Genomic DNA, 144,179 nt, shown 5'->3' on the forward strand with positions numbered 1-144,179 from the left:
CTGTATTTAATGACATGATAGCCTACCATTAACAACATTGATCTCAGTTAATATTTTCAAATAATATTTTATAATGTATTTAAAAATTATGAAATCCTTTTGGGGCATTTTAAACCAGCAAGATCATGTGCTTAAAACAAGAGAATGTCCAATCACTTCAAGGACAACATGATACAGTCGGGAAACTTCCAACATTTCTCTCAAAAAAACAAAAGATGTTGGCTTTTCTAGAAAAACTTTATTGTCAGTATATTAAATCATAAAAAATTTTATATTGAGGAAGATTGAGAAAGATATTTTCCACAAGAAAAATCATCAAAGGTGTACTATAGCAATTTTCAAAAAAAGATAGAGATAGTCTATTCACTATTTCTTCCTCTGAACATATGTACAATTTTCTCACTGAGAATTCTGAAGAGGAGGACTTCAGAGGTTTGAACTAGTTAGCATGCAATCTCATAACTAATATCCTTTAGCATAGAATACAGAATATAACATTTAGTACTCCAAAGCACATAGACCATTCCAGAGACTTTTTGAGACTATTGTTAAAACTCATTTAGTGAAAGCTTTATAAATTGTCAACTGTTTACTATTATTTATTTATTCCTCCTTGCAAATAGTCCATATTTAGTAGTTTAAAATGTAATAAAAACAAAAACAATTTAAAAAAAAAAAACTTTGCCTTCTCTCATGTTTCAATATATTTCCTGAGCTCAGATGAGTCATTTCCACTTGAGGTCTTTTATGGGGTGCAGTCAGAGAAGGTGGCCTAGTGACATAGTTGGCATCTTGTTCTGCCTAATGGCTGGGAATTGAACTGGGTTTATAAACCAGAGTTCCTGTATGTGTCCTCATAACATGAGAATGAGATATTGTATTATATAGTAAGCTATCATATACCAATAAATCAGATAGCCTAGACCAAATGCACAAATTTCTACAAGCACAAAATCTACCAAGATTGTATCACCACACAATGATAGAAAATCTGAATGGAACTATGTCTGATAAGAAAATTGAATCTGTAATAAAATAATCTCCTGACCAAAAAAAAAAAAAAGTCCTGGACCTGATGGCTTCACTGAATACTACAAACATTTTAAGAAGAAACGATGTCATCCTTCTAAACATTTTACAAAAAATTAAAGATGGGGGAACATTCCCTTACTCATCTATGAGGCCCATAATATTCTGGTACCAATATCGAAGATACTACAAGAAGACCAATATCTCCTATGAACATTGATGAAAAAAATCTCTAAAAGAATACTAGCAAATAAAATTCTGAAGCATTTTAAAAGAATTATACATTACTACCATATACAATTTATTCCTGAAATATAAGTATGGTATAACATGAAAAACAATCATTGTAATATACCACTCTAAAAAAATAAAGTAATATAATCTTTGATTCTGAAAAAATATTTGACAGTACACTCTCTCATAGTAAAAACTCTCAACTAACTAAAAAGAAATTACATTATAAAAGCTGTATGTTAAACACACATAGCAAATACAATATTCAATGGTGTATGCAACTGTGAATCTTCAGTCCTAAAAAGAGATTCAGTTCTTTTTGTCTCAAGGAATGTCACACATTAATGACACTATGACAAGTAAACTTGGATTTTTGCACATTGATTAGGGTTTCTTTTGTGTTGGAACTAGACATCTGCCAGGCACAGATGGTGTAATGTGACCACTATCTAATGGGAACAGCAAGGCAACACATACACTTCTGTTTTGTTGACATTATTGGTTTGGAACAAGCAGATTTGCATGAACTTTGCTTTTCCAGTCTCGTTTTGCTCTTGAGTTATCTTTTATTTTTCATCTTTCATTAATTCTTGGTTATAAGATATACAAATTCAGTTTATATGATATGTGACTTACATAACAATGATTTTCTTTTCTTTTATCTTTTTTGAAAGCACAATGCTTTGTGGTTGCTGTTTTTAGATGTTTTTATAGTTTGTTCATGAGCTGCTTTGTGCTCTTGATCATCTCATAGTGTTTACCTCATTTTGTCATTAAGCACCACTTTTTTCCTACAGAAGGGCTCATAAATTTAGCTGATAATGTGTCAAGCCAATTTGGTTAAAAAAATCTCTTCATATTTTCCTGTGAGTTAATAATTTCTATGGACTTAAATTAATGCTGTGTACTTAAATTAATGTTAACTATGTGTGTGTGAAAATTCTTTGCAAAATTCAGGGAAGTATAAACAGGTAAGGCATAATCATTATTAATACTCTTTTGTACAAGCACATGTGAAGCTGAGAACACTCTTTCTTAGAAGTTGATTTGTTTCCTGTTTATTTTAGTTTTAGTTTACTAGTCCTTCGTAGTTTCGGTTTTCCCCTCAAACATTTGAAAGAATTTCAGTCATGTTATTTCCTCATTCATAGCCATCCAATGGATGGCTATTTTTAGAATGAGGCCCAATTTAATTAACAGCCTACAAGGCCCTGAGGATTTTGCTCCATCAGGATCTGTCTCCTGCAGCTTCAAGCTCTTTGCTTTCTCATTCTTTTCACTATTCCAACTGTGGCCTCACCAGTCTTTTTTTAGCTTCAGAAAATAAATTAGATATTTTGCCATATGAAGATTTAAGAAATTTTATTGTTTTATCAGAAATTGTGCTTCCTTCCCCCAGGGCCTCAGCATAATTACCTCCTAATAAACCTTTACACACTTTTATATTAAAAGGTAATGTAATTACCTAGCTTAATATTTCTCAACAGTAGTTTTCAAAATATGGTCCATGAACCAGAAGCACTAGAATCACTTGGGAACTTATTAGAAATTAAAAATTCTCAGACCCCCTCGCTGAGTTACCAAATCGGACACTGGGGGATAAGACCGAGGGAAATTATTTAATTACCCAAGAAAAAGATTCTGATGCTTGCTAAAGTTTGAAAGGTACATTTCCACAATATCTTTCCATTTATTAAGCAGAAAAATTAAAATCATTGACCATATGATATGCCATAATCACTTTGAAGACTTTTTAAAGATATAGACCCTGGTGCTTTCCATTCTTAGATGAATTCAATAAAGTTTATGGAGAATTCGCTCTCATTCAATGGCCTAGTTATTCTTTTTCAGTACTTGGTATTTTGACTAGGCTTAAAAGATGATGTTCATGCTATAATTCAGACGGTGCCTCACACTACCACTTTTTCCGCATTGAACTCCACATTAAGGACCTTTAATCTCCCTTTGTCTAGAATGGATTTAACTCAGATATGGTTGTCTCCCTTACCAAGTTCTTAATTCAAAAGTGATCTTAAAAAAATCCCTTCCCTGGATTTAACAAGATGGCGCAGTAGAGGAAAGAAGTAGTCCCACTTGCTTTGCTCTTTGGTATTTGAATGACAAGTAGAAGTTTCATAGTGAGGTGGGTGTCTCAAGAAAACCATTAAATATTATAATTTGTCTATCAAAGATTAGGAGAAGTCCACAGATAGTGGTTGTAATAAATGGATGATACAAGGAAATACAGCCAGCAGGGTAACTGGTGCTGTCAGCACAAACCAAGGGGCAACACCAAGGGACAAAGAAACATAGCACAAAAATTTGGAACACAGAATGTGCTCCATGTTTCTTAACTTTTAAGTGAAGAACAGAGGGCGGAATTCAGCTCAAAAACTTTATGCTAAATCTCTTTCCATGGGAACCCAAGAGTCCTTAACAAATATTTCCTCCTGTCTCTTAACCAGTGCTTACTGTGTGATCCAAAACAAAAGTGTTACAGAGAATAGTGAATCCAGGAATATTTAAGGAAGACATACAGAGGAGAGTACAATCTGACATTTCTTTCAATGTCACAGTGTGGTGAGATTGGAAAAATCGTCCAGGCAGGGAGGTATAATTACAGGACAATGAAAACTGGGGACGGGACAATGAAAACTGGTTTCCTTTTGAGCTTGGTGGTGCAAATGACTGAGAAAAATGGAGGACGTTGATAAGGTGGGAATGATTACATTCTGAATGAAGAATTGGGAATTTACATTTGGGTGGCTGGTGGGCTACAGGAGACCTACCCTATACCAGACACACGGGTTGATCTGTCACTGTGCTCCACAAGTAGAACTCTGGGAGATTACAAAAACCCTAGCTGAGATTGACATCACCTTAGCTCTATGTTTGCAAAGATTTAAGTACTCTGTAGCACATACCCCAAACCAAGATCAAATTTCCAATAAGAACTCATCTGCAACAACTAAAAATTGCCAAACAGATCTCTATACCACTTCCATCTAAGAAGAGCAGTGATCTGAACCCTCTGTACAAAAATCTCAATAGAAGATATTTCCAGTTCCATTCTTCTGCACTGGTGAACAGAAAAGTTGAGAGCCACTTGAGCTGTCCACACTTCCAATCTCCTCCATCAGGCAAGAGTGGTGAAAATCACAATAGGAAGTTGTGTTTAATATTACCTGCCTCTGGTTCCTCTTAAGAAGCCCAAAGCCTAAGATGGGATAGAAGGATAAGAATAAGCTATAAATGATTAACTTCATCTATCTCAGTGGAAAGGTTTAAGCATTTTTAATTTTAAGACTTTTTCTTTATTACTAACATTTTAAAAATTTTTATCATTTTCTACATAAAACATCATGATACATTTTTACATAATCACAAAGACATTGAGTATAATTTGCTTTAATTTCATTTCCAGTAACTCCTCCCTTTCTTACTGCTCCCCTTCCTCTACTCTAATGATCTTTCTACAATTTATTGATTTTTTTTTAAGTATCTTGTGAATATAAAAGTTCTGTCAATTCATGTCATTGCTCTTTCGCTTCCATGTCCCTGCTTCCTCCCCACAAATCTCCCTTCATTTACCTAATATTTCCTCTATTTTTATGAGGCTTCCAGTCCCTTGTTTTGCTACCTGACCCCCCCTCCCTCTGCCGCCACTAATTTTGGATTACCTTCCAATATGAAACAAAACATTCGACGTTGAATTTTTGGTAGTGCCTTATTTCACGTAGCATTAGGTTTCCAGATTTACGGGCAAATAGCATAATTTCATTTTTCTTGATGGCTGAGTAATACTCCATTTTCTGTGTGTGTTCGTGTGTGTGTGTATCACATTTTCTTTGTCCACTTATTTGTTGAAGGATACATAGATTGGCTTCATAGCTTAGCTATTGTAAATTGTGCTGCTATAAGCATTGGTGTGGCTGCTTCTCTATAATATGTTGATTTTAAGTCTTTGTATATATACTGAGGAGTGAGATAGCTAGGATGTATGGTGCTTTAATTTCTACATTTTTGAGGAATCTCCACACTGCTTTGCAGAGTTTTTGCACTAATTTGCAGTCTCACCTACGATGTATGAGTAAACTTTTTCACCCACATCTTCATCAACATTTTTTAGTTTTTCTATTCTTGAAAATTGTAGTCCTGGCTGGCGTGAGATTAAATCTTAATGTAGTTTTGATTTGTATTTTCCTGATTGACAGATTATTTGAATTTTTTTTTCAAAAATCAGTTATAGGGGCCTCACACGTGCTAAGCACTTGGTCCAATCCTCAGCACCGCATAAAGGGAAATGAATAAAATAAAGGTATTGCGTCCATATAGAACTAAATAGTATTTTTAAAAATGGTTGACAACTTTTAATTCACCCTCTAATAAGTATCTATTGAAATATTTTTCCCCTTTATTTATTTGGTCATTAGGGTTTTTGTTGTTAAGTTTTTTGAATTACTTGTTTATATTAAATATTAATGCCCAATCTGAGAAGCAGTTGGCAAAAATCTTCTTCTATTTTATAGGCTCTCTCTTTATACTCTTGTTTCCTTTGTTGTGCGGAAGGTTTATAATTTGATGACATCACACTTATTGATTATTTTATTTTATTTTTGTGCTTTAGGAGTTATGTTTAAGAATTCAGTTCCTGAGACAACATGTTGGAGTGTTGGGCCTACATTTTCTTCTAGCAATTGCAGAGTTTATGATCCAGTTCCCAGGTTGTTGATTCACTTGAGTTGAGTTTTGTGTCGGGTGAGAGAAAGGGATTAAATTTCTAGGCTATCTTTTCTCCAATGGATGTTTTTGGCACTTTTGTCTAGTATCAGATAACTATATTTATGTGGGTTTGTCTGTGTATCTTCTATTCTATTCCATTGGTCTTTATGTCTTTTTTTGGTGGTAGTACCATGCTGTTATTATTACTATAATTCTGTAGTGTAATGAACATCACTCATTTTGCTCAGTCTGCTTAGGTCTCTTATTCTTCCAGATTAATTTCAGCATTACTTTTTTTTTTTTTTTTTTTTTAGTTTTCTGAAGAATGTAATTGGAATTTTGATGGGAACTGTATTAAATCTATATAGTGTTTTTGGTGTCGTATGGCCTTTTTGACTATAGTAATTCTGCCTATCCAGAAACATGGGAGGTTTTTCTATCTTCTAAGGTCTTCTTTATTTTTCCCCGCTTTGGTGTTCTATAGTTTTCATTAGAACCTTCACCTCTTTTGTTATAATGATTTTTTTTTAGATTATTGTGAATGGGATCATTTTCCTAAAGATAGTTTTCCTAACAGATTCATTACTTCAGTATAAGATTTCTCAGCCTAGACCCTAAAAGACAAGAAGGCTTGAATGATATATATCAAGCCTAAAAAGATAATGTGTTACAACCAAAATGGCCATATGGAGTAAAAGTATACTTTAGGATTGAAGATGGCATAAAAACTATCCATGATAACTGAAAAACAATTCATAACCTCTGATAGAAGCTACTAAAATGGCAGAATAGAAGAGGTTGCTTCCTGGTTGCTCTGTGGTGTGAAACTAAGAAAACAAACAGGAAACTTCTCACCAAGGTGAGAAAGGGAGACTTTACTGGGAATTAATTCTGGATACTCAAATCAGATTGGGGACTGAGGAAGTTGAATTAAAAAACAAACAAACAAAAAAAAAAAAAAACAGAGATAGAGAGAAATCCCCAGTACTACTACTGCCACCTCTGGCTGTATTTGCTGGTCCAATCTCCTCCCCCCATCCCTCATACAAAAAAATAGTGGAGGGATAAGTCAATTAAAGGAACTTACATTTTTAGGAGGCCTGAGGCACATCTGGGTAGGAAGATGTCAGAGTTCAAAGACACTGCCTGACTAATGTAAAAGGTGTGTTGCCCAATATCCTTATGCAGGAATATCCTTTATGCTAGCTGCCAGGGAGAACAGAGGAAGGAGCCATTTTGCAGCTGTGGCACAGGGTCTGACAGCTGATTACTGACAACTGAGCTTGGCCTGGAATTCAGGCCTGGCAAATCCATACTGTACAACATAGAATGTGTCTAAGTGACCAGGAAAGAATCAATGTGGAAAGAAGTTTACCCAGAGGAATATAGGTTGGGGAAACACACCCAACTCCTCTCTTCTCCCTCCAGACTCGTTGTTCGAAGGATTGAGTAGGAGAGAAGCGCCAGCCAGTAATTTGAAAGGGTGAAAGAGGGATTGATTGAGTTTGGAGATAGAACCAGAAAACACAGGGCTCACCAGTGACTGAGGGATGCAAGGATTGGCTCCTCCACCCCATGAGTGACACTCAGAGGAATTTCCTGGTGTGCAATCTCCCAGAGTGCAACTGCTGGGCCCAGGAGGTGCACTGATCTGAAATCTTCAGCGAAGCCCCTGGAGCCTCCCTAAGCCTCAACAACCCCCTGGGACCCACCATCCTGCCTATGGGGTTTCCCAGCAAATTACAACCCCCGCCCCCCATAACAGCTGAGAAGTGAAACCAAGAATTTTTTAAATTCCAATGAAAAAAAAAATTCTTTAAGTTTTCATTGAGACCTTTCTAATTATTTTTCTTTGTTCTTTTTTCTGTTTAATAATTGTGACCTGAATAGTCCATGCACACTGATACATATTTATATCTTATTTCTTTTTTCTCGTTTATTGCATTTTGAAGGCACTTATTTTCCATGGATCAGTATTTTGAAGACTAGAATGTTTGGTTAATATAAATTGGCTTTGTTCTTGCATTCTTTTATTTTTATATATTTTGATTTTGATTTTATACATTTTTTTTTCTCTCACTCATCTGTTCTCTTCCCCTGTTAACAGCCAATCTCTACTGATCACTCCTCACTTTCCCTTTAATTTTTTATTTCTTTTTTGTCTCCTCCTTCCTCATAATCATCACATCCTCCTTTACTTCTGTTCAATCCAATTTCACCACTTGAAACTATAGGCCCATTTGTAAACTTACTGTTTTTACTTTGGGCAATAGCAGATCATATGATTTCTTTTTATTGTGACAATTAATGTTGGAGAAGTCATAGCAGGAATTATTTGGTTTAATGCAGTAAATTGTTTGCATTGTTTCTTGTTATTATTTGTCTCCCCCTAAACTGAGACATACTGGAAAACTTCAGGGACATTATGCGTCCACAACGTATAAACACTACTGCCTCAGATCCATACTTTTAGATGGGTTGACACACAAGCAACATGAAAAAGTGAGGGAACAAATCACCACACACAGAGAAAACAAGTTACTTCAATAACAGCATCCATTGACATCACAGTGGAATAAATGTCAGAGAAGGAATTAAGAATATTCATAGTTTAACTAAACCCTGAGGTAAAGGATGACCTAAAGAATGATATCAGAGATAAAATACAGGAAGAAAAAAAGATAACTTCAATAAACAGAGATTCTGAGAAAAAAAATCAAACCAAAATGAAGGAATAAAGGAATCAATAAACCAAATTAATTTTCATTGGAAATCACCACAAGCAGAATAGACCACTTAGAAGACAGAGTTTCAGACAATGAAGACAAAAATATATAATTTTGAAAATAAAGTTGACCATAGAGAAAAGAACAGATTATGAACAGAATTCTAAGAAATATGGAATAGCATGAAAAGGCCAAATATAATATTTATTGGGAAAGATGAAAGCTTGGAGATATAGAAGAAAGGAATGCACAATACTTTTTTAGATATGATTCTATTTTTAGTTATACGTGAAAATAGAATATATTTTTGCAGAATATACATTCATGATGTATAAATTATTCTATTAGGCTCCCACTCTTTTAGTCATACATGATGTGGAGTTAACCTGGTCACGTATAAATATACAAGGCTAGGAAATTTATGACAAATTAATTCTACTGTCTCTTCTATTCCCTTCCCTTTATGATATTTTATCTAGTCCAATCTATTCCTATTATTCTCCTGTCCAATATCCCTTGTTTTGAGTTAGCATTCACAAATCAGAGAGAACATTCAGTCTTTTTTTTTTTTTTAAGAATTGGCTTATTTCACTTAGCAGTATATTCTCTAGTTTCACTCATTTACTGGCAAATGCCATAATTTCATTGTTTGTTATGGCTGAGTAATATTCCATTGTGATATATACACACACCACATTTTTTAAATTTATTTATCCATTGAAGAACACCCAGTTGTTTCCATAGCTTGGCTATTGTGAGTTGAGCTGTCATAAACATGAATATGACTATATCATTTAATATGCTGCTTTTAAGTCTTTGGGGTATAAAATGAGGAGTGGGATAACTGGGTCAAATGGTGGTTCCATTCCAAGTTTTCTAAGAAATATCCACACTCTTTTACATAGTGTTTGCACCGATTCACAGTCCCACCTAAAATGCTTTAGAGTACCTTTATCCTCACATGCTCACCAACATTTATTGTTACTTTTATTCTTTATAACTTCCATTCTGATTGGAGTGAGATGGAATCTCAGTGTCGTTTTAATATTAATTTTTCTAATTCCTAGAAATGCTGAACATTTTTTCATATATTTTTAGACCATTCATATTTCTTCTTCTGTGAAGTACTGGTTAAGGTCCTTTTCCCATTTATTGATTGGGTTATGTATTTTTCTAGGGTTAAGTTTTTTGAGTTCTTTGTTTATCCTGGAATTATTCTAGATACAGGTGATGAAGATTTTCTCACAATCTGTAGGATCTCTGTAAATGTTCTTGATTGTTTCCTTTGCTGGGAATGTGCAATCTTTACAATGCAATAATATCTGCAAATTTCCCAAACCTTAAGAAGTAAATTCTAAATCAAAGACATGAGGCATAGAAACCTAAATATTCAAAATTACAATACCCACCCCAGGCATATTATTATGAAAATGCATAACATACAGAATAGAGATGAACATTTAAATATTTCCAGAAGAAATTAACAAGTCACATATACAGGGAAACCAATTGATATCTCAGCTAATTTCTCAATTCAGACTTTCAAAGCTAAGAGATTGTGGAATAATATATACCAAATCTGAAATAAAATGGAGGCTAACCAAGAATATTATAACTAGTAAAATTAAGCTTCAGAATTGATAATGAAATAAAAACAATCCATGACAAACAAAAGTTAAGAGAATTCACTACTAGAAAGCCTGCAATACAAAAATACTTAATAAAATATTTTTTGAATAAAATAAAAATAAAGTAAAAACCAGCTAAGGAAGAAACTTTAGTTTAAAAAAGTCAATCAAAGGAAACAAAGAAAACTGAAAACCAGAAATAACTCAAAATGGCAGGGAAGAAAAATCATATCTCAATAATTACATTGGATGTAAATGGCATAAACTCATCCATCAAAAGACATAGACTGGTGGATTGGATTAAAAACAAGACCCAACAATATGCTGTCTTCAAGAGACTCATCTCACAGGAAAATACATCACACACATGAATCTAATAAACAAGCCAGGGTTTTTATCCTTATATGAGTCAAATTAAACTTCAAAGGAAAGTTAATAAAAAGGGACAAAGAAGATTATTTCATACTACTTAAGTGAATTATAAATCAACAAGACATAACAATCATAATATTTATACCACAAACAATGGAATATTTTCAAACATCAAACAAATCCTCATCAATATCCAGAATCAAATAGACCACAACACAATAATATTGGGTGACTTTAAAATGCTACTCTCATCATTAGATACATTCTCTAAAAAAAACTAAATAACAAAGCTATAAAACTAAAAATGCAATTAATAATTCAGGCTTAAAAGACATATATAAAATATTTCATCCATCAATGAATGAATACACTTTTTTTTTCTCAGCAGCACATGGATTCTTCTCTAAAATAGACCATAATGCAACTCTTAACAAATACACAAAAATAGAGATAATACCTTGTATTCTATCAGATAATAATGGAATGAAATTAAAAATAAATAATAAAATAAAAATAGTAGCTACTCTAACAGCTGAAGACAAAATAAAGTACTATCAAATCACCAATGGATAGCTAAAGAAATCTGGGATGAAATTTAAAAAAAAAAATCTTAGAGTTAAAAAAAAATAGCAACACGAAATATCAAAATATCTGGGGCACCATGAAGACAGTTCTAAGCGGAAGGTTTATAGTATTGAGATCATTCATTAAAAAATAGAAAGTCACCAAATAAATAATGTAACACCACATCCCAAAGCCCTAGAAAAAGAAGAAGAAATCAACACCCAAAGCAGAAGAGACAGGGAATAATTTAAATCAGAGACCAAATCATGAATTCGAAACAACAACCACCATTTTTTTTAAAATCAATGAAACAAAAAGTTGTTTCTTTGAAAAAATAAATAAAATGAATAAACCCTTAGCATAGCTGATGAAGAAAAAGAGAGAAAAAACTCAAATTACAAAAATTCATGATGAAAAAGGGAATATCACCAGATATACAGCTGAAATATAATAATCAGAAACTATTTTGAATATCTATATATTTAAATTAATTAGAAAGTCTAGAAGGCATCAACAAATTTCTAGAGACATGACCTACACAAATTAAATCAAGAAGGCCTAAAATTTTAAGCATATAAATTTAAAACAATGAAATTGAAGATGCCATAAAAAGCCCTCCAACAAAGAAAATCCTAGAACTAGACATATCATCAGCTGATTTCTATCATATATTCAAAGAATAAAACACCAATCTTCCTCAAATTATTCCATGAAATAGAAAAGAAAGAAACACTTTCAAGCTCATTCTATGAAGCTATTATTGTCATGATGCCTAAATCAGATATATCCAGGAAAAAAACTTCAGACCACTATCCCCCATGTATCTTGATTAAAAAAAATCCTTAATAGAACACTGGAAAATCACAAACAAAAAAGAGATTAAAAAGATTGTGCACCATGATCAAGTGGGGTTCATCCCAGGGATGCAAGGTTGTTTCAACATACAAAAATCAATAAATGTGATACAGCACATCAAAAGACTTAAAGCAAGGGTCACACAATTACCTTAATAGCAGAGAAGGCACTAGTCAAAATTTAGTATACATTCATTCTTAAAACACTAGAAAAACTAGGAATAGTAGGAACATACATTAAGTTTGTAAAAGGTATACATGCTAAACTCAAGGCCAACATAATGCTAAATGAAGAAAAATTAAGAGTATTTCTCCTAAAAAGTAAAAAAGGTCATGGTTTCCCTATTTGACCACTTTCATTCAACATAATCCTTGAATCCCTAGCCAGATCATATAGTCAAAAGAAAGAAATTAAAGTGATACGAATAGAAAAATAAGAGCTCAAAATGCCCGTATTTGCTTCTTTATTTATAAGATCAAAAAAATCTCAACCATAAAGTTTTTATAACTTAAAAAAATTCAGTAAAGTAACAGTATATAAAATTAACACCCATAAGTCAATTGTGTTTTTATACATCAATGATAAATCAATTGAAAGAAAAATTAGGAAAATTATCTCCTCATTTATAATAGTCTCAAAAAAACTTGGAAATCAATCTAACAAAAGATATGAAAGAACTCTACAATAAAAGCTTCAGATCTCTGTTCTTGCACAGACAGAATTAATATTGTCAAAATTGCCATAATATGAAAAATGCTACACAAATATAATCCAATTCCTAAATATACAAATTAAATTCTTCACAGAAATAGAAAAAGATGTCAGGAAATTCATTTGGGAAAATAAGAGACCCAGAATAGCCAAAGCAATCATTACTGAGAAAAGTGAAGCAGGAGACATCATAATACCAGACCTTAAATTAAATATCATGGTATTGGCACTGAAACAGACATAAAACCAATAGAACAGAATGGAAGACACAGAGGAAAAACCCACATAAATATAATTATCTCATACAAAACAAAAGCACCATAAACATACATTGGAAAAAAGATAGCCTCTTCAACAAACGTGATGGAAAAACAGGAATTACTTATGCAGCAGAATGAAATGAAGCCTCTATCTCTCACCTTGCAGAAAACTCAAAGTGGATCAAGGACTTAGGGATTATACTAGAGTCAATGAGCCTAACAGAAGAAAAGCTAAGCCCAAATTTCTATTGTGTCATCTTAGAAACCAAATTTCTTAACAAGAGTCCTGTAGTGTGAGAAGTAAAATCAAGAATCAATAAATGAGATGGTATGAATGTAAAAAGCTTCTTACCAGTAAAGGAAACAAACAAGAACATGAAGAAAATACTTACAGAATGGGAGAGACATCTTTGCCAACTGCACCTCAGATAGAGCATTAATCTCCAGGATGTATAAGAACTCAAGCAACTTAACACCAAAAAACAAATAACCTAATCTATAAATGGGCAAAGGAACTCAATAGGCACTTCACAGAAGAAATATGAATGGTCAAAAATATATTCAAAGTTATTCAGCCTCTCCAGCAATTAGAGAACTACAAATTAAACTACACTGAGATTCCATCTCACTCCAGTCAGAATGGCAATTATTAAGAATACAAGCAAAAATATATGTTAGTGAAGTTATGGGGAAAGAGTTCACTTATACATGGCTGGCAGAACTGCAAACTGGTGCAACTACTCTGGAATGCAATATGGAGATTCCTTAGAAAATTTGGAGTAGAACAACCATTTGATCCAGTTATCCCACATCTCTGTACATAACAAAAATAGCTTAAAATTAGCATAATACAGTGATATCATATCAGTCATATCAATGTTTGTAGCAGCTTAATTCACAATAGCTAAATGTGGAACATAATAGTTGCCCTTCAACAGATGAATAAAGACAATATGGTATATACACACAATGGAATATTATTCAGCTATAAATAAGAATGAAAAATGGCATTTTCCAGTAAATGGATGGAACTGGAGAATATCATGCTAAGTGATATAAGCCAATCCCCCAAAAAAAATGAAGACTGAATGTTCTCTTTGATGTAGGAATGCTAAAACACAATAGGGGGTAGGGAGGAAAAAATAGAAGTTCATTGGATTAGGCTAAGTGGAATGAAAGGAAGGAAGGGTATGAGAATAGGAAAGACAGTAGAAAGAATCAAATATAACCTACCTTTGTTCATATGTGAATACACAACCAGTGAAACTCCACATCATGTACAATCACAAGAATAGGATCTTGGCTAGAATAAGTCATACTCTATGTGTGTATAATATGTCAAAATACAGCCTACTGTCATGTATATCTAAAAAGAACAAATAAATAAAAGATAAAAAATAATTCATAGCCCCTAAGTGAGCACTATAAAATATTAAATGAGATATATCAAAAAGAAAAAATAAAAGTTAAATATTAAAGCCAGGGTTTGGATGAATCTCACTTGAAAAATTGCTAATTGAGGGACATTTGAGTCTGTTTAAAATATCAGAAATAAATCAAACTGGCAAAAAATAAAAATCATCACTCTTTAATAACACTGGGAATAAATGTCTTAAAAATGATATAGATTGACACAATGAACAAAAAAACAAGACTAAACCAAATATCATTTATAGGTGAAATACCTCAGAGACAAAGATATCCAGGTAAATGTATGAAAAGATACATCAAGCACACAGAGATAAAATCAGGCAGGAGTGGTTAGTTTCGTATATGAAGAAGTAGTCTTCAAGGCAAAATTAGTCGGAAGAGACAAAGAAGTCCACTTCAAACTGATCCAGCAAGCATCAAACCACTAGATATAATGATTGTAAATATTTATGGCCCTAACATTGCTGCCCTATGTACGTACATTAAACAAACACTACTCAATATAAAGGATCAAATAGGCAATAATACAATAATAATGGGTAATTTCAACAGACCTTTCTCATTAATAGATAAGTCATTCAGACATAAACTCAGTAAAGATCTCAAAAACAAACAAACAACAAAAATCTATTTTTAATCAAATAAACCAAACAAGAATCTATAAAATATTCCATCCATAAATAACTGGCCCCACTTCTTCCTCCATTGTACATGAAATATTGTCTAACAGATCATATTTTAGAACACAAAAAAAGTTTTAATAAGTACTAAAATAGAGACAATTCTTTATACTGTTTCAGTTTATTTGGAAAAAATGGAAATCAATAACAAGATAAAAATAAAAAAATTAGCATTTCAATATTAAGTAATACACTTTTGAATAAAAATCAGGCCCCAGAAGAAATCAGTGGAGAAATAAAGAATTCCTAGTAACAAATAAGATATAAATAATACCAAAACTTTGAAATAGTATGAAGGCAGTTCTAAAAGAAAAGTTTTTAGCATTCAGTGCCTACATTAAAAAATAGAAAAATCCAAAAGAAACAATCTAATGTTACTTCTAAAGTTCCTACAAAAGGGAAAACAAACTAATTCAAAAATAAAAGAGAGAAACTAATTATTATATGGAAAAAGGAATGAACTTGAGAACAAGACCAACATCACAAGACAAAGGACCAATTCAGCAAAGGGCTGATTCTTTGAAAAGAGATGACCCAACTCAACACAATTAGAGAAGATAAGCAAAATATCGCCACAGATACTTCTGCAATTGAAAGGTTCATTAGGAACTATTTTTGCAAATTTATACTCCAATAGGCAGGAAAACCAGAAGATTTTGACAAATTTTAAGACACATCTGACCTACTCAAATTGAACCATGAACCTGTGGAAAACCTAAACAATCCAATATCAAGTAATGAAATTGAAGCAGCAATTAAAAGTCTTTTAACAAAGAAAAGTTCAAGAGGCAATAAATAGATTCCCAGTAAAATTCTACCAAAGTTTTAAAGAAGCACAAATGTTAATTTTCTATAAATCATTCCATGAAAGAGAAAGGGAAAAAAAAAAAACATTCTGATAGTCATTCTATGAAGCCAGTATCTCCCTGATACCAAAACCAGACAAAGACACATCAAGGAAAAGAAAACTATAAACCAATATACCTGACATAAAAATCCTTAATAAAATATTAGCTAACCACGTTCAGAAACATATCAAGATGATAATGCACCACATTAGAGTGGTTTTCATTACAGGGATCCAAGGTTGGTTGAACATATTCAGTCCATAAAAGTAGATAACCACATAAATAAAATTAGGGAGAAGAGTCACATTATCATCTCAATAGAGGCAGAAACAGCTTTTGACAAAATCCAATACTCACACCCATTAAAATGCTGGAAAAACAGGTATTGTGGCACATGCCTGTAATCCCAGTAGCCCAGGAGGCTGAGGCAGGAGGATAGCAGGTTCAAAGCCAGCCTCAGCAAAAGCAAGGCACTAAGCAACTCAGTGAGACCCTGTCTCTAAATAAAATAGAACATAGGCCTGGAGATGTGGCTCAATGGTCAAGTGCCCCTGAGTTAAATCCCTGGTACCTGCCCTTGAAAAAAAAACATTGATGAAAAAACAATAATAGAAGAAACATTCCCTTTTTGACAAAACCAAAACCACAGTAAATGTGAAACCAGAGTTATGAGATGAAATTTGATTCACTACTTCTGCTGAAAGGTGGGGTCTGCACAAGCTACAGGGCTCTCAGCTGAGAAGTTCTGCAGCTCTTAAAGGTGAGCCACGCCCTCTAGTGTTGCAGCAGACCCTCACAGCTCACCTTCAATTAACTTTCTTTCCTTCCCTCCCTCCTTCTTTCCTTCCTTCCTTCCTTCCTTCCTTCCTTCCTTCCTTCCTTCCTTCCTTCCTTCCTTCCTTCCTTCCTTCATTCCTTCCTTCATTCCTTCCCTCCTTCTTTCCTTCCTTCCTTTTTAAATTGGCTCTTTTCGGTTATATATGACAGTAGAATCCATTTTGACATAATTATGGAATATTTTTTAATTCAGTCCTCAGCATCTCTCCTTCCCCTCTTTCCCCCCAACCTCTGCTTCCTTTGCTCTGCTCTACTGATCTTTCTGCCATATGCCCATAATTATTTTCTAATTAATTTCTTATGATGTACACAATGATGAGAATCACTGTGGTATATTCATATATGTACATAGAAAAGTTATGTCAGATTCATTCCACTCTCTTTCCTTTTCCCATCTACCTTTCTTTCCTTCATTCCCTTTTTTCAACTCCACTGAATTTCTATTATTTGCTTTTGATCCCATCTGTTATTGTGCATAAGCTTACCCATATCAGAGAAAATATTTGACCTTTGGTTTTGGGAGATTGGCTTATTATACATAGCCTAATATTCTCTAGATCCATTCATTTATCACCAAATGTAATAATGCCATTCTTTATGGCTGAGTAATACTCCATTGTTTATATATACCACATTTTCTTTTTCCATTTACCTGTTGAAAGGCACCTAGTTTGGCTCCAGAGCTCAACTATTGTAGGTTGTGGCTGCTATAAATATTGATGTGACTGTGACACTGTAATATGCTGAAGTTAAATTATGTATGTACTTACTAAGGGGTGGGATTACTAGGTCAAATGTGGTTCTAGTCCTAGGTTTTGAGGAATCTCCACACTAATTCCAGAGTAGTTGAACCAATTTGCAGTCTCACCAACAATGTCTAAATGTACCTTTCACTCACATTCTCACCAACATTTATTGTATTTGTATTCTTGATAATTGCCATTCTGAAGGAATGAGATGGACTCTCATTGTAATTTTAATTTGAATTTACAAAATTATTGAATTTTTTCTTTAAATATTTGTTGATTTTATACACACACACACACACACACACACACACTTCATTTACTTCCTTTGCCCATTTTTTGATTGGGTTACTTGTTTTTTGTTGTTTAGGTTTTTTTTTAATAAATTAAAGCCCCATCCCAACTGCAGATGGCAAATATTTTTTCCCATTCTGTAGGCTTTCTCATCACACTCTGGATTGTTTCCTAGGCTGTGAATAAGCTTTTAGTTTGATGTCATTACATTTATTGCTTTTTGATTTTATTTCTTGTGCTTTAAGAATCTTGTTGAGGAAGTCACATCTTGAGCCAACATTCTGGAGTGTTGGGCATATATTTTCTTCTAGTAGTTGCAGACTTTCTGGTCTAATTCCTAGGTGGTTGAGTGCAGGGTGAGAGATAAGGGTTAAATTTCATTTTACTGCATATGGATTTCTAGTTTTCCTAGCACCATCTTTTTGAAGAGGCTATCTTTTCTTCAATATATATTTTTGGTACCCTTTTTAGTATGAAATAACTGTATTTATATGCATTTGTCTCTGTGCCTTCTATCTTGTTCCATTGGTCTTCATGCTTGTTTGGGTGTCAATACCATGCTGTTTTTGTTACTATAGCTCTGTGGTATAATTTGGGGTCTGATATTGTGATATCACTCACTTTGCTTGTCTCGATATAAAATGTTTTGGCTAAATGAATATCATGATTTTTTCCTATGAAGTACATTATTGGAATTTCAATGGGAATTGTGTTAAATCTGAATAGCATTTTCTATAATAAGGCCATTTTCACAATATTCATTCTTCCTATTCAAGAACATGGGAGGTCTTTTCATCTTTTAAGTTCATCTTTATTTTTCACTTTTCTATGATTTTCAATGCAGAGATGCATTACTTCTTTTGTTAGATTGATTCCAAAGTATTTTATGTTATTTTTTACTTTTGAGGCTAATGTGATACTTATCTGATTTCTTTTTCATTCAATTCTTCATTGGAATGTGGAAACACGATTGATTTATGGGGTTAACTTTGTATCCTGCTACTTTGCTGGGTTTATTTATAAGCTCTAGAAGTTTGCTGGTGTAGTTTTTTGGGTCTTCTAATTATAGGATAATGTCATTGGCAAACAGAGTGTATGAGCTCTTCTTTTCCTATTTGTTTCCCTTTAATTTTCTTCTCTTTGGCCTAATTACTCTGGCTAGAATTTCAAGGACTAGGTTGAATAGTTATTGGCAGACACAACATCTTTGTTTATATGTGGTGCTGAGGAACAAACCCAGGCCGCACGCATGCCAGGCTAGCACGCTACCGCTTGAGCCACATCCCCAGCCTAAAATATATGTATATTTTTAATTGCATTTATTGATTTATATATGTTGAAACCAACTTACATTTCTGTGATGGAATCGACTCGATCATGAGGTGCTATCTTTTTAATGTGTTATTTCACCTCCTGAATTTTATCTTTAATGTCACTGCTTACATCACACTTTATGTTGCAAATCATTTTAACTATTACATTATAAATTTCTTCACTGATATTTTTTCTACTGTGTTGTTAATGGATTCTATTATCAGAGCATCTTGGCTTGTTTGGGGTGATTTTTTTCCCTTGTTTTTTTCATGTTGTTCATGTGTCTACCCATATACCAGTGTTGAGGCAGTATTTGAGACCCTGTAAATTTATAATGACCCTGAAGATTTTCAATACCTTGCCTTTAAAGAGGAGACAGATCATAACAGCTCTCAAATGCTAATAATATACAGTCTTATACCAAATAGCTCCTACTACAACATCTATACTTTTGTCACAATAAATTGAAATCATGTGTTCAATTATTGTCTATAATAAAAACAGTAAGTTTAAAAAAGGGCTTACAATTTCAAATGATACACAAAGAGAGAACAGAAATGACGTAGGATGTGATGTTTGTGAGGAAGCAGGAGATAAGATAGAAGTAAAAAATTATAGGAAGAGTGAAAGAGGGATGAATAGAGGTTGGCTGTTAACAGAACAAAAGAAAGAAAAAAAATCCTGGGGAAACACATAAGTGAGAGAAAAGTTATATGTATAAAGCAAAAATTTTAAAAAAATAAAAATAAAAAAGTAAAAATAAAAGATTACACAACAAAACTGTAATATACTTTTCAGACATCCCAGTCCTCAATAAACTGTTGCATTTTGAAAATGAAAACTACTTGGTTTCAAAAAGGGTTGAAACATGAGAGGAAAAAAAAAAGGCAAAGCAAAAATAAATAAATAAATAAATAACAAAAAAATTTGGATGAAAATTTGAACAGTTGTTTCCATGGAGTTTAAAACTTTCTCTTCTGAGCAGTTATGTGGGGTTGTCTGGAGTATGATGCTAGCTCCACTCTCAGCATGAGTGGGGTTGCTAGGATGAGAAGGTTAGTCCTGCAGGTGGAATTCCTGGAGGTGGAGTGTAGACTTAAGTATGCTCTGTTCTCTTCACTGGATGATACTTTGTCTGGAGATTTTAAGTCGGCGCACCTCCAAGGCCCAGAAATTGCTAGACTATGCTGGAAGACTAATCTCCAGTAATCTCCTTTGGGTTCCACTCATGTGGTGTAGCAGCATATCCTCAGCCCACTGCTTTGCCTGCAGACCACATAATTCCTTCTCTCTGATTCAGTCTCTTAATTCAATCTCTGCTACCTCTGCCCTTTCAAATTCCCAGTCAGGTGCTTTTCTCCAGGCTGTTCCTGCAAGCAGCCAGATTGGAAGGAGAGGAGGAAGCCAGGTGGGTTTTCATGATCAGTATTCCTCTGTATAAACCTGTCTCCATGCTTGATTTTCTTCTTGTCACTTAGGAACACTCTCTGTCATGCAATATGGGTTTTTCCAGCTTGTTTTTTGACCTAGACTCAGATATGCCAATGGTCAGCTCCCCTAGCTCTGAGTTCCCATGCCATGGCTGCAAAATGGTTTTCCTCCATTGTTCTTTGTGGACACTGCAGGGAGAGATGATGGATTCTTTCCCATACATGTAGACTGTGCAACATAGCTTACTATTTTTTTGGCGGGCGGAGAGGGGGGTCAGGCAACGACTTGCATCTGTAAACTTTCTGTACCCCAATGTGCCTCAGTTTTCCTGAGAATGTGGGTTACTTTAATTTCATTCTTACTTTACTGCATTTATAGAGGGACCATTCTGGCTTGTGCTTCCAGCCATTGCTGTGGCTATGGGGCCAGGGATCTTTCCTCCTTATTTTTTATTATATAAGATCTCCTTAATCCATGATCTTTTTTTAGTGTCCAATATTAAGTTCCTGTAAGGTCCTCCATAATTCTTGACCATTCACCCACCTGGCTGAAAAGCCACCTGTCTGCTTTTTATGACTCACATCTTGTAGCCACCAAATAAAAGACCCCTCTATTTCTCCATCTTGCCAAAAATCTCCAGAGCCTTCTGTTTTGATCAGGGCCTTTGCTATTAATAGGAGATAAAAGAAAGTATGGATAGACAGAAGACAGAAATATATTTATTATAAGAAGCCCTTCAATCTGCTGTCTTGAAACTGAAGATCCAGGAAAGTCAGTGGTATAATTCCAATCTGAGTTTGAAGGCCTAACAACCAGAGGATGCAATGGTATACATTCCAGTCACAAAGTAGGACAAGATGAATTTTAAACAGACAGCCAAAAAGAGAATGTGTTAATTACCCCCCACTTTTTTTGGTTCTATTAAGCCCTCAGTAAATTTGATGGTGCTCATCCAAGTGAAGAATAACAATCTACTGAGTCCACTGATTTAAATAATAAGTTCATATGAAAACACCCTCAATAATGTCCCCAACAATAGTATTTAATCTGGGCACACATGGCATAGTCAAGTTGACCCCATAAATTTTAAAATCATACTTGCTAGAGTTGGAAGTCTGCGCTTTTGTCTTTTAGTTTTTATTCAAATTTGCCCTTTCATATGCCTTGTTTTACTTGTTTGAGTTTTGAATGTTATATATAAAACTTATGGATTCAGATTGAAACTCTGGTTGATAATATCATCCTGTAGAGAGAGAATACTTTGATTCTGGCAGGCAGCTATACAAAGGGTAGATTTCTTGAATTCAATCAAAGATAAAGATAATTCCACAAGTATCTTATCCCTTTTGAAATTTGTCAATTTGATGTTCATGTTTATTCCTACTCTGTTGATCTTTGAAGTCTACAGAAAAGCCTGGGTTAAGAATTCAAATCTCTTTGGACAGTGAATTATAATTTTTCCCACATCTCTGTGGAACTGCCACAAGATCTGCTCAGCTTTGAAGCCTCTCTAAGCCATTCTGGTTTAGATGACCTTCACTAGGAATAGCATATTCAGACTAGAGATGATGTGGCAAATGATAGAACTCACAGGAGCCAGTGATATAGGTGGAATGTGAAGTACAGGAAGGCAGTTGTAAAAAGCAAGAAATAAGAATGCTGTGGATACAAAAAAAAAACATTTGATGAAGTAAAGATGAAGTGAAATTTATTTATTTAGATTGTTAGGTTTTGCTTTTCAGCAACTAGATCTGGCAATGAACATCACTTCTAGGAAAAGCAACACTGTTTTCATTTGAAAATGTTTGCTTCCTTCTCTTCCATGTAAACACACAAAAATTCATAATATATTAATTGTTCTCAATTGCCAGTAAGCAGAAGAATTTTTTTTAAAACTTCTGATTTATACAGCCCTAGGCTAGAAGGTTGCGGTGAATCATTTGAGTCTGTCATTCACAGAAGCATATGTCCCCTGAACTATATATTCCATGGCTTTAAAATCTTTACTTGCTCAACTTTTCTTCTCAGACTCCAACCATGTATCACATTAGCTATATGAAATAAATATCTAATAAAATTTATTAAAAATAAAGAGGTAATGAAATAAGCAATAGATTCCAAGAGACCAAAGAAACAGAAATTACAAGGCTCTTAAATGTAAGAATATATGGTTAATCTCACTTAAAATGAAAGAAATCTCAACTCAAATTTTAAGGTGATGGAATTCTTTACCATCAAGTTTGGCAAAGAACAAAATGTTTTACTCTTATGTTATAAAGAAGCAGGTATGTTTATTGATTTCTGGTGAAAAGTCACATAAGAGAGTAAGAAACTTTTCAATTTCAAAGTATATATTCCCTTTTACTCATTAACTTACTTCTAGAAATTACTTCTTCTACATATGCCAACACATACAGAAGAAATTACATATTTTGTGGATATTTGCCATATAACAAGAAGTAGAAAAGAGCCAACAAAATGAACCTAAACATTGCTGTCAAAAATGTTTGGAACCATTACAAATTAATATAGAAACAAGACAAAACATGTACAAAAATGATTACTTTAGTATACAATCAGTATTTAAAATTACGTATAATTATAAATACACTCTGTTAACATTTCTATATGTATGAATTATTTCTAAAAGGCAGAACAAACTTAATCGGAATCATCAGCAGGAATTGAAACTTAATGCCTGAAAAATCTAAAAAGGGGGAGTAATTTTCCATAATTTGCAATAATTTTGCAAATTATTTTTTCTCAAGTTTTTAATAATATGCATTTGTTAACTATTTAAGCTATAAATAAATCAATATACTAAAACTCTAGACCTAAATTTAAAACTTGTAACAATGAAGATTCCAATAGAAACTATAAAGAGTATTAAAAGTTTTGAATAGGTACAGATTATTTAAACACCCTAAAACTGCTCTTCATAAAAATCATATATTAATATCACTAAAATTAAGAGTTTTATTAATTAAATTACAATATTAAGAGAATAGGAAACAAGCCACAATTTCCTTACATTTTGGAGTTTTAATATAAACTATGTCACAGATATAAAATATTGCATATATATACATATATAAACAATAAAACAAAGAATCAAAACTCAATTTAAAAAAATGGGCAAAAGAAACTTCACAAAAGTAGGCTTTTGTCTACTTTTTGGACAGTGAATTAAAAGCATATGAAAAGTTGTTTAGTATTATCAGTTATGAGGAACAGGAAAACTATATGCCAAAGTGAAATACCCTGACCAAAATGTGTAAAAGAACTAACAGTATCAAGTTTTAAAAAGCAAGTGGAGAAAGAGGAATTCTCATTTCTAGTGTGAATGTAAAATGATAAATCCTTTTACAAGACCTAAGTAAACCTGAGCATAAAACAGTTTTACACATAATATGTTTTAAAATTCACAAATACAAAAAAATGAATACATGCAAAGAATGCATATATGCACAAAAGGCATGCTCTAGATTATTAGTAACAGCTGTAGTCAGCTATTAGTTAAATAATCTAAGCTACCCAAATGCCTACCAATATTAGAAAGGATAAATTTAAACAATAGAAAACCTTGTAGAAATACAATGAATCATTGCTATGGGAAAATATCACAGAAATAGTTGAGAAACAGAGGCCTCAATGGAAAGTCCTTGCTACATGACACAATTATAAATTTCAGAAAAGTAAAGGTAAGTTAGGTGAGTGACAGCCCCTTGTTACTGTTATTTGTGTGTTTGATAGTGAATAGCAGCAAGTTAAAAGTAATCTTTTGGAGTATTGGGAATATTCCATATTTTAATTTAAGTGATAAAATTTTGTTGAAGCACTCTTCCCTTCCTTATATATAAAAAATATTTTAAATTAAAGTTTTATTGAGGAATACTTAATACACAAAGAAATGCAAAAATTTACTGTGTACAATTTAATGAGTGCAGATGGGGCAATGCAGTGAGACTATCACCTTTTCACAACCAAAGTAAGAAACATACTCAAACCCTCCCAAAGTTTGCTTGTATCTCTGTGGTTTTGGTTTGTTAGTTTTTAGTGTGAGAACACTTAATACTAGATCACTTACTTTTCAAATTTTGAAGTGCATGATACCATATTTTTAGCTCTAGGCACTAATTTTATATACCCTTTTCTACATCTATGTTAAACATTAATAAAAATATAATGCATATATGAGTATTTAGTTATCATGCTAAAATTTATGCAGTGTTTTCTTACTTTTAAGAAAAACATTCAAAGTTCTTACATGGCTATCAGATCTATATGATCAGGTTTCTTCTGGTTATCTGCCTATAGTTCCTCTTTTCAACTTCCCCTCATCTCTCTCTCTCAGGCCTCTTGTTTTAACTATAATTATCATAAACTTTCTTCAGTTCATAGAATTCATCAGGCCTGAGCACATCCTCTCATTTACTTCTACCACACCTTCATATGTTCACTCTTCAGTTTTCTGGTTACAGATTACGTCCTTACAAAGGTTTCCCTGATTTAAAGATTATATAGGCAACCTCCCTAATCAGTCTCCTTATAAGTCTATGTAATGCTTATTATTTGTAGCTCAATATTTTGGTTTTCCACTTTCCTCTCTCTTCCAGATGGCTTAGTGAAAAAAAAAAGCAACATATTTATAATTTCCACCATTAAATCTCTATTATTTAGCACATAACAGGGCATAAAGCAAACAGTAAAGATCTTAAATAGTAGAAATAATGAAATTTAATAGATTTCAGTATAACACTTGAGGTGTTATAAGTATAACATAAGTATTATAGTTTAACAGTGAGCAGTTCTTTCATAGTTTTATTTCTGTGTTAATCAGGCTTCTATTATTGTGGGAAAAATACCTGAGATAATCAACTTATAAGAAGAAAATATTTATATTGGCTTACATGTTTGGAGACTTCAGTCCATGTTTGCTTGACCTTTTTTTTTGGCAGGAGTTGTGGCAGAAGAGGTCTGTTCACCTCATGGCAACAGGAAAGCAAAAAGAGTAGAGACATTGCAATGCCAATATTCTCTTATATATTCCCAATAACCTAACTTACTTCCACTAAGCTTCACCTCTTAAATATTCCACCAATTCCCAACAGTGCAACAGGCTGCCAACCAAGGACTTGACATATGTGCTTTTGGGAGACATATAATTTGAATATTCAAATTATAACAATCACTATACAATTAACACAGAGTTAGTAATATATGAGGGTTCTGAAATAGTCATTAGGCCATCTGTTTATTTCAGTATTTTTCATGCAAAATTTCTGAGCAATGTCTCTCTACCAAATATTCTACTATTTATGTATGGCAAATTTTACCTTCTCTCATGGTTTCTTTCTCTCCCTTTGTCTCACTACTTTAGTAAAAAAAATCACATATGCACAAAATGAATTTGCCCATAGCATTCTTTGGAATAATACAGCATTCTTTGAATAATGTGATGAGCAAGTTTCTTAATATCATTAGACAGTAAATTTTACTTTATTATACTGTGAAATAAAATTAAGATCAATGAACAGTAAGCTTTCAATTTAAAATTTCAAAATTTTGTTTTAATAGATTTTATTAGAAGTCTCTGTTTTTCTTCAGAGTCTGGGGATCCAAATAATATAAGTCTCTTCTTTCATTAGGAAAGTATGAGATAAAGAATGTGAACCTCAATTAAAATTGTATATGATTCTATTAAAGTGAAACATTTAGGCTGGAGTAAAACCCAGTGGTAGAGCACTTGCCAAGCACATGTGAGACCCTGAGTTTGATACCCAGAATTTTTTTTGAAAAAAGTAAATTTATAAAAGAAAGAGAGAGAGAAACTGTAAAGCAAATTGCTTGGGGCTAAAAATATTCAAGCGCTGTGTTAAAGTCTCTTTCCATTCGTGATAAGGCAAGCTAAGAATACATTTGTTAAATAGGGAGCTAAATAAAGAATTTGTCTCTATTCAGAATTACACACACACACACACACACACACACACACAGGCAAAGGTTTGACATTGTGTATGTATGACTTTATGTGTGTTGTGTATATATTTGCATATATATATGTACACATAAATATTCATAATGCCTGATCATAATTGAAGGTTTTCTATGTTATTTTTACATGTTATTCAGTGTAAAGGCATAAGAGCTTTCTTTTTATAAATTTACTCTCTTTGATAGCTACACCTACAATTCAATTTAAAATCCACTGGCTTAATATAATTTCTTGGGTACAAGAAATATATTTTTGTAACAAGAGAGAATCCATAAAAATTCATGCGTATTTTAAAAGTAAAAATGACATCATTATATATTATCTCTGCATTTCTTTGTTATTTAAAAACTAATTTAATAATTTAAAAGAGCTTCAGGGTTTGGTAGATATCTACTGTTTTATGCTTCATGTATCATTGCAAAGTAGATATTAAGTCACAAAGTAAGGCACAAAAGTGGTTTCTCATACTCGCCAGTGTCTATACAGATCATAAAACATGGTTTGTATCTTCACATTAACTGCCATTATATTATTTTAAATTTTCATATAGTGATATCATAAGTTGTTTATTTTTAGCTTCTATTCAAGTAATGCACAGAGTTCCCTGAGAACTTGAGAATGCTTATTCTCAAGGACCCAAAGTCTAGTGAGTAAGATATGCTAATAAACAAGTTACAGCATCCAATTAAACAGATGAAATGATCAAGATATGCCTTAGATGTTATGGATATATATGAATGGACTACAGACAATATAGAGGGCAAAAAATTCTTCAGCAAAATATTTTTTAATCTCACACAGGTATTATTTTCATTTCTGGGGACAGTAAGTAGAAAAACAAAAACAAAAATAAATGTCTTTACAAAGTTTGTTTGATGATGGGGAGAATAACGATTAACAGACAGATACATAAGTTGTATTTCAGACTGTGTAATTGCTTCATACCTGAAAGACTTCCACTGTGAATTTGACAAATCATTTGAAATGTGGAAAGACTAGTTTATGGCAACTTAACAACAATTAAAAGTGCTGTCATCATATCTCAGCCTTTTGGTTAAGATCAAATATAGAAATCCTTTCAGTTGTCACTCTCCTTATTTCAATGTGGGAAATTAAAAGTAAATGAGCCAAGGCCCACTACCTATGACTGGCATACCTACACCAAAGCCCAGGTCCAGGCCTAGGATCACCCCACAGAAACCACAGGAGGTCAGGCCCAGCACCACCCTGCCAACCCAACTGGGAGCCCAGGCTGAGCCCACCTCCATCTTGGGACACTGAAGCCATCACCATATTTCTCCACACACAGTAGCCTCCACCTTGGAACAACAGACAGGGCCTGAGGCAGCTTAATCTCTGAACAGGTAGCTCAAAGCCATTGTAAGGCCCACCCTTTCAGCCCCATCTCTTAAAGTGGTTGTATTCATCTTGAGACACCCACACAGCTATCTTGAGTTACCTCCACTATCGCCACCAACACTTTTGTTGCAATAGCATGCATCATGGGACACCAACCTGGGACTGGAAGCCCAACACCAAGATGAGATACAGAAAATATGCAGGGACACTATAAGATTATAGGGTATAAACTGTAATACCTCAAGTCTGCACTGCAAGAAAGGAAAACAAATAGACAACATAAAAACAAACAAATTAACAAACAAACAAAAACCAAGGGAAGAAAGGGCTCCAAACCAAACAAGATACTATAATACAATCCACAGACAGTGCAGTTGATGAAATGTCAGAGAAGGAGGAGTTCAGAAAGTACATAATTAAAATTATCTGTGGATTAAAGAATGACCTAAGTGAGCCAATACAGGCAAAAATTGACCACTCCAACAAAGAGATAAGAGAGCAAATACAGACAACCATTGATCACACAGACAAAGAGATGAGGAACCAAATACAGGTAGCAAAATATTACTTCAAGAAAGAGATAAAGATTCTGAAAAAAAATCAGGAATCCTCAAAATGAAGAAAACAATAAGGCAAATAAAAACTCAATAGAAAGCATTACCAACAGACTAGATCACTTAGAAGACAGAACATCAGATAATAAAGACAAAATACACCATCTTGAAAATAATGTTGACCACATAGTGAAGATGGGAAGAAACACTGAACAGAACAACCAAGAATTATAGGATAGTATCAAATGACCAAACCTAAGGTTATTAAAATAGAGGAAGGCACAGATATTCAAATCAAAGGAATTTACAATCTCTTCAATGAAATAATATCAGAAAATTTCCCAAACATGAAGAATGAATTAGAAAATCAAATATAAGAGGCTTACAGGACACCAAATGTATAAAATTACAACAGATCTACACCAAGGCACATTATAATGAAAATGCCAAGCATACAGAATAAGGATAGAATCATAAAGGCTGTAAGGGAGAGGAATCAGATATCATATTAAGGGAGACCAACTCCGATCTCAGCAGATTTTTCACCCAGGCCCTCAAAGCCAGGAGATCATATACCAAGCTCTGAAAGAAAATGAATGCCAACCAAGAATCTTATATCCAGAAAAATTAATCTTCGGATTTGATGATGAAATAAAAACCTTTCATGATAAACAAAAGTTAAAATAATTTAGAGTAAGAAAGCCTGCTCTACAAAGCTTCCTCAGCAAAATATTCATGGAGGAGGAAATACAAAACAACAATGAAAATCAAAGGGAAGAACTACACTAAATGAAAGACCTATCACAGGAGAAACCAAGTCAAGTTAAAATCCAAAAATAAACCAAAATATCTGCTAAGACAAAACATATTTCAATAATAACCCTAAATTGAAATAGCCTAAATTCATCAATTAAAAGACATAGACTGACAGAATGGATTAAATAAAAAGACCCAACAATATGCTGCCTTCAAGAGACCCCTCTCACAGAAAAAGACATCAGAAAACTGAAGGTGAAAGGGTGGAGAAAAAAGTACCACTCACATGGACCACATAAACAAGAAGGGGTTTCCATCCTCATGTTAGATAAAGTGGAATTCAAACCAAAGATAGTGAAAAGGGATAAAGAAGGACATTTCATACTGTTTAAGGAATTTTTACATCAACAAGACATAACAATCATAAATATCTCTACCCCATACAGTGGGGCCTCTATGTATATGAAACAAACTCTTTTCAACTACAAGAAACAAATAGACCACAGCACAATAATACCAGGTGACTTTAGTACACCTCTCCCACCACTGGATAGGTCTTCCAATCACAAACTAAACAAAGAAACTATAGAACTTAATAGTAAAATAAAAAACTTAGACTCAACAGACATATATAGAATATTCCATCCATCAACAAGTGAATACAATTTCTTCTCAGCAGCACATGGATCCTTCTCTAAAATAGACCATATATTATGCCACAAAGCAAGTCTTAGCAAATACAAAAAATTAGAGATATTACCCTGCATTCTCTCTGACCATAATGCAATGAAATTAAGTGTCAATGATAAAATAAAATTAGAAGCTATTCCAACACCTGGATAATAAACAATACACTATTGAATGATGCATGGATACTGGAAGACATCAGGGAGGAGATAAAAAAAAAACTTAGAGATAAATGAGAATTCCTATACAACTTATAAAAATCTATGGGACACTATGAAGGCAGGGCTAAGAGGAGAGTACATTGCATGGAGTTCATTCATTAAAAAAAAAAAGTCAACAAATAAACGACCTGATATTACAGTTCAAAGTCTACAAAAAGAAGAATAAACCAACACCAAAAGCAGTAAAGGACAGAAAATAATTAAAATCAGGTTGGAAATCAATGAAATTGAAACAAAAGAAACAATTCAAAAAATTGCCAAAACAACAAGCTTGTTCTTTGAAAAAATGAATAAAATTGAAAAACTCTTAGCCACCCTAATAAAAAGGAGATAGAAAATTCAAATTACTAAAATTTGTGAAAAAAGGAAACATCACAAACACTAATGAAATTAGAAACTATATTGAAAATTTATACTCCAGTAAAATAGGAAACCTCAAAGACACAAATTTCTAGAGGCATATGACGGTTGAGGACATACACAATTTAACAAGGAAATAGAAGATGCCATCAAAAACCTACTAAGAAAATATCAGGATCCACATTTGAATTCTACAAGACCTACAAAAAAGAATTAATGTCAAAATTCCTCAAATTATTCCATGAAAAAGAAAAGGAGGGAACCCTTCCAACTCATTTTATGAGGGCAATATCATCCTGGTATCAAAACCAGACAGAGACACATTATTAAAAAAAAATTAAGACTAATATCCTTGTTGAACACAGATGCAAAATTTCTCAATAAAATTCTGGCAAATCACAAAAACATATTTAAAACATTATGCATTGTGATCAAGTAAAGTTTATTCTTGGGATCAAGGTTGGTTTCATGTACAGAAATCAATAAATGTAATTCATTACATCAATAGATTTAAAGATAAGAATAACATGACTATATAAATTTATATAGAAAAAGCATTTTCCAAAAGACAGCACCCTTTCATGTTCAAAACACTAGAAAAAAACACTAGAAAACTAGGAATACTAGGAACATATCTCAACATTGTAAAAACTATCTATGCTAAACCCAAGGCCAACATCATTCTAAATGGTGAGTGATTGGAAATATTTCCTCTAAAAACTGGAACAAGACAGGGATGCCCTTTTTTACCACTTCTATTCAACATAGTCCTTGAAACTCTAGCCAGAGCAATTAGACAGACAGAAGAAGTTAAGGGGATATGAATAGAAAAAGAAAAACTCAAAATATCATTATATGCTGATGACATAATTCTATACTTAGAGGATCCAAAAAAGTCCACCAGAAAATTTCTAGAATTAATACATGATTTCAGCAACTAGCAGGATATAAAATCAATATCCATAAATTAAATGCATTTCTATACCTCAGTTATGAATCCTCTGAAAGAGAAATTAGGAAAACTACCTCATTCACAATAGCCTGAAAAAAACAAACAAACAAACAAACAAAAACCTGGGAATCAATTTAACAAAAGAGGTGAAATAATTCTACAAAAGTGCTATACAGATTCAATGTAATTCCAATTAAAATTCCAACATCATTCCTTATAGATATAGAAAAAGTAATCATGACATTCATTTGAAAAAATAAGAAATGCAGAATAGCCAAAGCAATCCTTAGTAAGAAGAGTGAACAGATCTTAAACTATACTACAGAGATATAGTAACAAAAACAGCATGGTAATGGCACCAAAATAGACATGTAGACCAATGGTACAGAATAGAAGACACAGAGACAAACCCACATAAATATAATTATCTCATACTAGACAAAGATGCCAAAAAGTTACATTGGAGAAAAGATAGCCTCTTCAACAAGTGGTTCTGGGAGAACTGGAAAGCCATATGCAGCAAAATGAAACAAAATTCTAATCTCTCATCATGCAGAAAACTCAACTCATAGTGGATCAAGGACCTAGGAATTATACCATATACCTTGTGCCCAAATCTTCATCACGTTGGATGAGGCCTAGACTTTCTTAACCTGACTCCTAAACTGCAAGAAATAAAATCAAGAATTAATAAATGAGATGGATTCCAACTAAAAAGCTTTTTCTCAGCAAAATAAACAATAAATGTCTTGAAGAGAAAGCCTAAATTTTGGGAGCAAATATTGTTTTCCACATGCACATCAAATAGAGCACTAGGATAGATTAGAGCACTAATCTCCAGGATATATAAATAATTCAAAAAACTTAACACCAAAAACAACAACACCAACAACAACAACAACAACAAAAAACAGACATACTGGTCAATAAATAGACTAAGGAGCAGAACAGACACTTTGCAGAAGAATATATACAATTGATAAACAAATTCATAAAAATATATTCAACATCTCTAGTAATTAAAGAAATGCAAATGATAACTACTCTAAGATTTCATCTCATGCTAGTCAGATGGCAGTTATCAAGAATACAAACTGTGGAAGCAACCTAGGTATCCTTCAATAAATTAATGGATAAAGAAACTGTGGTATATATACACAGTGGAATACTACTCAGCATTAAGAGAATAAAATTATGGCATTTGCAGGTAAATGGATGATGTTGGACAATATCATGCTAAGTGAAGTAAGTCAATCCAAAAAAACTCAAGTCTGAATGTTCTCTAATAAGCGGATGCTGATCCATAATTGGGGGACCACATGAAAAAAAATGGAGAAACTTTCATTGGGCAAAGGAGAGGGAGAGAGGGGGAGGAGACATGGGGGCAGTAAAGATGGTGGAATGAGATGGAAATCATTAGCCTAGGTACCTGTATGACTGCACATCTGGTGGGACACTACATTGTGTACAAGAAGAGAAATGAAAAGTTGTGCTGCAATGGTGCACAATGAATCAAAATGCATTCTGCTGTTATATATACCTAATTAAAATAAATTAAATAATTAATTTAAAAAAGAGTTGCAATTGATAAAAAAAAGTAAAGGAAAATTTATTGTTCTGTAGAAGCTTCTGTACACAGTATAGAAATCATGCTATTAATCAAGAATGATTAATAAGAAATCTATATAATATTGCAATAAGTGAGCAGTTAGAACAGTAAACAGAGGAAAAAAATTGACTCCAGTAGTCCAGGTGAATCAAAACAATGTTCAACATAACAGTGCTAAATGGAAGAAAAAAGTAGTGATTGTTAATTCTCTCACCTCATAAAGAGGGCCCATTATTTTAACCTGATATCTAGTATCTTGAAAAACTTTAAGGTGGGGTGGCATAATGGGTAAGAAGTCCAAATGCTGTCTTTTTAGAGAAAGACAGAAAAATTTAGATTTGATTTGTCATGTGAGAACTGCAATTAAGGAAAGAAATTTAGAAGAAAGGGTCATTTAGATGAAAACCTTGAAGGTATTGTTTTGTCATAAGTATTATAGTTCCTACACATGTATCCTCATGATACTGTAGATGAATATCTGCCTTAGTCCTGAAGACTTTTGTTAATGGATCTACTACTGTGTTGAGAACTCAAGAAAATGCCCTTATAGTTAAAATTGACAACAAGTATATGTGAAATATTTCCTGAGTGTTTCCCAAGTTTGGATCTCTAGAATGTCCTCTGAGGGCCCATGTTAAAAGCTTAGTCACTAGCTCAGCAGTATTGGAAGATGATGGAACCTTTAAGAGTTGGGTGCCTAGTGAGAGATCTTTAGATCATTGCTGGAGCTGGGTAATATCACTTTGTTTTTTTCTTTTTCATTTTCTGACCTTTGGGTCAGTGGCTTTGTTCCACCACATGTGCCCACCATAAGATGCCACCAGAGATCCACAACAATGGCTCCAAGAAATCATGAACTGAAATCTTAAAAAAAAATGAGCTAAAATAAATCTGTTCTCTTTATAAGTTTATTATTTAAAGTTTTTGTTACACTAATAGAAAAATGACTATCATAGTGTTTCTGGTACTGATTTTTGGAAATATGCTAGAACAGACCACTTAATTGTGCAGGGAGGTTGGGGTCATATCCTGACTTTATTACTTACTGTATGACCTTGAGTACATTAATCCCTTTTAATGATTCAATTTCCTAATCTATAAAATAACAATCTATAAGTATAACCAATTATGATTGCTGCAATGTTTAAAGTAATGTATCCTATCAATACAAATTCTCAGTAAAGTTTAAAATTTCTGTTAGTTAGCTCAACAAAAATATTTATAAAACCTTCAACTCAAGGACTTCTCTTTAATTCTGTCTTATTTGCAACTTGAAAGATTATAAAGTAAATGAGTCAGATTATCAGGAATACCAAAAATCGTTAAAGATGGTCAAAGTAAAGAAAAAAAAACAGGGCAATGATGAAATAATTTTAATAATATAACAATATTTTAAAATATTTCTATAAATATTTTTTTAAATAATAAATGTTTAATTTGGGAATATAAGGCAGGTACTAGCTGGTTTTCAGCTGCAGATAATTTTCTTTTTTTTTTTTTTTTTTTTTTTAGATTCAACTTCTAGTTAGAGATAAGATTTAATTGTCTCTAGTATATATTTTCTGACAGTTGGTGACTCCAAACTTATTATCAGTTCAGGGTAATTAACATATACCCATCACCTTAAATTTTTATCATTTCTTTACAGTGAATACATTCAAATTCCTTTCTTATAACTACTTTGGGATACATAATATATTCTTTTAATTATATTCACCCTGATGTGTCATAGATAAGACTTTACTCCTCCTCCTATCAAATAATGTTATTTGTGTTGATTTAAACTATTCCCCAGTTTCTTTCCCTCACTATTCCCAGTCTCTAGTAACCATTATTCTGCTTTCAACTTCTAAGTCTTCATTTTAAGATTCCACTTTTAAGTGAGATTGTGAGTTTTTTTTTTTCCTGTGCTTGTCATTTCATTTCACATTATATTCACCAGGTACACCCATGTTACCTTAAATGAAAGGATTATATGCTTTTTTTTTTGTGGAATAGTATTCTACTATGTATATATACCACATTTTCTTTATATACTAGTGGATATTTAGTTTATTCCATACCCTAGCTATTTTGAACACTCTCATTATGTATATGAAGGACACAAGCATCTTTTTGACATGTTGATTTCATTTTCACTTTCTTTTTTCATATATTCCTGTGTGTGTATATATCCTACTGTGTGTGTGTGTATATATATATATATATATATATATATATATATATATATATCCAGCAGTAGGATTGCTGGATCATATGATAGACCTATTTTTATTCCTTTTGTAAAATCTTCATATTGTTTCTATAGTGACTGTAATAATTTATATTTCGACAGTGTGAAAAGGCTCTGTTTTCAACAGTTTCATGTGAGTATGTATTTTTTTGTCATTTTGTTAATATCCATTATTATTCGGATGAGGTGTCATCTTACAGTGGTTTTGATTTGTGTTTCCTTAATGGTTAATGATACTGAGCATTTTTTTTCAAATATTTCTGGTTATTTGCATATTTTCTACTGAGAAATATCTATCAAGTCAAAAAGTATAAAAAAATACCAATTGAGCCATTATATAATGGTAAAGGAGTCAATACAGCAATACAATATAACAATTGTAAATACATATGCACCCAATATCAGAGCAAATAAAAAATGAACATTAATAGAACTTAAATAGGGGGCCAATATTGTAGCTCAATGAGAACATGTATGAGACACTGTTCTTAAGTCCCACACATAGACAAATAAATCTTAAAGAAGAGATAAACTGCAATACAATAATTGTAGGAGATTTCAGTACCCCTCTTCATCTATGGAAAAATTATCAATACAAAAAATTCAACAAAGACACATGGGATTCAAATCAGATGCTAAACAAAATGGACCTATGTTAATTTTGAGGATTGTTACAAACATATACTTTAAAATAATGAAGAAATTTCCACAGAAAAGCTTCTATTTTACACCTGATAGGCATATCACAGGATGAATATAGACCAGGTAAGTAACAACATATCCTAAATAACCTCATGTTTATTGGATTTTTTAAGAAAACAATATCTATATTAATACTAAAATGCTACAGGGAGTATATGAGTGGTTTCTTAATCTGTTTTCTGCTGCTATAACAAAATATCACACATAAAAGAAAAATAATTTTATTCCTCATATTTCCAGAGCCTGGAAAGCCCAATATCAAGGTAGTAGAAGCAGTTGGGGGCTTTTCTGCTGCACCAGGACTTGGCAGAAGGTATCTTATAGTGAAAGCAAGGGAGCGAGGCCACTAGCATCCCTCTTCCACTTCTTATATGAAGACCCACCCTTATGTACTCATCAAACTCTGATTACCTTTCAGAGGCTCCAATTCCAAATACAATCAACATATAAGCTTTTAGTACACCAAATTTGGGGGACATGTCAATGGCTACTTCACCCCCTAGATAATAACAGTGTTCAAGGAAGTATAGAGTGAAAAAAGAGCAAAAGAATAAACACACAATTAATCTCCTTTAAAGAACATTTTCCGCAAACCAATCCTACCGATTCTTACCTTTATTTGTTGGCCATAACAGTCTCTAGCTCACTTGGTAAGCTTTCTGAATAAAAAAGGAGGAGGAACTGATGTTCTTGTGGATAGATAGCAGTGTTCACCTGGCTAAATAAAAATTCATATCCATATTTGAAACTATAACTTTTTAATTTTATTTTAAAATTTTATTTTTATTTTTTATTGATTTCTAAAATAAATTATAGCAGAATGCATTACAATTTTAATCACATGTATATAGCACATTTTTTCATATCTCTGGTTGTATATAAAGTATGTTGACACTAATTTGAGTCTTCATACACCATCCTTGCTAATCCCCTGCTCCTTCCCTTTTCCTCCCACTCCTCTGCCCTATCCAGAATTCATCTATTCCTTCCATGCTCCCCATCACTACCCCACTATGAGTCAGCCTCCTTATATCAGAGAAAACATTCAGCATTTTTTGGGGGGGATTGGCTAACTTCACATAGCATTATCTTCTTTAACACCATCCATTTACCTGGAAATACCATGATTTTATTCTCTTTTTTTTTTTTTTTTTTTTTGCTGAGTAAAATTCCATGTGTATATATACCACATTTTTTTATCCATTCAACCACTGAAGGGCATCTATGTTGGCTTCAAGTTTATCTGTTATGAATTGTGCTGCTATAAACATTGATGTGATGTGTCTCTGTAGTATGCTGTTTTTAAGTCTTTTGGGTATAGACTGAGGAGAGGGATAGCGGGATCAAATGGTGGTTCCATTCCCAGATTTCCAAGGAATCTTCATATTGCTTTCCATATTGGCTACACCAATTTGCAGTCCCACCAGTAGTGTATGAGTGTATCTTTTTCCCCACATCCTCACCAACACTTATTGTTGTTTGTCTTCATAATAGCTGCCATTCTGACTGTAGTGAGATGATACCTTAGAGTAGTTTTGATTTGCATTTCTCTAATTGCTAGAAATGATGAGCATTTTTTTTCACATATTTGTTTATCCTCTTTTGAGAAGTGTCTGTTAAGGTCCTTGGCTCATTTGTTGATTGGGTTATTTGTTTTTTTAGTGCTTAGCTTTTTGAGTTCTTATAACTATATCTCTAGCACTATATCCTAGAGATAGTGCTCTATCTTATGTGTGAGGGGTAAAAATTTGCTCCCAGGATGTAGGCTCTCTATTCACCTCACAGATTGTTTCTTTATCTGAGAAGAAACTTTTTAGTTTGATTCCATCCCATTTATTGATTCTTGGTTTTAATTCTTGTGATATAGGAGTCTTATTAGAGAAGTTGGGGCCTAATCCCACATGATAAATATTAGGGCCTACTTTTTCTTCTACTAGTTGCAGAGTCTCTGTTTAATAATTCTTTAAAATTATTGCCATTTACACAAATTACTATTTTAAGATGAAAGACCATTAAAACAATGGGCTTTTACAATTTGAACATATAGAATATCCATTGTTTAGGAAAAATAAGTAAATGTTCTCTAGTAATTTAATAGTCTAAGAAAGTCTTATACATAGTGAGCCAAACCATAGATATCATGTGTCCTGCTAATGAATTAAGTAAATATCTACAGGGATAATTTCTTATAAACTTTTCTATAGATGTCACCAAGATATTTCTTGTTAACATAAGTGTCAATTTCAGACACTTTCATCTGGTCTCTAAAATACAAATGTAAGCAAATGTATTAAACAATTTAAAATATGTATAAGCATGTAAAATATTATCTACCTACCAAATATATCACAAGCTATTGTGACAACTTACCACAAGGGATATTTGTGATACTAAATACATCACACTACATTTGAAAATGCATTAATCTATTATTTCATTGAACAAATATATACTTAGAAGCTGTTTTGTATTTCATATATCAATGTGCAGTGTTGTTATTGATAATCTAATATACTTAGCATTTGGAAATATGATCTATCTAATTAACCATTTTGTGCTACATGAAAGTAAAAAAGAATAACTTTTTAAAAAATACTTTCATCTCATTTGATTGAAAAATTGAGATGTCAGCACTAGGCTTAGTAAAATAATATTGATAGTGTTAGATCGCTCAGGCAGGGCATATGCCCCATAATATGACACATATCAAGGAAGGCAAAATATAGAGATTGGATAAAATACCTTTATTCCATAGGTAGAATATAGGAAGGACAGTGCTCCACATATATCTCTTTCAGTATAAATGCAGTATAAAGAAAGAAAATATCAAGAGTACCATCCCTTCCAAAATCAACCTAGAATAGGTTTTTGTGGTGAAAAGCAAGTATTCTCACTAATAAATCAAAAGCTACATCAACTAAATGATATTACAAAAGATTGGGTTTGCACAACTGTCACCTGCTGAAATGGACATGTGGCTAGTTCAAGTGGTCATATAAAGTCATGATATAAAGTTTGCAAGCATTATTCAAAATTCTGAATTAGCTGAAACTTCATTTGAATGAAATAAATTTTGCAACATCTATTAGCCAAGGATATACAAGTAATTATTTCACATAATCCTCAAGAGACAAATATACTTTTTGAACAATAGTATATTTTCCATAAATATAGAATAGCCTACAGAAAAAATCAGCTCAGAAAATTTCAATTTCTACAGAAGGATGTTATTATTAATAAGTTCCCTATATTAAGGGTCTTAACATTACTTAAAAATCTCCAAAGAGTTGGAAAACAGAAAATGGTAGGATCACAAACACAGACTATAAATACATAAATTTTATACTAAAGTATGTTTTTTTTTACAAATAATATAACTCAATGATTGAAGTTACATTCCCCATACCGGAATGTGGGAAAAATTAAAATCAACTGAAAAATTGGGGGCATTTTTTAAATTTTGCTTATGTGATTGGTTGGTTTGCTAAATTTTGTACAAATTATTAAAAGTATAATAACTTTTGAATTGAGTTTTATTGGAAATCTGGATTGGTTATTGCAAACAGAAGTTAAGGCCAAAAAAGAGCTATTTCCTTCATTCTGCTCCCACACACTGGCCTCAGCATTCTAACAGGCTATATAAAATAATGAAAGAGACACACTGCTTGTTTTTGCTAACGGTAAATAATGTATACCTTTGATTAAATAACAATTCAACTTTGACATGAAATAAGAAGAAGAACATATATAAAATCTTAAACTATGAGATTTCAGAAAACTTTCTTTTTTCCAAAGATATTATGGGCTATGATCTGCCTGACTCTCAAGGAACATGACCTTATTCTCTAAATGTTGTTAGTTCTGAGAGACAGAGGGGAAAAAAAAAATGAAAGAAAAAAAGTGAGATTGAGTGGAACATTAAAGTTTTTTCAAGTCTAGTATAATTGAAAAGTGTGCATACTGGCAATAAGTAGTAAAGGCACACATTTTTTAAGTTTGAAAAAAAAGAAGGAAAGGTGATTGAGACTAGAGAAGATGTGGAAAATTTTACAAATAAAATAAATTCCTTGTCCTTCAAAAGATCTGTTTCAACACCCTATAGCAATAGCTAGCAGACAAATACACATTCACCAAAACTTGCCATCTGCTATTCAGAATAAACCTGGTCTTACATACAATCAAAATACTTCTTGTTTGTTTACTTTGGGCAAACCCATTGATTAAACCCATATAAAATATACAGGATCAGAATGAATAGAAGCCAATGGAATAGTAGTGTAACAATAATATTTGACATCTATGAATCTATGAATAAAAGTAGAAATACAATATGAAATAGCAACCTACTATCCAAGTAGAAATCACAGAGAAATGAAGGAAAAAGGAACTCTGTTTTGAACATTTCAGAGACTACTGAGTAAATGCATGGTACTTATACTGAATGTCATTTATAATGTGGTAGCAAGAAGAAACAGGCTTTGAAAAAAATTACACTTGTAGCAAGTTATAGAAGCTTAAAAGGCAGACAATCATTACATAACTTGATAAAATATAAGGTTTTATGAAGCTTATTCTCATAATTGCCAAATGACTTCATGGAAAAAGGGATAGCATTTAGAAGACAACTTCAGTATTTGGAAAAGAGGTAATGTGGCGACAAGGGAACTTTCTGGACATGCCATGGAATTGGATTTTATCCAGAATGAAATAAAAAGTGAAATTTGCATCTTGAAAATTTCACTTTTCACAGTGAATAATACATGCAAGGAGATCAAGCTTGAGATGGAAGAATTAATTAATATGAAGATGTTAATAAAAAGAAGAAATAATAAGGTTGGAGAGATTATAGATTATAGATTAAACAATTTTTTTCAGAGTTTGATTTGTCAGTATTCAATGACTGTCAGTATTCAATGATTTGTCAGTATTCAATAACATGATGTTATCAACAAAGAAGATGGATTCAGAGAAGAATCATAGTTTCTGATTTGAGCAATTGCAAACAGCATATCATTCTGAGATATAAAAGGAAATCAGCAGGGCAATCTTTCTTGTATTGGGGATGGTGATGAGTGATGAGTTTAGTCCACAACAAATTGCTTATTTGGTATCTATCACTATCAAGTTGGAATTCACAGGATCACCTAGAATATTATATTTGGGTCTGAAGTTAATGGAATATTTAACATTTTCAAGGTTTAGGGGATATTGTTGAGAGTAAATATTAAAGATCATGAGAAAGGTTTAAAACCAAGAAAGTATTATTTCTCAGAAAATAAAGAAATGAAAATTATAAAGTCCAAAGGTAGACATGATATTCCACATATGGTCTATTTTAAATGTTCTGGCTTCCCTAAAATGTGATATTCAGTTACACAAAAGCTACATGAAATATTTGAAATTACTCAATAATCAAATGGATACAACTTTGTAAAGTGGATAATTCATATAAAAATAATATAGAAAGGGCTGGGGATGTGGCTCAAGTGGTGGCTCGCTCATCTGGCATGCGCAAGGCGCTGGGTTTGATCCTCAGCACCATATAAAATAAAATAAAGATGTTGTGTCCACTGAAAACTAAAAAATAAATATTAAAAAATTCTCTCTCTCTCTCTTTAAAAAATAATATAGAAAAAGCTGAAGATATGATAAGATTTGACTTGAAAAAATATGTAGTGAAATTATTCAGAATTCTAACTAAGCTGCACTGGGTTTTTGCTTTTAATATTACTATTAAACATTTGTGTGCACACAACTTATATTATTTTTATAAGATTTGCCAATCTTACAATCTGCATATGTTTATTTATGTATGACCACACTCTTCTAAAGAGAATGCTAGCAAGCTAAAAGAAAATATGAATTTATATCTATCTCTATATTTATATTTTATAAGATAGGAAAAGAAAACAGAATGGAAAGATAGGTGGGTACAGAATTAGTTATAAAACTAAAGCTATTCATAATAATTACCTCCTCTCCTTCATGGACCACAAATTTGGCTTGAAGTTTGTTATATATTCCTGTGGAAAAGATAGTCTGCATATAAATGATCACAATATTAAATGCATTCTCAGAGGAACAATAGTGATTATTCATAAAGTCCATGAAAACATTATCTTTGAAGAACTGCAACAGTGCTTTGCGCCTTGATCTCCTGTCCTGGTGTCTTCTCCATTATGGACTGATAAGGAATTTCACAGGAGCAATTCTACAGGGAGTTGTAGTGGAGCAATGAAATGCAGTCTAGGCACTAATGCTCTAGATTTGATTTAGTTCAGTGAGTGAAGACATCATAATATATCCCATATGAAGGACTCCATGTACAGATCTGACAATGAAACAAATGTGTACTCAACCAGTCTTTGCAGTGTAACACTTGGTTGAACACACACCGTCTGTGAACATAATCGTCCAGGAATTTGGAGATGAATGGCTTTAGAATTTCTTATGCTTCTGCACCTTGGGATGCATATCTATGTTGTCTATCAGCAAGGAATTCATGCATTGGGGGTTGAAAAAAGAAAAGGGGATGTCTAGAGCAAAGGATAGCAGCTTGCTTCAAGTTTAAATGTTCTCACAAGTCCTAACTAAGTTCTCTATATTTACCTGTAAACACATTTTCTTTGCTTATACCAAAGTAAAGAAACATTGCAAACACTTCAAATAATTTAATATATCAGATCAATGGAATATTTATGTCTATTGTAGGCCTAAGACAATATTACCAATTCATGTACTTAGAAAATTAGTGTAATAAGCTGTGTTATATAAATTTAATAGCACAAACTATACTCTGATGTACAAACAAATGTTCTGCAAAAATTTCAACATTTTATTGTAACCTCTGATTTTATTAATGCCATAAAGAGACAAAGAATCTCTCCCCATTTTATCTTTTATTTTTAAATTAAATTTTCCATTTATTATCCTTTGTTTGGATAATGTTGTTGAGTACCTTAAACATATATAAGAATAAATTGTTCTGCTTCAAGAAATACACATATTTAATTTTAGTATCTTAAAAATTAGAAGCCTTAAAACATTAAAGATTCATAAAATTCATTCTGCAAAATTCAGTCTTGTTAGTGGCATACGGTATAATATTTTAGTCTATATGGATTTGAAACTCAAAGACCAACAGATGTCATGCAGATAATTTAATAGTACAGTTCAACAGTTTGGATCTGTGGTGAAAAAATAAAGACCATCAGATATTGATTTCATAGAAAAACATGAAGCTTATTATATGTCCTGAATATATTTATTGCTTATTTAAAACTTAAATTTATTTTTAACTGATACATAAGAACATAAAACTTGTACATTTGGTTTTCAGAAGTTAATCTGAAAAATTCAAGGTTTTATATCTGCACAACTCACATGTAAATTGCACGAAATTATTTAAAGCATGTAATTGAAATATATACATATACATGTACATATATATATATAAACATTGTTTTAGAGAAGCAAAATACATTAAAGTATTATATCTATGTATTAAGAAAAGTAGATTAATTCTCTCATGTTCTGAAATCTAAGTATTTACAAAATAGTTAGTTTTTACATGTAAATTGTATAGATTCATGCCTTAAAATGTAAACTTTGATTGTTGACGCATAAAAATGAATGTTGAAAAACTTTATATTAAAATTATGAAAAATTATATAACTGGCAAAAAATGATAAGATAGTTTGAAATTTTTTCTCTTCTGGTAATATTTATTTTAATTTATAAGTAATATTAATTAATTGTAGAAAATATTAATAAATTAAAACATTGAGACCCATGAAAAAGTATTGAGTGTTGATATTTTGGTGAATTCTTTTCTTGTCAATTCATATTATACATGTAACCAATTGAAAAATTAGAATAATACTGAGTTATAGTTCTATGATCTGACTTATTGTTATTTTAATATAATGATTTTCTATATCATTAAATAATATTTGGTTATTTTTAATTTCAAAGTAATATTGGATTACATAATCAAAATACAATTTATTAAAAAATTCTATTACTGGATATGTTTGATAGTCCCAAGTTTTTACTATTATGCAAAATACTACAAAGACATGTTATTCATCAATATTTCTTGGTATCCTTAGGATAATTTGCTAGAGAACTCTGAAAAGCACAAACATTTATTTACAGAAGGCTTTTCACTTTTTTTTTTTGCTTTTCACTTTTCTATAAAAATTTCCATTTCTGCACAAAATTGTCAACCATAAGCATTAATATTACATAAAATTTTGTCAATTTGATTGATGAAAATCATACAAACGCTATTTGTGATTGTTTCCTGGAGAGTACTTTTTGCTGTTTCCTATTTGTATTTCTTTTCTTATAATCATCTTTTTCATGATACTTGTTCATTTTTTGAATGAGCAGAAAGAGATTGAATATATATTTTTACAGACTCATTTATTAAACACAACATCCCTTTCTTATCACATTTGTTGAATGTACTCTCCTTTTTATTGTCTAAATGTTTATTAAATAGAAGAAATACAAAATGTGCTATAAATAGTTACACATGTGTCATTTTTCAAAATGAGGTTTTATTTCCTGTGTCAATGTTAAAATGAACAGCCTTTAAATTCTTCTAATGGAGATGAAATAATAAGCTTCGTAAAAATATAGCAAAGAAAACAATTCAAGCCACAGAACATGATGCAGAATTTGATATGGAAGTGGGGTGAAACCACCAAATATAGATACACTATGAAGATTACCTTAAATAATCTAGATCTCATTTATTTTAAATATAATTGAATGTACAGTATGGAGTTCTGTAAATACTTTGTATCAGAAATACATCTTGTTTCTAGTTTTAGTTGATATCTCTGCTGTATAATTCAGTATTAAATTGGATCATGATAAAAATAGCTCTGTAACTCCATCAGTATTTTAGAAAGCAGAATTTAAAACCATCTTTACTTTCTAGCAGAAAAAAAGAGAAAGAAAGTGATTTTAAACACTTAACCCACATTTAACTGATTCCAAAGTCATAAGCATACAATTGTGCTTGTCGAAGAATGCAGTTCAATTGCAGAGCTGTCCTCAATGAGTAGCACTGCAGTTGAGGACTTGGTAGTTGAGAGAGTGGCAGCAAAAGGATCTGATGCAATGTGATGTTAAAGTATGACCATAGCATCAAGCAGAGCTTTTAAATGGGTGCCTCGTGCATATTTTATTCAAACATATTTTTAAATCATCTAAAATAAAATAATGTATCATTGAAATAGATGTCCTTGGATAATCTATGTGACTTCTACATAATATATTATAAAATCCAACTTAAATTTAAATTGCTTTACACAACTTAACCCTTCTCTGTAATGAATTGCATTATCTAATAAGCAGTAAAGTAGGGTAAGTAAATAAGATAATATATCACACAGGGTATGAGTGTCTTTAGAAGAAAAAGGTTATGTGATGAGCAATTACCATGCTATTTGCATTTGTGTAATAAAAACAAATTGTTTAAATGAATAATAGAAATTGCTTTTTTAAAATCTGAACTAAGGTTAATCTTATTTTAAAATACAAAACAATTTTATTAGTTTTCATTTACTCAGTAGATCTTAGTTAAAACATACTGGCTTCATTAACAGAACCATAACAAATCTTGAACCAAACTGAGGGCTTTCCCCAGCATATATCTCTATCACTGAGAAGTATTGCCAGGAAAGCATGAACATAGGTGATTAAAATTTTAGAAAAAATGTTCATATTTTTCATATAAACAAACTTAGGGTAAACTCATTCAAGGGTGTAGGGAAAGAAATAAGCATTTTGCAATACAATTGATCCTAGCTGGTTGGAGTTAAAATTAGGAAAAAAAAAAAAAAAAAAAACGGGGAGAAAAAATGAAAGTAACACATGGCATATATTAGAAATTTAGTAAGTTTTAAATAAAATTTAAGACTGAAAATAGGTTACGAAATGAAGATAAACACATCATCTACTTCTGAAAAGTGTTTATTGAATGTCAAATTTAAAATAGCTACTCAAATATAAGATATTTTAATCAATTAATTGACATCTAATTTGATATTTATATCTTCCTTAGCACAGATTAAACACCTGTATATATTCCTGAAGGTTAATACATTCATAGGAGTGCAGTTATAATTTTAGTGTTTATAATTCTCCAAGTGGAATGACACAAAGACTAATTCATAGCACACACTTAAATGCAGCTTTCAGTGTATTATTGTGACAATTTTAGTTTCCCATTATATGAAAAATTTCCATTTCCTCTGGGCATATTTGCATAGTAAACAGGTAATACAATCAAATATGCTGCAGAAATTGTAAAATAAGAATTAAAACTTTATTCACAATAAGTATAAAAATAAAAAATTCAAAGAATCTTCATTTTAATAATGATAAAATTGAAATATTTTTGGGGTAATATTTTTTTGTAACAATATTATTAAAGCTATGATGTGGCAAAGAAGCAAAGATAAATGACCTGAATACAATTTTAAATGTGATACAGAAAAAATAAATGAGCAGAAGTTCATGAACATCAATGAAGAATTACTATATTCTAGAAAAATGATAGGTATTTTCACAACATTTAGTTCTCCAAAATACACTAGCAGATACTTTTAGCCTCAATTTTTCTATAAATAAATATGTTTGATGAATTTAAGAAATTATTTTTGATTTTTATAGGTGAGGGAAATGAAACAGAATTATTGACACATTTTCTAAGCTATGCAGCTATAAGATGACACAAAAGTATTCAATCACACTAATAACATCATGTCATGTCAAATTTTATTACAATAGAATTAAATTATTCTTGAACTAAGAGAAATTTTTATCATTGTTACTCCTGACAAGGATTGTATTAAAACCCCAAAAGTGATGAAATAAGGCCTATCAGAAACTCAGAGAAAACCTAATTGACCTGATAACTAAGTAACAAAATTTAAGAGTGGATATAGGTTCCCAGAGAAAGGAAGAAACCCTCTAATCATGCTCAAATAAAAAACAGTTAACTAACCTGAACACTAGGCCATTTATCCTTGTGTCTGTGCTCATTAGTTACCCCATTCTTTTTTACACTAAACACAAAATCAAAACACTTTCACTGACTTGCAGCATCATGTTTAATCTATCTTTATTACAGAATATAAATACTTATTTTCTAAAATAAAATTTTCCTATCTTACTGGAGTGAGATGGTATCTTAGGGTGGTTTTGATTTGCATTTCTCTGACTGCTAGAGATAGTGAGCATTTTTTCATGTATTTGTTGATTGATTGTATGTCCTCCTCTGAGAAGTGTCTGTTCAGGTCCTTGGCCCATTTGTTGATTGGGTTATTTGTTATCTTATTGTTTAATTTTTTGAGTTCTTTGTATACTCTGGATATTAGGGCTCTATCTGAAGTGTGAGGAGTAAAAATTTGTTCCCAGGATGTAGGCTCCCTATTTACCTCTCTTATTGTTTCTCTTGCTGAGAAAAAACTTTTTAGTGTAAGTAAGTCCCATTTGTTGATTCTTGTTGTTAACTCTTGTGCTATGGGTGTCCTATTAAGAAATTTGGAGCCCGACCCCACAATATGTAGATCGGAGCCAACTTTTTCTTCTATCAGACACAGAGTCTCTGATTTGATATCAAGCTCCTTGATCCATTTTGAGTTAACTTTTGTGCATGGTGAGAGAAGGGGATTCAGTTTCATTTTGTTGCATATGGATTTCCAGTTTTCCCAGCACCATTTGTTGAAGATGCTATCCTTCCTCCATTGCATGCTTTTAGCCCCTTTATCAAATATAAGATAGTTGTAACTTTTATGAAGTCAAACAACAAGTGCTGGCGAGGATGTGGGGAAAGGGTACACTTGTACATTGCTGGTGGGGCTGCAAATTGGTGCAGCCAATTTGGAAAGCAGTATGGAGATTCCTTGGAAAGCTGGGAATGGAACCACCATTTGACCCAGCTATTCCCCTCCTTGGACTATTCCCTAAAGACCTTAAAAGAGCGTATTATAGGGATACTGCTACAACGATGTTCATAGCAGCACAATTCACAATAGCTAGACTGTGGAACCAACGCAGATGCCCTTCAATAGATGAATGGATACAAAAAATGTGGCATTTATACACAATGGAGTATTACTCTGCAATAAAAAATGACAAAATCATGGAATTTGCAGGAAAATGGATGGCACTAGAGCAGATTATGCTAAGTGAAGCTAGCCAATCCCTAAAAAACAAATGCCAAATGTCATCTTTGATATAAGGAGAGCAACTGAGAACAGAATAGGGAGGAAAAGCATGAGAAGAAGTTCACCATTAAACAGGGACGTGAGGGGGGAGGGAAAGAGAGAGAGAAGGGAAATTGCATGGTTAAGGAAGGAGACCCTCATTGTTATACAAAAATTACATATAAGAGGAAGTGAGGGGAAAGGGGAAAAATCAAGAGAGAGAAATGAATTACAGTAGATGGGGTAGGGAGAGAAGATGGGAGTGGAGGGGAGGGGAGGGGAGAGGAGAGGGGATAGTAGAAGATAGGAAAGGCAGCAGAATACAACAGACACTAGTAGGGCAGTATGTAAAAATGTGGATGTGTAACCGATATGAATCTGCAATATGTATATGGGGTAAAAATGGGAGTTCATAATCCGTTTGAATCAAATGTATGAAATATGATATGTCAAGAGCTTTGGAATGTTTTGAACAACCAATAAAAAATATTAATAAAATAAAATAAAATAAAATTTTCCTAACTTTCAGAAACTATATATGACCAATTATATTTACCCAGTAAATGAAAATTGGCCAGAATCAGGTTCTTTGTGACCATGACTCATGAGATATAAGCATTTACATGAGAATACACACATAAAGGGAGAAAGAAGAAGAAGAACAACAACAACAACAAGAGGAAGAAAACAGAAAAAGAAACATAAAGAAGAGGAGAAAAGAAGAGTGAGGTGAAGGAGGAGGAGGAGGAAGAAGAGGAGCAGAGAGAACTTTGCTTAGCTAAGAGCATGGTACTAGCATATGGTTAGACTCTGGTGGTCTCTGGCTATATCTCTTGACAGTTGCAATCATGGTGGGAGCACATGCAACAGGGACAGATCACATTGAAGGTGGGAAGCCGGAGAATTTAGGGGTTAGATATGCTCTCATAGGAACTAATCTGGATCCAGTGAGATTTTTTTTTAATCTGTTCCCAGGATGGTGCTCTTGATGGCCCCCCCACATTCTACAAGATTTCACCTCTTAAAGATTCCACCACCTCAATGCTGTCAAAATTTGCATTAACCTTTGGGGGCACGCTTACACCATATGGAAACCACAGCAGCGTTGTTGAATGAAATTCCAAAGCTATCATACATCTATTAAAAGAGATTTTCAGTCAAAGGATTTCACAGTTCTTACATCTTTCCTAAGGAACTAGAATAAACAGAAATAAGCTTAAGCAAAATTATCCTTGAATGACAAAAAACACTGGAAATATTTAAAAACTAATATATTTATTAAATATTTTCAAATTTTACCTCTATGGAGATTGGGCCACTTTAAATTCCAATTTGTATTGTCTGTCGGTATGTTTCCTTGAAATTTGCAAGAATGTGTTTCCAAATATATTGTTGTTTATTCTTACAATCTGATCGGTTAGCGAAGTATATCCCTTTAATTTTTATTTGCATTGCTTCTATGACAAGTTAGTTTTTACTCTTTTTACATTTTCAAGCCTTTTATATACATATTCTTATGAACTATCTGGTCATGGATTGGTAATACTTAACAGTGTTACATGCCAATTTGCCTAATGATCCTTGTCTAGAAATACATTATTTAGTTCTAAAATATCAAAATACCTATATGCAGTTTATGAGTATCCTTTCATACTTTGGAAAATTTTTCTCATGGAGAATGTATTTTTAACAGCAAAATATTGGACACATGTGAATAAGGCAAGGGATTCCTTTCTCAGTAAAACTATCCAATTTCTATTGGATATTCTAGCTACTTTAACAACAAAATGAAAAGATAGTTGTTCAGCAGTGATGCACAGCTGTAATTCCAGAAACTGAGGAGGCTGCAGTAGAAGGATTGCAAGTTTAAGCCAATCTCAGTAACTTAGTGAGGCCATAAGCAAATTGGTGAGACCTGGTCTCAAAGTAAAATTTAAAATAAATGAGGAGCTGGGAATGTGGCTCAGTGATTAAGAATCCCATACCAAAAAAAAAAAAAAAAAAAAAAGGTACTAAATTGGAAAGTGAGAAATAAAGCCCTTTTATTTACAGAAGAAATGATTTTCTATATAAACTGCTTCCCAATACCTACTTAAAATGCACAATAAATACACATGAAACTAATAAGCAAGATATATCATGGGATATAATATGGATTATATAGAAAATTTGGTTGTTTTCCCATATACCAGTGATGTAAATTTGAAATTTAAAATTATAAGAAAATATATTTTCTATAATACCAAAACAATGCTATAAACACAACAAGCATGTATAGAATTTGTATGCAAAATAGTTAGGAAACAAATCAATGAAGATCTAAGAAGTAAGGATATATTCTATGTTTATGGGTGAGAAGACATACTTCTAAGGTTTTCATTTTTTCCAGTTTGACCCATACATTCAAAAAAAAAAAAAACCCACCAAGATCTCAGAAAGTGATTTTGTAAATATCAATAAAGTGTTTCTAATGTCAAAAGACCTGGCATAACCAATAAAATGATAAATAAAAACAAAGTTGAAAGACTGACTTTCCTAATTTCAAGAATTACTATAAAGCTGCAAAAATCAAAACAACATGATATTGGTGGAAAAAAAATAGGCACAGAGATATACTAAATAGCATAGAAAGCCCCTAATTATGCTCAAGCAAATAGTCAACTCATAATGGACCAGAAGAAAGTTAATAGAAAAATCTTTCCAACAAATTAAACTGAAAAAAATGGGTGTCCTTATGCAAATAAGTGAAACTAGATATGGAAATTGCAGCATACACATACACACACACACACACACACACACACACGAATGAATACTACATCTGTCAAATACAAGAAAATGAAGTTTCAAAAACAAAACAGGAGAAAAATCTATGGGACCTTGAGCTTCATGTTGAATTTTTAGATGCAAAACCAAAAAAGTATGATACATGAAAGAAAAAGTAATATATTTATTAAAATTAAAGCTGCTTCTTTTCAAAAAAGAATGGAAAGAAAAAAAATCCACAGACTGGGAGAAAACAATTCTGAAATCTGGAAAGTTTAAGAGTTGGGCGACAGCATCTGATGCAGTTCTTCTTGTGGGATGTGGAAAGTCCAGATGTGACATGAGCTTCTGGTTTCTCCTCCTCTTCTTATAAAGCCCAAATTTATAAGACACATCTTTAAACCTCATTTAATTTACATTATCTCGCAAAGGTCCTGTCTCCATTTACTGTAGTTGGAATGTTTCATCTTTTTAAAAAATCTCAAAATGAATTCAAATAGGAACAAGATTTTTGATAGAAACATTCAAAGCAAATCACAAATTTTAATTTTAGATTTTCAAAACTCACTAATAAGAAAACAAATAACTCAGAAAATGATCAAAAGATCTGAACAGATACTTCATTAAAGAATATATAGATTGAAAGTATCATATGAAAAGAGGTTCAGCATAATTCATTATTAATAAATTGCCAATTAAACATCAATGAGGCTTTATTACATTCCTAATAGAAATTCTAAAATTCCCAAAATAGGACAATACCAAATTCTGGTGAGAATGTGGAATAACAGGAACATTCATTTATTGCTGGCAGGAGTGAAAAATAATACAGCCACTTTGAAAGACAGTTTGGAAATTCCTTTATAGTGCTAAAGATAATCTTACCACACGAACTGAAAATTATTGCACTCCTATGTTTAACGTTTTATACTTGTTGGTATTTACCTAAATGAATTTAAGAACCTGCATCTATATACGAATCTGCTTGACAGGATTTACAAAGACTTTTTGTCTTTTTCTATCTTATATTTTGTGAAAATTTTTTGTGCTTTTTTTGGTGGTGGTGAAGTGGTTACTGAGGATTGAGTTTAGGGTACTTTACCAACTAGCTATACCCCCAGTCCTTTTAATTTCTTATTGTAAGACAGAGGCTCACTATATTCTTGAGGGTCTCCCAAAGTTGATTGGGCTTACTTCAAACTAGCAATCATCCCGCCTGCCTTGGCTTCCTGAGTCCCTAGGATTACAGGAATGTGCAAATACTCCCAGATAGACTTTCTTCTAATGCCCCAAAATCTGAAACCAACAAGGTGTCGTTCAATAGGTGAGTAGAAAAACAACTTCTGGTATAGCCATATAATGGAATAATTTTCATCAATTTTAAAAGGAACCTCAAAACATAAAAATATGAATTGATGGATGTAAACTGAAATTAGCCTGAAAAGGTTACATATGATTCTAATTATGTGACCTTTCTTGAAAAAGTAAAATTAGGTGACTGTAACAAGATTACCAGTTGCCAAGGTTTTAAGGGATTGGTGTTGAGAAGGTGGAAAACAGAAATTTTAGGGAAGTGAAACTATTTTATATGATAATGATAGAGGATGCATGACATATGCATTGATCAAATCCCCAAAACTTTACAGATTAAAAAATAAACCATGATGAATGTAATTTTATGAGTATCATTTAGGAGGCCAGACTTTCCAGGATAGAGTGCAGATTATGACAAAACAATACAATTTTATTATAAATATACAGTCACACACAATGAAGGGGAAGGGCAAGGAGGTGTTAATCCAACTAACTTTGTAAGTAAGTAGAATCTATAGGTGTAAAACAAAAAAAAGTACATAAATATTATATACAAGCACCCCAAATAAGCAAAATTGTTAAAATTAATAATGTGGTAGCAATGAGTGAGGCACTGGGTTCAATCCTCAGCACCACATAAAAATAAAATTAAGGTATTAATCCTCAGCACCACATAAAAATGAAATTAAGGTATTGTGTTCACCTACAACTAAAAAATATATATTTTAAAAAATAATGTTTTCCTATAAAACCATGGGCAAAGAGTCTGATAACACTATACATCAATAAATGAACCATTAAGCAAATAGTGAATTATTATTTTTTTTACTCCTGGAATAGGAAGTTACATATAAACATTAGAAAAACTCTAGCATAGAGATATCAAAATGAACTCATGTTTAGCTCAATATAAAAAGAACTGTCTTCCCATAGAAAATTGTGTAGATATGTATGTATTGATGGGTAGAAATACACACATTCCTTTAATCTTTCAGCTGAGAGGGCCTGAAAGCAATCACACCACAGTAGCAATGAACAATTCTGGCTCATAGATATTTGTTTAATATACCATAAGCTAATTAAAATATTCACCCTTCTTGAAAAAAGTGGCCATTTATACAACAGGGACAAAAAATATACAAGATTATCCTGAAACATCTTTTATGGTCAAAAGTTAAGGAATCATTAGGGAAAGAAATTATATTGACAAGGCATATGTTAAAGCAACACAGGACCAGCAAAAACTACTGGATCGTCACACTGGAATACTTTTCAGGGCATGTTTTATATGATCTTGAAAGTAAAACTAATTAATAGAAAGCATTCTAGTTTTAGTACAAATAATTTGGGGCAGTATGTTAAAATTACATCATATATAGGAAGAAAATTGAGAATACACAGATGAGGAAATTCAGAGGACCAATAGAAGAAATCATGCTTTTACAAACAATATCTTCAATATTTTAGTTTTCTGAATTCTTCACTGTTATTTCTACATTTATAATAGTATATCTTAATTACATGAAACACCTTTTGAAAATGAGACTAAGACAGAAAACATTAAGAAAATAGTAGACATCTATATATATTTGTTTAGAAAACAAAGATTGGTGCTTAGAGTTCATTTTATATTGCATTTACTCTTTCTGTTTCTTTCTTTTTTTTTGTTATGGGGATCAGTAATTGGTCTAAATTACTGGCTAGCCTCAACACATGTCATTTTTCTTTTTTTTTTAAGTAAAATCTAAAATTTATTTTAAAGTAATTTTACAAATTCTTGGTAATTTGTAATTTTTTCATGATTAAATATTTTTTTTACAAATCCGTCAATTTAATCAAGATTTTTCTGTTAAAATTGATAAACTAACAAGGTTTGCTCCTTTCTCCAGCATCACAAGTGACAGAATAAGCAAAGCTAGAAAATCATTTTTTTACATGAACTGTTTTCTCCATTCATTCCCAATCTTGTCTGTTCAGAGTACTTTAATATACCATAGACTGTGTAATTTACGCTTATTCCTTGAAATTATGAAAGCTTGAAAGTACAACATTAATATCTAGTAAGGGCCAAAATTTTGAACAGTAGACACCCCTTTCTCCTTCTGTCCTCAACAAGCTGAAGAGTCGAGAGAGCTCTTCTGGATTCTCTTTATAAAAGGCTCTAATCTCAGTAATAAGGGCTCCAACCTAAAGATTTAATAAACTCCTAAAACCCCACATCCTAATAGCAACAATGAAGATGAAGATTTCAACATAAATTTGAAAAGTCATAAATATCCATTTTTAAGTAGACATGCATGGGTATCTATTGACTGGCTGACACTCTTATAAAGAATGGATTTGCAACATCAGTAATACTGTTGAGAACTGCATCTCAAGGCATTTTTACCCTCACGTGAGTAAAACCTGGGAAACAGACAATAAACAAACAGAAAAATTCAAGGTAGTGATCAGTGTTAAGATGAATTAAATATTGCAGGTCATTTTACATGATCAAAAAAGACTCTCTTAGAAGTTTATATGTAACATAAAATGAGAATGACATAAAGGAGGATGTTTAATAAAACTTGGAGAAAGATATTTTGAGATAGAATATATAGCAAGGAACAAGGCAAGTGACTTAACAGGTGACTTGACACGAATGGCAATACTATGGCTAAGTATAGGAGTGAAAGGGTAAATGGGCATGACCAATATCAATAAAGGAGACCAGGATAAATAATATGCTTGGACTATATGGTGGTCTATATGGATTGTTATCCACTTGTTTTACAAGGCATAATAAGTGATATACTTGTTGTTGCTATGCACCAGTTATTCTCAATTGCAAAAAGGGAGACCTATTAAGGTGATTGACTATGGTATGGGATGGCATGTGAGGGATTCTCCTGCACTAAGAACATTAAAAGCATTTTACAGTGATATGTGGCTATAAAAAATGATTTCATTACCTAAATTGCTTTGGTTGGCTTTTTAGTTACAGTTATAATGTGTTGTGAAATGCCAACCATATTGATGCCTAATACACAAGTTTAAGGTTTATAAAAAGGCAGTTGGTTTTAAAAATGGTGAGAAATACAACATCATGGACTGTTATAGATCATAGAAAAGCCACTTCCCTGTATAAAAGATGCCTAAATGTGATTGTTAGTATTGAAGTTAGCCTGGAAGATGCAGCAGAGCTATGTCCCATGGTAAACTGCTAACCTATATATATTGAAGAAAGGAGGAAAAAGAGCTTTGGGCATACACAATACGGTTGGAGGAAAATCTAGACCTTAGAAAAAGCATCTTGTATGTGTCTACAAAAAAGAATAAAGCACTTGCTTCATTTAAAATATTTGGCTGCTGATACATGGAAGGCAGGAGGCAGGTTTTGAGAAAAACCTAAGGATATGAGGGAAATGTGGCAAAAGAAGATAGTGCTGTACAAGTTTATCAATCTCTTAACTTAATATTGAGCCAAGTGCTTATTTTCAGGTGGACTGAAACTGCAATTAAACACCACTAAGTTATACTAAACAGACCAAAATATTTAACTAGTTAACAAAATTTCAAATCCTTCTTTTACTTCCCATACTATATAGGATAACAGGCATTATAATCATTCTTCTTCAGTCATATGAACCAGGGAGATAAAAAAGGTATATTTTCCCAGAGAATCGTACTGTATACATAGTCCCAGAGTGCAGTATACTATACTGCACCTTCTTCCATAAAGTTTTAGTTTCAACACAACACCATAATATAGGGTTGTTTCTTTGTAAAAAATATATATATATATATATATATATATATATATTTGTAATATAAAGGTTACTCCAAGACACTACATGAAGCTCTGACAAAGAGCTATATGACTTTTAGCAGTTCATTTAACTTCTAAATTTTTGTCTTTTCAAAATATTAGTTTAGTATTACCTACCTCATCAGGTAAGAAGTAAGTGATAATTGTCTACCAGTTACTTTTCTCATATTCCTTATTTGATTCAGAGCAGTGAGACTACAGTAGAACTGCCCCTAATTTTTCAAGTCCATAGCTGTGCTCTGGTCATTCTCAGGTCCCAGACACACTGGAGAGAATGTAGCCATCTCCATGGAAGCTTATCAAAACACTGGACCACTAATGGACCAAGGCCTGGACCAAGAGCTACACTTCCCAATGTCTAGTTACTGGTCTCTAGCAATGGGGAGAATTTTAGCACTCTTTTCTGTCCTTGAATTACTATCATGGACTACAGATGTGGGAACATTTTATTAAATTAATAATTTAAATAGAACAATTAATCCTCAGTTTAGCTCTCTTTTAGGACCTACCCACAACTGACCATGCAAATTTTCATTAGAAAAGGACAGCAGGTATCTCTGAGTTAATTTGACCTATGAGGTAATTTGAATTCAGGAGAAGAAAACTACTAAACCTGCTTTTAATACAAAACCAGGTTTTCCCATCTACTTGTACTCCGATTTCTTACTAAATCCATTTTTCAATTGCCTTACAAATTACAGAGTACATATTGTTATGCATAAATTTAGAAAAAATTAGAATATTTAGGAAAAAATAGCACCTGTAACCTATGAAGTGACATTTAAATGGAATTCATGAGTATACTCATGGATTCATGAAAAAGACCAGGGTTTTCAATCACACATGTATAGGGTCTAGGTAGGTTACATAGATGTCTAGATCCAGTTGAGAATAAAAGTATAGTGTGGTGGTACCAATAGTGTTGTGGAGACACATTCACTATTGTTGACAGGTTGTCAAACAAAGTACTCAAAACGTTGAAGAGGCCAAGGTCTGCTAGTGGAATCTGTTTTGCTAAGAGCACTTTCTTTAGAAATAGGGATTAATTAATTCATTTTACTATCTCTAGATCTTATCACTAGAACATGTCTGTAATAATACTCAATTAATATTTCTTGATTAGTTGAATAGGGAATGATTGTCTCAAATCTATCATTTATTATTTTCAACTAAAATTTCCCTAATCAAATGTTCATCTGCTTTTAACATTAATGTGGCTTTAAAGTTTCACTGTGCCAGAGTAAAATGGATGCACACATATAAATTGAATACAAATCAAGAAATATGAGCAATTAGTATCATTGTTTATCTCAGGCATATAAAATGTTGAAGTGTTGTTTTATAAAACAGATATAGTTTTGTGTAATAAGGAAATTGAAATGTTTTTTTCTAACAATGCAAGCTATAAGTATATGAAAATGTAACTATCTTTTGCTTACATATTTTATATTGAAAGAGCAAAACCTCAATCATAGTAGGTCAAATATTTTCTTTCACATTTTGTCAACAATTGCTGATGGCTATGCCATTTCAAAGAATATCTGATTTTATCCTGGTAAATCTGAGCTATCGAGAAGTTCATCATTTTCAATTTCATAGTGTTTGCTAGTCCTGAGTAATAATACTTTTTGTGATAAAGTACTCAGATGCTGTGGATTTCTGAGTTCTTTATCTACCCAGGAATGCATCAACTTAAATTCAAATGCTAACAGAATTGTCATGTCTAAAATTTTTTACATTATGAAAACCTGCTGATAAAAATGGATAGAAATAACCGATATGTAAGTATACCTTAAGGGTAAACACTTTAGATGCAGTTTGAAATATAACTAAATCTAGTCATTATAAGCAAAATAGCATTCATCTTATTTAAGAGAGCTTAAACATTACCGAAGTTCAAGAATTCAAAGGTAATCTTTCAAGTTCTAACCAAATTTTATTACTCTTTGATTTTGAATTTCATCAAATAAATTTTCATATGTTCTTATATTGCTAGGAGGGAAAGCTGACACCATTGTGTTCAGCAATGCTGATATATGAGATTATTCATTCAAATAAATTCAGAAAGTATAACATCAAAATGACACATTTCCTCTTTTCCATGCCCCCAAATTAATATATACATAAGAAAATATACTACAGCCCACATACATAAAATAATGCATATAATTTCACTTGATGCCATTTCTTCCTTTTTATTGACAATTTGAAGCAGTAAGAAGATAATTTTTCAAAGGCATTCCACACTATCACCACTTATCAGCATCAAAATTACATATTCTTCCATTCTGGTTATTACTAAGGATCGACTAACTCTACATAATCTTATGTGGCACTCAGTGCCATCCTACCTCACCTGAGGGCTTAGTCTTAAATTTTTCTCCTTTTTCTCTCTACTACATCAAACTTTCCCTTTTAACTGGATCATTGTCATTACTAATCAAACACTCTTTAATTTCTTCCACTGAAAAGAACAAACAAAAAAACCTTCTTGATCACATGTAAGTCACCACATGATTCTTTAAAAGTAAAAGTTATAAAAAGAATTCCTAAAAAATGATTTATACATTTACTGTCTTTAATTCCCCTTTTTCCATGTTCTTAAATACATTCTTTGTGTTTCACTTCCAGCACATCAACCAAAATGTTTTTATTACAAAAGCTAATATTCCCCATCTGGCTGATTCCAGTGGTCAGTGTCTAGACCTCTTTACTCAGGCTTTTGGCCAACTTTTGCTAAAGTTGCTCACTCCTTCTTCCTTCGTGCGCACTCGGTTTCTAGGACACCACATTTCTTATATTATTGTAGGACAATACTCTGAATTGCCATGGACAGACCCAGTTCTCTTCCTTTTCTCTCTTGCAATTCTCAAGAATCACTAGGATATGCTTAGAATGTAACATTCTGTGACATGAAGGAGCTGGACAGAATAGCTCATACTATGTCCTAGTTTTCTTTAGGAATAAAGTCACCCTTCAGTGTTCTGGTCCACTAATTCTTTTTGCTACAGACATCAAATTCATTGTGAGCCGCTTTCTGAGATCCCTCCTCTAGGGCATCAGGGGGATGCATGCATTCAGGAGTCCATCCCCTTGGGAAACTTTCCTTTGCAAACCAGTTCACAATGAACCCTCAGAGTCTCTTGTCCTTTGCTGCCATGTGTAAGTGATAAGCCTCCGTGATGTAACTGGTGGGATATTATCTCACACTGGACTCAGACAAGTTGATGATGGGTGCTCAGTGAACCAGCTTCACTTTATTTACCACTCCTTCCTAAACTCCTGTAAGTACACTTTGCTGCAATCGCTTTAGTGATAGCCATGTTCATCGTCAATGTGCTAGTAGCACAACAGAGCCCTACCCGACAATGACTGCTTCTATCATTGCAAGGGCGATTCTTTAAAACTCTTTCACGGGTGTCTCTTCTAGCCAAGACCCCACTATGGCACCCATACACCGGGCAATAAAGCTTAAGTCCACAAAATGGTCAATGAGGTCCTACATGGCCTGTGGCTTTACACTTTCTTTGATCCTTGTTTCACTACTCTTCTCCTCAATCCTTTTGCTGCTTTGGTTTCATTGATGTTCCTTGAATACAGAAGACATTTCCCTGTCAGTCTTTGCACTAAAATTTGACTAGTTGTTTGTTTGTTTGTTTGTTTGTTTTGTTTTGTTTTTTTTTGTTTTTTAGCTATTTCTAACTCTATCATCTTACCCAAAAGTTATCAAAACATTTCTTATGAGAGGGGGTTTTCAGTTCGGTTTGCTTGCTTTCTTTGGTTTAAGTTCAACCCTCATCTCAATCCTGGCATGCTAAATGGCCCTTAATATTCATTATGTAACTTTCCCCCATTCATTTGAAAATCACCTTGCAACAAGGTGATTCGTGACAAGATCATAAAAGTGAAATTTGTGCTGGACGTGGTAGCACACACCTTTAATCCCAGCAGCTCTGGAGTCTGAGGCTGGAGGATCGTGAGTTCAAGGCCAGCCTCAGTAAAAGCGAGACACTAAGCAACTCAGTGAGATCCTGTCTCTAAATAAAATACAAAATAGGGCTGGGGATGTGGCTCACTGACTTAGTGCCCCTGCATTCAATTCCCTGTACCCCTGAAAAACGTACTGTTTGTACTGAAATATATCAAATGCCCCTGAGCCTGGATTTCAATGGTTGCTTCAACAATATTTATTAAATAAACGAACATAAGTTCAGATAGCATGACTTTATTTATGCTATGTCCTTATTAACGTAATTGTAACATTTAGCATTTATTGAATTTCTGTGTGTATGTCCTTATAATTTATTCCAGACTTGTGATTAGTGTACTGTAATAGCAGATGGATTTCCAATAAGTGTGAAACAATACTCAACAGGAGACTCCAAAGTTGTCTGTTTTCCTCAACTCATACTTTATTATATTAGGAAAAGTTTTTTCTATGCTCATTCACATCCTGTGCCCTAATTTTTTACAGAGTTTTCATATTTTCCTGTACAGTTTCATAGCCCAATGCTTAAGTGTACATTCTAGAACTAGAGGACTGGCTTAAATCCCATATCTATCTGCCCTATTATGGCTGTGTGTCTTTGGGCATGTTACTCCATATCTTTATGACTCAATTTCTAAATCTAGAAATTACAAGAAATAATCATACCTCTCATAGGATTTTTGTGAAGATTAAACAAAAACATTCAAAACTCTTTAAGAGTGCCTGACACATAGTATTATTATTTTGTTTCTCATATTAAATTATTCTTGCCTTAGCTTTCTGTTAGAGTATCAAGTTTTTGCTGTTCTCTAGATATTTTTCTTGAAATTTTATTGTTCCCCCTCAGAATGTTGGCCTAAAGTAACCATGTAACAATTGAGTCCTGTTATCTTTTTTTTTAAGAGAGAGGAGAGAGAGAGAGAGAAAGAATTATTTTTTAATATTTATTTTTCAGTTTTTTGGTGGACACAGCATCTTTATTTTATGTTGTGCTGAGGATCAAACCCAGTGCCTCATGCATGCCAGGCGAGCGTGTTACCGCTTGAGCCACATCCCCAGCCCAAGTCCTGTTATCTTAATGACAAAAATTGCTTTTTTGATGATTTAAATAAAATGTCACTTGTGTGTTTGCGATGCTATGAGTCATTTTAACACTCATTTTCTCTCAAACATGAGTATTTTGCATTCACCAAGGGTGGCTTTCTTTGGTGTCTAAATAATTTTTATTACAGTATTTATTTTTCAGATATTGTTGCTATAAGCAGAGAATTTAAAGTCTCAACCTTAGTAGAGCCTTCTCTTTTTTGAAGTTTAACATGTATACATTTCTTAATGCCAAGAAATGTAGATATCTTGATATTTTCATTAAATACCGCCAGGTTTTCTAAGTCCTTTTAATTAAGGGTATAAAGGGCATATAGTTCCAGTTTCCATGAAAATTTAGTAATACATAGAATGGATATATGTTATTTTGGACTACCGAATGTTCTATTTTGATAATTTAATGAATACTCTAGTGCCAAAATCTTAACATGAAATTGTTTTATTAAATCTAGAGGATGATTGTTGAAAACAGATGTGTTAACATATATATACACATATATATAATTTTAAACACTTGTATGCTATAAATTCAAACACTTGACACATGTATGTCAAGTGTTTGAATTTATAGCAAATCAGCCTTTCAAAAGTTTTTAATATATCCATATGTGCATAAAATATTAATTTTTGTACAGTTTCATTTAGACTTGTATTAAATATATTGCTAAGGATTCTGATCTAAAACAAGAACATCACAATTTTTTTTCAGTTTTGTTCTCCTATGAACACATTTTTTACATTTGTTTACCATCATTATTCTTCTATAAACTGCTGTCTTTTACCCATTTATTTTTTGGAGTGTTCAATTTTTATCTTGTTGATCTATAAGTTTTCAATATATATATTTTATAGTAACATTTGTTAATATCAACTTGAAAATATCCCCCCCTTCTGGGCATAAGTGTGTGTGTGTGTGTGTGTGTGTGTGTGTATGTGTGTGTGTATAAATTTCAATGTAGCCAAACATATTAGTCTTTCTTTCTTGGTTTTTAATTATTGTCCTGCTTAGTCTATTAAACTTTAGTGTATCATTTTCCTCCTGTAACTTGTAAGTCTCAAATGTTTTCAGTTCATTGAATATTTAAGTGTGCTTGAAAATTCCCCGTCATATCAATAGAAATCTAATTAACAATAAAAAGGAAATGTTAATCACCAGAATTAAACAGGATATACTATTGTTTTATATAAATGAACCAGTAATGGAGTGATATCTTGTGTTTATAAAAATACAATTAATTCATGCCATAATTTACAAGACAGTATTCATTTTGTTTTTCTATTTGTAATAATTTAATATGTTTCTATTTCAATTAATCTTTTAAATATATAAAGATTTTTCTTTAGGGAAGTATGAAATAAGTTGAGGATGATGAAACAATAATACCTCATACATGTCATGTAAAATGAATATTTAAAGTAAATAATTTTCTAGTCATAAATCAGAGTAACATAATATTGTCCCCATTCATGTTTGAAAGGCTTATACAAATATTGTTATATTTCTATATTGCCTAATCATAATTCTTACTATGAAAATTTGCTTCTGCTTCTTTAAACAATTATTTGTGATATGCATAGGTACACCTTACCTGTGAATATTTTGTATGATATATGTAGTTACATGACATTTGTTCATTTAAAAAAAATAAAGAGGAGAAATTACTCAAGACAATTTAAATTTATTTTAAATAATTATTTATTTTCTCAATTACCTTCTTATCTCCCATGTATAAGGAGATAATAATGTTTGTTAATTAAGTTAAAGTGATTCATAATGGAAATAATGACATTAATTTAATAAATTTATTCCAAAAACAAACCTATTCTTATACAATATAATGTGGAATCAGTGAGAATGTTGTACCACACTGAATAATTTAATCTTTCAATGCTAGTTTCAGTGTCCAAATTTCAAGATCTTAACCACTGAGTCTTCAAAAATGCCCTTCTACTTACATCAACTTAGTATCGTAGTATGCATACCTTTGTGACCCTTGGTTCAGTTACTTTTAGAAGTTATGGTATGAACACCTGTTCTAGTTGTTGCTTATATTCTCCAGTACTCTATTTTCTACTAGCTATCATTATTATCTTTTACTGGTTACAACATCACTTTCAAACTTCACCCTCTCTACTAATTCCAACATTTCCTGCCTAAGGAAGGGCCACTATCTACATATCATTTTTTCCTATCTTTTACTTCTTGTTTTTTGGGGATTGTAATATAAAGATGGAACTTCCATTTTCATTCTCCATGTTCAAAATCTTGAAAGTCATCACTTCTATTGGAACAAGATAAATGTTAAAGAAGCTGAAAATCAATGATTTTCTTGTGCTCATCTGTGAAATTGAGGTTCTGTGGAAAACTGCCACCTCAAAGTACAGAGAGATAGATGACTACTGAGAATCACAGCTAACATAAGGTGAAAATTTCAGGCAAAATAAACTAGGGGAACATTTAAATGGTCATTCTGATGAATTGCTGGTGGCCTAGTTTGAACAATTCTGAGAATGAAATACTCCTGGGGAAATGCAGACTTGAGGGTGGGGGGTAAGTTACAACACTTTTGTGGGGAGGCATACGTGCCCAAATATCAACATTCTCATATCAAAGAATTAAGAACACGCAACTGGTTTTTATTACTGTCTTGCTTATGAAAGTAGCCATTTGAATGAAAGTAGCCATTGTGAAATATACCTACTATGTTACTCTAATGTAACTTTCTGGAAAAGGCATAACTATAGACGGTCAAAAGTCAATTCTTTCTGATATGTTGCCTTGGTTCAGGAGTCAGTGTGGATGATGTAAGTAGGTGAAACATGATAGATTTCATGAAACTATTCTGCATTATATTTTAATGGTGAATATATGACATTATGAGTGTATGAAAACTCATGGAAATTAAATTTAAAAAGCCAAACTTGACTAAATTATCATATTGTGTGCATGTACAAATATGTAATAACAAACTTATTATCATCTAAATTTATAATGCACCAATAAAAAATTAAACAAAAATAAAGACTGAATCTTAACGCATGCGTATTCAAAAAGAAAAAGATTTAGAAGGTAGTGGATTTCTGGGAGGAGTGTTGACTGTATTGAGATAATGTAACTATGTCATAAATGCATTAACAAATCTCAGTAAAAAGGATGGCAGATAAAGGTGCTGACTGAGGTAACTTTGTAAATAAGATGGAAAATGAGTACTATATCCTTATTAATAATGTTTTCTCCCCCAAGGGATAGTGGTAAATAATTTTGAACTGCAGTGCATGTATACTGAACTTGCACAATTAAGTAAATGGATGTTCCAAGGTGAAATTTAGGTCTAATAGAGTTAGAGAGCTGAAGTGGAAATTTACACCAAAATAATGGGAGGAGACCAGAAGGACATATGTGGTCCATTAGATTATATGTGAAGATATCAATATAAATTCATGTTTACCTTAACATAGCTATAAGATTTTGCTTGTAGAATTAGTTATACGTATGTAATTCCCACGTTTCTAAGAAATTAGGTTGGTACTATGACTCAAAATCTGTTCATATATAATCACATTTTTTTCTGTTATATAATAAAAAATAATCTTTAGTTAAAATAAGGATAAACCTTTGAGAAGCTACCCATTATTTCAGCCCTGAGAGTCATGAAGTATTAATTAGAAACTACAGAAGACCTTAGGGCAGACCATTTTACTGACCCAGGCAGTTCCCAGGTTATTGTGGCAACTATGCTTACCTTACCTCTGGGTTGCAGTTACATTGCCACCAATTGACCTCTGCCTTTTGAGGGCCCTCTCATTCCCTTAAATTTAGTGATTCAAATCCTTTCGACTTATATAACATTCCCTCAATATCTAAGGTCTATCAAAATTGCCACAAAAACATTTTTAAAGATGATGACACCCTTGGGCTGAGGATATAGATCAGTTGGTAGAGTACTTGGCTTACATGCATAAGGCCCTGGGTTAATCCCTAGCACCAAAAAAAAAAAAAAAAAAAAAAGATGACACCCCACATCCCTCTCCAAAGTCTACTCCTCCTGGCCCTTGATGAAGGAAGTATCCTCCAGACCCCAACGTATAGTTTTAGGAAGTGTGTGGGACAAATCAGATTCACCCCAGCATTTTTTCTCTTTCAACATTGTTTGGATTTATTTATCAACATAGTGACTTGGAATTGCTGGTATTTTTGTTCAATTTGCCACAGGCTATCAGTGCAACCAGACCAATAATGTGGACCACTCACAGCTGTTTATGTTACTGCAGAGAGTCCAGAGACTCCATCAGACAGGCCATTATTGATTAATTCAGCCAAGTTTCTCATTATATTCTCAGAACTAAATCCATTTTCCCATATATTTTCCCAGATCTCTGGAAATATAAATAATTTATATAAATTGATAATATAAAATATTGCAAATCTTTTTGTATAATAACTTTTTTTTCAATGTTGTCTTTATGGGACAATCCCAAGAAATGTTTAAGCTGTTATCCTAATTCAGTGTTTCTCAATCTTGATTTAAAGTTTGGCTTGGAAGAGTTGAAGATTTCTGATGCTCAGCCAATCTCCAAACTAAATAATTCGGTATCCCTGGGGAGAGACCTTAGCATCAGTACCTTTTACACCTCTTAGGTAATTCCAAGACACAGACAAATTGAATAAATGCTGTTTTATACATTAAATATCATGATAGATGGGGAGTGTGTTATACTAAATGGTGGTCTCCCAGAAGATATGTACAGGTTCTAATACCCAGAGTCAGTATCTAATAACTTAGATGGCTAAGAAAGTAAATATTGCCTTATATAGCAGAAGATGTGATTAAGTTAAAAATCTTGCAAGAAGGAGTTTTTTCCGGATTATCTGGGTGGTCCTAAGTGCAATCACATGTGTCTTCATAGAAAAGAAAAAAAAAGTAGTTTATAGACACACAGAGGAAGGAACATACACTGAGAAGGAATATGACAATGGAGATAAAGATTGTAGTGATATGAATACAAACTAAGAATGCCAAGGATTTCTGGTGGACTGTAAGCATGATAAAAGAATGACCAGCACACATTAAGTCACATTCAACTATGTTACAGTGGACACTTCCCAAACAAGGGATAATCTTCAGTGATCTCAAGAGCTCAAAAGAGTTTGCATACAGTATTGCTGCTACTGGTCTGAAGACCTCCTGAACTAGCTTCTTGACCAAAAGAAGGGAAGGAATCAACCTCCTTGGGCCTTAAGAGTCTGTGCATTTTAGGACTTCATACATTGAAGGCTTAATGACCCTTTCACGTAAGGATTATCCTCATTTACAGATTGTTAAATGAGGTTTATGAGGTTTAACATAGCTATCTAACTTTCTGGATGTTAAGGAAATATCCTTGACAAAGCTAAGAACTGAGACCAGTAGACTGGCTTCCTGCCTGTGCTGTTAATGACAATACTTCACCATAACAATGAGAACTCTGGGGCTTCAATGTGTGGGGTATGATGAGCCAGAACCACTTCCCCCACAATGCTGCAGCTTTGTATGTGCTTTCTCTGGGCCCCATTCTTAGAAGGGCTCCACAGTTGGATTAATGCTCTGTTTGGTCTAAGACATCTTGAAATCATTAAGCTTTGAACAAAGAGTCTCACTTTTTTTTTTTTTTTTAATTTTGCATTGGATTGAACATAATATATAGCCATGTGTACTTTGAATCTTCAGAATTTCCTTTCTTTCATTCTTTTTTTTTTTTTTTTTTTTTTGTACTGGGTATTGAACCCCAGGTGGGCTTTACCATGGAGTCACATCCCCAGTGCTTCTCATTTTTTTTTTTATTGATTGTTCAAAACATTACAGAGCTCATGATACATCATCTTTCATACATTTGACTAAATTGGGTTTTGAACTCCCTTTTTTACCCCAAATACAGATTGCAGAATCACATCTGTTACATACTCACATTTTTACATAATGGCATATTCGTGACTGTTGTATTCTGCTACCTTTCCTATCCCCTACTATCCCCCCTCCCCTCCCCTCCCACCTTCCCTCTCTGCCTCCTCTGCTGTTGTTCAATTCTCTCCCTTTTTTTCCCCTCCCCCTTGCCCCTCATAACCTCTTATAATTTTGTGTGTCATTGAAGGTCTCCTACCATTTCCATATGCTTTCCCTTCTCTCTCCCTTTCTCTCCCCCCATTCGTCTTTGTTTACTGTTAGTCTTTTCCTCATGCTCTTCCTCCCTGTTCTGTTCTTAGTGGCTCTCTTTATATCAAAGATGACATTTGGCATTTGTTTTTTTAGGGCTTGGCTAGCTTTACTTAGCATAATCTGCTCTAATGCCATCCATTTCCCTGAAAATTCTATGATTTTGTCATTTCTTAGTGCTGCATAATACTCCATTGTGTATAGATGCCACATTTTTTTTTATCCATTCATCTATTGAAGGGCATCTAGGTTGGTTCCACAGTCTAGCTATTGTGAATTGTGCCGCTATAATCATGCTTTTCATTTTTGAGACAGGGTCTTGCTAATTTTTTTTTGCTTAGGGCCACACTAAATTTCTGACACTGGCCTTGAACTGGAGATCCTTCCGTCTCAGTCACCTGAGTCGCTAGGATTACAAGCATGTGCCCCATGCCCATCTTCATAATTGTCTTAATTCCTTTATTAGGTTCCATTCCTTACTAAAATGATTATGTTCACAATGACATCTAGTAACAGATGATGAAGTGCTATCTCAGGTATTTTAATGTCAGTGAGCATCCCATAAACCTTTCATAAATGACATCTTACATTCAGTGTCAGGTGGTAGTCCTAATTTAGTTTCTGTTACCCATACTTGTGCAAAAATAACCATTACTTTTCATTATGTTCTCATTAAGTATATTTGTTTTCATTATTTTAACAACATATATAATATTTAATTGTCACTCAACATTTCTTCCAAATGATTAAGTTCCAATTTTCTTAAAATTGATGAATTATCACCAAGTTTGATTCAAAGAAAACTAAGTTTATTTGTTGTCACTGCAGTAAGAGAAAAACCCTCACATGAAAGTCTTTTAACTGTCTCAGTAGGGGAGTCAGAAATGGTACACATACAAGGTTTTGGGGAAAATGATGTCAAAAGATGAAAGTAATGGGAACTGGTAAAGTATGTTGGACATTTTTCTCATTCATGTGTTTCAAGAATTCAGGAAACAAAGTGGGAAGTCATCAATGACTTTAGCATCTCAGTTTACATGAAATAACAACAAAAAAAGGATATAAGTTGTCTTATTTTTAAAATTTGTTTTTAAAAATATAGTTTACCATGTTTACAGCAAGTGTATATTTTATACTACTTAGGACATTACTACAATTCCATATTTTTGTCACAAAGCAAAAGCAAGAGTTTTTGCTACTTGCTACTCAATTTATTGGCATTATCAGGAATATGTAAAAAATACTGAATCTTAGCTTCTCCTCTATACCAGGAGTAATAAATAATTACTAATAATGATTAGTATTAATTTAGTAATAATTATTAATTAGTAATAATTTCATAATAAATCTAAATCTATGTTTTGACAAGATTCTCATTATTCATGTATACATTTTTTTAAAGAGAGAGAGATGAGAGAGAGAGAATTTTTTAATATTTATTTTTCAGTTTTTCGGTGGACATAACATCTTTATTTTATGTGATACTGAGGATCGAACGCAGGGCCTCGCGCATGCCAGGCAAGTGTGTTACCCCTTGAGCCATATCCCCAGCCCCTCATGTATACATTTTAAGAATAATTGCATTAAGTTACCATAAAAGTAAAGCAACCCACAAGTAGAAGAAGTTGTGTTAACTTTTGTCTCTGAATTGGTAGCTTCAAAGTTACTATCAAGCACCATATAATGTGATTTAAAGCAGAAAAAAAATTGCCAAATCCCTTAGAAAAGAATAACTAAGTTTAAAAAAATCAATTAGTTAAGATGATAGATTCATGTGTCAGGCATTATTATTGTTGAATTGTGGACATATTATCTGATAGTTTGCATCTTTGAACAGAAGTGTTTAACTTCCATTAGATTCAATTGAGCAAATGAGTAGGAGTTTATTAAAGTTGAAAAGAACTAGTATCAAAAGAAAAAGGAATATGAAAAGCTTGGGAAAATACCACAGAAGTTATAATCAAGACTTTAAAAATATATTCTGACACACTGTCAGCACTCTTAGGAAAATCATATATCTATGATTCCACACTAATAGGTGATAAAAAGATTTAGTTATTGAATTTAAAGATATTTTGGTAATATCTTACTGCTTTATCCCATTACCATTTCCTTTATGGATTCTAGAAGTGACCAATAGATGAAAACAAAATATCTAAATAATTCTAGAGCTCTCAAAGTATAAAACAATAATTTGTATCAAAACTATATAGTTTGTAGTTTTTATTTCTTTTTCAAAGTTATATAAAATGGTTGCATATTATTTTAATAATTACTGTCATTTCAAGTTGATAAAATGAAGGAGTAAATCAGCTAATCATAAAATAAAATCTTTAATTTTATTTCTGTACCCTGAATCTACAGTAGGTATAATATTCTTCAGCAAGGCTTCAGAAAGTTCCCGAGTTGGTGAATAACAAACAAAATTTAGCATGGTATTTTCTTTCTCTATATTTTCTGGTGTGTGGGGAGCCATTCTCACACATGATCGGGTGCCTCCCTTTGAGGGTCTGAGGCACTTTGGCAAAGTCGAAGTTTTTCCCGGCCCTCTCCTGATGAGAGAGCCCATCCGTGTGGGGGTGTGCCTGACCACTGACCCCGGGGACCCAATCGCTGACCCTGACCTTGGAGTGCAGCCCCCCCTCAACCTTCATTGGATGGAATTCTCCCCTGAATCTCTGGTTCCCTAATAAAAGGCTACTCCCCGGCGTGCTCGCTCTCTCTCTCCTGCTAGCCCTGAGTAATCCTTGCTGCCCTGCTGGGCGGCTAGAGGAGCGAACCAGAGAGGGGAGCCGTCTCGGACCTAGCAATAGAATTAAGGTAATTGAGTCTTGTGTTTTTATTTCGATCTCGTCTAACTAACTTTATGCCTAGAACCTCATTAATGAAACCACTGCGCAGGCCGCGTGGTAGACTGGTGTCATTGTGAAAAATCAACTTACCTTAAAATATTTAAAATTTCTCCTGTCTTTTTTATTATTTGAGGAAATAGTCAACCAAAATCCCAAAAGCTACAATGAGCATCTCATTCTAGTAGATCCTAAAAATCAATTTTATTAACTCTTTTATTAGTGCATCTCGGCATTGCCAGATTCAAATATGAAAAAGTAAAATTGTACAGCATTTAAGCAAAATATTCAATATCATATTGCCACTGTTTTCTGGAGATCTCTGGCCAGAAATTTAAACCTTTTTTTAAAAGAGAGAGAGAGAGAGAGAGAGAGAGAGAGAGAGAGAGAATTTTTAAATATTTAATTTTCAGTTTTCGGTGGACACAACATCTTTATTTTATTTCCATGTGGTGCTGAGGATGGAACCCAGCACCCCGTGCATGCCAGGCAAGCGCGTTACCATATCCCCAGACCCTGAGCCACATCCCCAGCCCCTAAAACTTTTTAACATTATCTACATTAGAGATCTAAGTTGAATACATGAGAAACCAAATAACATTAACAATAGAGTCCATAAACTTATTAGAAAACATAGCTTAAATAAAATGATGAATCTTCATGCCACTTTCACTTGGATTTAAAGTCCCAGATGATATGTCAAATTGCCAATTTGTAGGTCAAATATTCATATTCTGCATGACAGTTGTCAAAGGAGTGAGGATATCTAGCGTTTGAACCATTTGGCCTTGGTAACAAAAACAGAATACTCATTTCCACTAAGAACTACACTTTGATCAATTCCTCAAATGTAAGAAATTATTTTAGATGCCAATCTGCATGCAAGGTTTATTAAGTCTTGAAATTAACCTATAATTTTTTTCAGGTATGTTTTGAGCTTATAGTAAGGGATAAAGAATATTCCAGGCAGCAGGAATAAATTACCATACAAATCAAAACTATAGTTCAGACTTCTTGTTTATAATCAGTAAGAAATTTGATTTCCTCTTCTACCAAAATCTCACTAAAATGACAGAAAATTAATGAAGAGATAATAAATATATAATTCCATTAAAAGTTTTTTGAAAAATGTAAAGTAGTACAAAAACATTTTTGAAAGTCACAAATCACATGGACAGGTCAATGAAATTACATAAACCATGCTGGTTGTGTTTGGTATAGAAAATAAGAATGAATTATCTGATATAAATGTAAGTGATTAAAAAAAGACTGTATAGGGTGCAGCAGAGCTCTTATAGGACTTCTTATTCTTCATATACTTTCAGGAAAATAAAACACTGGAAGCACCAGTACTAAAAGCATGAATTGCATAATCTGTCTGGAAATGGATTGTATTCTGACTGTGATACTGGGTCCTCAGAGAAAATTCTCATTTCTTGTGGCATTCAGTGATTAGTGATTGCTTCCAATTATGTGAGTGTAAAAACATACCCAATCTATTTAGATAGTCACCTACATTAAATAGAATTTTTTTTCCATTAGTAGAAGAAGTCTCGTAAGGAAACAGACCCATGTAACTGGTAAAATATCTCTGCCATTTGTCCATATCAATAAAAGTTTATTCATTAATACAAAGCACAGAACAAGGAGAATTTTAAAGCCATTTGCCTAGATGAGAGAGAATCATGTGGATGAAGAAAAAAAAAGAACTTTGAGTACTCCAATATTTTTTTTGTAGTTGTACACAATAACTTTTATTTATTTTTTTTATGTGGTGCTGAGGATTGAACCCAGGGCCTTGCACATGCGAGGCAAGCGCACTACCGCTGAGCCATAACCCCATCCCAAGTACCCCAATATTTTAATCCTACTTTCCTTACTTCCTTAGTAAAACTCTCTCTCTCTCTCTCTCTCTCTCTCTCTCTCTCTCTCTCTCTCTCTGTGTGTGTGTGTGTGTGTGTGTAGGTGTGGAAATGTGTAATTATTACATTTACTTATTTAATAAAGAAGCAGTGCTGCTTTTCAACTCTGTCAGAATATCTTCATGAATACATGAGGCCTTTAGATTTTACAATAAAAAGTGCAGACCCTGTAATTTGTGAACTGTAAATATACTTCCAAGACTAATTAGAAGGCCCTCAAGAGGGTTATTAGAAGCAATCACAAGGTGTGCCCTCTTGTCTCTCAAGAAAATGAGAGAAGTTTTAATATTCTCTCTTTAACTTTCTGCATAAATTGTGTGAAATTCTTTCCTGACTCTGTAATTACTCTTATGCTAACTTACATGCACATAATTTTTCATCCTTAACTGATTTTTAAATTGTTCTTTCTCTCTCCTACACTGGTAGGGAAAATAATTTTGTTGGCAGGATTATTTATATGCACTAACTATATATGTGAGATTGGCTCTAGCCATCTAGGCTACTATTTCTGGAAGCAGAACCTTTAATTTGAATCTGCTTTCAATAATATGTGTGTTTAAATGGGATATGCATATGTGGAGCAGTACACTAAAACAAAACAAAAAGGCTGAATTCAAGTGCTTCAAGACATTGCAAGAGATACTTGAGGCAGGCATAAATTCTCCAAAGCTTCTAAAACATGCTTATACCTGAAAGAATGACATTTTTCCTCAGCTAATTATATATCAAGGTTTGTCTATTTCCTGTTCCAACCATTATGTGCACCACTATTAGCGGTGAAACGTAAATGTGGAAATGAGTTTGTTAATCTGATGACAGTCTACTTTTTTAGCTCCATTTATTTCTCCCTATTTAAAATGTTTTCAAGCATCAAAGTGGCAAGTCAAATTTCTTTCTTTCTGTAGTATAGATATTAATTTAATCCTGCAAATGTGTCCAAAATTTTTTGTAACATTTAATAGATTGAAAATCATGATCTGTGTTTAGAAACCATGTAATTGCATCACTAGAGTCTATTTTTAGCCTTCTATCTAGAACATAACGTTCCACTTCAATTATTACATAGAGGCCAATTTTACTGTGATTCTGAACATTCATGGGCCCATAGGGAAGGCTTAAGATGTGGGTATTGGTAATATGAATTTTATTGTGCTTCCTTCCTCAAGAAATAAAGATAGTAATTATGTTCTATTGAGTGTACGTGCCTGTTGAATTGTCCTGCATCTCCTTCACTGTGAATGTGTCCCTGGACTAGGAGCAATATTGAGTGAAATTTCATGCATGTTTATACTGCTTCATCAAGCTCCATGGGTATAAAACCAGCACAAGAAGATCATTTGAACAAAACATATACCCAGAATAGGGGTCAGTTCCTTTAAGATGACTTGTTATCCCTCTCATGATGATGGAACCCAACAGAGCCACTCTGTACTAAATACAAAGTTTGACTTCCTGATGAAAAGTGCTGTACTGGTGCCTCAAAAGTGGTCTTTTTTCTCAGACAGATTGAATATTCTGAGAAGGCAGAAGCTAGATTGTGAGACTCTTTGCTGCGGGGCTCATGTACAGTCTCTATTTCCACTATGACTTTTGCATGCCAACTTAGGCATGGCCATTAACAACAGCAGTTCAATGTCAATAAGCTGAGCAATTTGTCAGCTTAGTGGTTCAATGTCTCTTTCGTGGTGAATGATGTAAAGTAGGCAATAATATATAAAATGAAAATTTTCATACTTGGTGCCTATATGCAGATGTGTTTTTGCATCCTTTTCACCTAGACCTCCTTTTATCTGATATCCCTGTCTTTTATTTTTCAAGGAATTTCCTGCTGCCCAAAATTGCATATATGGGTAGCATTAGAAACTATCTATTGTAAAGATTTTGAGTGAGTGCCATTCAGTCATCACTGAATGAGACTGTAATGTGTCATTACAGTTATTTGGGGTTTAGCCTTAAATACTGAGCCAATATACCCATAAACCAAGCTTGAGCTTTATTCATTCTCTATACATTCATAACTTCAAGATGGGAGAAAGATGCAAATAAGGTTGGTGAAATGAGAATATCTGCTATATGTTCACGGAGTTTATTGATTCATTCTAGTTTTGCTCAGACCAAATTTTCAATGCACCCTTTCTGTCCTATAGTGAATTGTTCCTGAATATACCCAATTTGATTATTTCATAGGTTTAATTGGTAACTGATCAAATTGCGCATCTGCCTATCTGCTTATTCATAAATTTAACTGTATTTTCAACCTGTAAATTGTAAGAGAAGAAATGGAGAGATCTTGACGGATATCTGTTGCCTTCAAGAAAGAGGCTTCCACAGGGTCTTTGATGGGAGCAGTTCTAGTTCTTTATTGGGAAAAAGAGGCTCCTTTGAAGACTCTGAAGACTTAGTGACTAGACTGAACATTCAAAGCATTTCAATAGTCTTTGTGACTCTATGATCCTAACAGTAATATTCTGAATCTCTGCTCCTCAGTTGATCCTACTTCACATGGTAACAGATTAAAAAAAAAAAAAAGACTTTTTGTAAGGTACAATGGAGGCTCCAAAACTTGCCATTCCCAGTTTATCATCATCTCTTTTTGGATGTCAGACTAGCCAATTCCATTATCCTTGTATGTATTGTTTCTCCTGAGCTTTTCTTTTCTTTTTTTATTATTTTTTATTGGTTGTTCAAAATATTACAAAGCTCTTGACATTAGATTCAAGTGGGTTATGAACTCCCATTTTTACCCCGTATAAAGATTGCAGAATCACATTGGTTACACATCCACATTTTTACATAATGCCATACTAGTGTCTGTTGTATTCTGCTACCTTTCCTATCCTCTACTATCCCCCCTCCCCTCCCCTCCCATCTTCTCTCTCTACCCCATCTACTGTAATTCATTTCTCTCCTGAGCTTTTCAAAGACTTAATTCATCAACACACTACACAGTGTACCTTTGAATACTATCTTCACTATTATTCCCCAGAGTGCCCATGACTTCACTTTTTAAAGTGGAGGCAGATCTAGTGGGCTCACAACTAGATGCTGTCATATAGCAACCCTCGTGGGGAGAATTCTTCTTTGGAAAGGAGACAATAGCAAGTTACTTTCAGAACTATAACAATTTACAAATTATAAACTCTATATATGCTCCCTATAATATTATGAAATATATATTGTGAAAATATATTTATTGGGCATTCAATATATTTTGTGAACACCAACTATGTGAAAATTGTAGAATGCATGATCTCCAATATCAAGTAATTTATTCTTGAAATAGAACTTGTGTTATGAACAAGTAATTATCACTAAGTAAATTGCTTATGGCAAATTTCAGAGGAGACAAGCAAACCTATGTTAGGGAAGGTTGTTTGGAGATCAAATTTACGTGAAGAAAAACTGGAAAATGTAAAACTGCCATTCACGCTTGAATCTCAAATGACAGTAAAATTAAAGAAAATTTAAAATCATGAGAATACAGAGAAGGTGCAGGTGTTTCCATGGAAAGAGATTGAGCTCTTTAGTTGGATGAATTATACATAGTACAAAGAGTTTTGTACCAGTCTAGGCTGTGGCCAACTGTGTGGAGTCTTAATGATGAATCTCAGATGAGCACCAAGCAGGTGTATCTATGGGGCTTCATTTTTGGCCCATGTTCAGTCACTTCTTTAATCATTCTAGTTACTGAAATTTTCTAATGTTATTAAGAGTTACCAAAGCTTCATCACAGTGGATTCCATGAAAGGTATAGTGTTATTTGCAAATTTTAAGCTCTTGCCTATATCTGCAAAAGTTAATAATATTATAGCAACAGCAATAAATCTATCTTTGTACAAATAGCTTGATTCATTTGATGGAGTACCCCCTTCAAAAAAGTTGGCAAAGCAAAGCTGATAATTAGTTCCTTCTTGTTATTTGTCTCAAGATATCACTAATGAAACCTAAAACAAAATCAGGATAATGTGAAAAAAAGGCAATGACAAATTTTTAAAAATCCTATGGCAGTATAAACTACAAGTATTTGCATAAAACACAGTATGCGAAGTGGGGGAGACAGTGTGGTTTAAAATCAATCAGTTCGTCATAAGACTAGGAATGAAGCAAAGCAGCAAATGCAACCCATTACTTGGATCTGTAGATTTGAACTTGTTTAGTTTTAAACAGTTGGTGAGATAAAAATATGCAGTGAGGCTGGGCTGTAGATCAATAGTAGGCTGCACACAAAGCTCCAGGTTCAATTTCCATAAAGAAAAGTGAAAACAAAAAACAATGCGGTAGCCTGGCACGATGGTGCACACCTGTAATTCCAGCAGGTCCCAAGGCTGAGGAAAAAAAAAATTATGAGTTTAAAAAAAAACTCAGCGAAAAGCCAGGCACTAGGCAACTCAGTGAGACCCTATCTCTAAATAAAATACAAAATAAGGCTGGGGATGTGGCTCAGTGGTTGAGTGCCCCTGAGTTCAATCCCTGATACCCCCAAAACAAAAACAAAAATAAAAACAAAACAGCAGTGATGATTATATATTGAATATATATATTTACTCAGTGAAAAAAATTTTTTAGCTTTTTTTTCCCAACAGGGATTATGAAAAATTCAGTAAAAATATCCAAACACACATAAAGTAAGAGTGCATAAGTAGAATACAGCACCCAACTTAATGTTTGAGTTTGATTTTCAAAGGAGTTGATTAGAATTTCTTAGCTAAAAGATGTGTTTACTTGTATTGAACTTGATACTGCACATAATGATTTATTTGGAGAAGTGTACATCACTGTTCCAGCTTACTTTTCTGTGTCACAATATGAAAGATCTTCCTATTATGATATTAGTATAATTCTTAAAGATACACACAAACACAGGCTTTTGTTCAAATTGAAAGTACTGGACATTTTCAATGTTTAAAAAATATGATGTTTGAACAGTACAACAAGTTTCAGCAACAATAAAGTTTCCCCTTAACAGTGGTGATGCCTAAGCAAATTGTTTAGTTGGTTATAACTTCTTTGAATGGAAGAATAAATTTTGACTTTTATTTGAAAGAAAAAGACTCTTACAAAAATAGATATTCAAGCTGTAAGTTTTGAATGCACTTATTATCTAAGTATTTATAAGAATTTTTGTCTTGGTTTTTTTTATAGTAACTATGTGAATATTAAGGAATTAAGGATTTTTTTATCAAACCCACTCATTTTTCAAATTCACTTGCACCTTTTATGTTTCAGAATCACAATTAATTACTTATAATTATTATAAAGACAGGGTGATTTCTGGTTCTTTCCTTAGGTGAAAGGAGAGACAATTAATTGAAAAGCATATATTTATAAACAAGGAATTTCAAAATTTGTTGATTAAAAAAGATAGAGGTAACAAATACCATCAATATAATTTTCATTTTCATTTTTCATGTATTTCTTCCTTATTTTCCACATTCTTTCTTCTACTTAAGTGAGATTTTAAATATTAAAAGAAAACCCTTTGGGGAAATATACATTGGTTTTATTTTAATGTATAATTTGCAGATGTTCATTAATGTAAAATAGCAATAGGATGAACTTATATTAATGCAACAATAAAAACAAGAAAATAAAAGGCACACAAAAAAATCCCAGTTTCTCTATAATATTCTATTGGCTCCATTTTCAAATGAAAGTAACTTATCAGATAGAATTTAAGTACTTTAATTTTGTTATTGATACTCAATCCTTCTCCATGTGACTTCTTCTGCTCTTTTGACAGACACATTTAGTCAAGGAGATTTGTGGTTGCTATCTTTTAATTTCTTTTATTTTATATTTTACATTTTTCAGTCATTTATTGTGCTCAGAAAGCAGCAAGTAATAATTCCTTTGGGGTTTTTTTGGTTTGTATTTGTTCTCATGAAATACCTTACTATGAATTTGACTGGTTCCATGTGATGTTATATTCATTTCATCACCAAGACTATGTCTCAGGAACGCAGTGAGCAGAGCCATCTAAGGACATATTTGCTCATTTTTACTCACTAATATCATGTCAAAACCCACTGGTCATCTCTTGGGTGACAACAAATCAATAAAAGTACACATGAAAGAGGCCAAACAAGTGTCCTTGATTAAGAAACAAACATTTAGTATCAAGACTACCAGAACAAAAATACTTGCAAAGAATCATCAAAAGGTATTTGCAGAACACCTAGTATATTGGCTTTAAAACAACATGACTATTCATACCAGATGAGGAAACACTCCCTGAGAATTCTGAAACCTATGGTACCAAGTAAGTGAAAATCTATGGTACCACATAAGTGAAACTCAGAAAATGAATAAAATAAAAAGCTGATTAAAATAGAGTACTACAAAGTAATCTAAAAATAGGCTATGGCATCATGCAACAGTCATGTCAAGCTGAAGTTCAGAAAATTATTTTTTTACCACATAAATGCCATGATTATAAGAAAACTATAGTCTTACTAAACAATAAAACCAAATGAAACTTCTAAAAAAACTAAAATCAAAACTTTTTCCTCCATTTTACAATTGGTATAATTCTATTTTCAGATTTTTGAGTTATAAAGGAGCAAAATATGGAAATACGTAAAGACTATCTCTGTGTATTGATTTCTTAACCTCACTTCTATTGACTAATTGGGTCTCTTTGTTATGAGAGGTTATTCTGTGCATTGTAAAATGTTTAGTAGCATCCCTGTCTACTATCAAGAGAGGCCAGAGACAACCATCAGTTTTAACATTAAAAATGTCCCAGTCATGGCCAAATGTCCTCCAGGAGCTCAAAACCATCTGGTAGAGAACCACTGATCTGAATGAATAGTTTTTAACAGGAAAACTCTGTGTGTGTGTGTGTGTGTGTGTGTGTGTGTGTGTGTGTGTGTTGGGGGATGTACTGGGGATTGAACTTAGGGGCACTCAACCACAGAGCCACATCCCCACCCCTATTTTGTATTTTATTTAGAGACAGGGTCTCACTGAGTTGCTTAGGGCCTCACTTTTATTGAGTCTGGCTTTGAAATCACAGGCCTCCTAAACCACAGAGATTTTACAGGTGTGTCCCACCGTTCGAGTCTAAAATCTGTTTCTTATAGTGAGGGGAAAGAAACAGTTGTTGGCATCCAAATTAACAACATGACAGTCTTTATTTGCAATTCATAAAATGCTCTTATTTCAAATATTTGGCTTTGTTTATCTTCTCTACTATAGAATGCTATACTGAAACTCTAGTTATAATATGTTGCTAAAATAAACACAATTAAATTTTTTACCGTATTTATATGTAGGTATTAGTAACATTAATTTTTTTCTTATTTTTGCTTTTTATCAACAATATGTTGAAAGTCAAATATATATAAATAATTGAGAAAACTTCTGCATTACTTAAGTCCTTGAATTAAAATTTTAAAAAGCAAAATACAAGTTTATTATTCTGGTATGAACAATTAGCATGGACCATAGCAATAAAACATGCCTAAGGTATTTTGTCAAGTTTCTCTTCCTGATATCAGAATTAATGGACTACTCAGAATAAATTCATTGATTCAAGAAAAATGAATTGAATGCCAACTATGTTCCAGCTATTGTTATGGTACCAGGAAGAAAATAACCTTTTAACTGTAGTGGAACTTACATTTTTATGTAAAGTAATTTGAGGAGACAGAAAATAAATAAATTTTTGAAAATATATTTTAAAATATGTTTGTCTAACAAGATAGCTTCATAATTTATGAAGTAAATGAAACATAAAACTGACATAGGGAGTGTCTTCAAGGAGTTTGAGTAGTAATGCCTTAGCTAGTGTGCTCAGAAGAGCCTTTAAGTACAGGTGACATTTGAGCCAAGAGATAAATGATGAGCAGTAGGCAGAACTGTAAAGAATAAATATTTGACCCAGAGGAGTGGCAACAAGCAAAGTAACAGAGACTCACAGAATGTGGCATATTTTGATGATAGAAAGCCCTCTAGTGAGGCTGAATTTTTTTTTTTCCTTTTTTTGTGGTGCTGGGGATTGAACCCACAGCCTTGTACATGCAACATGCAAGGTAAGCACTCTACCAACTGAGCTGTTTCCCCAATCCATAAGGCTAAATCTTAAGGCACAAATGTTGGGACATAGATTTTCTCATAATTTCCTTAAAATAGTTATCTTTTAAATATTTATATTTTTAGTTGTAGGTGGACACAATATCTTCATTTCATTTTTCTGTGGTGCTGAGGTTTGAACCCAGTGCCTCGCATGTGCTAGAGGAGCGCTCTACCACTGAGTCATAACCCCAGCTCCTAAAATAGTTATCTTAAATAGCTCATGTATTCCATCTTAAATGATACTATCCTTTTAATTTATTAAGAATTTCCTTTTTGGTAGCATAGATATACTTTCAATCTTCATTCTGAATTTCATATAAATTATCAAACCATATCATATCCTTCTGAACTCATTTATTTCAACTTGCTGAAATGTGATCAAACCAAATGAAGTGCTTTCTCTCTAGAAATTTGTTTTGACATTTTATGAATCTGATATTTCTATCTTCTTCCTCTATCTAAATTCTCTCTCCATTTTTAGTTCTTTCCTAAAATCTATTTTATACCCTGTCTTGGTTGCTATCTCTTAGGGTTTAAATGCCAGTTCTGATGTGCTAATCGTCCACTAATCATCCACTGTGGAAAATATCCAACTCACACTTAGATTCAAAGATTATGTAATATATTTAGCTTCTTTGTTCTCCTAACATCTGTCACCATGGAAATGATCTAAAATCATTAAAGTTGAACAAACTTGCTTAAATCCATACATAATAGACTATAAAAACTATATCACCCCCTTTTAGGATCCCTTGTAGTAAGGTGCTCATTTACACACTAATATTTATTGATGCCAGAGTCTACTATAAATTTTGGAATGCACCTTTTAATGAAGCAGAGGAAAAAAAATAAGATTGCCTTCATCCACTTATATTTTTGAGAAATGAAGCAGATTAAAAACTACAAATATGAGGGTCATGTGGTGGCTGGGCCAGGGAAATTGAGGCTTCAGGATAGAGCGAGGCTTCAGGGGGTGGAAGCAGCTCAGAGGAAGCATTTATGAGCTTTTTACAGTGAGGTGAAACAAATAGTGAAGAGAGATTCAGTTCTGATATCCAAAAATCAGATTGAAAGATTGATCCACCCCGGTTCCTCTTATTTCAACTTGAACCCATTTGAGGTTCTTCAGATAGACCTGGAAGTAACAGATGAAAACATACAAAAGTGGCTTTGGCAGTTGTCTATATTAGTGCATCCCAGCAAAAATCAAGGTGAGGCTGATAGAGCACAAAAGGTGCTGTGGGCAAAGCATACAAATTATTCCTGGATCAGGAACAAAAGAAGAGGACCCTGGAGTTCACTCAGGCAGGAAAAGAATATGTGGAATACACTGTGAAAGAGCAGGGGGGGAAAAGCAATTAAAGAAGGAAGGAAAACCTGGAAATGTAGTGGAAGATGATCCTGAGCTGTTCAAACAAGCAGTTTATAAACAGACCATGAAACTCTTTGCTGAGCTGGAAGTTAAAAGAAAAGAGAGAGAGACGCCAAAGAAATGCATGAAAGGAAACAACCAAGGGAAGAGGCGATTGAGGCTCAAGAAAAAGCCAAATGAGAAAGGGAGTGGCAGAAAAACTTTGAGGAAAAGTGGAGGTGGTTGGGTGGACAGCTGGCAAAACTTCCAAGCAAATATGAAGGGGATGAAAGAGAAGAAAATCGGATCTTCCTGAGACCACTGAAAGTAAAAATGGAACAGCATGAGTGACCCTCCCGGGGTCACAGCTACAGAAGCTCCCCCCAGCTCTCTCCTTCCTGCTCTAAAGGACTCATTCTTTCCCCCCCACCTCCACCCCAACATAGAGTAGTTTTTGCTTTTTAGTCTATTTTTTTTAATACAATTGAATATCATCGATCAGAGTAATTCTTTTGTAAATTGAAATGAGAGGCTCTGTTCAAAAAAGACTCCCCCGACCCATTACCCTTAGAACAACCAGGATTGGGAGGTGCCTCCATTGATGCTGCCTTCTTTCCCACAGCCTGTGACTTAATGCTTTGTACTTCACTGAATTGTGAAGTTTGGAAACTCCATGCATAGTTTGTGGAAATCATCTAATAAAAACATATTGCTTACAGTGGTGTTGCTGTGACTTCAGAGACAAGACTGGGCTGCATCAGGAAGCCCCTTTGCTTCACTTGTTTCTGGGTGTGTCATCTTTCGAAACCCAAAATCAGAAAAGGAAGGCAGTGTGGGCATACAGAACAGTCACTCGATGCCCTGAAGTCCTCTGTATTTCTCATGTGCCCTTCTGTCTGACTGACCAATCACTGTGGTATGAAGGGCTGAGCCCCTTTCAAACCTGTTCCAAAGAGCTAGTCATCTTCCTTCCAGTACCATTGTGTCCTAGCCTGTCTGCATTTGTTAGTTGTAATATTCTTTATGTATAATAAATTTTTATACCCATCACCCCCAAAATACAAATGTGATAAATAGCTAAATTATATACCATCTTAGAATGTAATGAGAGCTATGAAAAAATAAAATTAAACTCATTGAAGGTTTATGAGAATATATGTATGTGCTATGTGCTAAAATTGCAAAAACTATCAGGCTATGCCTATTGCAAATGATGATATTTGAGTCAACACTTCAGAAGAACATAACCTCTTTTATTTAACTCATATTGAAGTAACCAGACAACTGATCAGTGAAATTATAATTCAATATACTCAGCCAGTAGAAAATGCGTATCTGGAAGGCAGGCATAAATAAGAGAATTTGCAGTTACTTTAAATGTAAGTTATAAACTCCGTTTTTGCAATCATCTTTTTCTTCGCCTGTTAGAAAATTATACCTTTTGTTTCCTTGATCTTAGATTGTGTCTCTTGCTAGAAAAATTTAAAGTTCATGGATCTCATTTCTGGAGAATGAGCACTTTGTACTAAAACAAATTGCTCTAGTTGCCTAGATTCTTCCAATAAATTAAGAATAGGAGTTTAAGCCGAATAAACAAAGGGAAATTAAGTTCATAAGAGAAATTTCACAAATATAAGTCTATGGAACAATTATAAATTTTATATATAATAGTTTAATCAGAATATTTGGCTTCATTTCAACATCAGGTGATATCAATCACTGGAGAAAATTGTACAATTTAATTGTATTTAGTAGTATTTTTCCAATGAGGCATGTGATTTCTCAAATTAAATTTAAATGTTCTAATTCACAGTCAGTGGTGATGGCATATGCCTGTAATCTTAACTACTTGGAAGTCTGGGGCAGGAAGATGGCAAGTTCAAGGCCAGCCTGGGCAACAAAGTAAAGCCTTGTCTCAAAATAAAATTTTAACAGGGGATGAAGATATGGGGTGTAGTATAGTAGTAGAGCACTACTGGTTTCAAACCCCACTGGAAAAAGAAACTAATATACAAGTTAAATTGAATTTTAAATTAATAATCTGATCATCTTTGTCTGAATTGTGTGTGAATAAGGCAATCCAACTGACACAGTATGTTTGAGTGATGAAATCAAATAGGAACACTTTGTTATATTAAAGATCAAAAGATTAATTTTTTATTTTGTGAATTGCTTTTCTGAGTAATTAATATTGTTTGTGTTATACACAATTGTTATTATACTTTATGTGAGTCTCAGTATAAACTTTCATAACTAGAGTCACTTCCTTAATTATTTGTTATAATTAATATTATTATTTATTAATTAATTTTGTTGTTGTTGTTTGGGGGATTGGATCTACAGGCACTTAACCACTGAGTTAATATCGTCACCCTTTTATTTTTATTTTTTATTTTTGCCAAGTTGCTTAGGGTCTCACTAAGTTGCTGACATTGGCTTTGAACTTGAGATCCTCCTGACTCAGCTTCCTGGTCCTGTGCCTGAGATTGCAGGCATGTGCTGCCCATTAATTTTTTAAAAAAATTCTATTTGTCAGTTTCAAGAGCTTTTACAATACATCCTGCAGGGTCAGTTAACATTTGTTTCCTGAGTTAGAGCAGAAAGTACCAAATGACCAAATGACTAAGTAATTTCAGAAATGGAAAAAATTACCAAAAAATGGAAATGTTACAATTTATTTCAATCATATTATATGTCAAAAATATATACAGGTAAAAAATATACTAACATTTGGAAATGGTAACTTGCAATCATATTTCAATGTGGCAATCAGGAACATATTTTAATAATCTTCTAATTAAAATTATTATTTTTAAAATTTCCCCAAGATTTTTGAGATAATATAATGAATAATCTTTTGCAAAAATATAGGTTGTGGTTTATTTTAGGCTTGTCAACCATTGTTGATTTATTATAATATTAATAAAAATAAGTTGAGATATTTTAGGTTTTTAAATGATGTCTTTAACAAATAGCATGACAACTTTATTCTATTCTCAATGTCCTTGAATATCCACTCTTTCTTTGGCTATACAACACATGAAATGATACTATCTATGAAAAACTATGTCATTCCTTAGAACATTTATATAAAAAATTTAAAGTTATACATCTCAATAAACTCTATGATTTGTAAGAGAGCTCATGAAAATTGAAGTTAGAAAACTTGAACCAAGAGCCTTGTTGGATTTAATATAATATATATATATTATAATTTACATATGTAGTTATATATACATATGCACACACATGCATTTCTTTTTACACAAAAAATGATGGTTTACCAATGGTCTTTTCTAATTGAAGCTAGTCAAATTGAAACTAAAGCTCATATGAAAAAAAAATGTGCAAGCACAGCTGGGCATACACCGAAAGGGTAAAGATATAAGGAAGTCAATAGCCTTTCCAGATATTACATCATACCATAAAGACTCTAATTAAAATAATGTGTCATTGGCACACAAATAGTGTAGTGAATCCAGAATAGACTGACTCATGTAGGCATGTAATATATCATAAATAATAATATAAGAACTATACACATACATGATTAATACTGTTCAATTACTTGATTTTAATTTAATATGTATTATATTACCTTTGCAAAAAGAAATGCGAAGATTTTTTTTACAGACATTTGGATAGCTATTTAGAGAAAAATGGATAAGTGCCTCTTATGTTCACTAGCTTTTTTATTTTCTATTTTAATTCACTGATCCTCTCATTTGCTGTTCTTCTATAATAATGCATTTTTCTTAACTTTATTTAGTTTTCCATTGGTCATTATGGATAGTACTCAACTTCACTTTTCTTTCTAAACAACATTATTCTGTTTAAAATTTTGACCCAATTTTAAGATACATTTCAGAAATGGTTAGCTAATATGTTATAAATCAGGCAAAAACAACTAATAATATCCAAATAGAAATACCACATATTTAATCAGTGCTCAACAGTGAACATTGTATTTAGGGATATTTTATTAATTACATGAAAAATGATATATTTTATGCAGTCTAATTGAAATTGTGCACTATTTCAAAGTTGCAGTGTAATTTAAAAATTGAAAAGCTGTCAGTTTCAAGTAAACTTTAAGCAATACATTTGTAAAACTGCTTGTGCCCTTGACATTCATCTCTCTTTGCTAAGGTTTATTTCTCATGTTCTTTTTCTGTATAGCTTATCCTAAAAGAAATATTAATGTCCATAGAGTTTGAATAAGAGCTTAACATATCATGGATTCTATTTGGTTTGCATTAGACAGTCAGGATTCTACTTTGTGCTTCTGTTTGTTTGAACCATATTGTTAACAATACTGTCCTAAGAGTGCTACAATGATTCTATTATTTAGGAATAAAAGAGAAATAAGAAACTCTACAATATCAAGACAGCCTCACATTATTCCTTCCTGAAATGCTAACACTGTACTCCATTTTTATTCATTGCTGAAGATTAGAAATAGGAAATTAAAAGAATAAGATTTACATTATATGTGGAAAAGTTGTAGAAAATATCACTGAAAGCCATCATTAACATATAAGGATATATTTTTGTTGAAGACACTAACTTGGAGCAGTTTGGCTTTTTCTGCTAATTTTAATTACTGCCTTTGTGAGCTCCTTTATAACTGCCAAATTTTCAAGTAATGATGTGTTCTGTGATGGCAGTCATCAGGTTGTCATTCATTTTGTGAAGTTTAAACTAATTGGCAGTGCTTTCAAGAGCAGCTTGTGAAAAAAGAAAAAAATCTTTAGATAGATGTGTTAGCAGTGGGGAAAAAAAAAAAGCCTCAAACTGTCCAGCAAACAGATGGTTCAATATAAATAAAATAAATTGCATGTTTACCAAGATGCATGCATTGCCCTGCCATGTGAATGAAGAAAACATTAAAAAATGCTTTTTAAGTATCCAAGGCTTAAAGATATGAATACTGAACATAATTTTAACAAATAAATAAAATAACTATGGATCTTTATAAAAATAGAACAAGTATGTAGACAATTTACTATGAGAATCATATGAATGTCATGTAGATATCAGAACGTTCTGGAAGTTTATATAGTTCCCAGTACTTCACATAGGTCCATCAGATACATATCCCAGGCCTGTAAGTGACGAAAGATAGTTACTGATCATTCAATTAACTAAAGTCATCCAGAAGTACATTGTACTATTCTGCCAGGAACAAGAAGAGAGAAAGTGCAGTTATAGGGAAGAATCAGTGCCAGGAGGTACCTGGGCTCACATGTGTTCCTCATCTTACCTGTGTCCCAATTGCCTACAGTGAGCTCCATTTACTGATCAAAATTCCATTCACTGAGAAACTATTTTTTTTTTAATGTGAAACTTAAGGAAAACATTAGCAGACCAATCACTGGTAGTGGTTCTCCAAGTGAGGTCTCATTCATAGTATCATTAACTGGGATTAGAAATGCAAATTACTGAGCTTCAACCTCAGTTTTTAGTGTTATAACTCTGGGAGTGGGCCCAGTACCTGTTCTTTAATAAGCTCTTTGGATTATCATCGTGATACAAGCTGAATTTTAAAAATCATTGTCCTACAACAAAATCAAAATCAACAAAGAAATTTAAAATTCTTCTAGAAAGTAATGAACAGAACACTGCATAAAACTTTGAGCACTGAAATCTGTACCAAGAGGAAAGCTTATGTGCTCAACTCGTTTCCTATTTTTTTTAGGCTCAGTTTCTTAAAAGGCTTATATTTGCTATTTTATAATTATAATTTATATATTAAATATTTAAGGAAGCATAAATTCTAATAAAAAGAATCATATCCCCAAATATTTTTAGAAATATAGCAAATGTTTATGTCAATATGCATAACAGGATATACACATCTACACATATACACACATAATTACATGTGTATATGTCCACACATACATGTACATATGTGTATTTCACATTTAACCTGAAAATAAATCAAGCTTGGTTATTAATACATAAATAAATGTAAAGAATGCTATTTGTTAAAATGGAGTTTATGTAGACACAATATACATAGTGTAAATAGAACTCAATTTTAATTCCCGAAATGCTATTTTTTCTATAACTTTTCCTCCTAATTAAACATTGCATTAAATTATAATTTATGATCTCAGATTTCCTGAGAATAAGTCACCTATCATCTATCTTTGAGAGTAATCTAGGCATTATCAGAGTATGGGTAATTCAAGAAAATGAATCTAAGATAATCTTTACTCAAGTTTTACCTTGAAAAAATGTTGAACATTTTTTGATGAATTTCTCAAATGTTGAAAAATCTGGTTACAAAATATGCACTTTTTGTTTCCAGGAGAACCTGCAGTGTTACCAAATATATTTTCCTTGTCAGTTGTTGTCTATTTAAATAATAGTTGCTCTCTATATGGTCTGCTTTTGAGGTGCAACGTGTCAGAAGGCTGGCTTGTGAGACTAGACATTATCTGTACACTAATAACATTAAATATATAATTTTTTCTGTGTAAGTGCTGAGAATTGAACCCAAGGCCTTCTAAAAGCTACGTACAAACTCTTTCACAAGTTATGCCCAAGCCCTGCATATAAAATATTTTGAGATATAAAATACATATCTACTATGCTTACATTAATAGAATATTCCCAATTTTGCCACTTTGTTATTGGTACTAAATCACAAGGAATGTTTAATTATATGGAACACAATTAGCAAAATAGGAAAAATAAATCCTCTTGGTGTAATAACTAATGAATGTTTCAAATCTTAAATTATCTTTTGAGTTATAAAAAGAGTAACTTACCTATATTAATTAAAATAGCCATGAATATAAAAAACAGTTACAAGAGCAATTTATGTGAATAATGTCATTATATAAGTTATGACATATTTAAATAATTAGAAATTCAATAGAAAATCTGATAAGTATAACTGGCACATTACCGATATGTTGTCAAAACTCAATATATTTCAAAGAATATTAAGAAAATGGAAAATGTGACAGAACTTAGATTCTTTCACATATTTTTCTTTCATCTCTATTTTTATGACATAGCACTGCCTGCACAGTTAGTAAACTATAAAATTAGTAAATTAGAATTTCAGTTAAGTAGCAAATTAGTAAAATTCACAAAATAATCTAAAGCATAAAATAACTTTCTTAACAAGTTATGTGTCACACTGATTAGATAACAGGACAAGTTGTGAAAAATAAGAATGCATGCCTCTGCTAGTTATTGGTGTAGCCTGGGAATAATAAATTCAAATGCACTGAAGTTGTTATCTGAATTAAACATACTTCAAAACTTATCAAATTATCTATATTTTATATAAACTTATTTTAACTGATACACAAAACCATGAAATTGTACATATTTGTAGAAAACTGTGTGATGTTCTGATATACATATACATTTAGTAATGTTTATATCAGAGTATATATTTAAGTTAAATACTGCAAATCTGTGTTCAAAAGAAAATACTCTTAATTTGTTTACTGTTTTCTTTTCCTGTTAAGAATAATGTGGTGTTAAATTTTCTTTAAGTACTATGGAAATATAAAAACTTTTAAAGCAATAAATGAATATCAATATTAAAATAAACTTACCAATAGAAAAGTATTATTTTCAAGATGGATATATGAGAAAAGGATGAAGTTTTAAATTAACATAGTTGGTCAATTAAACATGTTTTAAATTTAATATAACAAACTTGGTTAAATCTTAATAAAATATAAATGTATGTACATATATTTCATATTTGTATATTTGTGTAAATATGCACATAAAAATACTCCTTTAAAACCTTGATATTGATATTAATGATATCAATATTTCATGGTTGAAATATAGCCAGTTTTGGAAAGTCATCCTCATTTTGTCAACCATCTATCCATAACAAATTTTTTTTCCCAACTAGGTGAATTAACTTTACATATTGTCTTCCCATTAATGGTCAAAATCTGTGTGCAATTTTCCTACAGAATTGATGGGTTCATATGTCTATCACAGATGGTGGTAATATCCCTATCAATGACAATGAAGTCACTCAGTTTGACTGAATATTATGTCTAAACCACACAGCAAACTAAAATGACATTCTGTCAATTTCTACATCTTACATATGATCAACAATAGGCTATTACAGCAATAATTAAGCAATAACTCCTCATTGAAATGGGAATGCTATTAAATCCAGACAGCAAGGGGAATGTAATAGTGAAAGATTATAAACTACTGTGCCTTTCATTTTACCAGGAGTTAAATGTTTAAAGATCAACTAAGGTAATACCAAGAATCCCAATTCTTCCCAATATTTCCACAAACGTTTTGACATAAATAGTATTTGTTCAAGTATATTAGTTTAATATTATTTCTAATAAATTTTAATTTATTAATATGGAAATATTTTCACCAATGGATGCTTTTCATACAAATTTGGATTTATATATAAAAAATAAATTGAAAAAGAATATTCTCACTCAAAATTGATTAGGAAAGGAACTGAGAAACAGTGTGTTATTCATGTATATACTCTTTTTTTTAAATAAATCTATTTTTGGGATATCACTAGACATTTCTTTTTTTTTTTTTAAGAGAGAGTGAGAGAGGAGAGAGAGAGAGATAGAGAGAATTTTTTTTTTTAATATTTATTTCTTAGTTCTCGGCGACACAACATCTTTGTTGGTATGTGGTGCTGAGGATTGAACCCGGGCCGCACGCATGCCAGGCGAGCGCGCTACCGCCTGAGCCACATTGCCAGCCCTCAAGTATATACTCTTAAACTGGTCAGTGAACAAAATATTGAATTGCATTTAACCATGCCATCCTCTAATATAATGGTCACCGAATTTAGGCAATTATCATAATCTGTTTTTCATTAAGTCCTTATCCTGCCATTGTTAGTTGTAAAGCATCATAAATCAAACAACTAAATAGGAATATTAGCCAGGATCACAGTTCTCAGGAGCTATCATCAGCTAAGATCAAATACTCAACTTAAATTTTGTATTTTCTGAAAAAGGAGAAAGAGAAATTAAGTAAATTGCTTAGATTAACATACAGAAATATCTTCCTATGCATACATAAAATACCAAAGTTCACACTTTGTGTAACTCAGCTTTTCATTACCGGAACAATATACCTGAGATAATTAACTTTAAAAAGGAAAGATTTTAGTTCATGGTTTCAGGGTTTTTTGTTTATGTATATAAAAATATATATATATATATATATATATATATATATATATATATTTATTTTTTAGTTATAGGTGTACACAATATCTTTATTTTATATTTATTTGGTGCTGAGGTTCGAACCCAGTGCCTCATGCATATTAGGCGAGCCCTCTACCTCTGAGCCACAATCCCAGCCCCACAGAGGTTTATTTATTTTTGTTGTTGTTGTAGATGGACACAATACCTTTCTTTCTTTCTTTCTTTCTTTCTTTCTTTCTTTCTTTCTTTCTTTCTTTCTTTCTTTCTTTCTTTCTTTCTTTCTTCTTCCCTCCCTCCCTTCCTTCCTTCTTCCTTTCTTTTTCTCTTTTTTTTTTTTTTTTTTTTTTTTTTGCGCTTAAGGATTAAACCTAGTGCCTCATACATGCCAGGCAAGCACTCTACCACTGTGCCACAAACCCAACCCCAGTTTTGAAGTTTTGGAGTTTTTTGTTCCATATTCTATCAACCCATTGGATTGGCAAGGAACTGCAATCTAGCTGGAGCATGTGGCAGAGGAAGCTGCTCACCTCATAGATAGACAGGAAACAAAGAAATAGGAAAGATCAGGATTTCCACTTCACCTTTCTAGGGCCTGCCTCCAATCACCTAAGATTTCTTACTAGATCCCCACCTCCTAAATGTTCTACCATCTCCTAATAGTATCACGCTAAAGACACACCTGAACTTTTGTGGGGACACTTAAGATACAATAAGATACAAATGGTTAAAAAAAAGGGGGGGCTAGGGCTGAGGCTCAGTGGTTGTGCACTTGCCTGGTATGCATGAGGCACTGGGTTCAATTCTCAGCACCACATATAAATGAATAATTAATAAATAAATAAGTAAGGTCTATCAACAACTTAAAAAATATTTTTTTTAAAAAAAGATACAGACTATAGCACAATTCACACAATTTATTGTTTTGTTTGTTCAGTAAAATATTGGCCATTCTGTGTTTTTTATATTTCCAAAAGAGTTACAAAAAAAACCCTCCTATTTCCTAGTTCTGTGAAGAATTTAACTGATATTTTAATGGGAATTCCATTGAATTTTTATAACACATTTGGTAGTATTGCCATTTTGACAGTATTAATTATGCTTATCCATGAACATATGTGGTCTTTCCATTTTCTAAGGTATTTTTCAATTTCTTTTTTCACTGCTTGATAGTTTTTACCTCCTTGATTAGATTTATTCCTAAATATTTTATTTTGTTTTTGAGATTACTGTGAACAGGATAAGTTACGTGATTTCTTTTTCAGCAGGTTCATTATTGAAGTGTAGGAAAAATATTGGCCTTTGTTTATTGATCTTTTTTTCTGATACTTTGCTGATCAACATATAAAAATGGAGTGTAGCTTGGCATGAAGGTGCATGCCTATATTTCCAACAACTTTGGAGGCTGATATAGGAGGATTGCAAATTCAAAGCCAGACTCAGAAAATTAATCATGTCCTCATAAATACAAGGAGACCCAAACTCAATTGAAAATAAAATGACTGGGGCCAAATCTGCCTATGCTGACCTATGCAAGAGCCCCAGGCCCAGGGTAGGCCCAGGTCCATCCTGCCACTAGGATACCCATGTAGCAGCTCAGGAGTAGGGCCAGGACTGCCTCCATGGACTGGCAGACCATGGCCAGAGCTCAGACCTTGGCCAAGATCCATCTACACTGACCTGGCAGGAGCCCAGGCCCACAGTAGGCCTGTCTCTATTCTCCCATATAACCTGGGAGCCCAAGCCTAACCCACATTCATCTTGGGACACAGCAGCTATCACCATAGCTTTCTGCACACAGTACCCACTGCCTTTCAACAACAGACAGGGCCTAGAAGCAGCTGAATCTAGGAGCAGGCATATCAAAGCCAGTGTAAGGCTCACCCTTTCAGCCTTGTCTCTGAAAGACATTTCATCCATCTTGGGGCACATTCACTACTATCTCTAGTTACCTCCGCTATTGCCACCAACACCTTTAGTTGTAGTAGCATCCATCATGGGACACTGGCAGGGTCTGGAAGCCCAACACCAAGATGAGATACAGATAATCTGCATGGATACTACAAGATTATAAGGTGTAAACTGTGACACCTCAGATCCACACTAAAAAAAAAAGAAAAAGAAAAAGAAAAAAGACACATAGACAACTTAAAAAAACAAGGGAGGAAAGTGCCTCAAACAAGCCAGGATACTACAATAATAGAAGCTATGAACAGTGCAGTTGATAAAATGTCAGAGAAGGAGTTCAGAATGTTCACAACTAAAATGATCTGTGAAGTAGAGAATGACATAAATGAGCAAATTCGGGCAAAAATTGATCACTCCAAGAAAGAGATAAGAGAGCAAATACAAGCAAACTTTGATCACACTGACAAAGAAATAAGGGAGCAAATACAGGTAGCAAAAGATTACTTCAAGAAAAAGAGAGACTCTGAAAAAACAAAAACAGAAATCCTTGAAATAAAGGATACAATAAATCAAATATAAAAACTCAATAGAAAGCATAACCAATAGAGTAGAACACTTGGAAGAAAGAATGTCAGATAATAAAGACAAAGTATACAATCTGAAAAATAAAGTTGAAAACTCAGTAAAGATGATAAGAAACCATGATCAGAACATCCAAGAATTATGAGATAGTATCAAAAGACCAAATCTAAGAGTTAGTGAAATACAGGCAGTCACAGAGTTTCAAAGCAAAAGAAGGAACAATCTCTTTAATGAGGTAATATCAGAAAATTTCCCAAACATGAAGAATGAATTGGGAAATCAAATACAAGAGGCTCTTAGGACACCAAATATACAAAATTACAACAGATCTACACCAAGTCATATTATAATGAAAATGCATAGGATACAGAATAAAGATAGAATCTTAAAGGCCACCAGAGAGAGCAATCAGATCACATACAGGCAGAGACCAATTCAGATCTCAACAGATTTTTCAACCCAGACACTCAAAGCCAGGAAATTCTGGAACAAACAGGAACAATCAGGCACAACCTGGAACAACCAAGCTCTGAAATAAAATGGATGCCAATCAAAAAATCTTACATCCAGCAAAATTCAGCTTCAGATTTGATGATGAAATAAAAGCCTTCCATGATAAATGAGTTAAAAAGAATTTACAACTAGAAAGCCTGCATGAGAGAACATCCTTAGAAAAATACACCATGATGAGGAAATAAAAAATAAACAATGAAAATCAGCAAACAGTGGTATTACACTAAAGTAATAGCTAATAAAAGGAGAGACTAAGTCAAGTTAAATGACAAAATTAAACAAAAATTGCTGGGAATACAAATTATGTCTTATAATAACCCTGAATGTTAATGACCTAAACTCAATAATCAAAAGACATAAACTGGCAGATTGGATTAAAACAAAAGACTCAACAATATGCTACCTCTAAGAGACTTATTTCAAAGGAAAAGACATTCACAGACTGAAGGTGAAAGGTTAGGAAAAATCATACCACTCCCATGGACTATGAAAGCATGCAGGGGTTTTCATGCTCACATCAAATAAAGTAGACTTCAATGTAAAGTTAATCAAAAGGGATAAAGAAGGACACCTCATACTACTCAAGGGAACCATACACCAACAAGATATATACTTATAACAATTATAAATGTATTTTCCCCAAACAATAGAGCATTTATGTTCATCAAACAAACTTTTCTCAAATTCAAGAGTCAAATAGACCACAACATAATAATTCCGGGTGACTTTAACACACCTCTTTTAGCACTTGGTAGATCTTCCAAACAACAGCTGAACAAAGACACTATAAAACTCAATAAAACAATCAATAACTTAGACTTAACTGACATAAAATATTTCATCTTTCAACAAGCGAATACAATTTCTTCTCAGCAGCACATGGATCCTACTCTAAAATAGACCATATATTATGCCACAAAGCAAAAGTCTTAGCAAATATAAAAAAGTAGAGATATTACCCTGCATTCCATTAGATCATAATGGAGTAAAATCAAAAATCAAAGATAAAATAAAAAATAAAAGCTATTTTCAACAGCTACAGAATAAATAATAGGCTACTGAATGAAAAATAGGTTGCAAAAGACATCCAGGAGGACATTATAACATTCTTAGATGTAAATGAGAACACTGCTACAATGTCTCAAAATCTCTGGCACACTATGAAGGCAGTACTAAGAGGAGAGTTCATTGCATGGAGTTCATTCCTTAAAAGGATATAAAAATTCAACAAATAAATGACCTGATATTACATCTCAAAGCCCTAGAAAAAGAAAAACAAATCAACACCAAAAGCAGTAGAGATCAAAATACTTAAAATTAGCTGAAATCAATGACATCAAAACAAACCAAAAAAAATCTTAGTCATGCTAATAAAGAGAAGGAGAGAGAAAACTCAAATGACTAACATAAATGATGAAAAAAGAAATATCATAACAGACATTACAGAAATGCAGATGAGAATTATAAATTATTTTTAAAACCTGTACTCAAAAAAAAATAGAAAATATCAAAGGCATCAACAAATTTCTAGAGTCATATGATTTGCCCAAATTGAATCAGGATGATATACACAATTTAAACAGATCAATTGTAAGTAACAAAATAGAAGATAGCATCAGATGCCAACCAACCAAGAAGAGCCCAGGAATGGATGGAGAGACAGCTGAGTTATACAATACCTTTAACAAAGAATTAATACCTATACACTTCACATTGCTTCATGAAATAGAAAAAGAGGAAACACTTCCAAACTCATTCTATGAGGCCAATAACACCCTGATTCCAAAAAAAGGCAATGACACATCAAAGAAAGAAAATTCCAGACCAATATTTCTAATGAACATAGATGCAAAAATTCTCAATAAAATTCTGGTAAATTAAATACAAAAACATATCAAAAAGATAATGCACCACGATCAAGTGGGGTTCATCCCAGGAATGCAAGGTTGGTTCAATATTAGGAAATCAATAAATAAAATTCATCACATCAATAGACTTAAATATAAGACTCATATGATCATCTCAATAGATGAAGAAAGGGCATTTGACAAAATACAGCACCCCTTTATGTTCAAAACACTAGAAAAACTAGGGATAACAGAAATATATCTAACATTATAAAAACTATCTATGCTAAGCCCAGGCCAACATTATTCTAAATGGAGAAAAAATGAAGGCATTCCCTGTAAAAATTGGAACAAGAGAGGGATACCCTCTTTCACCCCTACTTAACATAGTTCTTGAAACACTGACCAGAGCAATTAGAAAGATAAAAGAAATTAAAGGGAGACAGATAGGAAAAGAAGAACTCAAATTACCAATATTTTCCAACAATATGATTCTATATCTAGAAGACCCAAAAAGTTCCTCCAGAAAACTGCTATAACTAGTAAATTAATTCAGCAAAGTTGCAGGATATAAAATCAACACCCACACATCAAAGGAATTTCTGTATATCAGTGACAAATCCTCTGAAAGGGGGACGAGACATTTACAATAGCCTCAAAAAAAAAAAATCCTTGGGAATCAACTTATCAAAAGAGGTGAAAGGCCTCTACAGTAAAAACTACAGTGTGCTAAAGAAAGAAATTAAAGAAGACCTTAGAAAATGGAAAGATCTACCTTGCTTGAGGATAGGCAGAATTAATATTGTCAAAATGACCATACTCCCAAAAGCACTATACAGATTTAATGCAATTCCAATCAAAGTCCCAATGACATTTCTCATAGAAATAAAAAAAAAGCAGTAATGAAATTCTTCTGGAAAAATAAAAGACCAGAATAGCTAAAGCAATCCTTAGCAAGAAGAGTGAAGCAGTTGACATCACTCTAGCAGATCGTGAACTATACTACAGAGCAATAGTAACAAAAACAGCATAGTATTGGCACCAAAATACACTTGTAGATCAATGGTACAGAATACAAGACACAGAGAAAAACCTACATAACTACAGTTATCTTATATTAGACAAAGGCATCAAAAACATATATTGGAGAAAAGATAGACTCTTCCACAAATGGTGCTGGAAAAACTAAAAATCCATATGCAACAAAATAAAATTACACCCCATCTATCACCATGCACAAAACTCAAGTCCAAAGTCAAGGACCTAGGAATAAAACCAGAGATACTGAACCCATTAAAAGAAAACATAGGCCCAAATTTCCATCATGTCAGATTAGGCCTCAACTTCTTTAATAAGAGTCTGATAGTGGGCTGGGGATGTGGCTCAAGTGGTAGCATGCTCACCTGGCATGGGTGCGGCCCGGGTTCAATCCTCAGCACCACATACAAACAAAGACGTTGTGTCCGCCGAAAACCAAAAAAAATAAATATTAAAAAATTCTCTCTCTCTCTCTCATACTCTTTCTTTTCTAAAAAAAGAGTCGGATAGTGCAAGAATTAAAACCAAGAATCAATAAATGGGATAGATTCAAACTAAAAAGCTTCTTCTCAGCAAAAGAAACAATCAGTGAGGTGAATAGGGTGCCTACATTTTGGGAGCAAAATTTTACGACACACACATCAGATAGAGCACTAATGTCTAGGGTATTTAAAGAACTCCAAAATCTTAACAACAACAACTACAATAAAAAACAAATATCCCATCCAATAAATGGGCCAAGGAACTGAAGAGACACTTCTCAGAATCAATAAGTATATTAAAAAATGTTCAACATCTTTAGCAATTAAAGAAATGCAAATCAAAACTACTCTAATATTTTATTTCAGTCCAGTCAGAAAGAATACAAACAACAATAAGTGTTGGCAAGAATGTGGAAAAAGACACACTCATACATTGCTGGTGAGACTGCAGATTGATGCAGCCAATACAGAAAACAGTATGATGAATCCTTGGAAAACTGGGAATGAAACCACCTTTTGACCCAGCTATCCCCCTCCTGGGTCTATACCCAAAGGACTTAAAAACAACATACTACTGGGACACAGCCATATCAATGTTTAAGGCAGCACAATTCACAGTAACTAAACTGTGGAATCAACACAGAGGCCATAGTAGATGAATGGATAAAGAAAATGTGGTATATGTACACAATGAAATATTAGTCATCAATAAAAGAGAATAAAATCATGACATTTGCAGGTAAATGGATGGAGTTGTAGAATATAATGCTAAGTAATTTAGCCAATCTCAAAAAACCAAATGCTGATTCATAATGGAGTTTGAAGTGAGCATGGAAAGATTAGATGAACTCTAGATAGGACAAAGGGGAGAAAGAGGAAGGGAGGAGCTATGGGGAGAGAAAGGACGGTGTAATGAGATAGACATCATTACCCTAAGTACATGTATGAACATACGGATGGTGTGAATCTACTTTGTGTACAACCAGAGATATAATAAGTTGTGCTCTATATGTATAATATGAATTGTAACTCATTCTACTATCATATATAACAAATAAAAAATTTAAAAAATAAATTAAAAAAGCAATAAAAGGCCTGGGAATGAATCTTTAAGCCCTGGGTTAAGTCCCAGTCTCCCAGCCTTGTCTCCTTGTAAAATATTGTTGTGTAGATGATAGTCTGAAACATTATTACCAAACTTGGAGTGGGGAGATGGCCAAGGTTGACTCCAACATCATTCAGGATCCAGCTGGTGGGCACATGCTCCTGCAATGAATACAAGATACATGTCAGACTACATCTCATCAGATCAGTGCAAAAATTGACAATGTTGGTAATCACATTTGTAATTGGAGAAATACACTCTACAGCTTATAATTCAGGTTTGAGTCGAGAGTTTAAAAACAGAAATAAGATATTGCCACACAAAAGAGCTGAATGTTGCTAATGGTTTACACTGAAATTTGGAACACCATTTTCCTAAACTAAGAAGGGTTTCTTGCAGCTAACTACTATGTGAAGAAAGTTTTTATATTATAATGTACATTCTTATCACATATTATGTAGTTGGTTTATAAAATGATTTTCCCCTAGTTTCTTGAACATAGTAACTTCATGTCTTGAATCTGGTCAGTCATGCTATTAATTATTGAACACTGAAATTTGGAATAATATTAATTATGTAGTATACCATGTTAATAGTGAAGGAAAAAATCAACATGATCATTTGATGCAGAGAAAGCATTTGATATAATCTAATACCTTTCAATAATTAAAAAAAGACACACACACACAAACACACACACAAAACAAAGATAAAAGAAAACTTCCTCAACCTAATAAAGAACATTCATGAAAAATCTAATATCAAATTTATTACCAGTTATAGCCACAGAAATTAGGCAAGAAAAAATCTTTTTAAATATCCACTTGAGAAATAAAGAAGAAAATTATCTATCGCAAGATGGCAAGATCTTGCATATAGAAAACACTAAGACATTTATCACCGTGAAATCTTGTATCACCTTGGGTTGTAGGCCAGCCTAGTCAATTTAGTAAGACCATGTTTGAAAATAAATATGGATGTAGCTCAGTGGCAGAATACTTGCCTATCATGCACAAGGCCCTGGGTTTGATTTCATCTCCAGTACCACACACAATCTGTCTCTGTCTCTGTCTCTGTCTCTGTCTCTGTCTCTGTCTCTCTCTCTCTCTCACACACACACACACAATCCTAAAGAATACACACAAGTGCACACATACAGTTAGAACTATTAATAAATAGGTTCCATTTCTATTTTGTGGAATAGTTTGTGAGCTTGGTATTGTCCTAGCTGGTTGGTTTTCTTTCCTCTCATCTCCAGGTCTTGCCAGGAAGCCAGCCAGGTCAGTTTCCATGATTAATACTGTTGCTACATTTCAAGGATGAGAGAAATGCTAAGTGTCTTGCCCAAGGTCAAAGAGCCAGACAGTATTGCTTCCTGAGCTTGGGTCTCCAGAGAGCAATGCTCTTCCTTTCCAGGAGACATTTGTCCCAGCCCCTCAGCATCTCCCCACACCCCTAGGAAACAGGCTTCTCTGAATGTAGAACAGACAGACAGGGCAGCCATAAAAAACAGCAAAAAAAAAATTATGAGGATTAAACAGTCATGAGGGTCATGGAACTCCCAAGAGGGGAGTAAATGAGGACTCAGGCCCAAGAAGCATCCATGTGGGGCTCACATCTTGGCATTGCATGAATATTATGGTGTCATTGGGTGGATGGGGCCTCCTGATGCAGCACTGGGTGGATGGAAAGATAAAAAAAGGAGTCAGTATATGGGGGTACTCCACCCTGCAGCTCACAGTCAATTCCCTGGGCCCCTGAAGGCAGGACAGGGGAGAAGGCTAGCACCACAAGTTATTGAAGGGCCCTTGGGGAGCACTGAGGGTCACTCCATAGGTTTCACATGGGACTTAAAGTAAAAATTTCAATAAAAAAGGATCTCTTTTGAAACATTATAAACTACTGAACTAGTCTCAGTCTTCATTAACAGCTGAGGAAACTGAGGCCCAGGAAGATAAGGGGCTGGCCCAAGGCCAATCAGCTAGTTAGCAGTGCAGTCTTTTTCTTTTGTCTATCCAGGGACACCTGGGTGTGCTCTGAAGTCTTGTGACCTGTACCTCTACCTGTACCGTCCAGGTGTATAATCTTGCTCTTAAGCTACAAAACAGCTTCAGCTTCAGGGCCAGCCCCACCTGAGGGGCTTCCCCCAATACATGTGCAACCCACAGACACCCCTCTCCCAATGTACACCCACTACTCCACACCACCCAGATAGCATCGTCCTTGCACTTCGTTGGGGGCCCTGCCCATCTGAGTCAAAATCCATAGTTTGAAAGTTGGTCCTAGGAAGGTCTGTGGGATGGCTTGCTAGGAAGTATCTTGGTGAGAAAAGGGCCTCCATGGGCTCCCACTCATTCCCTCATCCTTCTGGAGCCACACAGCTTCCAACATTTACCTGGGGCATGACAGCCCAAATGCAAGGAGTCAAAACCTACCTTGGCATAGACTCCTTAACCACACTCACCCCACATCTTGGAAACCACAGAGCGCAGGGTTCTCATTTGAAAGCACAACCAGGCTGTAGTTCCCCTCTACCTCATTTCCTGGGTCAAGAACCTAGAAAGTCAAGAATAGTAAAGTTCCCAGAGATTCTCAGAGTGCCCTGGAGAAACCCCAAAGGAAAGGAACTGTGAGTGTCAGGGTCTAGCAGATGGGGTTAGGGACCAAGAAGGAGTCTCAGCTTCACCCCACCCCACCAGCCCTAGGGTTTGTCATTTGAGACTTTGGTTTACCAACTCACTTGGGTCCCAGGGGTGCAAAGAGGGTGATGTAACAGTTCCTGGCACAGCCTGGTTGAAGGGATTGTCCCCCTGAAAGAATTGGCTCTGAATGGAGATGGAAATGGGAAGAGGAGCTCAGAAGCAGCAGCAATGGGCAAGGCCATCTCCCAGTGACCCTCGCTAAGTTGGTCAGCTAAGACAGGGCTTAACCCAGGTCTGGAGGAAGACTCCAAGGCCAGGGAAGCCCAAGAGTGACTCAGGGTCTCCTGCCTTCCTGGACTTCTAGGAAGTGTGTCCTCCCCCAACCCCCTTGTGAGCAGCTGTCCCCAGACACTGTTGACTCTGCACCCACCCCTCCTGCCTTCTCAGGGCTCCTCATCCCCTTGTGCCTCCCTGTGCAGCATCCTTGCTCTGTCTTCATTAGCCACACCTGTCCTCCCACCACGTCCTTCCAGACGCCTTATAAGCTCTTCCTTATGCTGCTTCACAACTGCTCCAAAGACAATTTCAGCACCACACTCTCACTTCACTTTCCCACCTCTCATTTTTTCCTAAACATGTGCCTTCACTGAATTTCACTATCCAGGAGAGCAATGGCAGCAGGAATGCGCAGTCATATTTCCCTAGTCAAAAATCACATGGCCCAGGAAAATCTGGGCTGAAAGCCTTCAGTACAAAAAGCAGTAAAGGTCAAGCTCAAAGGTTAAATCCTCTCTTGAACACTGACTGCCTTCTCATCTCTCTTATTCCACTTTCTCCTTTCTCTCTCCATCCATCCACTTTGCCCAATAGCCCCCCTCACCCCCAGACTAGGTTGAGTCTCAACAAAGTTTCAAGAGCTTTAGCTAGTAAATATCCTGTCACACTGGGAAGTGGGACATCAGTATGTGTCCATCCCCAACTCTCTGATGGCCCACACATGAAGACTTTGATCTTCAACACTATTCTCCACTAGAACAAACTGGGATTACACTTGAGGACAGCTCTAGAATGTCCCACCACATCCGAAAAGCAAAATGAACCATTGTGCTCTATGAGGTTCTGCCTCCTTTAACCTGTTCACAGCACTTAAGAAACCAGCATCATTCCAGGTTCAGTACTGCACGTCTGTAATTCCAGTGACTTGGAAGGCTGAGGCAGGAGGAATTCAAGTTCAAGGCCAACTGGAGAAAGTTAGCAAGACCCTCGGCAACTTAATAAGACCCTATCTCAAAACAAGATATAAGAATAATTGGGGATACAGCTTCACTAGTAAAGCACCTCTGAGTTCAATCCCTAGTACCAGAAAAAAAAAAAAAACAGTTAATAGCAGAATACAAGATAGTGCCCCAAGATCAAGTATGGTTCATTCCAGGGATGCAAGGTTGGTTCAGCATACAGAAATCAATAAATATAATTCATCATATCAATAGACATAAAGACAAGAATCATATGATCATTTCAATAGATTCAGAAAAAGCATTTGACAAAATACAGCACCCCTTCATGTTCAAAACACTAGGAAAACTAGGGATAGAAGGAACATACCTCAACATTGTCAAAGCTATATATGCTAACCCAAAGGCCAACATCACTAATAAATGGATAACAGTTGAAAGCATTCCCCCAAGAACTCACCAAGATAAGGATGCCCTCTTTTACCACTTGTATTCAACATAAGACACTAGCCAGAGCAATTAGAAAGATGAAAGAAATTAAAGGGATATGAATAGGAAAAGAAGAACTTGAACTATCACTATTTGCCAAAAAACATTATTCTATTGAGAAGACCCAAAACATTCCACCAGAAAACTTATAAAACTAACAAATAAATTCAGCAAAGTCACAGAATATAAAATTAACATCCATAATTCAAATGCATTCCTATGCATCAGTGATGAATACACTGAAATAGAAATTAGGAAAGATATCCCATTCACAAAGGCCTTAAAACAGAACAAAACAAACAAAATAATATGTGGAAACCAATCCAACAAAAGCAGTGAAAGATGTCTACAATGAAAACTATAGAACACTAAAGAAAAAAAATTGAAGAAGACCTTCGAAGATGAAAAGATCTCCCATACTCCTGGATAGGCAGAATTAACATTGTCAAAATGGCCATACTACCAAAAGTGTTATACAGATTTAATGCAATTTCCATTGAAATCCTAATGACTTTCTTCACAAAAATAGAAAAAGCAATCATGAAATTCATTTGGAAAAATAAGAGACCCAGAATAGCCAAAGCTATTTTCCTTAACAAGATAAGAGCCATAGTAACAAAAATGGAATGATATCGGCACCAAAATAGACTCATAGGCCAATGGTACAAAGAAAAGACAGAGATAAGACTACATAAATACACTTATCTCAAACTAGACTAAGTCACCCAAAATATGTATGGATAAAAGTTAGCCTCTTCAACAAATGATGCTGGGAAAACTGGATATCCACATGCATCAAAATGGAATTAAACCTCTATCTCTCACCCTGCACAAAATTCAGTTCAAAGTAGATCAGGAACTTAGGCACTAGAACAAGACCATGAACCTAAAAGAAGGAAAACTATATCTAAATCTCCATCATGTCAGCTTAGGAACTGAATTCCTCAACAAGACTCTTGAAACACAAGAAGTAAAACCAAAGAATCAATAAATGGGAGGGAGTCAAAATAAAAAAAAAAATCTTCTCAGCAAAGGAGACAATCAATAATGTGCACAGAGAGGCTACAGAATGGGAGAAAATCTTTATCACACCCACATCAGATAGAGCATTAATATCCAGGATATATAAGGAACTCAAAAACTTAACACCAAAAAAACAAATAACTCAATCAATAAATTGGGCTAAGAAGCAGACACTTCAAAAACAAAAATACAAAGGATCAACAAATATGTGAAAAATGTTCAACATCTCTAACAAGTAGAGAATGCAAATTAAAACTACTGTGAGATTCCATCTTACTTCAGTCAGAATGGCAATTGTTAGGAATATAAGTAACAATAAATGCTGGTGAGGATGTGAAGACTGGTGGGACTGCAAATTGGTGCAATCACTCTAGAAAGCAGTGTGGAGATTTCTCAGAAAAACAGTTATCTCATTCCTTGGTTTATACTCAAAGGACTTAAAGTCAGCATAGTACAGTGATGCAATCACATCAATATTTTTAGCTTGTCAATTTACAATAGATAAACTATGGAACCAACTTACATATCCTTAAGCTGAAGAATGGATAAAGAAAATGTGGTACATATACACAATGGAATATTACTCAGCCTTCAAAAATAATGAAATTTTGGGTATTTGCTGGTAAGTGGATAAAATTGGAGAATATAATGCTAAGCAAAATAAGCCAATCCCAAAGAATCAAAGGCCAAATGTTTTCTCTGATATGCAGATGCTAATTCATAATAAGGGCTAGAGAAGGGACAATGGGGAATGGAGGGAAAGGACAGGGTATGAGATTTAGGAATGGTAGGAGAAGGCATTGGACATTATTTTCTATATGCACATATGATACATATCCAGTGTAATTCTACATCACGTACAACCAGAAGAATGAGAAGTTATACTTCATTTATTTATGATGTGTCGAAATGCATTCTACTGTCATGTGTAACTAATTAGAACAAATAAATTTTTTAAAAAAAGAATTCTGAAGTGAGGTTATAAGATACACAATGCAAATTAACTCTATGAAATAAAAATAAAATTTGACAATATTTTAAAAAGTCTATAAAAGCAATTTTCCTGAAAATCTAAATTCTAAAAGAGTGTACTATGGTGAAAGGTGTATATAACCAGTCCTAGTACTTAAAAAAATGGAGAGAAACAATTCCTGAAATAAAATGACTGGTGATACATGAAAAAAACTTATAAAACCACATTTTCAACCAGAATGGTGGGTTCTTTGTAAGGTAAATATAGCTAGCACCAACCCTAAATCCATCAGAGTGGATTGGCTTAAAATAAAAATCAAACAAAAATGTAAAGTAGTCAAGTGAGAAAAGTGAAATGATATGAAAAAAAATGTATCCTATAGACAGGTACAAAAAGAAAGCTGGCATACTTATATTAAATTATAGTAAAATTAATTAGAGTTTTATACTAAAAATTGTTTGTGGGGATAGAAAAATTCATAAGGAAGCTGGGATTAAACCTTTGGGATCATATATAAAAAAATCTATATTTGTATACTCCCTAAAGTCATGGCTGCAAATTTTTCAAAATAAAAAAATGAGATAATTCAATGAAGTAATAAACAAAATCACTATCAAAATTTGAGTTTTTAATACATGTCTCACAGTATGTGAACAAGCAAAAACCAAAATCAATAAGGATGAAGAGTTCAAAAAATTATAAAAATTAAAGAACATCTATAGGAGATTGCACCCAATACATTACATAGTATCTTCACACACAGAACATTTAATAAATTTAGGCACACATTGAATTATAAATTTAATAACAAGTGATATGAAAGGATTAAAACTGTGAAGTCTGTTTTGTTTTAACAAAGTTGAATTAGACTACAAATTAATCACAAATATTTGTATATTAAAATATGTTTACACTAGTCAGAATACTTCTGTTTTAAGGCTGAATCAAATAAGAAAACACAATGGAAATTCATGCAAAAGAGTACTGTTCTTTGAGTAGGTAAATCTGCATATGTACATCAACTGAGTTTGGTTTCTATACGTTGTAAGGGGAGATGTGTCAATCTAACTGCTTTCTATCCAGATTGACCAAATTGTATAAGATTTGTTTTTTCTTTTAACATTGATTCTTATGTGGACAGACAGTTGAATCTGGCCAGCAGGGATCAAGGCAGTTTCCCTGGATTGGCTGCTGGAGACAGAGTCATATTTGGGGAAAAAACAAACAAACCTTTTTATTAGTATTTAAGCTACATTTCTGGCCTTTTGGGTTTTTTAACACAGTTTCTAATGTAACATAATTAGCAAGAAAATAATGATTTACAAGTTTTTTTAATGTATTTATTCACTATTTTTAAAGGTATAAATGAACAATAAAAGAGCCAATTCATTACTGTTATTAAATATTTATTCCTACTAAATATTTATTTCCTACTAAATTATTGCCTTTAGTATTATATGACCATTTATTATAACTTATTTCTGATGTCAGAGTAATATCTTACTGTGCAATCCCTTGATTATACAATTTTGTTTTAGTTTTGATTAAATTTTCCTTCATTTTATTGATGTTCTTTTGAATAAATGAAAATATACAAAATAAGTTACCTTTCATATGTATCAAAATCAGAACACCATAAAAAAGAAAAAAAAAAGAATATTTAAGCACCACCGTGTATGTGTGAAAATGTTGAAATAACCAAAGGCCGTCAACTTTAGATTTGGTACATAATCTTTAGTACATTCTACAATGAACTATTATGGAACAATGAGAAATAATGAAGTATAATGTATTCCTATCCTAAATGTTTATCAAATGTGTTGTTAAAAAATAATCAGATGCCAATATGCAGATATTATATGATTTCATTTATATCAAGTTTAAAAGGAAAGGCAAAACTAATCAGTAGAATAGAAGTGAGCTTATTGGTTAATTTGAAGAAGAGAAATACTCATATTTGGTAATGGGACATATAACTAATATAATAAGTGCTCCATAAATAGGCAAGGATCTCAATGTATTCCTATACTTCTTAAAATACCTTTGCTTTTTAACATTACAAGGCACAAAGTGCTTTTAAAATTAAATGTTCCCTCAGTACATTACCCTACATCTCATGACAGCATTGACATTATCTACAACTTGCTGCACTATACTGTTGCATCTTTTGTCATTAATTATAGGACATACTGTTTTCTATCCTAATTTAGAATATAAATTCTCTAAGAGCAGGAAGTTTGTCCTCTTGCATTCTGCCCTCTTGATGTCCAGAAGAGTGTCTGGCATATAAAGGTGTCTTTATAAAAATTTTTGAATAAAACAAATAAATTATCAAATTAGTTTTTATCTATCTTCCTCTCCTCTTAAAGGAATTTACTTAATATTCAATGAGAACATTATAAAATAAATACATAAAAGAAAAAAAAGAAGCAGGAAAAGTAAGACTTAGCAGATGACTCCTAATAACTATCATGAGTTCTATAATAGAAGAAAGCAGAGTGTGATATTATATTTTCTAAAAAGGTTATTTTGGTAGTTAGGCTACATATACCCACATATACCCACATATTTTGGTAGATAGGCTACATATACACACAAGTGGTTGCAAATATTTACTGAGCTCCTTATTTGAGAATGGATTAACATGGGAACGTTTTAACAATGTTCTCAGTACTTGTTGACTGATCTGTAAAAGGAGAATAGCTTAGCAGACTTGGAATTGTGATTGATGGTAAGTACTAATAATTATAGTATCCACTAAAATCAATTTGTTGAAAGTTGGAAAATAATCTTTAAGTCATAGGATGATGTTGATTTGAAAGAAATGGATTCTTGTCATATATTATAAATTTTGTTTTTCTTAATAATGGTATATTTCTTACTTACCAACAAGTATGTTGCTCAACAAAAGTTTATTTATTGACTCCCTCATCTACATGTGGCCATGGGATGGCATTCTAGCCAAAAGAATAAGAACTGAACAAGATATAGGTTTTCAGGATCATATCCCCAGAGGGAATGAGGGATCATTCCCTTTACACTTAAAATTCACATGGTCCAGTAGGTTCAGCAGCCGCTGGGACCACAAGTTGGAATCCACATGAAGTCTTTGTCATCAGTTTTTTGCAACATCATTTTAGGCCTGTATGTTCTACCTATAATTTGATGGTAGAGTAATACTTCCTGTTTTTAAGTAACTATATTTTAAATCCCTTTGATACATCAGTTTAACAGATCCAGGCTAATAAAACTGTGAAGCATTGTAAGGCTTGGAAAGATTTGGGTTGATAAAGAGAAAATTTTTGTTGTTTAAGTTCTTCATATACAAAATGATGACTCCTGCTCTCATTTTCAACCCTAGTCAGTCTATAAAATATAAATGAAGAAAACAAATTCTTTTCATAAATTTAAGGTAAAAATAACCTGTATGTGAAGAAACAGATTTGCAATATAATGTTTGAAGTGCAAGTGATCCCCAGTTTATGATGGTTCAACTTGGTTCTTTCAACTGCATGATGGTGTAAAAACTACTTACTTTTCTGTGGCAACTACAGTTTGAATTTTGACTTTTTCTCGGGTTTGTGTTGCTGGGCAGCAGGTCCCAGTCTCATGTGATCACATGAGTAAACAACCAATACTCAAAGTTAGGTATATTAAATGCATTTTTAACTTACTAGGATCTTATTGGGATGTAATCCTATTGTAAGTTGAGAAGCATTTGTAATTTAAGTCATGCTCTAAAGATAGACAGACTAGGCATTCAAGTACAAGTAACTGCTGAGTTCTTGAAAAAGTTAGTTGACCTTTTTAAGTCTAAATTTTCTCATCTCAAAAAATGGTGACTTTTTTTTTTGTTATGATCCTGCAATCTGTACACATGGGAAAAATAAGAATTCATACCCCTTTTGAATTAAATGTATCAGATATGATATGTCAAGATCATTGTAATGTTTTGAGCAACCAATAAAAAAAAAATGGTGACTTTGCCAGGGACAGTGGTGCAGGCCTGTAATCCCAGCTATTCTGGAGGCTGAGGCAAGAAGATAGCTAGTTTATGCCAGCCTTAGCAAAAGTGAGGTGCTAAGCAACACAGTGAGACGCTGTCTCTAAATAAAATACAAAATAGGGCTGAGGATATGGCTTAGTGGCTGAGGGCTCCTGAGTTCAATCTCTAGTACCCCTCTCCCCACCTCCATCCCCACCCCCCAAAGAAAAGGAGACATTAAGTTCTTCTACCTAAATAGTCTTGGGAGGAGTCATACATGTTACACTCATGCTAAATAAAGTACATGCTAAGTATTTTTAAATTATAATGAATAATAGCTATTTTAATTATCATTTTTGAAGGAGGTTGTACATTTAATGTTCATACTAATTCTCCATAATAACTATTAAAAATTAATAGTTTAAACTACAATTCTCCCTAAAAGTCTAGGTTATGAAACAAATACATTTTTGTCTATATATATCGTGACCATCTTGTGTCTGAAAGTTGAGAATTTTAAAGCCATACTTTCATCATTATTCAACATATGTTAATTTTCAATACCTTAGAGTCTGTAAAAAATCTTCAAGAAATCTACAATTCCAAGAGATACCTGGGGGAAAATGTGTGAAAACATTGATACCTATTTGAACTAGAACACTAAAATAACCAATTGTAGAGAAATCAAAAAAGAAATTACATTGTCAAAATTCTTTTTTTTTTTTTAAGAGAGAGAGAGAGAATTTTTTTAATATTTTTATTTTTTAGTTCTTGGCGGACACAACATCTTTGTTTGTACGTGGTGCTGAGGATCGAATCCAGGCCGCACACATGCCAGGCGAGCGCGCTACCACTTGAGCCACATCCCCAGCCCTACATTGTCAAAATTCTTAGTTGAGTGTGATAGCTGAGCATGATGGCACCCACCTGTAATCCCAGGCGTGGATTATTTTATTTATTTATTTATTTATTTATTTATTTATTTATTTATTTTTAATTTGTTCTTTCCAGTTATACATGAGAGTAGTAGTTCTTTTCTGATAATGAGGTCAGAAATTAAAACCAACAATAAGGATGCCTTGTGTTTTCTTAAGTAAAGGGAGATTAGTGTAAAGAAGCAACTAAGACATAGGCATTCCTAGAACAATAAGATAAAGTGGGCTGGGTGCAGTGACAGATGCCTGTGATCCTAGCTCATTGGCAGGCTGAGGCAGAGGATTGCAAGTTTGAGTCCCACCCAGGAAACTTAGTGGGACCCTGTCTCAAAATAAAAGTTGAAATAAAGTGTGAATACTGTATACTCCTATTTTCACCCCTGTAACTTAAAAATAAACAAAAGGAAAATGGATCATAATGAGGGTTATGTGTCGATGAAAATACAGGATGAGAGCACCGCTAAAATACAAGCCATTGTATTAAAGTTGTGCTTTGGGTAGTTTAGGAAGATATAAAGATTTAAACAGCTATACTTTGCCTTGGTTAGAAAATATTTTACCAAAATCATTCTGGAATTCAGATTCCCTTAGAAATTTCTATATAAAAAGTACAGATCGTTAGATGTCAGGAATTTCACTCTCAGCCTCCTGTATTTTATAGGGACTTCTTAAGTGAACATTTCATTTATATAAAAAGTTTTCCGGGGCTGGGGATGTGGCTCAGTGGTAGAGCGCATGCCCAGCATGTGAAAGTCCCTGGGTTCAATCCTTAGCACCACATAATAAGTAAGTAAGTAAGTAAATAAATAAATAAATAAATAAATAAATAAATAAATAAATAAAATTTAAAAAAGAAAAGTTTTCCAATAGGGGCTATTTAGTTCTCAACTATCCTCAGTACACTTTTCCCATTTTCGAATATTAGCACAAGAAGTAAAAAATAGTTTGATTAGACACAGGAAGCGCTAATCTAATAGAGAATGTACCTAACCTGGGAATGAGGCAGATCTATGAGTGCTACCTGCCAAATGTCCATTGACTTTGTTGTTTGTGGACTTTATGACTCAGGTCCCTAAACTTAGATGCTGAAATAGGCAGCACACTGTGCTCTTCTCTGAATTACATCATGTTGACTAGAACAGCTGTGCTTTGTCCTGAGTTACTCCATTTTTAAGGCAGCAGTTTCACTTAGCTACTCCATTTTGTGTACAGGCGCTGAGACAGAAAGACTTGGTAACTTGTCTGGGTAAATTGATAAAGCCCAGATACTGGGTATAGAGAACATATCAAAAAGAAAAACCTCCAGCTACACAGCACAATCATAGGGCACAAACTGAAAAATAAATTCATCATGCTTACAGAAATGGATAACTGTAAATTTACTGAATTCCCTCAGAAACAACTAGCCTATGAGCTTATCAGACATACCAAAAAAACAGAAAATGATGCAACCACCTCACCTGATACCTGTAAAAAGACAAATACCTAAGGTAGTAGTGGTATGGTGGTACACACAGATCTGCCATCTATCAGACCACCTGGTGAATATGTCATGACGTAGACACAACAAATTTCCAACTCTGTCCCAGGGCCTTCAGTCCAGCTCAATTTATGATTATAGTTTAGATAGGATATATCCCCCCAAATTTTACTTGTGAGAAAATGAAAGTGTTCACAGATGAAATAAGTAGATTATGATAACTGCAATGTAATCAGATTATTCTATTGTTATGGATTAACTGGATGATAACTGTAGGCAGGCAGGGTGTGTCTGGAGGAAGTAGTCTACTGCAGGTGTTCCTTTGGGGTTTATATTATGTCCCTGGTGAGAAAAACTCTCTGTCTTGTTTCCTGGTTGCCACATCCTGAGCAGCTTCCCTCTGCAGTGTTCTTCTGCCATGATGTTCTGCCTCATTTCTGGCTCACAGCAGTGGAATCAGCTATCAGGGAACTGAGATCTCTAAAACCACTATCCAAAAATAAACTTTTCCTAATGTCTATTGTTCTTGTCAGGTGTTTTGGTCACAGCAGCAAAAAAAGCTGAGTAAAACACTATGTTAATGGCATAGTTCACTCAGAAAAACTGACCACCACTTTATAGACCCGGCAGTTCTTCAATTCCCAGCCAAAGGAACTTTTAGATAGGACATTGCTTCCAATAAGACCATGTTGAAAGAGTTTTAATAACCTTAAGGAAAAGTTGGTTGGCCATGGGAAGATATTTTTACTTTTGAGTTTATCTTAAGAAGATTCAAGGAATAAAACATTAGAATAAGACAAAATCAACAATGTAATAGTTTAGGATTGATGAACCCTATAAGGCGAAGTTCACAAAGAAAATATTAAGTAATTTGAATGTGAGTTGTTTACTCAATTGGAGGGATTTTTGTCCAGATAGACAGTGATTCTATGGCAATAAAGATAAGTATTGGTTTTTAAGCATAAAAAACAGTGTGTTCCTCTAAGTTGAACTGAGAAAAACTGAACAAGTTGCCCAAATTCTTCAATATTATCCTGTTTAGGTAAATTTTTATATCACATATTTTCACCAAATACTTGATGAAACCTCTTATTTATGAAGCCCTAACATGAGGACATATCTATGTGGCTTTAAGTCTTTTGGAAGGAATAAGATGAACTGTTAAATTAATTTATTTTTATAAAGTAGGTTGGATTGGGAATAGAGAGAAATTTTTATTTATCATTCTTATAATAAGAATGAAAATTTTGAAAATTAAAAATCTCAAGGGCTGGGTCTGTGGCTCAGTGGTAGAGCGCTCGCCTAGCACCTGTGAGGCCCTGGGTTTGATCCTCAGTACCACATAAAAATAAAAAAATAAAGGTATTGTGCCAACTATAATATATTTTTAAAAATCTTAAAACCATACACAAAAAGAAATAAACATTAAAAAGATGAATTATATATTTAGAAGCAAATCATGAATAGAGATTTTTTTTGTCCTTTTCTTCAAACCTTCATTTATAAGGACATTTTCAAAGCTGGGATGTTTTTCAGTAGCTCTACCCATTAATTAATAATCCACTAGTAAAAGAATCGATTTTTGAATTTGCATAGACAAATGACATAGAAACATCACTGAGGAATTTTAGAGGACATATTTTCATGTCAAAATGCTGTGCATTCACATTAAAATACATGTAGTCCAGATAAGGTTGTTAAATAATTGTTGGAAACACAAAGGCCTTATATTAAATTATCACATCTTAAAAACGCCTACCATTGTGTTGTTTTTTTTTTTAACTTGTACTTACAGCAACAAAACTTGAATCAGGAAATTCTATTTTTTAAACAAGAACCTTCACAGAAAAGTGTTCAGCAATTAACTCATGGTAGTTTCAGATGCTGGGTTGATTCCTAAGTCTTCGTCTTCTGTCCTTTGGGAAATTTAGATTATAAAATTCAAAGGCTGACCTTGGTTCTGATTTTATAAGGAATATTATATTCAGTTCGGCCTTCACAATCTAGATTGGAAGAAGATGAAAGGATTTGCTGAAATTGAACACTATGCCTACAGTCCAAGGAAGAAAGAAAAAAAAAAGTTAAACTTGCAGCATCATAAATTAAACATGAGCTACATGCTAATAGCATAATCCGAGGGCACCAGATTTTCTGCATTATGTGAAAGTGTAGGTTAGTTTAATGGTAAGACAAGTGAACAACTTGGGTAGAAAAACATATAAATCGAAAAAAAAATTGTGATTCTACATTGTATGAAACACTTGCAAATGAATTAAATTTCTACATAAAAGGTAGCTAAAAATAACAAACTTTTAAATCAGATTAAATTATTTTGTATGTGTACTGTAAATTCATAATAAATTTTATAAAATGTTGTTTCAAAAGTATGTTTAAGTACCAAATTATTTAAAAATAATTCTAGGAAAAATTACCAATGACTTATATTAAGGAGGGCATCTTTAGTATTAATTGACAGTCCTTGGACTCACTTAGGAAAAGTTACTTTGTTTAGAATGAAACATCAGCAGGACTGGGGATGCCGCTCAGTGGTAGAAATAATATCTACTAGGCCCCAGGTTCAATCTGCTGCACTGCTGGGTCAGGGCATGGAGTAGCAGATGCAGCCAAATTGATTCTTATTTACAGTTAAAAACTTTTACTTTTAAAATTCAGATTTATAAAACTTACCATTAAAATTGGAGTTTCTGAAGATATAAAGTCACAAAAACTAAAACGTGGTATGGTAGACGAGGCAAAATGTCTTTCCAACTTACTAAGCAAAACATCATTTGTCCCATGCTGAGGAAACAGGCTTTTTGTCATCTTTAAGTGTCAAGCACAAAGGTGTTTCTGTCCTTGCTGTCGCTTTTACCACTGATTAATGTTTTTATTTATTAAATTCATTGTCAAAATTGCTTCTTTTGAAGAGAGGTAGAAGGGCACCATCTGGGTACCATGTCCCACCTTTCTTGTAAGTGCAGCTCTGTCCACATTCAGGCTTTGTGATGCCAATAGTTGATAGTAAAATGTACAAGTCTGCTTTACTTCATTAATTAACACTAACTTCAATGTTTTTCCAATTAAAATACATTCTTCACTTTAGAAATGTTTTGGAGTGAGTAAACACAGCTTGATTGTAGCAAGAGAGTAGTGTGATCAGAGGATGATAGTTACAAGAATTACATATTCATTCCTCAATATTTGGATGTAAATGAATCCAGAATCATAAAAGCCAAATGCTGAGAATCCAAATAAACAATGTCAAAGTCAATTTTCTAGGAATGACAAATTAGACTTTGATTTATTCCGATGCTGTGTCATTCCATTTTTTTAAAGTGTTTATCATTGTGACAGGATAATTTAGAAAAATAAGCTGTTTTCTATGTATCAGCTCTAGGTATTTTCCTTATCCATTCCAAGGCAGACGATAGACATGCACACACAAGCTTCTGCCTCAGGGTGTATCACAACTCAGACCTGAAGGTAAAAATTGAAATAAATTTCCTCAACCCTCAATCTTCATTCAGGCTTCTTTCTTTCTTCCTTCCTTCCTTCCTTCCTTCCTTCCTTCCTTCCTTCCTTCCTTCCTTCCTTCCTTTCTTTCTTTCTACCTGTGACTAGTTTTAAAGCAATATATATTTAATGAGTATTTAGTAAATTCTCAGTGATTTCAGGGACAGAGGACATAACACTGAAAAGGACACCAGAAAAATGTGTTACCAGAGAAATAAATTATAAAAATTTAAGTTATGTTACTAAAGAAAAAATAAAAGACACTCTTCACATATGATCCACATCTCTCTTCTATACATTGGGAAATTAGTGGCAATGATTTTAGTAACTATGTATGTACTAAGTTTCAACTATATGTCATGTACTGGGTTATATGGTTTTTACTCACAATATTTATGCAGTTCTCATGATGATAATATGATCATTTCAGTTTTACTACCGAGGTAAATGTGAAGCTTTGAGAGTTATAAAAATAAACTTTTAGCTCAAGATCTGTGTGATCTCTGAAAGAATAAAAGGTAATTATTAAATTGTTATATATGTATATGAACATAATCAAAAAAGCAAGAGAAAACATTAATGTTACTTCAACAGTAAAGTAACGCCTCTAATTTTAGTGACCCTTACTAAGTGTAAAGAAAAGGAAAAAAAAAAAAAGAGCAGAATACTGTCACAAAGAGGAATTAAGAAAAACGAGAGCATCAGGTGCTGAAATGGCCTTAGGAAATGTTGATTTTAAAAAATTTTCTCAAAAGTGGGAAGTCCAAGTGAGAAGAACCCAAAATCCTGTTATTGATAATAACCCCAGGACACTGAAATGATCATGTTTGGTAAACTTATGGAATCTCAACACACATACTTGACAACACTTGGATCCCAAAGCAGAGGACTCACTATTAATGAGGCCTGGACATTCTGAAAGGGCACAACAGAGGCCTCTGGTGTAGACCGAGAAGAGGTCGGTTCGCCTCAATGTGTCCTAGACAGTATCAGATCCCTGCAGTTGTCATTTCTTGCTGTTAGTGGAGGGGGTGTCTTTTCAAAGACTAACATTGAATTTCTAACTAACATAATGGATGGGTTAAATAAATATGATATTTTTATTTTTAGCAATGATATAAAGTTCAACTTTTCTGACTATGGAGGTTGCATCATCAATATTTTTATAGGAAACTAAATTATAACACCAGTAATTGGAAAACATTAATTTTGAAGCACTGAAAATTTAGAGAAGGTGAATGGCATACTTCATAGATGTTATGAGTGGGAGAATAGAGTGAACTATGGCTAAGGGATGTCTGAAACATCACTGCATAAAGCACTGTAAACCTGGTGGGCACAGGATGCTCTACAGCTGTCTAAGCAGGAATGAGTCTATGGTAAGTATGGAATCATAACTGTCTTATAAAGTCTGCTTGGTGATTCCCAGTAGATTGTCAAGAAAAGGAGGGGCAAGGATGATGCATTTTAAATTTTCTCTTATGGATTAAATTAAAAATAAGCAAATAAGCAAACAAAACCTTCAACTTTTCCAGGAAATGGATAGAAATCTCAAACTTGGTGTTGCCAATGTTCTGTAAAAAAGAGTCCACCTTCTTTTCCTTTGAGGGACATGTTCATGTAAGACAGAGGCTCATAACCAAGTCCATAAAAAAAAAAAAAACTGTAATATCATGCGAATACCAGAATTGGTGGTGACTTATAGAAACAAAATTCCTTCAGTTAGAAAATAGATGTTGTCTTGATTATGTTGTTCTGTTTTCATTCTGAGACAATAAGAATATTTACAGAAAGTGATGTGTTTTCTTGTCATATAGAGGTGGCAACATGGGTAGGAGGCATAATTATGAGATAGAAAAGGAAAGGCAGTGGAGAATAGGGAAGAGACAGTCAAGGTCAACAAGAGGGAAAACACAAGAACAGTCATTTTATCTATCTATCTATCTATCTATCTATCTATCTATCTATCTGTCTATCTATCTATCTATCTGGTTATTTATGGTACCTTGGATTGAACTCAGAGGCACTCGACCAATGAATCACATCCCCAGCACGATTTTGTATTTTATTTAAAGACAGGGTCTCACTGAGTTGCTTAGTGCCTCACTTTTCCTGAGGCTGGCTTTGAACTTGCAATCCTCCTGCCTCAGCCTCCCAGACTACTGGGATTACAGACATGGGCCCCTACACCCAGCTAAGAATTGCCATTTTAACATGACTTGACATGGCCCAACATGTTAAAAGACACTCCTGTTTCTCAGAAAGGGTGTAAGTTTCCATCTTGTAAAAAGTGACAGTGTAATCTGTATTGCACTTGTGCATGGGGCTTAAGTCTCCATCTTGCTGAAAGTGACTGCATAGACCACAATCTGACCTGTGTCTACTGCAGGACAATTGAAATACCAAAACGAATCAAGAGGAACTTATCAACTTCTCCTTATGTGCTTTTAAAAGGAGGGGCACTGTGAGAGTTAAAGAACACTCCTACCCCTCCCAGGTGCACTACCCAGGGGATTTTGAATCTCTCAGTTTCTAGTTTATATTTTTAGTAAAATTCTTGCTAGCTTGCCTACCTCAGCCCTGTTCACAGTGTTAATTATTTGACTTCTTGGAACATGAACCCAATCCTGACTCCTGCTGGTAACAATACTGCTTCAAAGTCTTAAAAGTTCAGAATTAAATTTGTAACCAAGCTACAAGTACTCAAAACAAACATATTCAACAAGAGTGGCTGAATATCTGAAAACTTCAAAATATACTTTTTTGATATTCTATAAATTTCAGAGAACTTCTGGATAATTTCTTGATGATTTACCAGAAACTGGAATAAATTGGATTATATTTAATTTTGGTGTTACAGAATTATGGATTTGGGTGTTTTAGACTGATGAATTTGAATCCCACATAGAACATATGTGCCTTCAGATAATGTTGAGCACAACAGTCCACTTCATGCTCCATGTTATTAAAATGTTGTCTTCTGTTCCTTACAAATACTGAAGCTGGTAAAAGGAAAAAAACAAAAACAAAAACAAACAAACAAACAAACAAAAAACACCTTTTTTGAGTAACTATGCCATAACCCACTTTAGGAACATCGGAAACTACCACTACCCATAAAGATTGGTCAGAAATTTTCAAGATTTGAAGTCATTTATAACTTCTCTAAAGTCCAATGCTTAAATGACTAACTTCTTAATATAAAAATGATATTTATTTTTTTAGCAGTTTGAAAGCGTACCAAATCTAAGAAAGAAAACTTCAAACTCTGCACTGTTGCTTGCTCTGGGTTATTTTAATAAAGATCATTTTTATCGCTTTGTGTATAGTTTTTCTTCTTCAATATATCTTTTAAAATATACACTCTTTTCATATTTTAAAACATATTTATTTAAAGATCTGACCATAAGCAGAGCACAGTGCGACACACCTATTGTTGGTAAAGATAGCACCCGGAGCGCTTCTCTTCTGGGAACTCAGGTCCATAACGCACGTGAACCATCACCTCCAATCCCTGTGAATGGTGCGAACTTTGAATGGCGCACCTCCAATCCCTGAAGTGGCAGGAACTCTTGGCCAATGAAGAAGTAGCAGCCCACTCGCCTTGCTCCTCCTCATCCTGCTAAGCCCATAAATATCAATACCCTGTTTGTGCTCCCTCTCTCTCCTACTTTACCTCTCTTACTCTCCCCCTCTCTTCCTCTCTCTCTGTTCTCTCTCTCTCTCTCCCCCCCCCAACCCCCTTCTCTTCTGTGACTGGCCTCTACAGTCCTGCTAATAAAATCTTGGACAGGTAAAGGTTATTTTGGCTTGTTGAGTTTATGGAGCTTTTCCACCATTCCTTATATCTATAGTTCCAGATAATGGGGGAAGCTGAGACAGGAGGAATACTTGCCCTAGGAGTTCAAAACCAACATTTTCAATATGGCAAGACCCCATCTATAAACTATGTCTGTCTGTTTGTCTTGTCTGTCTCTCTCTCTCTCTTTGTCATTCTGTGGGTGTGTATGGAAGGGAAGGGGAAATGCTGACCAATAGGCACTGAATGGCAAGTAGAAGGAAGGTATTCTCTTGAACTACTGCACAATAATATAATTGTGTAAGGGCAGGAAGTGGAGACAAAAGATTTTAAAAGGCTGCTGAATGAGGCTTTATTGAGATTTCACTCTCAGACCCACAGAGCAGGTCTAAGGAGAAGCTCACCTAGGCGTGACCTGACTGGAATTTTTATTGGGCTTAGGACCAGAAGGGAGGGTTTGGGAGAGAAAAGGGTTTTTTGTTTGTTTGTTTGTTTTGTTTTAGAGTCTCTTGTTCTACTGGGGTTGGTAGGGGTACTGGCTAAGATCCAAGGTTGACCAGGAGATTCCGCTGATTGACAGGCAGTTCCATCAGTATCTGATTGGTGTTTCTTTTGCTCACATGCAGGTTGCTTGGTGCTTTGTTCTTCAGCCACCTCCATAGACCTAACAACTTGTTCATTTCAAAAAACTAGAAGAAAGAACATTAATATGTCTTATTTTTATGTTTTTATGTATCAGTATAAAATTGCTTTAAAAAAGTATGAATATTCATAATAGGGAACATGTTAGACCAGGACGCAAGAAAAGACCACTGACTCCAATTAAAATCAAATTAAAGCAAGCTTATTATTTCGACAGGCCGGGCTGCCTTTCCCTCCCAAAACAGCGGGAACAAAACAGCAGCCCCACCTTTCCTACAGCCCAGCTTTATAGCCCAGAAAGTTACACAAAAGGGGGGTTACAGATAACAGAACTCTGACAAGCATCACACTAATGGTAGTTTACATTTTTTTTTTTTTGCTGGCCCCAACATCAGAATTTATGAGGACCATTAGAGCCTCAGAGAGGGTCGTTGTCTGGCCAGGGAAGGCCAATATTTATGAGGTGTCACTAAAGTTTCAGAGAGGGCTGCTATCTGGTCAGAGAGCCAGGCATGGGTGAGTTCAAGGCACAGGCAGGCATTCCAAGCAGGTTCAGAATTTGCAGTAATTTATAGTAAAGCCGAAATTAGCTTTTCATGGCTTTGTGGCAAGATGGCTCCCAATTTTAATAAAAGATCAGGTTGGGTCTATCAAACAATGGAAACAATTTGATTGGACTAGGATTTTAAGAATATGTCAAAAATGAAAGGTATCCTAAAGGCCTTCTTTTAATTTTAATCAAAGATTAAAGTAATTTTAAAGTACATTTAAAATTTTAAAGTAAAACAAAGTAAATCAAAGTAATTTTAATCAAAGATTCATAACATGTTTGGAAACAGAGTGATTTATTTGTTATGAGAATGAATTAGACTTCAAAATTCTCATTTTCAGGAAATAAATTCAGTTTGATTGCACAGATAACATTACAATATAACGTATGAAAAATGAAGATATTATATTGTTAGAAATAAGACTTCATAAAAGTAGTTTTTCACTTGAGCAACCGAGCCCATGTTAGTGAAGCCAGAATTAGGCAGTCAGTAGATAGATAAATCTAGGTAAATCAAGTCAGGTCAGATCAAGGAGGCCAATTTTGAGTGAGACAGAAACTTGGAGAATGTCCCCTGAGGGACTGAAATGTTAATTACTTCAGAGCCCTTCCTCTATCCTTATCAAGAACATGTCCTGCTCCAGCCTGTTGCCAAGGTGAACTGTCCTAGAAATTTCCCCATCCCTACAGGGAGCTATAAGGTTATTACTGAGTCCTTGGCTGTACCATCCTGCCCTTCCCCCTTCAGCCCACCTGTTTCCCACCTTTTGGCCCTCCCACCAAGAATTTCCTAGGCCTAGTCACCTATGCAGGAAGGAGAGAGATTAGGGGAAGAGGGCAGAAAAAAGGAAGCCTAGGATTTATAAAAAGACAGAACACCTTGCTTGTGGGGAAACCAGGATACCGGTTGCTGCCTCCCAGGAGAAGTCTATGTTACCCCTTTTTAAAATAAAAAGATGATTAGAAAGTTTGATATTGAAAGCTTTATATGCTTGCCTCTCTAATGCATGCTTCTCTAATGTTCAAACTTCAACATGAGGAAGCAGAACTCCTCACCAAAAACCTGTGGTATCACTAGTACCCTGCTTTAAAATGGGAAATAACAGGAAGCCATGAGATTTAGAAGAATCAAAAGCTTCAGATTTGACATATTATCTTAAAATGCTTTCAAAACAATCCAGTGGAAGTGTCTAAAGACAGCTAGATAAAGAATTCTAGTGTCACAGTAACAAAGTGAAAATATATCACAAAACATCAGCTCAAAAATATTATTAAGGATAAATTCGGGGGTGGGCTTCAATCCAAAACAGAATCTTGGGGAACCTAACATTTAGAGGTAGAAAATTCTGAAAGCAAATGAGAAGGAATGCTCAGAATGGAATTTGGAAAAAAAATCAAAGAATGCCAGAACCCTATAGAAGGAAGCACTTCACAGCAGATTATAGAATACTTGAAATTAGATTGTGCAGAAAGACAATAGCAGAAAGAGAAAGACATAGAGAATATCTTGAAGATAATGGAAGAAAACAGAGAGGGCATATTGGCATATCCCTATAATCCCAGGAATTTAGGAGGCTGAAGTAGGAAGATGACAAGTTCCAGGCAAACCTCAGCAACATAACAAGGCCTTAAGCAATTTAGTGAATTCCAGTCTCAAAATGAAAAAGGGCTGGAAATTCAGCTCAGTGAGTAAAGGCTCCTGAGTTCAATCCCCGGTACAAAAACCAAACCAAACAAAAATCTAAATGCATAGCTTATGTTAGCTTGTGGGGAGAGGAAGGGGAAACTTAGGAAAAGAATGGTGTGAATGTTAAAAAGTGCTAAGAAAGCTGATAAAAGATGGATAAACTGTTAGGTGGAGGTGACTAAGGAACAAAGCGCGAAGCAACCATGAAAGAAACACCCATCAGGCACTGATGAAACCACCTGTCAATCAGAGAGGTCTTCTGGCCAATCCAATATCTTAGCCAGCTCCCTCACCCACCCCACCTACTCCAGTAGAACAAACCCCTCTTCCTGTCCCAAACCCTTCCTTCCTGCTCTCAGCCCAACAAAAATTCTAGTCTGGTGGAGTCTTACTTCTCCTCAGACCCTCTTCTTACCCTGCTGATCTGAGGGTTCTGCCCGGGGAGAAATCAGTCAGTGGCGTTTTAAAATATGCCTCCTTTTGGTTGCTGTTGCCTGACCTTACATAAACTGTATTCATTAGAATTAAAAACAAACAAACAAACAAAGATGATTAAGGAGTTTTATATTGAAAGCTACTTGTCAGTTAAAGGAAAAAAAAGAAAAAGAAATGCAGAGCAGATGCAGAAAACATAATGAATTTTTTTAATGAGGTTGCTGTATATATAAGCAGCATCCTCAGTGTTATGAAAGAGTTCAACTCTGATCATTCAATTATGGGGGTAAATTTTAATCCACTTGTTAATTGTCTTCATCTAGGACTGCAAAATTCCTCTATCTTACTTCCTTTCTTTTCCTTTTCTTTCCTTTTATTCTCTTTTCCCCTTCTTTCCTTCCTTCTTTCTTTTCTTTCTTCCTTCCATTGTTCTTCCTTTTTTAAATGGTTCATTTTAGTTATACCTAACATTAGGGCTTATTTTACATAATTATAAAACCATAAAATATAAATTGCTAATTCAGTCCATGTACTTCCCCCTTCCTATTCAGAAAATGTCCCATGGAGATGTCTATTAGGTTCGTAATATTTATTGCATTTTTTTAGTTCAGTGGAATGTTTACTTCGCTTATGTTTGGATGATTTATCCAATGGTGATAGAATAGTGTCACTGATATTATTATATTGTGGTCTATTTGATTCTTAGTATTGAGAAGGATTTCTTAAACTCCGTAAGAGTTATCTTTATTTGGAAACTCAAAGAAAATAAAATCCATTTTTACAATATACAGGATCATAATTTTATTAATAGTTCAACCATTGTCCTTATATTCCCGAGTTGTCATTGTGATTTACTCATCAGTTATTTCCACTAGGCCATAAAATCCTTGAAAACAGATGCGTTATTTTGAATCTCTACACAATCAATATATAGCACACAGTAGGAGGCAAATAAATTTTGTCATATTAAATAAGGGATTTGACATTCTCTAGAGCCTTGTAAAAATACAAAATATGTTCTTATTCCACCCATTTGATTTTTCTCAATAATCACGTAGATCAAAATTTTCCAGATGAATAGTCTTACATGTAGAAAGATTTTCATGATGTAAAACCAAGAAGAGGAGCTAGCTTTTTGCTTTTCTCAAATATTTCTCATAGAAAATTGAACTTTTGTGTGACAGAAGAGTTAAGACTACTCTTATTTATTCAAAAGAAGAAACAAAGGATGACCAGTTTTAATTGCTTTATTCCATGACAAATCATGGAAGTGTTGAAGAACAGTGCTCTGTTGACTAATAATTTTACATTTTCTAATGACGTGTAAAATGTCATACACACACACACACACACACACACACAGGTTATCCAGACACAAAAATGAATTATATTCTCCCATAAGGCTGAATTTCCAGTGTTGGCTTCCTATATCCAGGAACTGTTCTTAATTTTAAGAATAAAATAAAGCATCAAGATTCCCTTTGAATTCCAAAAACTTAAAATAATATTTTAGAAAACATAAAAATAGGACATATCTTGATTTCAGCTTAACTCACATAGGGAACATTATAAAAAAAAAAAAAAAAAACTTGCCTAAACTCCAGGCTTCCTTCAGTGTCCTTGTTCACCTAAAGCACATCTTGAGGACATCAGTTTTCAAAGGAAATATCTACTGAGAGAAGAGTTTTTTTTGTTTTGTTTTGTTTTGTTTTAAATTTTAATGTATGTAAGTGCTCCATTGTTTGGCACATAAGTATGGTCATTGTATATTTTTGAAGTGTGATTCCCTTAAGCAGCATGAAGTTACCTTCTTGTTTTTCCTGATTAATTTTGGCTTGAAGTCTACTTTATTTGATACCCTTACTTGTTTATGAATCCCATGTGAATGGTGTCTATTTTTTTTTCCCATCCTTTCATGTTCAGTCTGTGGATGTCTTTGCTTCTGAAGTGAGTCTCTTGTAGACAGCTTATATTTAGTCATGTTTTTTAAATTCAATCTGCCAAACTATGCATTTTAATTGAAGAATTTAGACCATTCATATTCAACATTATTATTGAGAGATACTTTTTATTTCCTATCATTTTTTATTTATTTCTAATGTTTAAATTGGACTTGATTATTTTTTTAATTAACTATTCTACTGGTGTAAATCTTCCCTATGCTGGCTTTTATTTTTATATTTCATTTCTTCTTCATGAAATGTTTTTTGATTATGTTTTATAATATAGGCATTCTAGTTCTGAAACTTTTCATTTCTGTTTACTTTGGAAGGTTTTTATTTCATGTTCAAATTCTGAAGCTTACTTTTTCTGGGTATAGTATTCTTGATTGGCATCCATTTTCTTTCAGACCTTGGTATATGTTAGTCCAAGATCTCCTAGCATTAAGGGTCTGGGTTGAAAAACAGCTGAGATCTAGAATTATTTACCTCTAAATGTGACTCCTCATTTTTTCTAGCAGTTTGTAAAATTGTTTCCTTATACTCTATGTTATGCATTTTTATGATCATGTGCCTTCAAGTGTATGTATTTTATATGATTATATATATATATATATATATATGAACAAAATATATATATATATATATATCATGTGCCTTAAAGTGTATGTATTTTATATAATGATTTCTATATTGGAGTCCTATATGCCTGCTGTATTTTAATTTTTACCTCATTCATAAAGTTTGGAAATTTGTTGATATTATTTCATTTAAAAGATTGTGTATCCCTTTAACTTATATTTCAGAGCCTTCACCTATCCCAATGAATCTTAAATTTGTATCTTAAATTCCAAATTTCTTAAATATTCATTTAGTTCATGATCTCTTAACATCTTTTCTTTAGGGTCAACATTATTTTAAAGATTATCTACTTAGTCTTCATGGCCTGAAAATCTATCTTCAAAGTGGGCTTATCTATTAATAATGCTTTTCATTACATTTTTAATTAGGTTTATTGAGTTGTTCATTTTCAGCACTTCCATTCTTTTTCGGAATCCTTATCTCTTTGTTAAAGTGATCTCTCACTTCCTGTAGTTTCTCTCTGATTTTATTCCTTACATCTTACTTTAACTCAAAGAACATTTTGATGCCACTGAATTCTATTTACTATAATCACTTCAGAGCCATGCCTCATTCTATTCAAACTTATAAAGAATAACACAACAACAACAAAATAACTCGTTGCTATAGTTCTCCAACTTTCCACAAATCTATGTATAAACTTGCAATACAAGTTCTGGAATAGGTCAAAAATTGGTTATTAAACTTAATATACTTAATATAACTTTAAATGAGGGCTAAAAGGGAGGGATGCAGAAAGATTGGACAAGAAGAGAAAAAATATGAGAGAAAAATGAGATATACAGAAGAATAATTCACACCAAGATAGAAAGGAAAAATAGATGAATGCTGGGTATTTGAGGTAGTAGCAACCAGTGCAAAAGGAAGGACAGGGGTAAGAAGAGCACATATAAACCAGAACTAGGAAAATAGACATGAAGTTTGACTCTAATTAATGCTTTAAACCATTAGATGAAGTACATTCAAATGAATTAAAGATACAATGTTGGCTATTAGGGTAACAATGAACATTCAATTTAAAGAGTTATTTATGTGATCAAAGTTGATGTTAGAGTTATCTATAGTAAACAATGTTAAGGTGAAAAAAAATTCTTGTTGAATCTTGGTTTGGATTTCATTGGGCTTTGGTCATTTAGCAGATGTCCATCACTCTTTATAGACTGCACAGGGGCTCAGGAGTCAATTCCCCAGTTCCTATGAACCTCCCACCAGCAGCTTCTGGTTTGTCAGCTCAGGGCCTGCAGCTGGCTGCTGGGAGGTTACAGTGTTGTGGCTTGGCTATTTCTATTGTTTGCAGGAGTTTAGAATGCAGTCTCTGAAGTGTCCTTGTCATTGCTGTGGGTCACCATATACCTGTTCGCCTCTACATGATCCTTTTTGCAGTGTTGATGGCTGTCTATGAGAGCAGGAACACTGGTTTGAGGATTTCTACAGGTGTTCTGTAGGCAGACATATTCCCCTGACTAATGTTGCTTTCTAGGGCACCATAGTGAAGGGACTCAGGTGGTTCAGGTGGACAATAGTTTCTGCTGCCCCAGTCTATGAATGGTGGATGTTGATTCCCTTTGCTTACTATGGATGATGCAAGACCCCAGCAGGATGCAAACAATGCTCTTTCCCTCGCCATTTGTGATCACAGATCAGTCTGGGTTCCAGTTAAGTTTGGAAGCAACCACTTCCTATTTTCTTGGCTCTGGTAAGCTTCTGCCTTAACTTATCTCTCTCTGGCTGTCTTTGTGGGTGCCTTCAGCTTAAATTTCCTAGGGTATTCAGGGAATTTATCCTACCACTCTTCTGTTCATGGATACCACCATCTGGGAAACAGGTCTCTATGTCACTGGATATTCAGGCAGCTTCCCTCTGCTGTGGCCTTACCATACTGGGGACTATCCCCAGGCTTTGCATGTGCCTCCCTCCCAATGTCAGTGGTCTGGGCCTGGTGAATACACTTTCCTGTGTTTAGGTCTAAAGTTGCTTTGTTGCTGTTTCTCTCTGATTTGAGAGGATGCTGCATAGGGCTTTCCATCCTCCTGTCAGTGGCAGAGGCTGAGCAGGGCTAAGGGCACTTCCCCACATAGGTCCCCACCATCTCATTCCCCTTGTTCAAGGAGACAGGGAGGGAGAGGGGGTTTCAGTGATTTTCAGTTAGTAGTGGTCCATCTAGAAGTGCTTTCTGGCTGGATTTTTAAGAGGTCCCACTGCAAGGGACTTCCCTCTGATTTAAATTGCATCTGTCTGGGCAAATTAAGAACAGAATCTTCCCAGACTCTGTGCTTATTTAAGGGGATGACTAGTCCACTGAGGGCACCACAAGATGGCTGAGGATCCTCAGTTTCAGTTGTCTTTTCATGATTTAGTTTTAAGCTGTTTGATCTGTTTTAAGGGCCCTGATGTTACCACTGGGAGAGATGTATAATGGCATAGGCAGCCAGGGCAAGATGGTAGTGAGGAGGTCAGGGGCAGGACCAGCCCAAAGGAGCATGAAGAGGATCTTCCCAGTTGATGAAAGTGTTTATGGACACAAACAGAGACCAAATCAGACTGGCACTGACTCTAACTGGGAGATCCAATAGAAAAACTAAAATAGACAAGTGGACACAATGAATAATAGTGAGGACAACATGGGCAGGGGAGGAGAAAAGGAAAGGGGAATATTCCAAAGACCATAAAAATAACTCACCCAAACTTTCCCACTAGACTCCTGGTTCAAGGGTCTCTTCATTTTGGAGAATTGTGCTGCTTCTTGTTATGCCTGCATCCTGTTCTTCAATTCTTTGCTGAATGGAGCAACAAACCCACCACCCAAAACTTTAAGTTTTGTCTGTCTTTCTAAATTCTTTTATGTATAGGAGCTGAAGAGATTCTTCCCACCCTGCTACTCTTCCTCTACCCTGGATTGGGTTTGGGATTAGGGGACTCTGCACTTATTTCCTACTCTGATAACCTATCTTCAAGTTTCTCCAAGTCTAAGACTTTGCAATATTGAATCTTAGACCACTTATTTTGTCACCCACCTCTCCATCCTGCTTTTCCTTCACTGCTTCCTTTCTGTGTTGTGAGAAGTATAGGACTTACTACCTAGCTTGCTTCTGCCATCTTCTCACAATCCCTTTCTTTTAAAGGAAGAAATTAATTTAAGGAAGTTTGATCAAAACTTGGGAAAAGCACCTAGTGTGTCTTCCCCTTTGTAAGACTTTTTCAATACTCTGGTCACTCTTTTGTCAGTCTCGTTGGTGAATTTTATATATATAATTTTTTTTCTTCCCATGTATGGTAAGCTTCCAAGGATAGCATGAACAGAAATCCTACATCCTAGAATGTTAGCTAACTAGACCCCACTTGAGTTTTCATACATGGTTAATAGCATTTGCTAAAAATTTGAACTAATGGAAAGTGTAAATGATCAGAATATATAACATGCTCTTGTGTATTAATTACCATGGTCATTTTAATTATAAGGGGATACTTTGCAAATAAACAACTGTTTAGGGTTTCATGCCTAACATTACTGTGGTACAAATTGGACAGCCCAATATAAGTCTAATAAGCCTTCTTCTAAAAAAAAAAAAAAAAAAAAATTAGAGCATGTCCCTGTTGGGCCATCTGCATCAGTATGCCACAATTTCAAGGGGCAGTGACTGTCAGGAACTCAATCAGAATCTCTTAAAATTATACCAGGATCAAACCTGCACAACAAAATAAGAATCATTTTCTAATCTGCTTCTTCTCCACTTTGTTATTTAAAAACTGAGTAATGAGTTTTATGGATCCCATGAATTCTATAAACGTGCCCTTCAGAGATGTTCCTGTATAGTTCTTCATCTATGCTGATTGGGGGATTTGAGGACAAAGATTCCAGTTCTTTTTAGGTAATCCCCTTGTTGAATGCAAGGCTCTTATATTCTGCATGATAGGCAGAAGGTTCTAAGTGGAACTAGAAACTTGCTTATTAAAATGCAACAACGTTGACCTGCTTCATACATGTTTTGGAAAGGTAAGTGATAAGTCAAGAAAGCCAATATTTACTTTATATTAATAAAGAAAAAAAAACAAAGTTTAAAACATAACATCATTGCCATGATAATTTTATGATAAAATTAAAATCCACAGATGATTTCTCAAGTCTTGTACCCTATAAATTTTACCCCTATATGTGGGTTTATCATTTTCTAAACTTATTCTTGCATGGAGAATATTTTGCAGTCTCTTTAGCTGTAGCAAAAAGCCTATCCTGGAGTACAGGGTATCTATTTCAGCAGGATTCACAATAAAAGAAGAATGACATCCACATGGATCCAGAGCTCAGCCAGTTCCATCAGACTGATAATGCCTTCCGAGCTTCTCAGTCTGAAATATGTCCTCCTGCTGGTCCTCATTATTATCACCTTCAGTGATGCCTTTTCAAGCTTGTTGTCATACAGCGTGCAGAATCTCAGTGCTGTCAGGAGCATCATTATCATCTCTGTCAATGAGTACACAAGCATCTGACCCCAGAACCTCTAAAAGCTCACTACTCCCTGCTAGGGATTTTGAGAGGAGGGAAAAAAAGCATGTGTCTGTATCTATCTAAATATTTCCTTTTCACTTAAGTTCTTTCTCTCTGTCTCTCTCTCTCTCTGTCTCCCCACCCCCTGTCTTGATAAAAATATATTTAGAGATATATAAATAGATACATTTTAATGCATATGTCTATTAATACAGAATGATGCAATTTAAACAGAAAATAAAAATATTTGCATTTTCATTTCTTAAAATAAATTAAGAATAATGGTCTGAATATTTTCTCTGACATTTATTCCACTTCACCTTTTTATAGGTGTTATACAATATACCAAAAAATAAAATAAAATCCAGTTTTAATGGCAGAAGCAATCTCAATTTTCTTTAAAAGATTTTAAGTAAAATATTAAAAAGGATACATCTCAGTGCTATTTCTAGAACTAGTAAAATATCACCACTTTAAAAGGCATAAAATCGTAATGTCTTTGTAGCAGCATCTGCATAAAGGAGAAGATGAATGGTGATTTTGTATAATTAAATTTATAGGAACAGGAATAACAGAGAATTGAAAATGACAACTTGTTCATATTTTTAATGTTGATTAAAAAAACAAATGTTTTACTAGCCTGTTGAGCACTCAATTTGAAGAAATACTGTTTTGGACTTCAGAATATAATATGAACTGAGGATGAAAGATACAGTTTTTGAGGGAAAAAAGATGGTGAAATTTTAGCCTAATATGTCATTAAATAAGAGTTTTATTTTTATATTGAAGTATAAAGCATATTTATCTATATATACAATAGACGACTAATAAGTAATACTTATATAAACTTATTCTGAATTAGAGAAATATTGTATAAATATTATTGCTGTCAATGAAAATATCTTTGTAAGAATAGAGGCTCCTCGCCCCGCCCGAACCCGCAGTCGGCCTCTGCCATCCGGGCTCCCCCGGAAGGCATAGCGCTCGCTCTGGGAGCAGCTGCTTCTCCATCCCGGTCCCTAACCACGCGGCCACAGCTTACCGGCTCCACAGGTGGCACAAAGGTGGGTGCAGAAGTCAAGTCCCAAAGCCAGCAACCGCTTTTGCAAGCTGTGGTCACCCTGAGCGGCTTGGGCCGCCCCGCCCGAACCCATAGTCGGCCGCCGCCAATTTCCAGCGAAATCGAGGGGCTAGAGACAGATTTCCATCGTGCAAAGTTCGACTGCGGGAGCTCCTTTTCTCCGCACGGAGGGGCGCATAGCCTGATAGGCAATCGCCCTGCGGCTGGAGTCTGTGGCCCGCACTGGGGAGCGGCAAGGTGCCGGAGCGGGGGGAGCAAAGATACCTGCGGCCCACTGGAAAGACAGGCCAGGGGGTAAATTTCAAAAACACAACAGTTGAACCAAGCAGAAAGAAATGCGAGCAGTATGAAAAGACAAGGAAAGAAAGGACTACAAGCAATGCAGGTCAACTCAACATTAGAAGAGGTAATAGCTGCAACTGATGGAATGTCAGATAAAGAGTTCAGGATATACATGCTTCAGATTATCTGGAGTCTCAAGGAAGACATGAGACAGCAAAATCAGACAATGAAAGATCACATTGACAAACAAATCCAGGAAGTAAAAGATCAATTTCACAGGGAGATAGAGGTAATAAAAAACAAACAAATAGAAATCCTAGAAATGCAGGAAACAATAAACCAACTTAAAAACTCAATTGAGAATACTACCAGCAGAGTAGATCACTTAGAAGAGAGAACATCAGACAATGAAGACAAAGTATTTCAACTGGAAAAGAACATAGACAACTCAGCAAGTCTGCTAAGAAACCATGAGCAGAACATCCAAGAAATATGGGACAATATCAAAAGACCAAATTTAAGAGTCATTGGGATACAAGAAGGCACAGAGCTCCAAACCAAAGGAATAAACAGTCTATTCAGTGAAATAATACTAGAAAACTTCCCAGAATTGAAGAATGAGACAGAATCCCAAATCCTAGAAGCCTACAGGACGCCAAATATGCAAAATCACAAGAGATCCACACCTAGACACATTATAATGAAGAGGTCCAACATACAGAATAAGGAGAGAATTTTAAAAGCTGCAAGAGAAAGAAAGCAGATTACATTTAGGGGTAAACCAATCAGGATAACAGCTGATCTCTCAACACAGACTCTGAAAGCTAGAAGATCCTGGAATAACATATTTCAAACACTGAAAGAAAATGGGTTCCAACCAAGAATCATGTATCCGGCGAAATTAAGCTTCAGGTTAGAAGATAAAATTAAAACCTTCCACGATAAACAAAAGTTAAAAGAATTCGCAGCTAGAAAACCATCTCTTCAAAAAATCCTTGGCAAAACATTACAGGAAGAGGAAATGGAAAATAACATTGAAAACCAACAATGGGAGGTAGGACAGTAAAGGATAACAAATCAGGTTTAGTAACATCAATAAACAAATATGGATAGAAGAACAAACCATATCTCAATAATAACCCTAAATGTTAATGGCTTAAACTCACCAATTAAGAGACACAGTCTAGTAGAATGGATCACAAAACAAGACCCAACAATATGCTGTCTACAGGAGACGCATCTGATAGGAAAAGATATTCATAGACTGAAGGTGAAAGGTTGGGAAAAATCATACCACTCATATGGACTGCGGAAACAAGCAGGAGTGTCCATACTCATATCTAATAAAATAGATTTCAAGCCAAAGCTAATCAAAAGGAATAAAGAAGGACACTTCATACTGCTCAAGGGAACCATACACCAACAAGACATAACAATCATAAATATATATGCCCCAAATAATGGTGCAGCTGTGTTCATCAAGCAAACTCTTCTCAAGTTTAAGAGTCTAATAGACCACCATACAATAATCATGGGAGACTTCAACACACCTCTCTCACCACTGGACAGATCTTCCAAACAAAAGTTAAATAAGGAAACTATAGAACTCAATAATACAATTAACAATCTAGACTTAATTGACATATATAGACTATACCACCCAACATCAAGTAGTTACACTTTTTTCTCAGCAGCACATGGAACCTTCTCAAAAATAGACCATATATTATGTCACAGGGCAACTCTTAGACAATATAAAGGGGTAGAGATAACACCATGCATCTTATCTGATCACAATGGAATGAAACTGAAATTCAATGATAAAAGTAGGAAGGAAAAATCAAGCATCAATTGGAGAATGAACAATAGGTTGCTGAATGATCAATGGGTTTTAGAAGACATCAAGGAGGAAATTAAAAACTTCCTAGAGTTAAATGAGAACACAGACACAACATATCGGAACCTATGGGACACATTGAAAGCAGTTCTAAGAGGAAAATTCATTGCTTGGAGTTCATTCCTCAAAAAAAGAAAAAACCAACAAATAAATGATCTCATACTTCATCTCAAAATCCTAGAAAAAGAAGAGCAAAACAACAGCAAAAGAAGTAGAAGGCAAGAAATAATTAAAATCAGAGCTGAAATTGAAACAAAAGAAACAATTGAAAAAATTGACAAAACTAAAAGTTGGTTCTTTGAAAAAATAAATAAAATTGACAGACCCTTAGCCATGCTAACGAAGAGAAGAAGAGAGAGAACCCAAATTACTAGCATACGGGATGAAAAAGGCAATATCACAACAGACACTTCAGAAATACAGAAGATAATCAGAAATTACTTTGAATCCTTATACTCCAATAAAATAGAAGATAGTGAAGGCATAGGTAAATTCCTTGAGTCCTATGATCTGCCCAGATTGAGCCAGGAGGATATAGACAACCTAAACAGACCAATAACAATAGAGGAAATAGAAGAAACCATCAAAAGACTACCAACTAAGAAAAGCCCAGGACCGGATGGGTATACAGCAGAGTTTTACAAAACCTTTAAAGAGGAACTAACACCAATACTTTTCAAGCTATTTCAGGAAATAGAAAAAGAGGGAGAACTTCCAAATTCATTCTATGAGGCCAACATCACCCTGATTCCGAAACCAGACAAAGACACCTCAAAGAAAGAAAACTACAGACCAATATCTCTAATGAACCTTGATGCAAAAATCCTCAATAAAATTCTGGCGAATCGGATTCAAATACATATCAAAAAAATTATACACCATGATCAAGTAGGATTCATCCCTGGTATGCAAGGTTGGTTCAATATACGGAAATCAATAAATGTTATCTACCACATCAAGAGACTTAAAAATAAGAACCATATGATCATCTCGATAGATGCAGAAAAAGCATTCGACAAAGTACAGCATCCCTTTATGTTCAAAACTCTAGAAAAATTAGGGATAACTGGATCATACCTCAACATTGTAAAAGCAATCTATGATAAGCCACAGGCCAGCATCATTCTGAATGGAGAAAAATTGAAGGCATTCCCTCTAAGATCTGGTACAAGACAGGGATGCCCTCTCTCACCACTTCTGTTCAACATAGTCCTCGAAACACTGGCCAGAGCAATTAGGCAGACGAAAGAAATTAAAGGCATAAAAATAGGAAAAGAAGAACTTAAATTATCACTATTTGCAGATGATATGATTCTATACCTAGCAGACCCAAAAGGGTCTACAAAGATGCTATTAGAGCTAATAAATGAATTCAGCAAAGTGGCAGGATATAAGATCATAAATCAAAGGCATTCCTGTATATCAGCGACAAATCCTCTGAAACGGAAATGAGGACAACTACTCCATTCACAATATCCCCCCCAAAAATAAAATACTTGTGAATCAACCTAACAAAAGAGGTGAAAGACTTATACAATGAAAATTACAGAACCCTAAAGAAAGACATAGAAGAGGACCTTAGAAGATGGAAAAATATACCCTGCTCATGGATAGGCAGAACTATCATCATCAAAATGGCGATATTACCAAAAGTCCTATATAAGTTCAATGCAATGCCAATCAAAATCCCAACAGCATATCTTGTAGAAATTGATAAAAGAATCATGAAATTCATATGGAATAATAAAAGACCCAGAATAGCAAAAACAATACTAAGCAGGAAGTGTGAATCAGGCCGTATAGCGATACCAGACTTCAAACTATACTACAGAGCAATAGTAACAAAAACAGCATGGTACTGGTACCAAAACAGGAGGGTGGACAAATGGTACAGAATAGAGGACACAGTAACCAATCCACAAAACTACAACTATCTTATTTTTGATAAAGGGGCTAAAAGCATGCAATGGAGGAAGGATAGCATCTTCAACAAATGGTGCTGGGAAAACTGGAAATCCATTTGCACCAAAATGAATCTGAATCCATATCTCTCGCCGTGCACAAAAGTTAACTCTTGATATTAAATCAGAGACATGGCATCTGATAGAAGAAAAAGTTGGTTATGATCTACACGCTGTGGGATCAGGCTCCAAATTCCTCAATAGGACACCCATAGCTCTAGAGTTAACAAATAGAGTCAACAAATGGGACTTACTCAAACTAAAAAGTTTTTTCTCAGCAAAAGAAACAATAAGAGAGATAAACAGGGAGCCTACATCCTGGGAACAAATCTTTATTCCACACACTTAAGATAGAGCCCTAATAACCAGAATATACAAAGAACTCAAAAAATTAGACAATAAGATAACAAATAACCCAATCAATAAATGGGCCAAGGACCTGAACAGACACTTCTCAGAGGAGGACATACAATCAATCAACAAGTACATGAAAAAATGCTCACCATCGCTAGCAGTCAGAGAAATGCAAATCAAAACTACCCTAAGATACCATCTCACTCCAGTAAGACTGGCAGCCATTAGGAAGTCAAACAACAATAAGTGCTGGAGAGGATGCGGGGAAAAGGGCACTCTTGTTCATTGCTGGTGGGACTGCAAATTGGTGCAGCCAATCTGGAAAGCAGTATGGAGATTTCTCGGAAAGCTGGGAATGGAACCACCATTTGACCCAGCTATTCCCCTTCTCGGTCTATTCCCTAAAGCCCTAACAAGAGCATGCTACAGGGACACTGCTACATCGATGTTCATAGCAGCTCAATTCACGATAGCAAGACTGTGGAACCAGCCTAGATGCCCTTCAATATATGAATGCATAAAAAAAATGTGGCATTTATATACTATGGAGTATTATTCTGCATTAAAAAATGACAAAATCATAGAATTTGGAGGGAAATGGATGGCATTAGAGCAGATTATGCTAAGTGAAGCTAGTCAATCTTTAAAAAACAAATACCAAATGACTCCTTTGATATAAGGGGAGGAAACAAGGACAGGGTAGGGACGAAGAGCTTGAGAAGAAGATTTACATTAAACAGGGATGAGAGGTGGGAGGGAAAGGGAGTGAGAAGGGAAATTGCATGGAAATGGAAGGCGATCCTCAGGGTTATACAAAATGTCATATAAGAGGAAAGGAGGGGTAAGACAAGTTAATACAAATGGAAGAAATGATTTACAGTAGAAGGGGTAGAGAGAGAAAAGGGGAGGGGAGGGGAGGGGAGGGGAGGGGGGATAGTAGAGAATAGGACAGACAGCAGAATACATCAGACACTAGAAAGGCAATATGTCAATCAATGGAAGGGTAACTGATGTGATACAGCAATCTGTATACGGGGTAAAAGCGGGAGTTCATAATCCACTTGAATCAAACTGTGTAATATGATGTATTAAGAAGTATGTAATATTATGAACGACCAATTTAAAAAAAAAAAAAGAATAGAGTCTCTTAAAGAAACCATGGTCCAAAACCTCTAATAAACAAAGAGTTATTTGCCAAAGATATTTTACTCCTTATAATTTCATACAGATCTAGATAGATATCAATATATGTTTTAAATGTATTACAAATCTTTCATCTGGATTCATGACTATTTGTTATGATATTTATGATCTTTAGAAAAACATATTTCTTTCTATTTAGAAAGTAGTAGTCCTTTATATTCCTCATGAAAATATAATGGAATTATTTTAGTAAAAAACATGGCACATTGCTTTACTATAAAGCAATTATCTTTATATAACATAGAAATCTATTATTGGCAAATTATGACGATTGTATTAATTCCATGAAGATAAATCAGATAACACATCAGATGTTCAATTGTGTGGTGACATATTAGGAGAACACCAATGTCTGGAAGGAAAGTGACTCAACGTGAAAGGAAATTTTGAAACTGATTAAGAATCCTCTGCTCTTTACTATACTTACTATACTTAATGCATTTATTTAATGTTTCTGAAAAAAGTAGGAGACGTGGACATGTTAAATTTTCTATTATTATATTTTATAAATATTTTATAACGAAACTTAAAAGTAAAATCACAACTTTATAGTTTTCTTCAAAACATTTTTAAGAAATGCTCTCTCTCTAGACTAATTCACCACATGTTTACTAGCTGGCAAATTGCCAATATATAAAAACACACAAACTAAGGTTTAAAATATATCCACGCTTTTAGCTGAATTCTAAATCAACCAGTTACTTATTAAGGAACTATTTTTATAAAACTTGATGTTTTAATGAAGGTATATAAATTAAATTCGGCAATAATGAGCAAGTATTTTGATATGTATAAAGTTCATATATATGCACACACAAACTTAAGCGATTTAACTTAATTTCTGTTTGCCAAAGTATGCAGAATGTGTCTTAGTCCAGTAGTGTGCCCTGGAGCTGTCTTTTGCCTAAGGTAATAATTCAGATTGTTTTGTATTTTGCTGTCCATGTTTCTATGAGACACGGAGAATGAAGGAGAATTGCCAGACTGAGGAGAGAGGGATATTTGCTTTCTAAAAGAAACTTCACTTGAAGCATTTCCCCTATATTGCCAAACAAATGAAAAAGAAAAGAAAAGAAAGAAAGAAAAAGAAAAAAAATACTGAGAATGTGAGAAAAGTAAAAAAATTAAAATTTAATTAAAATTTACACACATTTCATGAGGGTATATTGAATTTATGAACTCTATGAAATTAACTTAACACTATGGAACAATGAGAAAAGATGCAAATCAGCCTAATATTCATTGGAGCTAAATGTATTCAATAAAATAGATCTGTAATGACAAAAATTAAAGAGGTTTTTAACTAGAAAATGGAAAGTTCTAGTACATAGAAAAGTACCATCTGTTCTAATACTAGTCATAGAAAACTGCAATATAAAGGGAATTAACAAAGGTTTAGAATGTATACAGAACTAGATAAATTTCCTAAACCACACAAGAAGAATTTTTAAATATTGTTAGAGAGCCTATAGGAGAACATACAATAAAATAAAAATTGTAATGCATATAAATAAGCAATGATGATATTTACTTAATTTATTCTCCTTAATGGCAATTATATAGCCAAATACATTGTGTCCAAGGTCATTCAGGAAAGTAAACTATCTGACTTATATCAAAGTTCTAACTTGCATTTATCTTCTTGTTGGAGAAAAAAATAAAGGTATTACAAAGTGGAAAAGGCAATTACAATTTAAAGTGGATTTTATAGACAGTTTTCATTTTGTCTATCCAGCATCCATTCTTGCTTCCTGTAGAAGTAATACATCACTTTTGCTTTGGGAATTTGCCTTTTCCCCCTTGAATAACATGTATTGTATGGGTTCAATGAATTAAAGCCTAGTATAATCACTTTGGAAGTAAATAAAAAAGCAAACGTATAGATTTATTCTTCAGAGTTGCTGAGTTAACAAATGAATTCTTTAACTCCTAAAAACTCATGCAAAGTCAATTCACAATCCAGTAGTATGGGATAGGAAAATAGGAACAATGTATTAATAAAATCCTCCCTATTCGGAAAAACTTTATCCATTGCCTGGGATTCATAATAAATTTGATTTCAAGATAAGAGATCAAAGTTTAATTTTTATAATCTTGTTTTTTTCTTTCTTTTTCTCATTTTTTTCTCCCATTCATTTGGGTTAGAAGTGAAATTCTTTTTGCTATTTTTCCAGTCTTTCAACGCTCCCCACAATACAAGGACAACTCCACCTTTATGGATAGGTATAGTTGAAAGGGTGCACGGTAAAGTAGCATCTTTCTAATACTTAACTATTAAAAAGAAGAACTTGCTGAGTTATTCTGTATAACAATGTGACATCAAAATTTAATACATTTTTCTACTCTTTGTTTCTGAAATTTCTCATATTTTTGCCTGTCTCCTATTTTATGACATCTTGCCTTATTCTTCCTCATTATTTTCCCCTCATGGTGTTCACTATTTAAGGAACATCATGTCTATTGAAAAGGCAATTAAATTTCTAATTTTTTTCTTATCATCTCAATTTTATAGGTGAAGATATTCTGCTATTGTTTAAAACATATTGCATTTCATTTTATCTTTACCCAAGATTGAAGGTGGTAATTTTTACTAGTTGATATTAATGAACATCAGTAGAGCACATACTGAATACTTTGTTGTTGTTGTTGTTGTTTTTCCATTTACTGTACATAGATTTGCTGAAGTAACCTTTTAAGATGATAGGGAATAAGTTAATCTATGTAATCCACATTACATTCCCTACCCGCTAAAATATCATGTGTGCAAGGCAGCTTCCTTGTGATAAAGTTGAATACTTTTCTACATTTGCCAAGTAATAACTGAGTAATCTCATCTGCTTTAATTAATGCCTGAATTTATAATCTAAACTCAATTATTAGTCAACACCTAAAATCTATGATATAGAGAATGTATAGCTAACACCAGTTTTTATTCTTCTGAAACTATGAGGATAATTGTTCTATATGGCAACATATCACTTTCATCCTCTTCTATTGCCCCAAGTTCCTCAATTGTTTTCTGCCTTTTTAAAATGTTTTCACTACTGCGTTATAATCATACCTATTAGTGGGTCTCATTGTGACATATTCAGATACACACAGAATTTACTCCCATTCGTTCCCTAGTATTTCCTCTTTCCTTCCTTTCCTCTGTTCCAATTCCTCTACTTTTCTGGTCTTCCTTTATTTATTTACATGCAGACTTTTTTTCAATCATGCACTATAATTATACATAAAAGCAGGTTTCATTGTGCTATATTCATACATGCATATAGCTTAACTTGGTCAATTTTATTCCCCAGTTCTTCTTTCCCTCACTGCCTCCCACAACCCTAACCCTTTACCTCTCCTCTACTGAATCTGCCCTCTATTTTTGTGAAATCACTTCCCCATTTTTTCTCTCTAACTCCTTCTGCATGTGAGGGGAAACATTTCATTTTTTATTTTCTGAATCTGGCTTATTTTACTCCTCAGAGAGAAGTATCTGTGTAATGGAGAAAGAGCCTTCCATGCTTGGAATCACTGATAAGGGGAGATACACTGAAGGTGTCATAAAAGTTTCCCCACGCATATACAAAATTCACATTTTTTTAATTAAAATCTCTCTCACTCGATTTCTCCCTTCACAAATGCTTAATTATATTTACCTCCATAATTTTTAGAAGAAAAATGTCTGTTGCTTAAGCTGCCCCATCGACAGTATTAGCTGCCCAAATTGACTAATGCCATTTTATAGTGAGATCTTAATGTAGGTTCAACTTGATTTCCTTAATGGGCAATGATGTTTAATGTATATTAATATACTTATTTGTCTTCCAAGCATCCACTTGAATGACTGTTCAAATCATCTCATGATGAAGCACATGAGGCAGGCAATGATATTCCACTCTCTCTTAACCTGCTGTAGGGATACATAAACTATTTTGTTGGTATGGAGCTTTGGCAAGACTGATGATTTCCCAGTTGTTAAACTGTGGGAGGCTGACTAGCACAGGACTGTGTCTGTCTCCACTGCTGACTGGTGTGGCATTGTCAGTCACCCTATGATCTGGTGCCTAGGTAAACAAGACAATTGCCCTGATCTTTTAGGGTGCAAGAGAGACTGTGTCTTCATGCATGGACGTGCCTTCCTACATCCCCATGGGTGGAGCTATGCTGACCCATTCCTTTGTAATATTACCCCTTATCCTGTTTAGGATAGAAAGTTCCATGGAAACACCCATTGTGTGTCCCCTTCTCTTACTGTGCCCTTGGGTGTGGCCTACCTAGATGTCAGTCAACCTTCTGATAGCAGATAACATGAAGCTAGACTCAGCCCCTTGAAACCTGACTCCTTGCCTCATTTGAATGGCTTTTCCTCAACAAAAGGGGTCAGCATGTGCTCTCTTTCTCTCTCTCTCTCTTTCTGTGGACCCTTAAATCAGAGGAGCCTTCACAGTGCCCCCATAGAAAAAGGTATTTCTGTCTCTTGTTTGGTTATTTTGCACAGCCCAGTTAGCCCAGTTCCCCTGGAGTGACCCCTGAGAGTTTTAGTCATGTGCCACCTGGCAACCATTTTGTTGGTATGGAGCTTTGGCAAGACTGATGATTTCCCAGATGCTAAACTTCAAAAGATCTTCTTGAAATTAAAAAAAAAAAAAGTCTTTTATTCTGGTGGCACTGTATTTTTGTTTTATTATTTAGCCATAACATAACCTAAACAATCCTGGCTGATACTATTATTTATGCTAACAAGAAAACAAAAACAAAACACAACTAATAAACAATTTTCATCATATCTTGTGTTAGACAGTTCCACATATTTTGTTCTCATTTTCTCTAAATGTTTTTGTACTTGCTATTTCTATTCTTCAGTTCTTCCCCTTTCCCTCCATTCTTCCCTCTCCACTGATGTCTTGCTTTTCCTTTACTGATATCCCTTCTATTTTTATGAAAATCCCTCTTTTTTAATTCCTTTTTTTCTATCTAGCCTCTTTTAAGTGTGTAATAATATTTCACTATGGTTTTAGTTTGTAGATTCTTTAGAGGTAATGAATTTGCACATATTTTCATGTGCTTCCTTCCATCTGATTAGCCTCTTCAGTGACAACAATAAATGCAGAACACAATAGAACCCAGAAACAGAGGGATAAATATAGTCAACTGATTTTGAAAAATGACGAAGAAAATTAATAGAGCATACAGAGACTTTTTCAATAAATAGTGCTGGAACTACTTGATATTAACAGGTAAAAAAATGAATTCAGACACCACTCATGCACTTCAGAAAATTTAAACTCAAAATAGTTCATACATCTAACTATGAACAATAAATCTTCTAGAGTTAACATTGGAGAAAATGCATGTGATCTTTGGTATGACAATGAGCATGTTATATCTTTGAGATATAACACTAAAGATATGATTCATGAAAGAAATAATTGATGAGCTGGATATCCCTAAAATTACAAATCTACTCTACAAAAGATATTGTAAAGAGACTGAAAGACAAGTCAACAACAGGGAGAATGCATTTATAAAAGATGTATTTAATTAAGAATGGTCTTCTTAAATATAAAAAGAACTATTAAAGCTCAACAATGAAAAATCACATTAAAAACTATGCCAAAGATCTGACCTGAATAGATCCCAAATCAAAGAAGATTCACAGATGCCAAATAAATATGGGACTGTTTGTGTCACATATCATCAAATGCTATGATTAAAATGTGAACAACAACAACAACAAAAAACAAACACTAAGCAAAGACAGTGTTTCAGCCTATGAGATTCACCAAAATCATGTACTCTGGTGGAGATGTGTAGCAACAAAAACTTGTAGAATGAAAAATGGTGATCATTTCACACCATTTTGTAATTTATACCAAATTTTGTACTTGGTACCATTTTTTACTTTTTGTATTACACCCTAAAATACCATTTTATTGTATACTTCTTTGTACCCAGGCTGGTAGTTTCTTACAAAACTACAAAAACTCCGACAATATGATTAAGCAACTTTACTCCTAGGTACTTAAGTAAAAGAAGTAAAAAACATAACATACATCCAAAATCATCTTATGTATCAATGTTTGTGGCAGTTTTATTAATAATTACCAAAACTTGGAAGCAATAAAGATATCCTTCAGTGGATTAATCAATTCTGGTACATCCTGACAATGGATATTATATTGTGCTAAAATGTATGTGCTATCAAGTCATAATAATACATGGAAGTAATTTAAATATATACTACTAAAATCAGAGAAGGCAATCATAAAAGCTATATGTGTCTGATTTGATATATATATATATATATATATATATTTGATAGTCATGTGCCATATATATATATATATATATATATATATATATATATTTGAACCATATGAGACCATCAAAAATTAATGGCTGCCATGGTTTGAGGGTAAAGGGTCAAGCAAAGATGAATAAGCAGAGCACAGAGGATTTTTAGGGCAGTGAAAAATACTCTATAAGATGCTAAATGGTGAATAAATATTATACCTATATTCAAGTCCATAGACTATCCAAAACCAAAGTAAAGCCTAATGTAAGCAATGAATTTTAAATTTTTTAAGTTTTTAAATTATGATGCAGAGTCATCAATTATAACAAATGTACCATTGTAATTAAGGGAAGTTGGTGATGGGGGAAGTTGTGTGCATGTGTGGGAAATTTTTGTAACTTCGTATCAGTTTTGCTGTAGGCTTAAAATATCTGAAACACACATCAAACAAACAAAATGTAGTCTCTAAAAAATTTGGATGGAAATGACTCCCCAAATTACTAGCCCTTAGTCTCCAGTTGGACAATAATTTAAGTTGTGACAGGATGTTTCAGATGCACTTATAAATCATTTTCTCTCCAGATGGATTATTCAGGTAAGCCTGACCTAAGCACAAGACTATTTAAAGGCAAATTTGTAAGACAAATGATAACAAAAGAGAAAGAGAATTAAGAACACCAAGCCCAGTCATTTTCACTGGTATACTCTAGTGAATTTTTGTTCACACCAAAATTTGCACAATCTTTATACCAGCTTCATTCATAATTTCCCAAACTGGAAGCAATAAAGATGTCCTTAAACAGGTGAATGAAAAAACATCTACACAACTGAATATTATTAATTTACTAATTTGTTTTATTTTTTAAAAAGCCATTGAGACAAAAATGTAGAGATTTATGTTTGTATTGCTAAAGAAATCACTCTGGCTATATTCTCTATAATCTCAGTTATATGATATCTGGAATAGTCAAGTTTTAGAAACAAGGAAAAATGCCAGTGGTTTCCAGGAATTTGGAGGAGATATAGGAGAAAAATAGATGAAGAACTGGGAATATGTGAAATGGTGAAGCTATAACTTTGATAACATAACAAATATTTGAAATTCAAAATTTGTTCAACCACATAGAACCTCACAAAAGTTAACCTTCATATATGCAGAATTAAAAAAAATTATGAAGTCAAGAACCCCAGGATAGAAAAAAAAAAAGAACCCCAGGATAGGATTAAGACTGTGAAAAAATAACCTAACTATTGCAAATGTATGAAACCATCAATTTAAGGGGTGGCAGTGGAGAAAAAGGACAGACCTACATGACTTTAGAAATAATTGAAGTTTGTTAGGATATAAATTTTATAATTTTATGTTTTTAAATTTTTATAAGGATACAAATTAATAACTCTGATATTGTAATACATGAGAATTTTAGTTAAGTAAATTGATGGTAGATCATTGGAGGCAATTTTCTCACTGTAACAGTGAAAGTTCATAATAAGGTAGGAAAGGATAGAATAATTTATGGTGTAAGTAGTTAGCATTGTAGAAATCAGTATTAACTCATATTTAGCCTAATATAGAAGGATTTATTTGAAGATAAATGAACAGGTAGGTAAATAGATTAAAATAAATAAAGTCTTGGATTATAACCCAAAATATAAGTATTTAGGATTCATAATGATATAAATGATTGAATATATGAATAAATGGGAAAGAAAAAATAATCTCCCATGCAAAATTCCAAATAAATTTACATAGATGCTCTGTCCTTAAGTGGGCTGTACAAAGTCTTTCTTTCAAAGAATGGAGCATGGAGAGAAAAAAATTAGAGAAATTTGCAGTGGTTGAGTTTGATAAATACTAGTATTATTTATCTAGATTATCAAATCAACATAAAAATGATAATCCATTTGACAGTATTTATTGGGATGTAATGTCACCATACTTTTATGATCATCCTTCCTAAACCACGAGGAGGAAAAAAAATTCTAAGCTGTGAGAAGGCAATTTTTAAAAATTCTTGACTAGTACTAGTCAGATCATCAAAAATAAGAAAGAAATCAAGACTTTTATAGCTTAATTGAGCCCAAAGAGTCATAACCTCTAAAGGTACTATTATATGATGGTTGGTGTCTTGAAATAGGAAAAGGACTTTAGAGGAAATCTAAGCCAATGTCAATAGTATGTAGACTTAAATTATGGCTTATCCATATTGATTCACTAAGGTTGACAAATATGCCATAATGATATAAGATATTCATACTGCAGGAGTGCCTAGGGCCAGAATTTTTG

General features: G+C 33.6%; 1 pseudogene; it reads left to right on the top strand.

The window, feature by feature from the left end:
• The first annotated feature begins 80,305 nt into the window (after positions 1 to 80,305).
• Positions 80,306 to 82,057, top strand: LOC113199904 (dnaJ homolog subfamily C member 8 pseudogene; annotated as a pseudogene).
• The last annotated feature ends 62,122 nt before the right edge of the window (positions 82,058 to 144,179 follow it).

This window comes from Urocitellus parryii, chromosome 2, assembly GCF_045843805.1.
Source record: "Urocitellus parryii isolate mUroPar1 chromosome 2, mUroPar1.hap1, whole genome shotgun sequence".
Taxonomy (NCBI): Eukaryota; Metazoa; Chordata; class Mammalia; order Rodentia; family Sciuridae; genus Urocitellus; species Urocitellus parryii.